General features: G+C 40.5%; 4 protein-coding genes across 9 annotated transcripts in view; 1 reads left to right on the top strand and 3 right to left on the bottom strand.

Annotated features, from left to right (window-relative positions):
- The window catches only part of KLRD1 (killer cell lectin like receptor D1), a 5303-nt gene extending 5151 nt beyond the window's left edge, over nt 1-152 (bottom strand). Inside the window, exon 1 of the mRNA XM_045464365.1 lies at nt 1-152. This exon is cut by the window's left edge and continues 73 nt beyond it. The gene's annotated coding sequence lies outside the window, so the exon portion shown is untranslated.
- A 75059-nt stretch (nt 153-75211) lies between these two features.
- Nucleotides 75212-84251, bottom strand: GABARAPL1 (GABA type A receptor associated protein like 1). The gene is made up of 4 exons (XM_045462525.1): nt 83463-84251; nt 78786-78864; nt 77643-77761; nt 75212-76536 (listed from the first exon to the last, which is right to left on the bottom strand). Exons 1-4 carry the CDS (start codon nt 83550-83552, stop codon nt 76471-76473), a joined length of 354 nt encoding a protein of 117 aa, XP_045318481.1. The 5' UTR covers nt 83553-84251; the 3' UTR covers nt 75212-76470.
- Nucleotides 84252-99794: 15543 nt separating this feature from the next.
- TMEM52B (transmembrane protein 52B) lies at nt 99795-121690 on the bottom strand. Of its 5 annotated transcripts, none has more exons than XM_045464025.1 (6): nt 121596-121690; nt 107971-108116; nt 105566-105609; nt 102938-102976; nt 102231-102397; nt 99795-101441 (listed from the first exon to the last, which is right to left on the bottom strand). In XM_045464025.1, exons 2-6 carry the CDS (start codon nt 108022-108024, stop codon nt 101200-101202), a joined length of 546 nt encoding a protein of 181 aa, XP_045319981.1. In that variant the 5' UTR covers nt 108025-108116; nt 121596-121690; the 3' UTR covers nt 99795-101199. The 5 variants fall into 5 exon arrangements, with proteins under 5 accessions (XP_045319981.1, XP_045319980.1, XP_045319979.1 ...); XM_045464024.1 differs by lacking the exon at nt 121596-121690 and adding an exon at nt 108417-108596; XM_045464023.1 differs by lacking the exon at nt 121596-121690 and adding an exon at nt 108449-108596.
- Nucleotides 116938-127704, top strand: OLR1 (oxidized low density lipoprotein receptor 1). 2 transcript variants are annotated; one of them, XM_045464020.1, is made up of 6 exons: nt 116939-117134; nt 119662-119763; nt 121445-121690; nt 125245-125384; nt 125683-125798; nt 126313-127704. In XM_045464020.1, exons 1-6 carry the CDS (start codon nt 117059-117061, stop codon nt 126455-126457), a joined length of 825 nt encoding a protein of 274 aa, XP_045319976.1. In that variant the 5' UTR covers nt 116939-117058; the 3' UTR covers nt 126458-127704. The 2 variants fall into 2 exon arrangements, with proteins under 2 accessions (XP_045319977.1, XP_045319976.1); XM_045464021.1 differs by lacking the exon at nt 119662-119763 and having other exon boundaries at nt 116938-117134.
- Nucleotides 127705-144179: the final 16475 nt, after the last annotated feature.

The following is a 144179-nucleotide window of genomic DNA, read 5'->3' as shown; positions in this document are numbered from 1 at the left end:
GTTGGTTCACGGAGCCGAGCTGGAAGCTAAAGAATTCAAAAGTCATGTATGAAGAAACTTAACAGAAAAAAAGAAAAGAAAAAATGATATATTCGGGCAGTTCTTGAATCTTCTATTGGTGAATGAGTAGTATGAACAAGAAGCAGTAAAGGCACTTCTAAAATGTTTCCGGAAACACAACACAGGAAATTCTCACCATACGTGTGTAATGCAAACGCTTTGACTATTATAAAAGAAAATGAGAGAGATTTTTTTTAAAACATATGAACATCAAAGACGTCTTTAAAAATCATTTGGAAAATGGGAAATCTGGGGTTTTCATCCTTTGAGCATACTGGTAATCTGGGTTGAGATGAATTGTTATACTGTTTCCTTTGTTTTCTTGTCTCAAATGTCATACCCTGAGGCTTTACCTTTAGTAAAATGCTATGAAATGCAAATTGCCTTGGTGTTACCTCAGGTTCAACTCAAAAAAAGACTTCAGAAGAGCAACAGAACCACCAGACATGTAACAGATTATGGGAGAAAACAGAGCCATCCTCCGGAAAACAGGTGCTAAGTGAATGTCTGACCCAACATGGTAGGGAGTCCATAATGCGCTAGTTAGAAACACAGTCAAACGTGTAAAATAAATCCCAGTCCCTGCAGCCCCAAATACACAAACTGTCACCTATTTATTTCTGCCTATCCAGCTCTGGGCACACCGCATGTTGAGTAAAGTAAATGAATGCCACCAGACTCAGCTATTTAACCTCCTGCTCCCAAATCATTTTCTGTTGTAATAAATGAGTAATCACATGACTCATTTCTCTCCCTCTCCCTCTAACTCTCTCGCTCTCTTTGCCCATTCTCTTATGGATTATGAATCACCGCCAAACTGTACTCATCTTACGAGACATCAGCACACAAAGGTATTAAGCAACGCTTCCTTCCTAAGTCGTTAGATATCCCATCCTGGGACGTCTGAATTCAACAGAACTTTGTGGGTGAAGCACTTGGGCATGTCCTACAGTTTGTATGGTCAGCACGAGTTTCAAATGCAGCCATAAGAAGAACTTCTTTCTTAAAAGGATGGACTATTTTTGCATTCATACCTCTAATATGGTTCCGCATGTTGTTTCAGAGATGTGAAAAAACTACATTATTTTAAACAAATGGTAGAAATGAGTTAAAATTGTTCTGATTCAAACAAAAGTTTAACTGATGGTTGAATAAAACAATGGATGAGGATGAAATTCTCTTCTATTTTAAAGCCACGTAACAAAGTTATGATTGCCTATTTTATCTCCAATCACCTAAAATCCAAAACATGAACCTAATAACTTTATTTAAATGAAACATCACATGGTAAGAACATTGAATCCATATTTTTGTTCATGATTGAAGCCATTTTATTTTCACAGAAACACAGGTGTGTGTATTTTATTATTTAATAAAGATCTATTTTTATTCATTGTAAATTTTCCTGAGAGTTTCATAACCTGTCTCCAGAAACCTGAATTTTAGGCTATTCATGAAATTTGTTAAGACACCTTATGTCAGTTTTATAATGAGTATTTTAGGGTACAATAAATAAGCAGATAATTTATCCAAAAGTCTGTTCAGTGGGGCCCCTGGGTGGCTCAGTTGGTTCAGAATGTGACTCCTGATTTAGGCTCAGTGAGTGATCCCTGAGTTGTGGGATGAGTGCTGCATCTCAGCGGGGAGCCTCCTTAAGATTATCTCTCTCTATGGGATGCCCGGGTGGCTCAGTCGGTTAAGCATCCAACTCTTGACTTTGGCTCACGTCATGATCTCACCATTCTTGAGTTCAAGCCCTGAGTTGGGCTCTGCACTGACAGCACAGAGCCTGCTTGGGATTCTCTCTCCCTCTCTCTCTGCCCCTCCCCTGCTCATTCTCTCTCTCTCTGTCTCAATAAATAAATAAATAAACATTAAAAAAAAGCTTCATAGAGAGTCTCTGTCTCTCCCCCTCTGCCACTCTCCCTCCCTCACACATTCTCTCTCTCTCTCAAATAAAAAAGAAAATAAAAAAGAACTTGAAAGTTCACTAAATGTCTAACAATCAAATTGAAAGTGTTCAGCTTAATTTTGAAGTATTCTTCAATATCTCCCAAAGGAAAATGTGTGATACTTCATTTGAGAAAATACTGATTCGTCTCACTCTCTAACTGAAATACACTAAGATTATGACAATCAGGGGCGCCTGGGTGGCGCAGTCGGTTAAGCGTCCAACTTCAGCCAGGTCACGATCTCCCGGTCCGGGAGTTCGAGCCCCACGTCAGGCTCTGGGCTGATGGCTCAGAGCCTGGAGCCTGTTTCCGATTCTGTGTCTCGCTCTCTCTCTGCCCCTCCCCCGTTCATGCTGTGTCTCTCTCTGTCCCAAAAATAAATAAACGTTGAAAAAAAAATTAAAAAAAAAAAAAAGATTATGACAATCAGAGGAGACCCCAGTTCCTCTCATTTGTGCTTCATTCTGAAGGTGATAGCCCTTTAAATGTATTCCCAGTCCACTCTGGAACAGAACAGAGAAAGGAGACAACTTCAGAAAGAAAACACTCTTATTAAAATTGAAATTTGAGCACGATCTTGTAGGATAAATTGGACTTGGAAATACAGCACTGTGGCTACTGCAAAGTGAGAAATAGATAACAGACATGCCTCCAACCAAAACCCAAATAAGACAGAAAAAGTCCAACACACGTATTTTCTTCCCATCTTTTCAAAATAAAATTTAACATCCCTGTTGGAAAGAAATAAAAGCAAAATTCCTAATTAAATATCAGTGGCCGCACCTGCAACTACAACCCCCATCAAGAAATAAAACATTTCCTCCACCCTCACGATCTTTCCTCACTTAGACTTGTTGCTACTCTCTTTCTCCTTCCAGATTTTACCACCAGCTTGACCTCCAAGACCATTTTGACCTCTAAGGTGAACTAACTGATCATTTGTTTTTTTCTGGTTTTGAAATGTACATAACTGAACACTACAATCTAAACTCTTTTGTGTCTAGCTTATTTTCCTCAAGTTCTCGAGAGAGTCATCCAAGGACTCCTTTCCATCTTCTTGACACTGACTGAGCCAGGTGCAAACTACCCCAGCTAGTGGATAAGACACATCGGTTGATTTAAACCAGTTGGGGTCCAGTTTGAATACCAGAGCGGGGTCAACTTTACTCAAAACAAAATGAATAGTGGTGATTCATTTAAAGGAAATTTGAGAAGGTAAATTTCGAAAGATGAAATTTGGGAAATCGTTGCCCCCTGTCAATATGTTTTGTTGGTTTTTTGTTTCATTTCCTTCTTTTGCCCCTTGGAATAGGTCTTTGTGAATGAGTCCACCACTGATCAACACGTGAAAGTTCACTCTGAAGCCCAGTGAAAAGATGAGCGAACTTCTCGTGTACTAATTGTAACCAAGTCAAGTCCAGATTCATCAAGAATCCGTGTTATACCAGATGAATAATGGCTTCGATGAGCTTTGATCGAAAACAGCACATCCACCATCTCTGAATTTACTGTTCCTGATGTGTAATGAATGTTTTGTTCAAGAATATAACAGAATTTAACTTTAGTGAGAGGACAACGTAGCTGAGACCTAAGAAAGAAAGGGAAATGAAGGTAGCTAGTGCTAATATCAAAACAATAAATATACTATCTTCTCTTAACCTCTTTTTTTTTTCACTTTTTATTTTGCAATGAATGTCGATTGACAAAAACTTGCCAAATTAATACAGTACAGCCAGTTCCCTTGGACGTTTGACTCAGTTTCCCCCATAACAATATCTCACATAATTAGAGTACAGTATCAAAGCCAAGGCATTGACATTCATGCAATCCATAAACTATTCAGTTTTCACCAGTTTTATATGCACTTATTTGCGTCAGTGTGTGTGTATGGGTATAGCTGCATGCAATTTTGTCTTGTGTATAAATTTGTACAACCACCATCATATAATCTCTGTTTTTGTATTTTAGAAAATAATTACCACCATTTATTTTGTTACTGTGAAGTTTGGTTGTTAAAGAAAAGGCAAGATAAATGACTAGAACTTTTCCTTCGTTTACCAATTTTCATTTTTTTTATTAAAGATTTTTTTTAGCATTTATTCTTTTTTTTTTTTTTTTTTGAGAGGCAGAGAGAGACAGTATGAGTGGGGAAAGGACAGAGACAGAGGGAGACACAGAATCCAAAGCAGGCTCCAGGCTCTGAGCTGTCAGCACAGAGCCTGACGTGGGGCTCGAACTCATGAACAGTGAGATCGTGACCTGAGCTGAAGTCGGACGCTCAACTGACTGAGCCACCCAGGCGCCCCAACCAATTTTCATTTTAATGAGTTGATTTAGTAGGGGGAAATTTTAACATTTATTGAGCACATATCACATGCCTATTCTAGTGTTTAATTGAATGTCTTATTAAGTGTATGAGGACACATTTACCAGGACCAGTATATTTAATCCTAGTGAAATATTTTGGCCTTCTACTATTTTATTGATGTAGAAATTTATTAATACATCAGAAATTCTGTTTTATCCAGTCTTTTCTTCAATGTAAAGATCACACAAGTATACCTAGAAATAGGAAATCATTTAAATTTCTCCCACCTTTGAATATTCTTGTCCTAGAGTTAAAGATTCTGACATTTTTAAATTTGACTAGCCAGATTCTTACAGGTCATTCAGTTCTACTAATAGAAATTTCTTGGGGCGCCTGGGTGGCGCAGTCGGTTGAGCGTCCGACTTCAGCCAGGTCACGATCTCGCGGTCCGTGAGTTCGAGCCCCGCGTCAGGCTCTGGGCTGATGGCTCAGAGCCTGGAGCCTGTTTCCGATTCTGTGTCTCCCTCTCTCTCTGCCCCTCCCCCGTTCATGCTCTATCTCTCTCTGTCCCCCCAAAAATAAATAAACGTTGAAAAAAAAAAAAAGAAAGAAATTTCCTAAGAGTTGACCAAGATTATTCTTTATAAGGTCTTGCTCTGGCCTTCTCCAAGTAATAGAGATGATCATCTTGTAGCTCCATTAAGCGAGGAAATATTTGCCATTAGTAGAAATGATTATTTTCCAGTTATTATTTAATACATTGTTTTCATTTGATCTCCGATTTGTTACCCAGTATCTGTGCGATTATATTATGGATTTTAGATACTGTATTTATTGTTTTGACAGGTGAGTTATGATTTTACAGTTGCAATTTAACTGACAGTTACAAATCCAATTACAGATATTGACCAAAGATGTTACACAAGAATGTTTCCCCTTTCTTCCCATGAAGTAAAAGAAATAGGGATGCCTGGGTGGCTCAGTCAGTTAAGTGTCTGACCCTTGATTTCAGCTCAGGTCATGGTCTCTTGGTTCGCGGGATCGAGCCCTGTGTCCAGTTCTGCATGGCTCTGCGCTGACCGTGTGGAGCCTGTTTGGGATTCTCTTTCTCCTCTCCCTCTGCCCCTCCCCGCTCTCAAAAATAAATAAATAAACATTTAAAAAATAGATAAACAAGCAACAAAACCAAAGCAGCAACCAACTCTGCATCTGGTTGAGGATGAGTTTACTCAGATTCAAATGAAAGAAACAGAACGCTGTTTTGGATATAGTGAAAGTTTTGGATATAGTGTTTAGATCTTTCTCTGCATTAGGCACTGCCTAATAGCTGTTTTATAAAGTAAGATGTCTACATGGGAGAAGTAGCATTCAGAATAATGTCCTATCTGGTAACATATATTTTGGATCAAACATCAGCATGCTGTGATTATTAAGGGCAGGGAGGGATTTGTGAAACCAGAATGAAAAAATATATACAATTTGTTGCAAAATTTCTTAATTTCCACCTTTAAAGTACATCTCTCTTATTAATAAGTCCCATCACCAGAGACTTGAGTGTAAGACCTCACGTGAAAGTTGCACGGAGCTTGTCGGCTGCAGCTGTGGCTTGTCAACCCTCATGTGGATGGAAATAGTTTCTCTGTGGTGAGACTGTTGGGTGGGTCTTGAGGTTGTCTGAAGTAACACACCAAAGGTGACAAGTTGGTTACTTCTAAAGTCCAAAACTGAAGTACTTTTACAGGCACGGAGCCTCCTTCTTGACCTTTAGACAAAAATATCTGCGTCGTTAAGCCCTATGGTCGGTATCTGTTGATGAAACTTGGTTATAAAAGAAAAGACGGGGGAAGTAAAAGAATCCCCTAAGAATAGTAAGACGTATGAGTACCAGGCAGGGGATTACTCAGATGGGGACAAATCTGTCAGTCTGCAGACCTCACCTTTTAACTTTTGTAAAAATACCTACGGGTTTTAGATACTACAATGTTGTTTTGATAAGTAAGTTATCATTTTACAGTTGCAATTGAACTGATAGCTACAAATTAAATTATGCATATTGACCAAAGATGTGACACAAGAATGTCCCACAGTTTGTGAGATGAAGACGCCCATCCCCCACTTCACCCAGCATGGGGTCTGCTTAAGATTCTCTCTCTCCTTCTCTGTCTGCCCCTCCCCTGTTCACTTTCTCTCTCTCTCTCTCTCAAAACAAAAACAAAAACAAGTACATAGTTTAGGTGGCATATAAATTCGGCAAGAAAAGAAAAGAAGAAAGGAAGAAAAGAAAGAAGAAAGGAAGAAAGAAAAATTATGGGGTTGGCACAGAAACTGTTACAGAAACTATTAGACTCAGTTTCCAACCTTTCTAACATTCTGGTTTTTCTATTTGTATCATTTTCCTCATTCCTTAATAACACCAATGATTAGGATACCTAACACTTTAGTTTTCCTTCAAATTCGCAAAATTTTCATAATACGTTGCGTATAATTTTTATATTTAATGATTATCTATAAAACAGTTAAATATTTTTTTTCAATTTACTGTATGCCAGACTAGGTATTTTGCATCACCTACCATATTTAACCTTCATAAACCCTGTGTTATTGATTGCATCATTTCTTAAATTACATAGTTGAAAACACAGAGATTATCAAGGGAAATAGGTTCCAGGTTAATTAGCTGAGCTGAGATTCACTAAGCTTTGTGTACCTCAAATAGATCAAAATGTAGAGTCACTGCATAATTGTAAGATGATGTGTATTATTTTGCCTCGACTCTCCTAGTTATTTTGAATCTTCAATTTTTAGGTACCTAAATAACCACAGATGTATATATATTATATGTTATTATATAATAACATATGTTTGTGTATGTGTATAAATAATGTTTAATAATATATTTAATAATATTTATCAAATATAAAGATATGTAAATACATGCACGCACACATACTTGACTATGTACCATTTGTTTTTATGCAGGTAAAACCTAGATTTCAACAGATCATTAAACTAAGTTGTCACCAAAACGTTGTATAACCTCTTATAGCTTTTAGCTATATGTTTTGTTTTCTGGTTTCCCTTCTTTCATGCCTTCTATCTTCTAAGAAACATATATATTTATAATATATACATATATATATATATACACACACTAATGTCCATTTGTGAATTTAATGATACTTTCAGATATAAATAATTCACTTGAAGGGAATATTGGTACCAAGGTGGATGGCTGTTTTTAAATCTTTTGAATTTGTTTGAAGTTAGATTTCAGAGGAAAAAAAAAAAAGATTTTACCCTGCTCCCTCTTTCTACTGTGTGTGTGTGTGTGTGTGTGTGTGTGTGTGGTGGGAGAGGTGACAAATATGATACGACCGAAAAGACATAAGTGCAAAGTAAACAGTATAACTTGTCAGTAACAGATATTCACTATATGTGAATATCAGTTTACAATATCCCAGGCAGACAGAGTGATGTGAATAGATCTTATCTCTAATTTTGAGATCTCTGTCTAATCAGAAGGGTAGAAAATTATAACACAACTTATTTTTTTTTTTTTTAATTTTTTTTTTTTCAACGTTTATTTATTTTTGGGACAGAGAGAGACAGAGCATGAACGGGGGAGGGGCAGAGAGAGAGGGAGACCCAGAATCGGAAACAGGCTCCAGGCTCTGAGCCATCAGCCCAGAGCCTGACGCGGGGCTCGAACTCCCGGACCGCGAGATCGTGACCTGGCTGAAGTCGGACGCTTAACCGACTGCGCCACCCAGGCGCCCCAATAACACAACTTATTAATAACATAAGAAGATGCATCCAGCATGCTAAAAGACAGTAGAGTTTAGGCCTGGTAAGTCTGCTTCATGCCATGAACTAGAAAATATAAATTATGTCTCGGTTGAGAAAAACTTGATCAGTGATAAAGAATTTGATTTTTTCCTGTAACCTTAAGATAATCAAGAATTTTTACATTATATATACTACATTTTACGATTTACTTGCATAATACGAACTTTTCCTGGTTATAGGCACATTCAGAGAGCTGGAAATTTAAAAAGAAACAGAAATGGCCTGTGTTCTGTTTACTTTCTCCCAAGCCATTTAAATGTGGCTCATGCTCTTAGTCTGTGCAGTGGCTGTCAGGAGAAGAGAGGCCGTGTTCAGTGTTGTTATTCCGTTATGCAAACTGTAAGAATGTAGATCAACACGCTGAGGCACCCAAGAACAGTATGACATCTTAGCTGTTTACTTGATTGTATCTTTAAGATGGAGGTAGGGGGAGAGCGGTGTGGAAAGACGCCCCCCCCGCCCCCCCCCCTCCCTGCACTGAATACTCGGGGGCCTCCACAGTTGAGGTGTAACTATTCATTCGGCTCCTCTACTCAAATGGGCCTTGAGCTGTTACTAGGAAATGTGTGATCCAATCCCAGAAGGGCTTCCTTGTATTTAATGCCTATACCAAGAATGCCTAAAATTCAGTCAAGAATCCTGAACTATTATTTTCATTAGAGAAGGCCAAATAGACTTTTAGTTTGTTCCCAAAACAGATGAGTCTACCTTTAATCAGAAAGATCCAACTGCTGTGCTCAATCTTTTTGACAGGTACCCAATGATTTTCTGATGCATTACTTGTAACAAAGTATCAGTTACCAAAAACAAAAAAGGAATGATTTGGGGGGAAAGGTGGGCTATGATTGATATGTTTCTTAAGTTTTACATTAAGTTTTACATTAAGCTAAACAGACAAAATATCCTTCTAAGGAGCAAAAAATTGTAGCCACAAGGATGGCAAGGTTTCACTCAGGAGTATTGCCTATAGGTATAGTAAAGAACTGATTAGGACAACCTATCCATACTTGAAATACAAAGAAAGGAAATGTTACTCACACTTTAACCCCTCCCTGCGTCCCAGACTCAGATAAGTTCACATACTTCTAAAAGAGATCTATCAGGTCCCTCTGGAAAGGCCAGTCTTTGGTCCTTTACCCTAACTAAATGCTCAAGAAGAGCCTAGAAGTCACTATTGTAGCACTAAAAGAAATTTTAGGAAAGATAGGAGAGTGTCTGCATATGAATAAGAACTGAGCCAGCCTCCCATAATTTTAGAGCTGCAATACACTGAAAGCATAGAAAAACACGAGCAAAGAGTGGCTTTTCTGATATGTGTGAATACCAGACGCCATCTTAAAGCAAAAAAATGTTCTCAAATTACTGTCCTTATAATTGTATATGGTGTTCATCCATCTTGCTGAGCTGTTCTTGGGAAGCATGCAGTGAAAAGCAGGCAATGTCTTTAGTCGGTGCCCCTTTTATTTTATTTTAACTTTTTAACGTTTAGTTATTTTTGAGAGAGAGACAGAGCGTGAGAGGGGGAAGAGCAGAGAGAGAGGGAGACACAGAATCTGAAGCAGGCTCCAGGCTCTGAACTGTCAGCATAGAGCCCAATGTGGGGCTCAAACCCACAAACTGTCAGATCATGACCTGAGCCGAACTTGGACGCTTAACCGACGGAGGCACCCAGCTCCACCCAGCACCTACTGGGGCGCCACTTTTCAATTTATCCACATCCTGGCAGTGACAACAATGCACTTAGTTCAGGTTGCAGTGGCCAGCCTAATTGGAGCCATGGTGGCCCCTTCTCATTGAGGACATGAAAGTCTTCAGTCAAGCAAAGAACACAGGAGTATTCAGTCAGGCACCAACTGAAGTCCTGAAATAAACTTTCAGGATCCCCCTTTGTTCTTCTTCCCTTAAGACTTGTATGGTTTGAGAAGGATAAATCTGTCCCCTTGTGGATGTGGTATTTGTTGATTCCTCCAACTATTTCCATAGCTGAGATTTCAAGCAAATTTATTATCTCGAATCTCTACTTTTTTTCAGTAGATCCTCTGCTTCATGATTTGTAGCCCTGAGTTATATTCCCATACTTATCTATCATTGGCCATCCCATTCCCACGAATGCTTACCATTTTTCCCCCAAAGGAAGAGGTACCCCACTTCCAAAGTGGCTGCAAAACACTCGTTCCACTTCTGAAAGGCCGTATATCGGAAACCAGTATTTTCTGTCCCGTGTTGGGCACCAATTGTGCAGTAATGAACAGACACCACAAGTGACACGAGATGCAACTCAAGGAATAGTAGGATGCGCATGGTGGCCCAGACTCTGCTCATCCTATAGAGAGGCGTGCTTGACCCAGCACAACCAAAGCCACTGTAGATAGGGCTACAGGTAAGCAATCGTGATCTTGTTCAGATTCATATGTTTATAAAGAGGTTGAAAATGTCGGGAAGAATTTGACCTAAGCCAGAGTCACAAGATCCTACAGTAGGCTAACACTCAGAGAAATATTAATGCTAAGGGGATAAAAGTCAACAGAAAAAAAAAAAACATCTTTTATCACAGATGTAAAACATATGCATTAAATAACTAAAGAAATGGGACAAAAGGTTCCAAGAAAACATTTTGGGTAAACAAACTGGGATTGATTATAGATTTCTTCTCACAGATCAAATTATGTCATTTTGAATATTTTTCAGCTCCAAATTTAACCTCCGATATGTAACAAGCATTGATTTGGTCCTTAAAAACTTCCTGAAGGACTAAAGCAATAACTAGTTAATGAATTGTTTATAGACTAAAATGTTGGCTCTTGGGATACCCGAGTGCCTCAGTCAGTTGAGCGTCCAACTCTCAATTTCCACTCAGGGCATGATCTCTAGGTTCCATGAGTTCGAGCCCTGCGTAGGGCTCTGCACTGGCAGCGCAAAGCCTGCTTGGGATACTCTCCCTCTCTGTCCCTCCCCCATTCTCACTGTCTCTATCTCTCTCAAGAAATAAATAAACTTAAAAAAAAACTCTATAAAAATATTGATTCTTAGGAGAAGGAAACATTAGAATTTTTCATGTTCAGGATCAAAATAAATTAATTAAACGCATTTAGATTCAGGAAGGAACAGTGAGGAAAATGCTAAAGGGCAAGTTAGAAGACAAGAACTTCACAGTTGCACAACCAACCATGACGTGATTCAACAAGCCGGCTCTCTAGGTATCAAATTGTGACACTTTAGAGCGAGGGTGAAATCGAAATGAGTGCTTTTCATGATAGTACCTTTTAGAGCAGAATGCTATATAAACCAAACCTTAGGTAGAGATGTAAACCAATAAAATGCACCAAACCCAGAAGTATTATTATTGAGGCCGGGGAGGGGGGGGGTCTCCCATCTCACTCTCCCCATCTTAGGTTGCTACTTTTAAAAAATTAGAAGCAAGTTATTTAGATGATCAAGCACCCATTCTAACATTCCAAGTCTATACCTTTCTTATTGAGGTATAGTGAACATCCGGTGTTTCTATTAGTTTCAGGTATACAATATAGTGACTCAACGTTTGTATACGTTTCTCAGTGCTCAACACAGTAAGCTTACTCTTAATCCCCTTCACCTGTTTCACCCATCTTCCCCCAACTTCCCCTCCGACAACCCCTTGTTTGTTCTCTATATTTAAGAGTCTGCTCTTTTAGTTTGTCTCTCTTTTTTTTCTTTATTTGCTTTGTTCCTTCAATTCTACCTGTGAGTGAAATTATTTATTGGTTTTAACACTCACAATGTAGAGCTGTATTTCTATTGCCAGATTTTTCTTGATTTTTTTTTTCCTGAACCAGACCAATCCAGTAAAAGTAAGACCTTTTTTGACCGAGTTAAATTCTGTAAAAAAATCAGAACCCATAAGATTATAAACATCAAGCTTGGAATGGTTTACTATCTTTGCATCTCTGGAATCTAACATCAATGGGCCACAGCAGATGTTCAGTTTTAGTTTTCATATTTTTGACTCATGGCTGAATTGATAATTGATTAATATGTGTGGCAGATTGTTATAATGTGACCTCTAAATTATATCTTCTTGTATCCGTTTCCTTGTGTTGTCCCCTTCCGTTTTGAATACGAACTGACCTTGTTAGTTGCTTTGACCAATCGAATGTGGTAGACAAGATGTTTCTCAAGGTCTCTAACCAAACTCTTAAGAGGTCCGGATTTTTTTCTCTCTTGTGAAGAACTGCGTTGCCATGTAAAGCAATCTGGGCTATCATGTTGGCAAGCCCACATGGTGAGAGTGGTTATGGAAGATGAATGACCGTGAAGGGAAAGAAGTCTTTGAGAATAAAGACCAAGGAGAGATAGGCCTCGGCTTTGCAGTCATCCTACGTGAAGGGCAAGACAGGATTAACGCCATCACAGAGGCTTCCCTCCCTCCTAATAGCAGCTCCGTGAATGAGCCCCGCCAACATCATATAAAACATACAGAACAGAGAGAAGGGCAATCCCAGCTAGGACCTGCCCAGTCAACCCACAGGAACATGAGAAACAAAATATGTGTTGCTCTAAGTCATTAAATTTTGGTGTGGTTTTGCACACAGCAATAGATAACAGAAAGAGTATGAGACAAGCAAGAAGGTTCAAAGGCTCTCACAAAGAAAAAAAGAATTTACCTACTTCAAATCTTTGCATTGTTTCATTCCACTGTTTTCTCTAAGAGTTGTATGTTCTTTCATTCCTTCACATATATCATTTTTTTAAGTTTATTTCTTTATTTTGAGAGACAAGGAGAGACAGAGAGAGAGTGAGTGATTTGGGGAGGGACAGGGAGAGAGGGAGAGAGAATCCCAAGCAGGCTCCACACTGTCAGTGCAGAGCCCGATGCAGGACTTCAACCCATGGAACTTGAGATCATGATCTGAGCCGAAATCAAGAGCCACACGCTTACCCAAGGGAGCCACCCAGGTGCCTCTCCTTCGCATATAGCACTCTTACCTATGTTACCTAAAACATTTCAAAGAGCTCTATCACGTTTTATCTAGTCAGGAAACTTGAGTTTTATTTCTATTTTAATTAAAATGTTAATTTTAGTACATCCTTAGTTTTCAGTCAAATCACACATATAAAAATATATTCAAAAAGTAGCCTTATTAAATTGTACATGAAACCTAGTGAAATGTTAAATTTAAAACAAAGATTATGGAGAAGTTATTATTTGGAATTGCTCACAGATCTGATTCATTAATCACAGATTTTCTTTAACTTATCTTCATATCTAAAATGTCTTCTTGATTATTAATTTTTTATTATAATTATTAATTATAAATTCTCTTTCTTGATTATATAATTATTAATTATTAATTATTAATGTCCCCTTTAGTCCTGACTTTAGTATTTTCTTTGTCCTGTGTGATGTTTCATTTTCATACGATCACTATCATATATATATTTTCTTCTTTTTGTTTACAATTTTATTCTATTCTATCTCCCTTTATTTTATTTTTTACAATCTAATAAATTTTCTCTAAATTTCAATAGTAGATCGACTACTTGTTTAAAACTATATAAAAAATTAATGATTAGAAAAAGCATAGGTTAAAATTGGTTATGTTTAAAATGGCGGCAGTTTTCTAAAAATAACATTTCACATCCATTTTTCTTGGAAACAGAAAAGTAAAAGATGAATTTGGATGATTTTAAATTGTAATTTTTGTTTCTTTCCATCCCTCCTTTCACTGTTTTCAGACTTCATTAAAATTAAAAGATAATTGAATGACACAAGATAAGGTATCACGACAGCTTGCATGGGCAATATGTACATTTTTTAATAGAAGAATAGAAACACTTATGACAACATGCGAGTTCTGACTAGAGAAACTATAGTTTGAGATAAAAGATTATTCTTCCCACATGATCTGTGTGTCAGTTTATAATTAATGAATCCAAGCTGTTTTTTCTTTCTTCTTAAATGAGATACACTAATTACAGGTAAAATTCTGTATTCAAACTACTCGTTGAATTGGATTGGCCTAAGCCAACACAGCCAATAGAACAGCGTGAATAACACAGATTCACAGGCTTAGCCTTGGAATTGGAAAGATCTAGATTCAAAGCTAAGCTCTATCACTTCCTAGCTTGGTGAGTTAAATAAATAGCAACTACTCAGCCAGAATTTCACAATTTCTAAAATTACGATGTTCAACTTACTGGTTTGGGGATGAATAAATAAAATGATGAGTGTAAATTACAACATACAGAATAATTATGCCAAACTACAGAAGATAGATGGTATCTTATGATTACTATGAATAGATGAAAAGGACAAGATAAGTGCAGATATCATACAGAATATAAAATAGAAAGACCACTAATTCCTCTGTTCCATTGCAGAATGTGGAGTTCTGTAGATTGCTGTTATCACAAGATTTCTGCCTATCAGATAAAGAGTAGAGGTTTTCCCCCTGCATGCTGGTCATTTCCCTTTCTGCAACCGTCAACGGTTGTCTGGAAAACAAACCATTCTGGAGTCATTCAAAGGGGATGTCATGTTGGATTTATGCTCACTGCTGTGAATACCATTTGTCATAACATATCTTGAAGTTGCAAGAAATACTGACAATAGAGAGGACACTAAACTATATGTAGGAAAAAAAAATAAGCAAGATTCTGAGCTGGTTCAGAGTCAGACATGGAGGATTCAGAACGGGAGCTAGAGAATGAGAATCAAGGAGAAGGAGGAGGAGGAAAGCACACTTTGCTTTTGTCACTCTAGCTGTTGTCTAGATTTGGAATCAGTCTTTTTTCTGGACACAAGAGGAGTAATAAGGAAACTCAAGGACCAGGATAGGAGCTTAGTATCTCCTACTTTTTTTGATTGAAAAGTGGCCCATTGATGTGGTTTGATTTTTGCTGTTATTGATATTTCCTCTAAATGGATTTAAAATTTGTTAAAATAAATGTTTATTTATAAAATAAAAATGTCCATAACAAAAGTATAAATAATGCTTAGAAGTACTAAAAAACTGGGGTGCCTGGGTGGCCCAATCTGTTGGGCGTCCAACTTTGGCTCGGGTCATGATCTCACAGTCCGTGAGTTCAAACCCCGTGTCGGTCTCTGTGCTGACAGCTCAGACCCTGGAACCTGTTTCGGATTCTGTGTCTCCCTCTCTCTCTGCTACTCCCCTGCTCATGCTCTGTCTCAAAATGAATAAAAACCTTTAAAAAAATTTTTTTAAGCACTAAAAAACTGAAACAAGCTAGAACAAAAGTATTCTGATAATTTCCTGATAATAACCCTCCTGTGGAGACTCATACGATGTTACAGTTTATTACTGATGATAGTTGGAGTTTGACAATATTCTATCAGTTTTCTATAGCTTCCAGAGTTGTGTAATAACTTGAAGACAGTGAAAAGCATATACATATTTTTAAATATTAAAATTATATTTATTTATGCTCTCTTAATTTACCTTTATCTCATCTTCATTATCTTATCCTATCTTATCTTATCCATATACTATAGATTTGTTCTAAACTATAAGGCATATATAGATGTTTTTAAAAATAAATATATTATGCTAACAAATGTGTTTATTTTTGTCACTTTAAAATAAAAAATGGATAAGTATGACCGTATAAAGTTGTGTTATGCGTGTTCATGATCTCAACTGAAACTAATATATTATATATGCTTCAATAATAAAAATTTGAAGAAAAAGAAAATCCAATTTTTCTGAATACAATATAGATTAATAGCTGGTTGATTCTATAAACATCACCTCCAAAAACAAAAGTTTTGCTGGTAGAGGGAAGAAATAACATCCAAGTGGCACAACCAATTACTACAGTAGTATTTTTAGCAGTCTGGAGGTCAGTACATGTTACTGAAAGAAGGAAAGTCAAAAATCCAAGTATTTGACTGCAAAAGAGGGAGGTAGTCTGACTTATAGTCACATCACATTCAATTTATCAGCCATGACACATTTGATGTACTGTGTAGAAAATAAAATTGATGATATAAAATAAAATAAAATAATAAAATAAAAAATAAGATAAAATAAAATAAAATAAAATAAAATAAAAACACCAACAAACACTACGTGCCATGCACCCTTCTAAGTACCTTGTAAATAACTCATTTGATAACTGTATTGATCTCAGACATATTTTTCCATTCCCTCAGTAGCTCTTTGATCTAACTTCAAACTTGTGTCCTATCCTGCATCATCCATCTTAGTCTCTCCCGGTTTTTTAATCATCTATAAAAACCCATGAGGTTTATTATATGAACAGAACTGTACATAAACAGTTATGGCAGGCCTAGAACCTAAAACATATAAAAAGACAAATTATTTTCAATTAAGAAACTGCTATAGCTTCTTCTGTGTGACAGATTGTTAAATTCTGTTCATACAGTTCTAAGTATGCAGAAAAGGGGGTAAGGGAGGGAAGTTCACATGCATATTATTGAACTCTGACTCTAAAATAGTGCCTGCCTTGTCCCAGAAACAATGACATGAGAGCAGGAACTGTATCTGTTTTGGTCAGTTCTGTATCTACAGGTCCCAGAATTATGCCTAAGCCACAGCAGATTTCTTTTAAGTGTATTTTATTTATTTATTTATTAGTTTATTTATTTATTTATTATTTATTTTGAGTGAGAGAGAGAGAACATGCAGAAGGGATACAGAGAGAGAGAGAGAGAGAGAGAGAGAGAGAGAGAGAGAGAATGCCAAGCAGGCTCCCTCAGCATGGAGTCCGACGCAGGACTCAAACTCAGGAACCGTGAGATCATGACCTGAGCCAAAGTCTGCGGCTTAACTGACTGAGCCACCCAGGCACCCATCACAGCAGACTTTTTAAAAGTAACTATCTGCTTAATTAACAAGTGTATGAATACAGAAATAGAATCAGGTGATAAGTAAATGTAGAAAAATTGCATGACATTTAACAATCAACTGAGGTCTGAATCAACAGAATCGTCTCAGCATGGACATTATGGCATCAGTGGAAGAATCTAATGTGAACAAGGGACCCAGAGAATCTGGAAAAATAACGCACAGCTAAATGAGGTGACAATACAAAGGTAGGATATTTAGCATTCAAAACCAATCTCTCATTGATCCCAGTCAGACGATCCTTTTCTTCCCTTCCTCAACCTGCTAAATGTTAAGGTGTCAAAAGTTAGTAGTTTCAAGTGTCTGGTTCTTTTTTGTTGTTGTTGTTACACCTGTAAACTCGAATGGGTTATAGAACCCCTTTAATATTCATTTTCATCATCTGCAAAGGCAAAACGCAATGAAATCATTTATTAAAAATGTATTGTAAGAATGGCTTAGTGTATAAACATAAAAATACTTTTCACATCTAATAAGGGCTAAAAACTAGGATATACTTATATAATATATTATAATATATAATATATGTAATATACAATATGTGTGTATATATAATGTATAATGTGTGTATATATATTTATACATATACATAAACATATACATATACATATACATATAATGGACAGCGGCCATTAATTAGATTAAGTTTGGAGATCAAAGTTTATTGAGAAGGATGTCTGAATTCAGATATGACCCTGGCTCTTTTGGTCAGACTTCATCAGCAGCACAGTGTATTTACGGTGCAGAATATTTCCAACCGCAGACTTGCTGCTGCTTGAAATAACATTTAATGCCTACACTAGCCTCGATACGACCGTACAACCTTGGGGATGGTGAATGGATATTGGGCAGAAGAAATAGCCTGTCTGATAAAAAGAACAAGTAGGTACTACAAAAGATACTGGGAAATGAAACAGTGCAAGCCTGGGTATGGAGATTATCATCACATTAATGTCATTATCTGTGTCATTATCATTTAGTCAATCATGGCCACAGGAAATGGCACTAAATTCAGAATTGTGACAGCATTTACCCCCTAAGAAAGGAGGAAGGAAGAGGAAAGGGCCAAACACAAAGAAAAATAACATGAAGATCAGAAATCATTTATTAGACTGTAAATACTGGGGTTATATTGTACATGAAGTCTTTCTTTTTTTTAAAAAACCTATGGGGCGCCTGGGTGGCGCAGTCGGTTAAGCGTCCGACTTCAGCCAGGTCATGATCTCGCGGTCCGTGAGTTCGAGCCCCGCGTCGGGCTCTGGGCTGACGGCTCAGAGCCTGGAGCCTGTTTCCGATTCTGTGTCTCCCTCTCTCTCTGCCCCTCCCCCGTTCATGCTCTGTCTCTCTCTGTCCCAAAAATAAAAAAAAAAAAATAAAAAAAAAAAAAAAAAAAAACCTAGAATTTTCTTCTGATAGAATGCTACTGGTCGCATATATTGTATATGGAAAAGGTACATAAGTAAGGACACAAAAAACCAACACTTAAGCTGCTATGGAGAAATAATATGTTAAATAACACAGTACAAAATAAATAATAAAATTAAATAACAAAATTAGATAACACAGTACAAAAGTTATTTGGGGGGGGGGGTACCTGGGCGGCTCAGTTGGTTAAGCATCCACCTTCAGCCTAGGTCATGATCTCGCCGTTCCAGAGTTTGAGCCCCATGTTGGGCTCTGTATTGACAACTCAGAACCTGGAGCCTGTTTCAGATCTGTGTCTCCCTCTCTGTCTCTGTTCCTCCCCTGCTCGTACTCTTTCTCTCTTTCTCTCGCTCTCAAAAATCAATAAACATTAAAAAAAATCTAAAATTTGAAAAGAAGTTATTGGGGTGCCTGTTTATATAAAATTTTGTGGAAACAATTGTTTCTCTCTGAGTTCCTCCTGAACCATTATCACGACAAAACAGTGATTGGAACAGAAAGTTTCCAAACCAGATAGCCAATTTACATGAGAGGAAAAGAAAGTCAGTATATGGCAAAAAGAAGTCCAGGAGAAAAGGAAAATCTGTCATGATTTTGCTGAGTGTTTTAAGAAGAAGCAACCCATTCTTAGCAATCAGTAACAAGACATCGCACTTAAATGTCCATTTTAGCAAAGGCATGATCTAAAGGTAAATTCTTATTTCATAAATGGTAGTAAAATCTTTTTGAAAATGAGCAAAGGTCATTCTAATTCAGGTTAACACACGACATCACTATCATGGTATACTGACAACACTAAAATAGCCAAAAAAGAGAGAGACAGAGAGAGACAGAGACACAGAGAGAAATCAAGCAGAATAGATCAGGGGTTGTTCTTTTTTATACAGTAGCTTCTCACCGTTTCTTTAAAGAATTAGAACTGAAAATTAAGTGATGTGTAAAATACAAATGCAGTCCCTAATTCTGTATCCAAATTCCTTGGAAAGAAATGTATTGTAAGAGCCACGGTTTTGTCTTTTACAATATAATTTGTGCATAAGCACATATAAAGTAGCAATACCAGTGGAATTTGGTGGTTCACAGCCAATATGTCCACAGCAAAACATATAAAACAAAAACCATAATCAACTTAGTTCAGGTTTGTGGGGCCAAACTAGTAAAAATATTTTGTTTGATAGATATTTGGTTTGTAGCCTTGTAGATAAGTGAGTGGGAATTTGGATCTCTCATGTCAGCATACGCATTAAAGTCTGCTCAATTTTTTCCTCAAAAACTTTTTTTCTCAAATTCTTTCCCTTCTGGCGCCTGAATGGCTTAGTCAGTTGAGCATCTGACTCTCGATCTCAGCTCAGGTCATGATCTCACAGTGTGTGAGTTTGAGCCCCACATTGGACTCTGCTCTGATGGCCCGCTTAGGATTCTGTCTCTCCTTTTCTCTGCCCCTCCCCTGCTTGTGCACGCATGCTCTCTCTCTCTCTCTCTCTCAAAATAACTAAACATAAAAAATAAAATAAAAAAATAAAATAAAATCCTTTCCCTTCTTACCAGACCCTGCCATATGCAGTTCCATACTGATAATTTATCTGAGAGATCCTACCCACATGTGACAGTAAGGAGACTGACATAGATTGGACAAGATACACTTACTGTCTTTAGAGAACATTGTGCTAACAAGTCCTACTGTTATTTGGACATGAGAAGCCTCTGTCCCCAAGTACTGTGATTCTATGCCTAGGTAGATCTGGTGTCATCCAGATCTGGGTCAATCATTTTCCTCTTTGTCCTCCTTGGCCTTTCCTTGCTGTGCTCATATCTCAGGGTGCTGATTCCTGAAGAATGCATGTCACAGTTCCATGGCTAACTCGGTTGCAGTTAGGTTCAGTCAATGGAAGAAACTGGCTTGATGTTGGGAAGGTAGGAAGGGAGGGGGGGGGTGGGAAGAAGCCTGGTGTTTTCTTTCTTTTCTCTCAGGCTTTATCTCTTGCCATGGCTTCACTACATGTGCTATGTGGTTTTAACTTCCGCCAAACAACAATTGTCTCCTCTCCCCGGCTCCCGCCAGGCACCGTCCACTGATGGAAGATTGGAAACCACCAACCATGATGGCTTCCAGTTGTCCTCATGTGCCTCTGGGGAACCCTCCTCCTCTTTCGGTCCCTCCAGCTCTAGGAACAGTACCAGCTTTTTTGTTTTGATCATCTCTGTGTTGTCTTCTTTCTCCTGTTATCTTTTAGGCTCTCCGACTGCCATGTAAATATTTGCCCTTATTAAATTCCCTCCATTTAACGATCTGGCCTAGGTTTCATTCACCTCCTGGACCGTCACCAGTGCACTGCCCAACTTCAAGTAAGATCCAAATGGGTTGCCGCCGCACCTTCGCTTCCTGGACTGTTCCTCGGCTTTCCTTTCCTGCCTCATTCATTGGCTGCCCCAGTCACAGTGCCTTCCCGCTCTCCCTCAACGCATGCAATCTCACATCTCAGAGCCTCTACATTGTTTGTATGGTTCCTCGCCCAAATATTTCAGAGATGCGCCCCTTGGTTTCCTTCAGGCCTACTCAAATGTCACCCCTGTAGGGTATGACCGTCTCTCTGACCACGCTTTCTAAATTTGTGCCTACATCACTCCATATGATCTACAATATTTTTGCAGCAGCTAAATTAGCCAAAGTTCCTTCATTGGACCAACAACTGAAATTCAAAATCGAACGCCACTCACTGTTTTAAGTGCATTCTTAGAGGTAAATTTTATGTTAAGTGTATTTTTATTAAATGTCTCTACCTCTGTAGACACTTTAGAGACAGGTAGTTCCTTGATTATGTAATACTGACATTTATCAAGAGTATAGACAACGTTAGAGCAAATAGTTTGATTTTAACAAGCAGAATAAACAAAATGGGGACATAAAACATCAGAGGAGTTGATTCTTGAATTGACAAGAATGTGGGAAGATTAGAATCATAAGAGATTATAGATTGTTAATATTTTTAAAAATTGTTTAATGTCTATTTATTCTGGAGAGAGAGAGAGAGACTGACAGAGCATGAGCAGGGGAGGGACAGAGAGAGAGAGAGAGGGAGATACAGAATCTGAAGCAAGCTCCAGGCTCTGAGCTGTCAGCACAGAGCCTGACGCAGGCTCAAACTCACAAACTTAAAGATCATGACCCGAGCCAAAGTCAGACGCTTAACTGAATGAGCCACGCAGGCACCCCTAAATTAGTAATATTTTTATAGCTAAAAAGGCCAATATTTATGTGCTAATCAGTGTCACTCAGGGTTCCCAAATCCTGTTCATACAAGCAAAATAAGTAAAATTATTCAGATGCTGCCTGTGTAAATTTAGGATCAAAGTTGCTCTCAATTTCCTTTAAACTTGATATGTAGTTTTGTTCTTTACCTGCTCCTTTGGCGTCTCCAATAATGTGAGAAATTCTCAGCTAATTGCATCTTGCAGCTATCGTCAGTCACCAGAACATGCTATTTCAGCAATTCAAATTTTTATTTCTGTACAATAACACAATTACGGAGGGGCGCCTGGGTGGGTCAGTCGGTGAAGCGTCTGACTCTTGATCTTAGCTCAGGTCATGATCTCACGGTTCGTGAGTTCGAACCCCACATAGGGCTTTGCCCTGACAGCGCGGAGCCTGCTTGGGATTTGCTCTCTCCCTCTCTCCCTGCTTCTCCTCCTCCACTTGTTATCTCTCTGTCTCTTTCTCTCTCTCTCTCTAAAATAAACAAATTCAAAAAAATTTTAATAACAAAATTATGGGATAGAATGTGAATTTAAAATTCCTCTCCTTACAGCTTCCACTAAACTCCAACTGGAAAATCAGCACAGAATAAATGGTGTATCTGACTTCTCTCTTCGTCTTTAGCGCAGTCTCAGGGAGTTCCCAAAGAAACCCCCATGAAGCCCTGTCCTTGTGGCTCCTATGACATGGGCCATTAGCCTCCACTGCGTTGTGGTCCCATTCTGACTCTTCCCTGCAACTCAAGACACAGCTAGACATCCAAAGGAGTTTTATGGCGTTAATATCAAGGTTGCAGCAGGGCTGAGTGTATCTTGCCTCATGAAGCGTCTCAAGTCTACTGGCATTTATGGCCTACAGCTGCACCCCTCCAATTTCTGCTTCCCTGATTACCTCGCCTTCCTTCCTGTACTCAAAACCCCCTCTGCCTCCCTCTTCTACAAATACTTGCGATTACATTTCACGCCCACCTGGAAAATCCAACATAGTCTCTCCGTCTCAAGATTCTTACCTGCATCACCTCTGCGCGGTCCTTTTGCCGTAGAAGGTGCTATTGATAGTTGGCAGTGATTGTGACCTGGAGATTTGGGGGGCCGTTATTCAGACTACCACCAAACCCAAGATGCCCCCAGGTTGCCTCCTGCCCCTCCCTGGGGTCTTTTAGCCCACAGAAAACACTCAGTTTGTCCCAGTATTGCAGACATGCCCCGTGTCCTCAATGGATCTGAAACATAGGCTACTCTATGTCACATAAGCTACTTCAGTGACATGATGCTAATATCTTTTATTCAAAACCTCACACCCACATCCATTCTCCATGGTTTTTTTTTTTTTTGGGGGGGGGTTGTTTTTGCTTTTGTTTCTGTTTTTTGCTGCATTCTATGTTCCTAGGAGCTGAACCCTAACAACTGCATCACTCGGGCATCCTTGCCCTGGCTTCTGGCCAGTTTCAGTCACTGGAGACATTGGCAGGAGATCCGAAGGTGAGAGGAGACAGTAGACAAATTATTTAATTCTTCAGTTTCCTTCTTGGCTACTCAGGTCCTGGTTAATGGCTGACATCGGTTCTTGTGAACTCCTGGCATCCCTCTGACCCTCAAAAGTAAAGCCCCATGTGATCATTAGCTGATGCCTACGCAATATTGCCTAGGATATGCATAGATAAAGAATCTATGTATTGTATTCATTGAGGAAGCAAAACTGAGTCCCGATAAAGTGTTCTGTGGTAGTTTTCTAGAATATTGGCGGCTAAAAAACATTTTCCATATAATTACTACATACATAATCTGTCTTCTGATATGGCATATGTGGTGTTTCTTTTCTTCAGAAAGCATACGAGATCTTCTTTAGCGTTTAACCCAGCGGGTATTTTTAGTTTATGCACCATGCATCTGGTCAATATGCTGTAAACACTAAAGCCGTTGATGACACATCTACTCACTGTCCACTCCTGCCTACGGAACATTTCCAACCACAGTGCTGCTAGCACTTGAGAGGGTATTTAGCACCTAAACCACGGCTGATGTTTTTGTAATGACTCTTGGGTATTTAGCACCTAAACCACAGTTGGTGTTTTTGTAATGACTCTTGGGGATCTTAAGGGAGATTATGGGGAAGAAGAATAAAATTTCTGTTGACAAATAAGATTCTGGGTAAAACCTGTGTAACTAGCCAAGAAGCAGTAGATTGAGCTTCAAGGAAGAGAAGGAAATCAAGACTGGGAGTTACAAATTTCGATGTGGGGATCACTACCACTGTAACTGTCATGTTAGCATCATTTTTTAAAAGTTTTTTTAATGTTTATTTATTTTTCAGAGAGAGAGAGAGAGAGAGAGTGAGTGGGGGAGGGACAGAGAGAGAGGGAGACACAGAATCTGAAACAGGCTCCAGGCTCATCAGCACAGAGCCCGATGCGAGACTCGAACTCACAAACTGTGAGATCATGACCTGAGCCGAAGCCGGACGCTTAACTGACTGAGCCACCCAGGCGCCCCTCACGTTAGCATCATTATGAGTGAGACGTGTATCATCACATCTAACAACATTAGCCTCAGAATCATGGCATGATTTTTCTCTGAAAGAGACTGGAGGGAGGAATGAAGAGACACCAAAGTGAAATAACATGAGGCTAGAAAAATCTTTGATATAATGAGAATGAGATGTAACACGAAAATGAGAGAAATCTGTGATGCAAATCCTACATACGACTATGTAAATGTCAGGGTCATGGTCCAAATGTGTATTTCTTGGAAATCTCTTCTCACTTGGGGCTATTTAGGTAACATAGTTTGGAAACAGAAATAGCAAGCAAGAAAATGCATGTAAGAACCCGTCATACTCTCAATTTATATAAAGCCCTATCTTTTATCTTGAACTTTCTAAAAGAAAATAAATTGTGACAGATGAGAAAGTTTTCATAAAATGAATTCAGGCTTTCATATTAGAGAAACAGGAAGCTAAGCTAGACGGTGATAAAAATAATTTCTGAAATAATAAGTAAACTAGCCATGGTTTGTTTAATATGTTGAAAGAAGCGATTCATTTTTAGCAATCAGTAACAATGGCAGTTTTAGGAAAAACATAATTTAAAACCAAGGACTTGCTTTGCCAATAGTGCTGAGAGCTTATAAACCCACGGTTGTCCCGAATGAAACACAGCCTGAATGGGATGCACAAGAGAAGCAACAATGTCAGAAAATAAAGAGGAATTAAAGCATCACCATTTCAGGCATTGTTCTTAAATGCCTATCATGTGGACCAAGAGGAGGTGAGAAAGATAGACTCAGGCATTTCCTTTGTGTATGTTTGAGGAGGACGTACCAACGTTTAACAGTACAGGATACCTGTGGAAGGTAGATAGCACGGAGATCCATCAAATACTTCAAATAGTAGTCATTCTGAATGACTTTACGATCAAGTGTGCACCGTGGTCAAATCGCAAATGGTCTGGAAAGCTAAAACCTTGACACAGATTATTTTCAAATTTTAGGCCAAAACGGTATGGCCAGAGTTGGCCAATCAGGCTGCAACAGTAACACTGTTGTCTAGAAAAGTGATGACAGCATCGAGGTACTACTGGTAAGTCCAACTGGAGGTCAGATACCTGAAGTAAGTTAATCTCCCAGGAGTGGGTGGGGCAATGCCCTTTGTGTTGCCGCGTCCTCCAACAGAAAGCAATCGGATCGATTTCGCCCCACGGGTTACCAGTCTGGCATAGCAAGAGTTGTCCCTGCTTCGGAAACAGAGTCCTACACTTCACACCGGTCTGTGATGTCCCTATGTTGTATCCAGTATGAAGATGGATCGAGGCAGCAATGGCAGCAATCAGACAGCACAGATTTAATCAACAGCTTGATTTTGATCATTCTTATCAGAAAATATGTGCATCTGCATGAGAGACCCAGACAATTAAATCAGTGGCTGTAGATTCTTTCTAGTTTATGGCCTGAAAGGAGGAATGACTTAAGGGTCCCCCAGGGGTATGTTTACAAATCCAGACCATACATATAGGCCACTGGCAACAATCCATCCATGAGTCAATAGAAAACAAAATAAAATTTGTCCAGAGGAATAGTAGCTAGTACAAAGAGAATGACTTTGAATTCTGCCAACTGAGTGTAACGACCATGTCATTGAGTGTAATGACCATGTCAGCTTTCAGTTCTGTGTAGACCACACCATGCCAATATAGGCACGTCAGTATCAGATTTCAAATAGCTAAGGCATCAGTGAGCGAGATCTAGTGTTTGGGGAACCTCTTGAGTGTGATTCAAGAGACACACTGAGTTCATCGCTTGTCTTCAGGTGATGAAGTTGGGGATAAATTTTCCACCAAAAGGCTAGGTGTAACTTTTTCAATTAAAGAGAAGACACTGGGGCGCCTAGGTGGCTCAGTCAGTTGAGCATGGGACTTCGGCTCAGGTCATGATCTCCTGGTTCGTGGGTTGAAGCCCCGCGGGGGGCTCTGTGATGACAGCTGGGAGCCTGGCGCCGGCTTTGGATTCTGTGTCTCTGTCTCTCTCTGCCCCTCCCCCGCTCATGCTCTGCCTTTCTATCTCTCGAAATAAACATTAAAAAAGAAAAGAAGAGAAGAGGAGAAGAAAAGAAAAGGAAAGGAAAGGAAAGGAAAGGAAAGAAAAGGAAAAGAAAAGAAAAGAAAAGAAAAGAAAAGAAAAGAAAAGAAAAGAAAAGGAAAGAAGAAAAGGAAAGAAAAGAAAAGAAGAAAAGAAAGAAAAGGAAAGAAAATAAAAAGGAGAAGAGAAGGAAAGAAAAGAAAAGAAAAGAAAAGAAAAAGAGAAGAGAAGAAAAGAAAAGAAAAGGAAAGAAAAGGAAAGGAAAGAAGAAAAGAAGAAAAGGAAAGAAAAGAAAAAGAGAAGAGAAGAGAAGAAAAGAGAAGAAAAGAAAAGCAAAGAAAAGAAAAGAAAAGAAAAAAAGAAACGAATAAAGAGAAGACACTGCTGGAACCAGGCTATCTGTGTTCTTGAATATAACATTTCCATTTGAGAAGGAAGGCTTGTTGTGCTCTTCTCACACTGCTAGTGTTGAGTCACCCCAAAATAGGACTGTCAAGCCAAGGAGTCACAAGACCCCACGAATCAAATGTCCAGTTTCCACGAGAAAAATTTATTTGAAGCAAATTAATAGCTGTTTTTCCAAAGGAATGCAAAGGGTAGCTATGCTAGGGAGACAATCACTCTACATTCACAAAGGACACCTTCAGATGGAGGCTTCCTCCTTTTGCTAAAAGGTTCCATTCAGCAAAACCATCGGTTGTAGAAAGTTGTTCTTCTACATTAAGGTCATGAGGCCACAAAGGCAGCATCCTACACCTGGCTGGATTGCTTCCGGCAAGCACTCAAAGCACGTTGAGATGCAGGGTAACCTATCAAGTAGAATGCCCAATACTTTCTCCAACCCAGTAAGATGTCAAGCCTCGTTATTGGAGGGGAAAGCAGAGATGAAGAGACGGCAGCGTTTCTTTGACTTCTAGAAAAATTAAGTATTGTGAACCAACCCACGTTGCCCCAAGAAACTTTGCTGAGCCAGTTTTTGAATTTTCTGGGGGTTTATCGGTACCCCTTTCACTCCCCCAACGCTGGCAAAGGTATGAGAACACTGTAGCCAGGACTCTTTATGCCCAGTCTTCTGACTTGCCCACCGCGAGAGCATCATCTATGTGGTGGATGCTTTGGATGTTGATGGGTAAAGACATTCCTTATAGATCTTGATTTATACCTCGCCCCCATACTCACTGATGCATACGCTAGGTGCCAGGGAGTCTGTCCCTCTAGGACATCTCTACAGCGGTCTCTTCCGCTCAAAGGAATCCTTCTGGCAGTGATGGGATGGAGAAGTATAAGCATAAAATACATCAATTCCCACTACGCCTTCACAAGGAGAAGCGACAAAAACAGTATATTGAATTGGCCCCAATGTCCCCACCTCCAAGATCTCGTTAACCTTGCTTTCCCACTGGGAATCCTGCCAAACTCCACCAGCTGCCTCTAGGCTCTAGCCTTTCTAAGATCTGGTATAATCGCATCTTTGAATATTTAATTTTTTCATACATACAGGAATCCATAATGATTAGTGTTTGCTGTGGTTATGCATAGATATGTGAGGTTTTGTATTATTTTACTTACATATTTTTTAATTTTTTTTCTTTTTACTTAGCTTACTGATTCTGTGCTTGTGCCTTCAACACTGTCACAATGATTTTTCTGCTCCTCCAAAAGCAAAGCCCACTTGATCCTGTCATGAACACTTTTAGCACAGCACATATGGAATCATCCAAGGCCATGCTGACATGTTTCTTTTTGCTGGGTTGTTTTTTTTTTTTGTTTTGTTTTTTGTTTGTTTTTTTGTCTTGGTTTTGGTTTTTGAGAGAGAGGGAAAGCGTGAGCGGGGAGGGGCAGAGAGAGAGGGGGAGAGATAGAGAATCCCGAGAAGGCTCTATGCTCTCAGGCTGTCAGCACAGAGCCCAACATGGGGCTCAAACCCACAAACCATGAGATCATGGCCTGAGCCAAAACCAAGAGTCAGATGCTTAAGCAACTGAGCCACCCAGGTGTCCCGACATGTTTTTTTTCATTCTAGACCACCCCATAAGAACTTTAGGTCCCACAGCACAAAATCTTCAAAGTCAGCCTTGGCACATGCCACAGGTGGATTTGGTGTTTTCCCAACCTTCTTGGTATAAAGGTAAATGACTCTATTCCCAGGGGTTTGGGACAGCCTAGTTTTGTTAGAGGCTGTATAGTCCGACAACCTCCTACGGTATGTCAAACGCTGGACCATTCTGAATGCCTGTAGGCACTGTCCCCTTTAATTTGTCTTCTTATTTGCTTTTAGTTTTGGTGTTTGTCTTCCTCTGACTGGTTTATTTCGCTTAGTATTATACTCTCTAGACCCATTCACGTTGCTGCAAATGGCAAGATTTTACTCTTTCCTACGGCTGAATAATATTCTATTTTATGTATAAACCACATCCTCTTTATATTGCAAATGGCAATATTTCATTCTTTTCATTCTTTTTTATGGCTAAAGAATAGTCCATTATATATATATATATATATATATATATATATATATATATATAATGGTCATTATATGTCAGATATATATATAATATATATGGTCATTATATGTAAAGGTCACCTGTTCTTTATCTATTCATCTAATGATGGGTACTTGGCCTCTTTCCATAGTTTGGTTATTGTTGATCGTGCTGCTATAAACATAGGGGTGCCTATATCCTCTCATATTAGTGTTTTTGGCTTCCTTGAGTAAATACCCAGTAGTGTAATTACTGGATCCTAGGGCAGTTCTATTTTTAATTTTTTAAGGAATCTCCATACTGTTTTCCAGAGTGGCTGCACCAGTTTGCATTCCCACCAACAGTGCAAGAGGCTTCCTTGTTCTCCACTTCCTCACCAACACCTGTTTCTTCTTGTTTTGGGGGGATTTTTTTTATTTATTTGTTATTTTTTTGTTTATTTACTTATTTTTATTTTAGCCATTCTGGCAGGTATGAGGTGATATCTCATTGTGGTTTTGATCTGCATTTCCCTGATGATGAGTGATGTTTAGGATCTTTTCATGCCTCTGTTGCCCATCTGTCTTCCTTGGAGAAATGTCTGTTCATGTCTCTGCCTGTCTTTTAATCAGATTATTTGTGTTTTGGGTGTTGAGGTTTAGAAGTTCTTTGCATATTTGGGACAAGAACCCTTTATCAGAGATGCCATTTGCATATATCTTCTCCCATTCAGTAGACTGTGTTTTAGGTTTGTTGTTTCTTTTGCTGTGCAGGAACTTTTTACTTCGATGTAGTCCCAATAGTTTATTTCTGCTTTTTTTCCCTTGCCTCGAGAGACATATCTGAAAAGCTGTTGCTACAGCCGATGTCAAAGAAATTACTACCAGTGTCCTCTTTCAGGATTTTTATGGTGTTTTTTGTTTGTTTGTTTGTTTGTTTGTTTGTTTGTTTTTAGAAAGAGATAGAGTGCATGTGAGTAGGGGAGAAAGGCAGAGGGAGAGAGAGAATCTCAAGCAGGCTCCACACTGAGAATGGAGCCCAATGCACGGCTCAATCTCACGACCCTGGGATCATGACCTGAGCAGAAATCAAGAATCAGATGCACAACCGACTCGGCTACCCACGTGCTTCTAGAGTTCTCTGTGTATAGTATGTCATCTGCAAATAGTGAAAGTTTTACTTCTTTCTTACCAGTTTGGAGACCTTTTATTTCTTTTTGTTGTCTGATTGCTGTGGCTATGACTTCCAATACTATGTTGAATAAAAGTGGTGAGAGTAAACATCCTTGTCTCATTGCTGACCTTAGGGGAAAAGCCCCCCTCCCTTTTTTTTTTTTCCTGTTGAGTATGATGTTCCCTGTGCATTTTTCATAAAAGGTCTTTATTATATTGAGGTATATTTCCTCTAGACCCACTTTGTTGAGGGATTTACATCATGAATGGATGCTGTTCTTTGTCAAATGCTTTTTCTGCATCTATTGAAATGATCACATGGTTTTCATACTTTATGTTATTGATGTGATGCCTCACATCGATTGATTTGCAAATATTGAACCACCTTGCACCCCAGGAAGAAATCCCACTTGATCGTGCTAAATGATTTTTTAAATGTATTGTGGGATCCAGTTTTCTAAAATTTTGTTGCAGATTTTTGCATCTATGCTCATCAGAGATATTGGCCTGTAGTCTTCTTTTCTTGTGGGGTCCTCATCTGGTTTTGGTATCGGGGTAATGTTGATTTCATAGAACGAATTTAGAACTTTTCTTTCCTCTTCTATTTTTTGGAAAAGTTTGAGAAGAATAGGTAGTAAGTCTTCTTTAAATGTTTGCTAGGATTTACCTGTAAAGTCATTTGTTTCTGGAATTTTGTTTGTTGGCAGTTTTTTTGTTTTTTTTTCATTACTGACTCAGTTTCGTTGCTGGCAATAAGTCTGTTCAAGTTCTCTATTTTTTCCTGTTTCCGTTTTGGTAGGTTTCTAGGAAGTGATCCGTTCTTTTTACGTTGCTCAGTTTGTTGGCATATGATTTTTCATATGTTCTTACAAGCCTTTGTATTTCTCTGATGTTGATTGTTATTTCTCCTCTTTCAAGTCTCATTTTGTTTATTTCAGTTCTCTCTGTCTTTCTCTCTCCCTGACTCTCTGTGTTTGTTTCTGTGTGCTAGGAAAGTCAGCTACGTCTGTTTGCTCTTAAAAGTAGTGGGCAGGGGCGCCTCGGTGGCTCGGTCGGTTAAGCGTCCAACTTCGGCTCGGGTCATGATCTCACGCGGTCCGTGAGTTCGAGCCCCGCGTCGGGCTCTGTGCTGACAGCTCAGAGCCTGGAGCCTGTTTCAGATTCTGTGTCTCCCTCTCTCTCTGCCCCTCCCCTGTTCATGCACTGTCTCTCTCTGTCTGAAAAATAAATAAACGTTAAAAAAAACAAAATTTTAAAAGTAGTGGGCAGTACGCACTTTTAACAAGTTGGTGCCACTCCTTTGACAGAAGGAATGTGCCTCCACTTTCAATGCCAAGCTGGCGGGGGCACTCAACAAAGCACTTAGCAACGCAGTGCAGATCGAGCCCAGTTTTAACAAGGTGCACACATTCTCTGCAGGAGGGAACCAGCCACCCTCAGTGCCAAGACAAGGCCTCGCAAAGCGTGTGGTGGGAGAGGAGGTGTTGGCAAGATCTGAGATCTTCTGAGGGAGGGGATTCACATAACCAACCACACAGCAAACTTGTTTGGCTGGGGCGGGTTTGGGTGCAAGCAAATTAGGTAAAGGGTTCATCGCCCTGCTGGTTCCCCGCAGGTGGCTGTGGGTATACACTGGGGAGCAGGGGAAGGAAATGGCACTTACCAGCTCCTTTGTTCCCAGAGAAGCCTCCCAGCAAAATCTTTCCCTCTGGGACATGCTCTGTGATTGTACATATCTCTCCCTCCCATATCCCCGGGCTTTTATGCTCTTTCTCTGCTGGCTGTTACGCTCTCTCTAAGGGTGAAGATTCACTTGCCTGTCCCCTTTTGGGCTCTCCCAGAGCAAAATTTGCTGGTTTTTAAAGTTCCAGGCTCTAAGTCCCGTCTGTTGTAAGAACTCGCGGAATTCAGCTCTGGTTTTCAGAGCCAAACACTATAAGAGTGTTTTGCCCACGCAGACTCCCCAGTGTGCGGATCTGTTTTTCTTCCTTCTCTATGCCCATGAGCTCATTTAGCTTCTCGCCTGGTCCCCATCCTTCCCACCCTCTTTGATGTGGCCCCTTCTCTACATGTGAGCTTAGGGTCCTCCTACTCTGCTGTCTTCCCCAGAAGTTCTGTTGGGTTCTGATAAAAGCAAATGAGGCAGACATTAACAGACAATATTCCACTCTAAGTATAACTGTAAAAGATTATTTTAACAATTCCGATATATTTGTTTATCTACATTAGATTCTCAATTTAAATCCAATCTTTTTAAATCTAGTTTATCATTTAAAAAAAATCTTTAAGTCTCTTTCTTTATAAGCTACAAATGATACATACTTCAGAGTGGTTATCAAAATTCATTGTATATTACAAAATATTGTAATTTGTACAATACAGAACAATTGCAAAAATTGTAATTAAGAAATGTACCTCAGCCTCTCGAAAAATGCAAACTAACGTTAGTGCTGGAGAGTTGACTAGGTAACACCTTGCAATCAGAAGACATAGTTTTTGTTAAACAAATTCTGGATCAAGAATTATTCTTAGGAGGCACCTAGGTGGCTCAATCGGTTAAGGGACCGACTTCTCCTCAGGTCATGATCTCATGGTTCATTGGTTCAAGCCTCAGGTCATGATCTCATGGTTCATTTGTTCAAGCCTCAGGTCATGATCTCATGGTTCATTGGTTCAAGCCCCACATTGGGCTCTGTGCTGACAGCTCAGAGCCTGAAACCTGCTTTGGATTCTGTGTCTCCCTCTCTCTGCCCTTGCCCTACTCACACTCTGTCTCTGTCTCTCAAAAAATTAAAAAAAAAAAATTTGTTTAAAGAATTATGCTTAGCTTGTGAAAAATGCTTCATGTCTGTTACTTCTCAGCCTGCTACCTTTAGTGAAAACATATTTTAAAAATAACCAATAGTCACATCAATGATAGCTTTGAGATTTTTGGCAAACTCATGATTTACATTATACTGAAGTTGTCAAAGTAACATTATATCAAAAAATATTTTTTCTTTAAAAAAATGTTTTTTAATGTTTATTTATTTTTGAGACAGACAGAGACAGAATGCAAGTGGGTTAGGGGCAGAGAGAGAGGGAGACACAGAATCCGAAGCAGGCTCCAGGCTCCGAGCTGTCAGCACAGAGCTCTATGTGAGGCTCGAACTCACTGAACTGTGAGATCATAACCTGAGCCAAAGTCAGACGCTCAACCAACTGAGCCACCCAGCCGCCCTTATTTTTTCAATTAAAAGCACAATTCTAGCTCTGCTTTGGATTCCATGTACCTGATCTATTTATTGTCTGCTATTGCCATGGAGGTTAACTAATTCTCTGAACCTTTAGTTGGTTGTCAGGAAAAATGATGTTTTAATATACTGTGGCTTTTGGAAGGGAATTAAATTAGTGAATTTAGTAAGAGATCATATTTAGGAATCTAGTCGATGGGAATTAAGGATCTTCACTGTTTTGAAATGGGCATTTGTTTGCTAAATCTGGCAACTATAACTATGGTCTTAGGATAAGAGTGAACTTAAACTAAATCAGCTTCCCCCAGATCACCAAAAACAAAACATCCTTTAAAAAAAAAAAAAAAAAACGTTTATTTATTTTTGAGAGACAGAGAACGAGCAGAGGAGGGGCAGAGAGAGAGGGAGACACAGAATCTGAAGCAGGCTCCAGGCTCTGAGCCGTCAGCACAGAACCCGACAGGGGCTTGAACCCGCAAAGCACGAGATCATGACCTGAGCCGAAGTTGGACTCCCACATGCCCCAGAAAATTTCCTTCTTGAAATAGTTTCCCTGAAGCCAGGCTTCAGCACTTCTCTGGTCAAAAGGATCAGCAAGCCAAGACTTTCTCTTGTGTGTTTCTTTTTCTTTCTTTCTTTCTTTCTTTCTTTCTTTCTTTCTTTTTTTTTTTTCAGTTTATGAGATATAATTTGTATATAACATCATATAAGTTTAAGATTTACAACATAATAATCATAGTAATTTGTTGTATATATATTATGAAGTGACTACATAAGTTCAGCCAACATCAATCACTTCACACAGTTACAATTCTTTTTTCTTAGAATGAGAACTTTTAAGATCTACTCTCCAGCAACTTACAAATATATAATACAGCACTGTTAACTATAGTCATAATACTATGCATTATATCCCCAGAATTTGTCTTATAACTGGAAGTTTATATATTTTGACCACTTTGCCCATGATCCTACTCACAGCACCTCACTTTTGGCAACAGCAAACCTGATCTCTGTTTTCACGAATCTGCTTTTTGTGGTGTTGGTTGGTTGGTTTGTTAGATTTCACACATAAGTGAGATCACACAGTATTTGCCTTACACTCTTTGACTTATTTCACTCAGCATAACCCCTCCAGTTCCGTTCATGTTATCTCAGTTGGTGAGATTTTCTTCTTTCAAGTAGCTGAACAGTATTAGAATACAGATATATGCCACATTTTACTTATTGATGGATGTCGTTGTTCTATGTCTTAGTTATTGTAAATAAGGCTGCAATGAACGGGGAGATATCTCTTTAGGACAGTGATTTCATTCCCGTTAGAGAGATACCCAGAAGAATTGCTGGATGATATCGTAGTTCTTTTTAATTTTTTGAAAAGCTTCCATACTGTTTTCCATAATGACTCTACCAATTTACATTACCAACAGCAATGCAGAAGAGCTTTGTTTTCTCCACAGTCTCAATTCTCCTCAGCATTTCTTATGGCTTATGGTTTTGATTATAGCCATTCTTATAGGTGTGAGGTGATATCTTGTGGTTTTGATTTGCCTTTCCCTAAAAATGAATAATGGGGATCACTTTTTCACTTGCCTATTGTCCATTTGAATATTTGGGGGGGGGGGAATGTTCATTCAAGTCCTTTGTCTATTATTTAATTGAATTATTTGGGTCTGTTTGCTATTGAGTTCTATGAGTTCCTTATATATTTTGGGTAGTCACCCCTAATGAAGATATGTTTTGTTAATATTTTCTCCCATTCAATAGATTCTTTTTTTATTTGGGGGATTATTTCTTTTGCTGTGCAGAATCTTTATGGTTTGATGTAATCCCACTTATTTCCTTTTGCTTTTATTGATTCTGCTTTGTTGTCCTATCCAATCTTTGCCAAAATCCATGTAAAGTGTATTTTATCAGATATTAAGAGCTATAATTCCTTTAATTCGATTGCATGCATCATACATTTTTTCATCTTTAATTTTCAACCATTTCATCTTTATCTATTAAATGGGGCTTTTATAAATAACACATATTTATTTATTTATTTTTAATTTGTCAGTGTTTATTTATTTTTGAGAGGGAGAGAGTGTGTGAGCAGGGGAGGGGCAGAGAGAGAGGGGGACACAGAATCTGAAGCAGGCTCCAGGCTCTGAGCTGTCAGCACAGACAGCACAGTCAGCATGGGGCTTAAAGTCTCCAGCAGGGAGATCATGACCTGAGCCAAAGTCCGAAGCTCAACCTACTGAGCCACCCAGGCGCCCCTAGTGTTTTGTTTTGTTTTTTTAAAGCCATGTGATAATCTTTATCTTTTTACTGGAGCATCTAGAACATTCACATTTATTGATGATATATCTTATTTTTATCAGTATCATAATTTTGTGCTTTCTACTTGTCCTATTTACACCTGGGCTTCCCCTCTTCCCTTCTAGCTTATTTTGTGTTTACTCATTTTTCTCAATCCATGTTTTATTCCCTAATTTCTGAAGTTATTTTTTCCATCCTGTCAGCATTTACTCTAGAACTTAACGCATGCATACTCAGATTATCAATGTCTGAAACTGATCATTATCTTTATACTCTTCCAAAACAATGTAAGACCCAAGAACAGTCTATGGTCTCCCAAATTATATGCTTTAGCTATGAAGTTCAGATCTATTTATCATAGATGAGGGCAGGGACCCTGTGGTTACTGTGGTATGAATATATCAGAACATACATTAGCTGAAAATAAAATTTCACGTATGCACACTATGTTTTTTTTTTCCAATGACCAAAATAAAATATGTTCAACAGTAACACAAAAATGGAAAACCACATACGTAAACCAAAAATCTACCAAGTTAGTCACTTAAATATTATTACATTACAATCTTAAATTACCAGGTTAAGCACTTATTATTGTATTAGAAACACATGCATAATATTTATTTTCTATAAAATATAATATAAAATTATATTATGAAATATTTTGTGCCTCTTCCCCACTTACTATATTATGGAATATTGTCCTTATCAGTTAGTGCAGAATTCTCTCATTTATATTTAACGACTACAAGCTTTACTGTAAAAATACGTTATAATTTATTTAATTATTTAATTTGTTGATAGTCAAATTATTCCTTTTACTTCTTTAAACAAACCTACGTTGGTCACTTGAAAAATTAGAGAGCTATGAATAATTACGTTAACAGTAGTTATATTGCGGAAACAAGGTTGTGTATTATTTTGTTTTTTTTTAATTTCTTAAACTTTTTTTAATGTTTATTTATTTGTTTTGAGAGAGAGAGAGAGAAAGAGAGAGCCAACATGAGTGGGGGAGGGGCCGAGAGAGTGGAGAGGGAAAACTCCAGGCAGGCTCCACACTGTTCAGTGCAGAGACCCATGCTGGTCTCAAACTCACGAACCATGAGATCATGACCTGAGGTCAAAGTCAGACACTTAACCCACTGAGCCAGTCCAGGCGTCCCTCATTTTCATTTTCTAGAGGATATGTTCTAATATCTTTTTCAATTATTTACAATGAGAATGGATACTTATAACTATAAAAAAGGTATTTCTAAAAATCAGTGTCTGTTACAATTGTATTCAAATACAATATATCACTTACTCACATAAATGTTTTAGTCTTCATTGTTTATCCATTGTTTTTGAAAATTAAGGCAGAGAAGAAATTATTATGGTTGATAGAATTTTAAACGTTACCTTTGGGAATAAAGAAGTGCTTCACAATACAAATAATAATAAAATAATGTAAAAGAATAAAATTACAAGGAAGTGCTTCATTATGCATAGAAGAGTAACAAATTTAATCCATGGGGACTGGATTACACTGCCTTTATTTTCTCAAGTGGAGAAAGTAGTTTACATATTAAGCTTTGAGTAAACATCCTGTTTGATGATGCAATGTTAAGAGATCTGTTTTCTGGATTCTGTCTCATTCTAACCCTCTGCTCATCGTCTGACCCATGCAATCTAATCTAAACTATGGAACCAGAGACATCGGCACAGTCCAGCCCCTGTCTTGGTGAAGATCATCCTTGGCCACTGGACTTTGATGAAATAAATACAGGTAAAATCAGATATGGCTGTTATTGCTAAGTAATCCCTTTATTTAATGAGAAAGTAATACTATAAACAACAAAGTTCCTAGCCAGAGACTTTCAGATGAAGAGTTGAAAATCTTTCTCTATATGAATCAACTTCAGATTTTCTAATTGGAGATGATTTAAATTTCAGACAACCATCATTTAGTAAGTCAATCTTTGCTAGGGGGTGAGAGGTAGAAAAATGTTACTGACTTGGCGGCTGGTGCACTGGAGGAGTACACACAATATACTGCTAAGAGAATTCATCCTCTTAATGAGAATTAGATGAGTTTTTTTTCATGCTCTTTTCATTAAGATTAAACGCAAGTATAGAAAGGGGCAAGATAGACATTTCAATTAAGTTTTATATTTCTACCGTAGCTTCTGCAACCAGTGTTACTCCTGATGCTATTGCCCATTATATTCTTACTATTACGACTTCTACAATAAGACCTATTAAATGATTATTGTTCTAGACACTATGCTATTGACTTTATATACATTAACTTAATCTCTGCAATATACCTGTGAATGAATACTGCTGTTAGCCTTATATTATAAAGGAACTAAGACATAACAAAGGAAAAAGAACTTGTCATAGCTCACAAAGCAGTTACATGATTGAGCCAATTTTAAAACTTTCTCCTAAGCAGAAAACAGGGCAAATTTTGTTAATAATTTTTGGCATATTTTCAGCTATATGTTTACATACAAACAGTCTTTATGCATTTTTCTTGCATATTTTCTAGGGTTTTGTGACCAAAGTGTAACTTACTCAGATGTCAAAGCTTATAGACCTTCCAATGTTGAGAAGAGAAAAACAACTAAGCATTCGAAGACAAATGGTAAAAACAAAACCAAAAAAAAAAAAAAAACATTTATAATTCTAGATTTTCCTTTTTGCTTGAATATTTTAATGAATCAATCATACAACAAATCATCCTGGAAAAACCTCTGAATCAGAATTCATCTCTCACATCAACACCTTTTAAATGGTCCTAGTGACCAGAAGTGTTACATTAAGACCAAACAATAATGAACCGATGATGACTACAAAGGCTTAGAATGATGTACCATAGCCATAGAATATATATCTTCCCGATTTTCTTGCAGTGTCCCTTTTATAGTATTTCTATAAACAAAATAGAGCTTGTGAGATATCTCCGTCCAGGCCAACAGCTAACGTAGGAGTTTTATTCTTAACCTCGTTCTACTACAAAGGGAAAGAAGTCATTTTTTTAAAACTTTGGGTAGGGAGGCACCTGGATTTCTCACTCGGTTAAGTGCCAGACTCTTGATCTCAGCTCATGTCTTGATCTCGGATCATAAGTTCAAGACTTACATTGGGGCAAAAATAAATTTACAATATAAAATATAAATAAATCTAAAAAATAAAATTGGGGTGGGGTGATGAATAAAATCCCTAGTAGGATTTGTGAAGTACTCTTCTGTAGTCTTTAAAAGACTTCTTTAATCGTGCAACTTGTTAGTCCACAACTCGTTCCTACATAAATATAAATACATACATACATGCATACATACATAAATTCCTTGCTGTACCCAAATCTGCAAAATAATTTGGGGAGTTCCCCTCTCAGGCTGGGAAATAGTTTTCCACAATGTGGTGCTCTTATAAACAATTCCAGTCCAAGTCAAGTGAATTGAATATTCCTGACCAAAATTCTTTCTGGTTCCAGAATCTTGTTTCCATTGATCATCATAGTAGCTTACTTCTCTCTCTTTGGACAGAGACTACATGGTGCCTTGTTGCAATGTTATTTGTCTTCATTTATTTAATTTTTCTGGTGTTAGCTGCGGTGATGACAGCTAAGGGTGAGTATGTTTCAGAATCATTTTTATTAATTTGCTTGAAATTACTAGAATATAATTTTTAAAGGCCTTTAAACTGATGGCAAGAATTTCCTGAAGGTATTTTACTATGTCGTATATTTTAATATATGAGTATTTTATCAATTCAGTAATTTATTGAATTATCAATAGCAAAGGCCCAAGTGATCTTATCAAAGATGTCAGTGGATAGCTGGGTATTTTAATAAGAATGGGAAATAATAGGGGCGCCTGGGTGGCTCAGTCGGTTGAGCGTCCGACTTCAGCTCAGGTCACAATCTCACGGTTCGTGAGTTTGAGCCCCGCGTCAGGCTCTGGGCTGATGGCTCAGAGCCTGGAGCCTGCTTCTGATTCTGTGTCTCCCTCTCTCTCTGCCCCTCCTCCATTCATGCTCTGTCTCTCTCTGTCTCAAAAATAAATAAACATTAAAAAAAATCTTAAAAAAAGAATGGGAAATAATAGCATCATTCTGCTAATGTTTAGATTATTATAGTCTTCATATTGTTATTGACATTAGTTCACCAACCGTGAGATGTAATAAAAAGTGAAAATAGCTATAGAATTTATCTGTCAAGGCAATTAAAAATGAACTGTAAGGGCATCAGGTCAAGTAATTTGAAAGAGAATTTAACATAGGAAAGAAACGATGGTGTGTAGGTATTCATCAAAAAATAAAGCAAAATGATCAGGATATTGGGCTGAGCTTACACATTTTTTGAAGTCAATGTCATTACATTATAATATATATATATATATATATAGCTTTTAAATATATATATATTATATATGTATCTTTTAAAAGAGTAAATCTATACAACAGTACTGCTAGCAGACCAGAAATGTGAAAATTTTAATCAAATTAGGAAATAAAATAAATTAGATTTAAGTTAGAGAAAACAACTCAAAATGCCTATCAAATACATTTATTCAAAAACCATAATTACATCGAAAGCAATTATAATCTCAAAGTGAATTGTTTCAGAATAGAGCAGAATGTATACTTTTTAATAATAAACATTTAAAAACTTGTCTAAATGTACAATTTGCTGCAAAAACACATGGTGATAAAAAGACTCAAGACAATGTAGAGGAACTGAATAAAATAACTATATTCTAGAACTATATTCTATGTTCTATGGGTAAATAAATTAATCAAAGATGTACCTCCAAATAGATACCTGACTGATAATTTTCTAAGGATGAACTTGAAAATAATCTTAGTAACTAATCTAACTTCTAAACAAAGTGCTTGTAAACTAGCAAAAAAGAAAATTTTCACCCAAATCAGGAAGAGAAGCACAGCACATTCAGGAAGATACTTTAGGATATTTTACCCTTTACAAACATAGAAGGAAAATCCTACATACAACAGCTAACATAGTACATTATTATACTAAAAGGATGCTACGCAGTGACCAAATTCTGGTTAAAATCAGGGATGGGTTTGTACATTTATCGAAAGATTTGTCATATTGAGGAGAAAGAGAAATAACTACAAGTAGAAGGAATTATATTTAACTTGGTTTATAAGGATCTTTAGCAAATAACATTTTTCCGAACAAGAAATTAGACTCATTTGCAATAGAATCAGGAAGACAAGCATGACTGATAGAACTACTATTGCTCAACATTTCTCTGGATGTCCTGGCAAAAGACCAATCATGCAGAAACACCTATTTAGGTATAATGTAAATGTTACCAATTAAATACCAAAATTATCTGCAGATGATGTGTTTTCTTGCCCCGATACTACAAGAAAATCTATTGACAAAAATCACAATAAAAGAACACTTCAATGAGGAAACTTGATACAACGTTAACGTAGTGTTACTGTGTATACCAGCAAGAGTTAACATCCACTGTCTCGGTCCTTATTTAAATCTCTTTCTATCATTTCTTCTGAGGTATCTTTTTTAAAATACCCTACCACGGGGCGCCTGGGTGGCTCAGTCCGTTAAGCGTCTGACTTTGGCTCAGGTCATGATCTCACAGTTCGTGAGTTTGAGCCCTGCGTCGGGCTCTGCGCTGACAGCTCAGAGCCTGGAGCCTGCTTCACATTCTGTGTCTCCCTCTCTCTCTGCCCCTTCCCTGCTCATGCTGTGTCTCTCTCTGTCTCAAAAATAAACATTAAAAAAATTTTTTTAATAAAATAAATAAATAAATAAAATAGCCTACCACACTATATTTCCAAACAGGCTCTAATATTGTTGGCCTTTCTCAGCACTCGATGTTTAGTGACACTGCCACTTAATTATCTCAACTTAGTGAACTACACACTTGTCTACAATGGCATCACTACCTATCTCACCCAAGACTACCTCTGTCTCCCTCACTCCCTCTCCCTCCTCTCTTTCTACATTACTAGCCCCCAAGCGATCTAATCACGTTCACTCATGACTTCTTCTAATTTCCAGAGTAACCTCCTCAAAATGTAAGTTTTATAAACTCATCTATTTTTACTGTTAGCTTCTTAAAACCTTAAGTGCAATATAATTGAAAAACCCTTAACCTGGTTTATAAAGTCCTTTCTTACTCTATCCGTGGATCTCTACCCCAGCGAGTACCACATACTTTCTCACTCTCTAGGCTCCACAGTTCACTAAATGACTCCTGATTAAAGTTATCATCATACAGATAAGGATAATTTTAAGAACGGGAGCAGATGCTGTTAATAATTATTGGGACAACAAACATGAATCAGGACTTCTCTGGGAAAAATGATATGAATTGTAGCTTTATCCAAGATCCCTCCGATTACAGAGGATATGCATAAACTATTCCATTTTATCCTAAACCCCCTTACTGCTACAGGTTGGTTTTTTTTGGGGGGGCGGAGGGGGGAGGGAGGAGGGGGGAGGGGGTAACTAAATCCAAGAGTAACCAATTATCTCAGAATAATAAATTTTCTTTTATAATTAGGCCAACTTTATTACAGTATCTTACATACCACTCATTTGTAGCATCTTTCATAGTCTTACCTGTATATCTGTGTGGTTATTTATTCAACGTTTGTCTTTCCCACTAGATTGTTAGCTTCAGTAGAACAGAGCTCATGTCTGTATTTTCTCTACATTTTATCCTTTGCTTTTGAGTACTATGTTAACACATTATAGGTACTTAGTGAATATTTCTGATTAAATAAATCCATACACCTAAAAATGTATATGGCTTATATGAAAGAGATTATACCACTTCATTAAAAAGCATAAAGAAAAGCATTAGTAAATGTACCTTTGTAGGAAGACTAATACTGTGAAGATGATAATACTCTCCTAAATTCATCTAAGATTTATGTGATTCCAATGCAAGTATATTTTCATGATACATAAATTAATTATAAATTATACGTAGACGCAAAAATGTATGAGATTAACACAATACATACTGAAATATATTGACAAGAGAAGCATGTATCTAGCCTTGTCAGGTGTCAAACTAGTCTATAAAGCTATAAAGTCTAAGTAACATTATAGTACTAGTAAAAAAAATAAATAGATCAAAATAAGAAAAAACAACCTAATAATAAAATCATATGCATGATAGTATCTGTGGTATATATCCATGGAATATAGTAGGCTCTTCAAATGACAGATGTTAAATAACAATAGGTTTGGGTTAATATATGGACAGCGAACACTATCATACCCATTTGATGTATCAAATTATCAAGTTTCTTTAAAAAACTAAGGATGAATTATATGTATATACATACAAATACATACACATATACACATTCACATAAGAAGCCAGAAATATAATCATCTGTTAATATGGAAACAATTGTTACTATAAAAGTGAGCAATAACCTGTTAATATGGAAGATGGTAACATAAAGAGTATTTAGACATGAAAATAATTTGAAAACAACCAGAAGGATATATATGTAAAGCTATTTACAGCAATTCTCTTTGCTGAAGTAAGTGGCATTGGAGGGACTATGAAAGGGAATCTGCTCTACTTTTTACAGTGTATACACCATTTTTTTTGTAAAATAAATAAATTCACGTATTATTTGTGTAAAAGAGAAAATAATTTTAAAAAAGCATTATATTCTAGAAATAAAGAAGCTGTATTTGTATATGATAGACCTAGTAGTAAATATCAAAATAAAGTATAACCTACGATTCTGATGGGTACTCCTGTATGAGACTATACTGTTACAGCCTATTTTAAAATTATCACTAAGTACAGAAGCCTAGTTTATTGCAAGGACCAAGCTTGTGCTTTGTAGCAATTACACATAGAATTTTGATTACCATACCCTGGAAAAGTCATGAAAACACCAATATAATTTACGTATAGAATACTTACTTGTGAATGAAATAAATAAAAGAAATTGGTGAAATCTCCTAGAAATCACAAGCTTTTTCTTCTGTTTTACTATTAGCAAACTTTCTCTTAATAAGAAAGAGAGAAGAGAGAAGCAGTTGAACCAGTAAAAGCATTTTCTTATGTCAAATAGCTAATCTTATCCGTGAATTACCCATCAGAAGGAAGATCTTCCTGGGTATTAAGGCTTTAGTATAAATGAACAAGGCAGGAATAAACATACGACAGAAATGGAGGGGAATCTTTGCAAACAAACAAGAAGGTGCTTGGCAGAAAATTTAGTTAAGCATGGTTTGCTTATTCAGTGATATGTTAAAATTTAGCTTAATCATGTGACTTCTCATTTTAAACAAGATAGAAAAGTCGTAGGTCTCTATTCACCTAACGTCAAGTCAGTGATTAGCAGCATCCTTCACAGGAGAATATGTTTAAAATATGGAATAATCCAGTTCAGGAAACAAATATGGAAGACGGAAGTTTGAGGGAATGGAAAGCTGATGCTAATGCTTTCTTCTTTACCATTAGTACAACAAAAATACTCAACTTCAATACTCCACGTGGTATGGTGACAGAATGACCCAATAATATTTATTACATTGATTCCCATGAGTCCAGCAATACTTTTGGGACTCAGGCTGGAGTGATACGGTCCAGAGAACTTAAAGTCATGGTGATATGAGTCTGCGCTGCACCAAGTCGAAATCCTATGTCCAACACGCTTCATGATTTTGTAACTGAACTGGGATAAAGCAGGCACACAGAAAGATTTTCTCTACAATATGTGTGAAGTTTTCAAAACCTCTTAGAAGTAACCATAAGCCATTCAGACTAAAATGAATTTAAGCTAGGAACATTCCATTCACTCATTATTTTTTTTTTAAGTTTATTTATTTATTTTGAGGGAGAGAGAGAGAGAGAGAAAGGCGGGGAGGGGCAGAGGGAGAGGAGAGAAAATCCCAAGCAGGTTCCACGCTGTCAGGGTGGACAGGGGACTCAATTTCAGAACCATGAAATCATGACCTGAGCCAAGATCAAGAGTCAGATACTTGAGGCAGAGATAGAGACAGTGTGGAATATTATAATAGCTCAATATAAAAATAATGAAAATCTGAATAGGAAAAAAGATTATTGTACGGTAAAGAGGAGAACAGCTATATAGAGCAATGGAGAGAGAGAATAGACAGTACTTTGTGATTGACAGGATATGTACCATGTCAAAGGTGTTTGCTTTGAACACGGCTTAGTCATTGCATCCTGACTGTCCAGGTTTGCTAACTGCTTAGAATGGCATCAATCCGATGTCCAAATTTACAATTATCAAAGCACCAGTCATTAACTCAGAAATATCTGTTAAAAGTAAAAGTTCATAGTTAAAAACAAAAAGTTTACTTACCTGCTTGAGAGCGAGAGAGCAAGCCTGAGCAGGGGAGGGGCAGAAACAGAGAATTCCAAGCAGGCTCCACGCTATAAGCGAACAGCCAGACGCAAGGCTCGATCTCATGAACTGCAAGACCGTGACGTGAGCCGACTTCAAGTCAGTTGCTTACCTAACTGAGCCACCCAGGCACCTCTAAAAGTCCATACTTTAGTATCAGTTACTTGCCGGTGATAATTTACAATTCATTCCTCAGCTGGCCATAAAAAATGAATGGAGAAGTTGTATTGAAGACATTTTAGGTTTCCCGTGTATTCGCGACCCTGTTTGAAAATGATAATAGTCTTAAAATATATTTTCCTTTGCCAATTTTATGAATTTCAGCTCGTTGTCTGGAAGAGGTTCTGATATCATATGAAAACGAAACTGCACATTGCAAAGTCATATAGCAAAGCAGAGGTATGTATGTATCGGATTGCAATGGGAATCTTGGCATCACATAGAGCTGTTTAAATCTAGATGTACGTGCACAATTAATAAATATCAGATCAAAGTTAGATCGCTATGGCGTACTTATCAGAAAAAAAAAATCTCTGCTAACTCTTGAAATTAAGGAAGATAATTGAAAACAATAATGCAAAAATTACAATCCATTCAGCGAGCATGGGTGATAATGTTATCTTCGTGCGTGTATTTTTTGCTTGTCAAGGTAACTGGTCTTTCTCTGAAGACAACTGGTATTTTACTTCTGCTGAAAATACCATCTTGGCAGCAGGGAAATTGTTCTGGAACGTTGAGCGCCAATCTTATCGAGACAAATAGCAAGGAAGAGGCGGAAATGTATGGCATGATATTCATTCCCATGTTTTCTTAAGCAGAAGATAACTATAAATAGACTTTTTAATATCTTTTGTTCTTTCAAGCGTGCCAGACTCAACATATTATAATCGGAGATCTCAATCAACTGAAAACATTAAAAAATGGACTGAAGATGATTCTGTGATTTTAAAACTTTAAATATATTTGCATATCAAACTATGTACTGATGTACAAAAATTATTTAGTAAATAAAGGGGTGGAGGGGATCACATAAGACTTACAAACTAAAGGGAGTCTGCTCACAATTGGCATCTAAAAAATAGTTCATATTTATTGATTGATCCTAATATTCCTGGTAATAGTTGAGTGATTACATATATTAAAGCATGTACTGCCCCAATAATCCTATGAGACAGTGCTATCATTGATGTTGTCATATTAATGAGGCCCGGAGAGGATGAGAAAAATTTCCAAGATTATGTAGCAAGTAAGAATTAGAAACAAGATGTAAGCCATGATAGTTTTACTCTGGAGATCATGAGCATTATCATTAGGCGATGCTAACCCTGGAACGGTAAATCATATTGAAGCAAGTTGGAAAACTATCACTTTTGTTGGCAACAGGCAGAGTCGCTCAAGCAAGCAGATTTACATTTTTCTCCCCTGTATGTTCTCTTTCAGAAAGGAACAAATAAGAAAAAGAACTTTCAAGAATAAAATATCATAACAGCTGCTCATGAGGAGTGACATTTTCAGGCTAATCATTCTTTGGAATTTTGAAGACAAAAGGCCTCGTAGAAGGGATTCTCCCTCTAGTAGACTCTAGCGAACCTATAGAATACAGGTCTCCTTCATTTTTTATTCTCCTCTAATATGCTGTCGTTGCCTTTACATCGTGTCTCCTTTTGCCCTGCCTTCAAGTTGTTACTGCCTTTAATAAAGACTTCAATCGATATCTGTGGTGGTAAATTTGTGGCCTACACGCGGACAGTTTCTTTTTTAATTTTTTTTTCTAATGTTTATTTATTTTTGAGACAGAGAGAGACAGAGCATGAACGGGGGAGGGTCAGAGAGAAAGGGAGACACAGACTCTGAAACAGGCTCCAGGCTCTGAGCTGTCAGCACAGAGCCCAACGCGGGGCTTGAACTCACGGACCGTGAGATCATGACCTGAGCCGAAGTCGGAAGCTTAACTGACTGAGCCACCCAGGCGCCCCCACGCTGACACAGTTTCTATACGGCGCTCTTGGAAGGCACTCTCGGAACTGCAACACTCTTCCCTCCTGAGGCTGAACTCGACTTTGAGTGATTTTGGACAAGGCACACCTGGAAGTCTTCCCCAAGGGCATGGCTCTCCCCTCCTCCACACACCATGCTTTACACCAAACGTGTATGCGCAGATCGTCAGCGCATCTTTTAGGAAAAGCATGTAAAACCAAACGTCTGTAGATTAATGAGTTTGCTAAGGTAATGTCTCCTAATGGTCTATTGCCTCACAGTTTGCTTTTCGTAAATCACAGTTTACCCGTAACTTAGCGTGGAAGAGATCACGTCTGGGAATGTTCCAGAACTGACAGAGGCCATCAAGTGACATACGGACAAAGCCTAATGAACCTCAGGAGGGTGAACAAAGTGAAAACCGAGTTATGTGTATCATGTGAATTGCTGAAAACCAAAACCAGGGAAAAGAAGTTGAAAGGCAGCCAGAGAAGAACAGAATTTACCTTCAAACGAGCAATTGATCGCTAACCTATAAAAAGACAAAGAAAACATGAAAGCCATATATTTACTAAAAGACAATTGTCATACTAAAATTATATTCCCAGAGAAAATATGTTAAATATTTAAGAATCATACGAGTGTTGGTGTGCCTGGGTGTCTCAGTTGGGTAAGCGTCCGACTTCAGCTCAGGTCATGATCTCACAGTCCGTGAGTTCAAGCCCCGTGTCAGGCTCTGTGCTGACAGCTTAGAGCCTGAAGCCTGCTTCAGATTCTGTGACTCCTTCTCTCTCTACCCCTCCCCTGCCGTGCTCTCTCTCTCTCTCAAAAATAAATAAACATTAAAAAAAAAAGAATCATATGAGCGCATAATCATATTTCATAGGTGAAAAGAAGATAATTAAAGATACATAGAGAAAAAAAGAATTTATTACCCTAGGTCTGCACTAAGGATATAAACTATAATGTTCATTAGGTGTAAGAAAATTATTCCAAATGGAACCTCAAAGATTCAAGATAAAGACCAATGAAATAGGTTCATGTGGGTATAGGTCAAAACAGTGATTATATAAAACCATAATATTAAAGTCTATGGTTTAAAACTGTGTAAAATTACAGTACACTGTATGTGTAGCAGTTAAACCAAAAGGGGGATAAAAAGAGTTGAAAGGCCCTAAGTTTATTACAATGTCCAGGAAGAGGTAAAGCAACTATTTATATTGGACATTAATAAGCCAAGGACGCATGTTGGGATTTTCAGGATAACCACTAAAACAACAAAATATTATGTAACTATGAATATAGTGAAGGAATATATCTCAATTAATGGAACGATAATTTAATGGAATAACTTCATTAGAATTCTATTCAGTGAAGTCAATAAAGGAAGAGATTTTTCATATGATTAATATCAGATTCATATCAGCTTAATGTTTCTGATACATTTTTAGACAAAGATGCAGGAGTTCAAACAAGAACTTCAGCCTTATTTCTTGGGTCCTTTCAGGGTATCCAGGGGCCCATAGAGTACTAAGGGTGGATATTGGAGAATGAGAATGAATGATGCCAAATGTTAAACTGAAAGCATCTTCAAGGGCCTCTGAGTCACAATTTTCTTGTGTTTCCCTTTTGTTGTCAACTAGTCTGGCTCACAGACTGTTTATTTACCTCTGTCCATGGGCCTTTTCCTGAAAACTATTTAGGTTTCCTTGACTTCTTTATAGTTCTTACTGAATCATTTATCCCAGGGCACTCTGAGATACATATATATATATATATATATATATATATATATATATATATGGTTTGGTAACCCATGGCATTCTTTTCAATCTCTTTTTCTAGAAAAATAGTCATGTGGTTTTGTGAGGAAACCATATTAAGAAGCTTCATCTTTATGCTATTCAGTCTCAACTGAAGGCCTAAAATAAATTTCAAAGGTCTCTTTTGCCCTGTTGCCTCCCCTTGAGACATATCTGTTTCTGCAAAGTCTAGTTTGTCTCCACGTGGAAGGTAGTACAGTAAAACCCTGGATTGCGAGTAACCTGTGCTGTGAATGTTCTGCAAGACGAGCAAACATTTCTAATCAATTTTACTTGATCAACAAGCAATGTCTTGCAATGCAAGTAGCATGTAATGCCAAATGTCACATGATCACAACTGAGCCAATGGTTCTTGAAATTGGCTTTGCTATACAAGGCTTTGAATCACAAGCATGTTTCTGGAACGAATTAGGCTCGCAAACCAAGGTCTTACTGTAATTGATTCTTCCAACTGTTTCTTTTTTTTTTTTTTTTTTTTTTTTAATTTTTTTTTTTCAACGTTTATTTATTTTTGGGACAGAGAAAGACAGAGCATGAACGGGGGAGGGGCAGAGAGAGAGGGAGACACAGAATCGGAAACAGGCTCCAGGCTCTGAGCCATCAGCCCAGAGCCTGACGCGGGGCTCGAACTCACAGACCGCGAGATCGTGACCTGGCTGAAGTCGGACGCTTAACCGACTGCGCCACCCAGGCGCCCCTCTTCCAACTGTTTCAATAGCTGATATTTCAAGCGTATTTATTACCTCATTTTCTATTTTCAATAAATCCACTGCACCAGGATTCTGTAGTCCCCAGAGATAATCCCCATTATCACTTTATCATCAACTGTCTTATTTAGGCTGAATCTTCCTGCCATTGTTCCCTCAAAAGAAGATGCTTCTCACCCCAAAGTGGCTGGATACAATTTGCTCCACTTTCAAAAGGTTATTATCTTGGGAAAGAGTAGTTTATGTCCAGTAATGGGGACAAACTGTCTAGTGATAGGATAAATATCACAAATGACACATGAAAACAGGCACAAGAAAACCAAGGGTAACACATGGTACCACAGACTTTGGCCAGACCAAAGAAAGATGAGCTTGGGCTGAGCATAACTGAACACACTATTGACTGCATAGCAGGGAAGGACTCCTGATTTCCTCAGGATTCATATGTTTATGGAGGCAATGAGCATGTCAGGGACCATCTACCTGAGCTAAATTCACGAAGTCATCCAGCAAGTTAATAAGTTTGTCTCTCTACAACCATAAAAATACTTGTAATGTAAGGTAGAGAAAGTGAAGATTTAAAAAGTATTTTGGTGACAGATACAAAACATATACCTCATAAAAAATGAGAAAGAGTTGGAGTGATGTCAACAAAATAGCAAGCTAGAAAGTTCCAGGCTCTTGTTTTCCGCATAAAAATAAATGAAAAGAACGGTTATTGACTGGCTAAAATAACTTTGTAGATGCTCTGGGAAACAGTCAAAGATCCACAGCCGCCAACAGAATGCCCAATCAAGAAAAAGCCACACTCAAACCAGTAGGAAATTTTGTCCCCCAGTCTCCCTGACATGGCCTCGGTGTGGTGGAGATGGCAACCGAGATATCGAGCTCAAAATTTGAACCTTTGGACTGCACAGTGGTTCAGTTGGTTGAGCATCTGACACTTGATTTCAGCTTAGGTCATAATCCCAGGATCATAGGATCGAGCCCCTCATCGGGCTCCATTCTGTGTGTGGAGCCTGCTTGGGATTCTCTCTCGCTCCCTCTCTGCCTCTTCCCCACTCATGTTCTCTTTCTCTCTCTCTCTCTCTCTCTCTCTCTCTCTCTTTCTTTCTTTCTCAAAATAAATAAATAAATAAATATTGAAAAGAAAAAAAGAAAGAAAGAAAGAAAGAAAGTGGGAGGAAGGAAGGAAGAAAGAGAGAGGAAGGAAGGAAGAAAGGAAGGAAGGAAGGGAGAGGAAGGAAGGAAGGAAGAAAGGAAGGAAGGAAGGGAGGGAGGGAGGGAGGGAGGGAGGGAGGGAGGGAGATGGACAAGAGATAGCAAGCATTGGCAAAGATATGGAGGACTTTGTTGATGCACTGTTGGTGGGAATATAAATTGGTGCAGCCATTGTGGAAAACACTATGGAGTTTACTTTAAAAATTAAACATAAAACTATCAGGTGATCTATCAATTCCACTTCTGAGTATATATGTGAAGGAAATGAAATCACTACCTCAAAGAGATATATACATACAATGTGTGTGTGTGTGTGTGTGTATATATACACACACACACACACACACACATACGCATACATGGTATATACCATACAATGAAATATTGTTCAGCCTTTAAATTTTTTTTAATGTTTACTTATTTGGGGGGGGGGGATGGTCAGATAGAGAGGGAGACACAGAATCCGAAGCAGGCTCCAGACTCTGAGCTGTCAGCACAGAGCCTGACTTGGAGCTCAAACTCATGAACCGTGAAATCATGATCTGAGCTGAAGTCAGATGCTTAACCGACTGAGCCACCCAGGCACCCTCACTGTTCAGCCTTTAAAAAGGAGGAAATCTTGCCATACACAAAAGCATGGATGAACCTGGAAGACATTGTGCTAAGGGAAGTAAGCCAGACACAAAAGGACAAATACCGCATGATTCCACTGATATAAGGCACATAAGAGTCAAGCTCATAGAAACAGAGAGTAGAATGGTAGTCACCAAGGGCTTCATGGAGGGACAGATGGCGAGTTGCTATTCAACAGGTATGAGGTTTTAGTCATGCAATAAGAATAAGACACAGAGATCGGCTGCACGATATTGTGCTATAGCTTAAACCTTGTCCAGAGGGTAGATATCACGCTAAGTGTTCTTACCACAATAAAAAATATGAAGTAAAATAAAAATTTCCAGGGCAATTAAAAAAAGGATTGTGGAGGGGCGCCTGGGTGGCTCACTCAGTTAAGTGTCTGACTTCCATTCAGGTCATGATCTCGCACTCCGTGAGTTCGAGCCCCGCGTCGGGCTCTGTGCTGACAGCTCAGAGCCTGGAGCCTGCTTCGGATTCTGTGTCTCCCTCTCTCTGCTCCTTCGCCTCTCATGCTCTGTCTTTCTCTCTCTCAAAAATAAATAAACATTAAAAAAAATAATTTAAAAAAAAAGGATTGTGGCATTGTGGGTAAGGAATGAGCGGACTTGTAGCTCTCATTCAGCATACGGAATAAAGTATTCTTAATTCTTTCTTTATAATACATGAAAAGTAAAAGTGGCTACACTATATATATATATATATATTATATATATAACATATATAATATATAATATATATATGGTAACACAACAATAATGGCATTCTAGTAGAGCTTGTGTTTCAAATAAAAGAAATTTGCCATCTTCAATAAGAAAATATATTTAAATATCATAATTCATTTCATACAATAAAATATACATACACAAAATAAAATCTTAAAATAGTTTGTTGCATCAGTAAAGTAAATGTCATCAGAATTGTTCTCAACACAATAGTGTCCTCTGTGCTGCTAAGAACAAAAGTCTTGCAGCATTTCTTATAAGGATGCCATCTACTGTCTCTAAAGATTTTCTTCCTAGCTTCTGATGCTCATTATGCAGGCTTTATGCCAATAATTCCTTGATCTGTGAAAATTCTGTCAAAACTGTCTGTAAAAATTATACAGAAAGAAAGAAGTCTTACATTCCATTCTTGAATGATGCTTAAGCAGTCTGTTGACTAAAATATGCAGGGCACACAATGTACTTAAGTCCTCTGAAGGAAGGGCACAATCACCAGCAATGATGAAGGTCAGGTGTATGCACATAAACAAAGACAGGGCACCTGTCTTCTGACCCACAGTGATTATTAGACTCCGTATATTTTAAGAAGCATCCCGAAATGAGAGATGTTATCTTAGACTTACTGATACAGATTAATGAGAGGAAAATATGAACATGAAGCAAAAGACATTATAAAAATAAATAAGCACAATAAATTTTAAAGAAGCAAAATACTATGTCAAGTCTAACACGTAAATCTATTAAGTTATCTAATAAAATTACACACAAATTGTGTTTTTGATGGCAAGTATGAGAAAGAGTAAATTTCCGTTTTTGAATTTATTGAACCATGAAATAGGGCAAAAGGAAGTGGGCACATCCACTTGGATAAGAAGTTTTTTAAAAAAATTGTGAACATTAGCTAGCTAACTGGCATTTCAATAAGTTGTTCTGACTCCTTAAATGACATTAGAAATATAAAATTCTCAGGAAGATAAGAGCTAAACAAATTTCAAATGCAGTTGCTATCAAGTGCAACAGAAATATGTAGAAAGTTATTATGGAAGATATTATTGACATAAAGAGATGATAATTCTCAACTTAATGAGCTATTGAAGATACATTGCAATCCAAGTCCCTGTTCCAATTCAGAGTCATACATATGTGAAATACAGTTAGATGCAGAAAGAAGAAACAAAGAAAAACTTTCATCAAGATTTTCTCTTTTTTTTTGTTTAATGTGTATTTATTTTTGAGAGGCAGAGTGCGTGTGGGTGAGGGGCAGAGAGAGAGGGAGACAGAATTTGAAGCAGATTCCAGGATCTGAGCCCAAGAGCAGAGCCCAACACGGGGCTCGAACTCACAAGCTGTGAGATCATGACCTGAGCCGAAGTTGGACGCTTAACTGACTGAGCCACCCAGGCACCCCATATCAACATTATCTTTAAAAAAATTTTTGAACATTCTATGAATGATTTGATAAATGACATGCTCTTTCTGTATTCCATTTGGTGAGTAGTTTTATTACACACACTTGCAGAATAAAAGGAAATATAACTTTTTGATTTGTCTACTGAATAATATTGCACGCCAATATATATTCCTATGCCTATTGATAAATATTTTCGTATGACTCCCTTCATACTTGCAAGAAAGCATACACAACAAAGGCCCAATAAATTCCCAAAAGACAGAGAAAGCCTTAGTATTGTAGCCACTGTATGAAATCTAAACATGAAAGAAATAATAGCAGGGGTAACTGGTCTACTGGTCAAGCTGGATGACTGTTTGCATAATAGAGTTGGTTCCATAAGTGAATCCGCTGTATTTAAAGGGCCAAGGACAGGGGCACCTGGGTGGCGCAGTCGGTTAGGCATCCGACTTCAGCCAGGTCACGATCTCGCAGTCCGTGAGTTCGAGCCCCGCGTCGGGCTCTGGGCTGATGGCTCAGAGCCTGGAGCCTGTTTCCAATTCTGTGTCTCCCTCTCTCTCTGCCCCTCCCCCGTTCATGCTCTGTCTGTCTCTGTCCCAAAAATAAATAAACGTTGAAAAAACAAATTAAAAAAAAATAAAGGGCCAAGGACAGCGTATATAGTATACAGATAGATGATTTCCAATTTTTCTTTCCTCTGTCCTTTTCTTTCTTTCTGTGTTTTTCTGTACTTTTACACATTCTGTCATGAGGCTATGTTCATATTAACCTCACAAACTGTAATCTTCATTAAATACCACCAAATGTACTTTTTGGACATCTAAAGCCTTTAGTGCAAATTCAACTTAGTACATGGCATGAAAGGCTCTTCTCAACAGGCCACAGATTGTTTCTACATTGTTTTTGAAGCAGTCAGGGACAAGTTCAAGATGGTGGCATAGGAAGATCCTGAACTCACCTCTTCCCACAGACCCACCAAATCTACAGCTACATATGGAACATTTCCCCCTGAAAAAGAACTGAAACTTAGCTGAGGGTCTGGCTTCCAATCAGCCAGAAACTAGGTACTAACTGAGATCCCTCCCCTGGGAACACTGACAGATCTTAGCACCATCCTCAACAACAGGAACCTATCAAGAATAAATCAGGGTGGGGAAGCCTGGGTGACTCAGTCAGTTAAGCGTCGGACTTCAGCTCAGATCATGATGTCACAGTTTGTGAGTTCAAGCCCCACATCGGGCCCTGTGCTGACAGCTCAGAGCCTGGAGCCTCCTTCAGATTCTGTGTCTCCTTCTCTCTCTGCCCCTCCCCAACTTGTGTTCTGTCTCTCTATGTCTCTTAAAAAATAAATAAACGTAAAAAAAAATTTTTTTTTTTTAAAGAATAAATCAGGTTCTCAGAGAATCATGAAGTTTCGAGAGACAATCAAGAGCTAGGGTAAGGTTGAACAATAAGGTTCACTTCCTACTCAAGACCATTCCTTCCAGACTGGGAGAGTCTTGACTGGAGAGTGAAGACTGGGAAAGTTTCACCTAATATATGGAAACAAACACAGGGAATCAAACAAAATGAGGAAATGGGAATATGCCCCAAACAAAAGAACAAGACAAAACTTCAGAAAAGACCTTAGTGGAACAGAGACAAGTAATCTACATGATAAATAATTCAAGGTTAAGGTCATAAAGATGCTCACTGAACTTGGAAAAGAATGGATGAACACAGTGATAACTTCTACAAAGGGATAGAAAATATAAGAAAACACCAAACAGAAGTCACGGAGCTAAAGAATATAGTAACTGGGGCGCCTTGGTGGCTCAGTCGATTGGACGTCTGACTTCAGCTCAGGTCATGACCTCGCGGTCTGTGAGTTCGAGCCCCACGTCGGACTCTGTGCTGACAGCTCGGAGCCTGGAGCCTGCTTCGTATTCCGTGTCCCCCTCGCTCGCTGCCCCTCCCTGCTCACACTCTCTCTCTCTCTCTCAAAAATAAACTAACATAAATTTAAAAAATTAAAAAAAATTTTTAAAGATTATAATAACTGAATTGAAAAAAACTGCACTACAGGGTTTCAACAGTAGACTAGATGAAGCAGGTCAGTATGAGGACACAAGAGGGATGGTTTGAACACTCTAATAACTGGATGTTGTACACACCCCATCTATATCGTTTCACTGCAGTGCATTCTGATTGATGTGTGTTCATTAGTCTTTCCACTGCACCGAGCTCTTCAAAGAGAGAGACAATACGGTTTTATAATTTTACCCCCAGCTAAATTTTAGGTTTACCGGAACAACATAAGCATAAAGCTCATCTATATTGAGTGGGAAAATCCCTTACAGTTTCTTCATTCAGACTAAAGCGACAACTTTGCAGCTTTCCTGTCACAGCTTCCTCCTCACGCGCTCGTACACGCACAGAAGGAGAACTAAAAAAGGAGGGGGCCACGTACACTGCGGGCAAAAGAAACAAAAAAGTTAACTTCAAGTCAATTCTAAGGACACCGCAAAGTTGGCCCACTCAAGGGCAATACGATAATCAGGTGGAATGTGTTATGTCAAAAAGGATCACAAAATTCTACTATAGACAAAGGGAGAGTTGGTGATATTTTTAAATAGATATATGCTCCTCAAACACATGGAACACATGGAAAGAAAGACACTGGGAAATGAGGCACACGATGAAAGCATGTCAACACTCCTGAAACCACTTTGTTTATAGCAGAAGTTTCATCATATGCCAAAATTTATATTTTTGGCCCAATGAGAAGGTGGACAGGTATCTGTATAGCAACTGATGATTAAATCATCAATCTCCACATAATACGTGCGTGTTTGTTTGCACAGCTAAATTCAATCAGAGCACTACCAAATCCCTGGGATAACTGGGGTGAAAAATTGGATTTTCATGTAATTATGCATCTTGTCTTTCTGTGTGCTGATCAATCTGGAGTGACACAAACCTTTCTTAGATGATGAACGCTTGCCATTTACTAGCCTGGTGAACTCGAGCACACTAATTTTTTAAGTTTATTTATTTTGAAAGAGAGAGAGAGTGAGCATGAGCAGGTGAGCAGACCAGGGGCAGAGAGAGAGGAAGAGAGAAAGAGAATCCCAGGCAGGCTCCACGCTGTCGGTGCAGAGCCAGACATGGGACTCAAGCTCACAAACTGTGAGATCGTGACCTGAGCCGAAATCCAGAACCGATACTTAACCGACTGAGCCACCCAGGTGCCCCAAACCCACTGATTTTTAATCCTCAGTGTCTTCATCTGTAAAATAGAGCAATGGGATCTAGCTCATTGTGTTACGACAAAGATCCCATGAACTAATGCATGCAAATGCTTACTATGAAGCCAGGCATGCAGTGAACATCAATTAAACATTATCGCTGGAGGTTATATTTAAATTAAATCAATAGTAGATTAACACGTTGGAAGAGCATGGGTTCCTTCAAGGCAATTGAGTTTCTTGGTAATCAGTCCTTTTTCGTCGTCTTTATTACTGGCTTTGTTTATTTCTGGTTTCTGGGGCTGGAAACCTCACCAGCTAATAGTGAGTAAATAGGTGTATTGGTTACAAATGCTGGTTTGTCAGTCCTTGAGCCTGATGGGTATTTAGTAACTGAATAATTAATTTCTGGTTTTCAGTCCTGAAGCCCTTCCTTGGCCTTTATTTTTCAGGCATTTGCATGTCTTTTTTGTCTTGTTTTTAGGCTTAGGTTTTAACAGTGACATTGTAGATTACGAAGCTTTATGACACATAAATTTGCCCCTCAGTCCCCTGGTTAGGGGAGTTCAGAGCCATTTCACTGATCCTTTAGAAAATTGCCTGAGCTTTTGGCCACCAAGAAGCGACTTATTTGCCACTGTTGTTTGTCTATTTCAGGGTGAGAAACCTGAAACCCACTGACAGTTCACACAGAACAATGGTTTTCTACCGCACTGATGCAGGGAGCGAAGGTGGCAGTCAAGCTCTTTGAAGCTCTTGCAGGAGCTATTAACACCTTATTTTAGTCCCACATGCTTGTTGTAATTTATTAGTTAATCATAGGTTTATCGAAATAAACATGGAAACGTTGTATTTTGAAATCACGTTCTTCTCAACTCTGGTTTATAAAACCTCTTGCAATGAGAGTTCCTGACAAGATCAATGTTCCGGGCCATAGCGTCTATATCGGCACATCTCTTTCCCTAGGGAGATGTCTCACTCCGTAACATTGTCATAGACAGTGTCAAGCACGGATCAGGAAAATAACAGCACCCAGATCTTACACAGTGGTCCAATATCCTTCATTTTCAGGTGAATAAACCATTCATTTTCACTAGATAGTGGAGCGGATAATGTCTCGGTCGTTTTGTGAGAGGAGGGAATTGAAAGTGTTTTCTTGTTCATGTCCAAACTCGAGGTTGGGGCACGTGAAGACGGCTCTGTGTAATGTGTTTTAGTTAACGTTTATGGATGATTTTATTAATGTCACCATAAAACATAAAAGCATATACTGATTCTACACTAGTAAAAGGCGGTCAGCACAGTGCTGACAATCGAAGCGCCACTGCAAAGATCATGGTCAACACTTTCGAGAGCATAACAAACTGGAGACTTGAGGAAGGAATTAACATCATCACTTGTCTCCCATTTCCTCATTACTTCCCTTTGACTAGACATTGCGAGATGGTCACCCTGCCAGACTACAGGCTTCTGACCTCCCCATTTTCTTACAGCATTTATTTTAGAAAATGGGCAATTGTAGGGTCTTTCTCTGCTCCTTTGAGATATAATTCTTCTCCTAGTCTCTTGCTACGTCCTAATTGACTTAGGAGGCATCCCTTTGAAATGTAATCGTCAAAAAGATTGCAGTCTACTGCCCTACGTCCAGTCTCTGAGAGGGTAGGAGCCTAATTCAGTAAAGCCAACGAAAAACCCAGATGACCTAATCACAGTGACCAACCCCCCCCCCCCATCCCCAATGTCCTCCAGTACTTTTGCTGTAGCTCACCTCAGCACTTAAAAACTCTTCCACTTTAGGGGCGCCTGGGTGGCGCAGTCGGTTAAGCGTCCGACTTCAGCCAGGTCACGATCTTGCGGTCCGTGAGTTCGAGCCCCGCGTCGGGCTCTGGGCTGACGGCTCAGAGCCTGGAGCCTGTTTCCGATTCTGTGTCTCCCTCTCTCTCTGCCCCTCCCCCGTTCATGCTCTGTCTCTCTCTGTCCCAAAAATAAATAAACATTGAAAAAAAAATTAAAAAAAAAAAAACTCTTCCACTTTCTATTTCTCTGGGACTGAATTTAATCACTCTCTCCTATTGCAATAGCTTTGAGTAAAGTCTTCCTGGCCCGTTTGAGTCTGTGCCCAGTTAACGTTTGAGGAATCCGTGTTAAGGCTCCCCCACTAATTCTTTGCATCATTCTTGCAACTTTTTCTATAAGTCCAAATTTTCTTTTTTAATTATATAAAAGTAAAAAAACCCTCCACCCTTGAGCTTACTCATTAGCTAAAAAGACTGGTAAAGAAATGATCAAGTATTTCTCCAGCAATCTGTTTCCTATATCAACCATGACATAAATTAACCTCATAACTGATGAGCCAAAATTACTATTTACAGAAATATTTAAGCCAATAAATGGAGAACGATCAAATTAAGATATCATTTTGTGATGTGTGACGAGTTCATGGACGGAGGTAACGCTCATCAGTTGTTGCTAACATTATAAAAATGAAACACTGGATATTAAATACCTCTGAGTGCAAGTGCACAACTTTTATAATAAAGTGGTAGGGCTTTTTTCTCCCAAAATAAGTCCAACCTGAGTCTAATCAAGTATTCATCTATCGACATACGAGAAATAGAGAAAACAGAAGAGAACACGTCCTACAACTATACGGAAGTGCCATCAGCCAAGCTAGGATTGGAGAAAACCCAATCCAGTCTCCCCAGCAACAGTAAGGAGTGTTAAATTAAGAATAATAAAGTTATAATTATAATAAAGAATAATAAACAAAATTTAGAGACATATCAACCAGTCTCACAAATGAATCCCAATTTAATTTGCTTAAAAATATAAAACACAGGAGAATGTGAACACTAATATAAAAGCTGACATTAAGAACTTATTGTTGAATAGAGATTATGATATAATAAATGCATTTGCTTTTAGAGATTCATACTGAAATTTTACAGATGGAATCATATGATATCTGGGACTTTAAACTCATCTGGACTAAAGAATTAATATCTGTTGAACCTGAGTGATGAGAGAACAAGGCAATTTACCAAACTATTGTCTCTGCACAACTTAACATTTAAATTGTTTTCCACAACAGAAAGTTAAAGAAAACAAAAGCACGTTCCTCTCCATTGGTCACTGGGTACAGAGAACATGTCTGAAGGACTGATCTACTGAGCAAATCATAGTAAATAATAGGATCATGACGTGAATCTGACCAATACACGTGGTGGGTGGGAAAGACATTCAGAAAGCAGAGGTGAGTGTCCTAGAACATCTTGAAGGGTCACCCTTGATCATTTTCTTCTAAAGCAAATTACAGTGGTGAACCTACGCAAAGAAATTTAGCATTAGGCAGAACAGTTTACGAAAGAGAAGACATAGCAAAAGGGTCCAATTAAAAGTGGGCTCCACTAAAATATATTTAGTGGGGCGCCTGGGTGGCTCAGTTAGTTAGGCGACCGATTTCGGCTCAGGTCATGATCTCACAGTTTGTGAGTTCAAGCCCCGCGTCGGGCTCTGTGCTGACAGCTCAGAGCCTGGAGCCTGCTTCGGATTCTGTTCTCCCCTCTCTCTACCCCTCCCCTGCTCACTCTCTATATCTCTCTGTCTCTCAATAATAATAAATAAACGTTAAAAAAAATTTTTTTTAAATATATTTATTGTGTATTTTCCAAGTGCCACTTTTCATGGTGTAAAACATTTAACACCCACAACTGCTTTATGAAGTAGATGCTGTGGTTATCCCCATTTGTCAAATGGCACCCTAAATGCAGGGAGCATGTTTATTTTGCCCAAAGTTTTACAGCCAGCAGGTGTAGGAGCTGGGATTTGAACACAAGCAGCCTGCCTTTGGAACCTATCTACGTAACCTCAACTCCACCAGTCAGTGGCCATCACAGCAGAGGGTGGGTGCAGCTGACAGATCTTTCAATACTTAAACACTCCTCTCCGGCTACGTGATTACTAGTCCAGAGCCTTGGATCAGAGTGGCTAATTGCACGTACATACTTTTCTTTCTCAAAAATTTTTTTTAATGTTTATTTATTTTTGAGAGAGGAGAGAGAGAGGGAAAGAGCACGAGCAAGGGAGGGGCAGAGAAGGAGACACAGAATCCGAAGCAGGCTCCAGACTCCGAGCTGTCAGCACAGAGCCCGACGCCGGGGCTCGAACCCACGAACTCGGAGATCATGACCTGAGGCGAAGTCTGACGCTCAACTGACTGAGCCACTCAGGTGCCCCGCGTGTACATACTTGATGTTAAATCACAGAGCCTCCATGGTCACTTTCTGGGATGGATAAATGATGCACAAGAAACACCTCCAGCATATTGCATACATGACTGTGGTTTCATAATTTTAGAGGAAGCAAATTAATTCACTTAAAACTGACAAAATTAAAATAAAAGTTTTACAGAGAAGGAGGGAGGCAAACCACAAGAGACTCTTAAATATAGAGAACAAACTGAGGCTAGATGGAGGGGGGGTGGGGGAGAGGGGAAAATGGGTGATGGGCATTGAGGAGGGCAGTTGTTGGAATGAGCACTGGGTGTTGTATGGAAGCCAATTCGACAATAAATTATATTCATTAAAAAAATAAAATGGGGGCGCCTGGGTGGCTCAGTCGGTTAGGCGTCCGACTTCGGCTCAGGTCATGATCTCACTGTTTGTGAGTTCGAGCCCCGCGTCGGGCTCTGTGCTGACAGCTCAGAGCCTGGAGCCTGCTTCCGATTCTGTGTCTCTCCATCTCGTGGCCCCTCCCCTGCTCCTGCTCTGTGTCTCTCTGTCTCTCAATAATGAATAAAAAAAAGTTAAAAAAATCTATTAAAAATTAAATAAAATAGTCATTAGAAATAAAAATAAATAAATAAAAAGTAAATAAAATAGAAGTTTTATTACAGAAGCTGCATTACAATAATGCTAGAAGGATGGAGAGACAGCGGGTCAGCTGTGAAGGTCGGAACCCATGATCACACTACCAAATAGACCAGAAATGGTGGAGCTTACCTGGTATCACCCCCAGAGAGCGGGTTATACCTTTAGAATCTTTTGCCTCGACAGAGAAAGCCACTTTCCCGTTATGTTCATAGTCCCTGGGGTTCTTAGAACTCATACGCCTAGAGATTAGTTATATAGGTGCCTCTGTTTAGTCCCAAGCTTGCCTGCTATATAATAGATGCTCTTTGAATAGTTAGCTGTCCTGTATTCCCCTGCCTATCCTTGGCCATTGGCCCGGTAGGAGTCTACTTTAGGTGCATGATACTGACTACACATCTTTGGATCTCGTTAAATTATGCTAAAACAGTCAAGTGACTAGCTATGGCAGAAACAACAGGAGTAAGGTAACAGGAAAGGCTCTGGCAGAGGCTAGTCTCCCTAGTTAGGCATTCCAGAAGTCCTGAGCTTCTTAGACAACTCAGCAATACTTAGGTGAGGACCCAAGACTCGCTTTCAAAGTGTTGAAGGCCTACGCAGGTGAATGAATCGGAAAAATCTTAGGCCCAGAGACCACAAATGTGATTTTCAAACTGCTCATTGTTATCCTTTTGTCAGATCAGATTCTCGCCACTGTAATGACAGGAAAGGTCACTATAATCACATGTTCAGATTGGAAAATCCCCCTAAGTTAGATCCCAAATGGACTGACTCTGTCTCATCTCACCAAATTTCAATTCATCACTGTATTTGTTAAACTAACATTGTATGCTAGATTATTTCGGTTCTAGGCTAGGATGTTTCCAGTTCTGTGGTATTTGCTCCACAAACATAAATCATTAGGTCAATTAATTGTTCTCTTTTTTTTTCATATATACTGCTTATTTAATAGGCATATCTATCAAATTTTAGATTTTTCTTTTTTTAATAGAATCTTTTTAAGTTTATTCTTGAGAGAGCATGCACAGTGGGGGAGGAGCAGAGAAAGAGAGGGAGACACAGAATCTGAAGCAGGCCCCAGGCTCTGAGCTGTCAGCACAGAGCCCGATGTGGGGCTTGAACCTGTGAACTGTGGAGATCTTGACCTGAGTGGAAGTCGGATGCTTAACTGACTGAGCCACCAGGCACCCCTCAAATTTCTTTCTCATTGAGCTTCAAGTGAAATTATCTGCTTAGGTTAAATTCAAGAGTGTCAACTCTTTTTTTTTTTTAATTTTTTTTTTAATGTTTATTTATTTTTGAGACAGAGAGAGACAGAGCATGAACGGGGGAGGGTCAGAGAAAGAAGGAGACACAGAATCTGAAACAGGCTCCAGGCTCTGAGCTGTCAGAACAGAGCCCGATGCAGGGCTCAAACCCATGAACCGTGAGATAATGACCTGAGCCAAAGTCGGACGCTTAACCGACTGAGCCACCCAGACACCCCAAGAGTGTCAACTCTTACTATTTACTTCTCAATTCATAGAAAATTTTACAAGAGGGAATTCCTTCTAAAGAGATGCTGTTACTTTTTAATAAATATTTACTGCTTGGTTAATGGCATAATAAGCAACACTTCATATATAAAAATTAAATAGTCAAGTGGCAAAATGTATGAATGAAAGACACGTGATCTCTGTCTTCATGGAGACTATATTCTTCCAAACAAATTACAAAATTTAAGTAAAAAGGCAAATTAAAAAAAATACAACTTCCAAATAGTGTCATAAATGAAATTAAAAAAGGGCTTGGGATTCAGAGCAGCAGTGGAGGGAACAATCACTAATTGGGTGATCAGAGATTGCAGCATTTAAGCTAAGACAAAGTGTAAGAATGAGCAGGACATACAGAGAGCTGAGGGGCAATTTAGCAAACCATACCAGCATGTGAAGAGCCCTAAGGCAGGAAATTGCTTAGCACAGTTCCAGAAACAGATGCAAGACCAGTGTGGTTCAAGATGAATTAGTGAGAGGCAACTGACATATGATGCATGTGGTTAGAGAGATAAGCAGAGGGCTACTCTTGTATATATGCAATCTCTTTAGATCTGGACATTATAAACGTTACTCAGGTATTTATTTTATGGCTTCAGAGGATTTTTTTTTATTTAAAAAATTTGTTTTACATTTATTTATTTTTTGAGAGACATAGAGAGACAGAGCACAAGTTGGGGAGGGGCAGAGACAGAAGGAGACACAGAATCAGCAGCAGGCTCCAGGCTCTGAGCCGGCAGCCTAGAGCCCGATGCGGAGCTCGAACTCACAAACTGTGAGATTGTGACCTGAGCCGAAGTCGGACGCCCAACCGACTGAGGCACCCAGGCGCCTCTTTATGTTTTAATTTTTATTTTGCTGCCCTTTTTTTCTTTCTTTTTTTTTTTTTGGGGGGGGGGACAAAAACGCTGGATATATTTTAATTACTGAGAGCTCTTTTACAGGTTTCTTTTTTTAAAAAATATAATTTATTGTCAAATTGGCTAACATACAGTGTGTAAAGTGTGCTCTTGGTTTCGGGGGTAGATCCCCATGGTTCGTCACTTACATACAACACCCAGTGCTCCCATTTCCCCCTCCCCCCCATAGGCCCTCAGTTTGTTATCGGTATTTAAGAATCTCTTAGGGTTTGCCTCCCTCTCTCTCTGTTTGTAACTATTTTTTACCCTTCCCTTCCCCCCATGGTCTTCTGGTAAGTTTCTTAAGATCCACATAGGAGTGAAAACATATGTTATCTGTCTTTCTCTTGACTACGGAAAGAACCTTTTATTTATTTATTTTTTTTCTATTTTAAGGCAATACCAAGATGTGGTTTTGGTCCTCGTATCCTTATACAAAAGCTTAATCTCTAAACAAAGGAGTAGAGCACATTTGGGAAAAAGATGCTGAAAATGTTTATTTCTTTTTCTTTTCCCTTCTTTCTCTGTCTCACCCTCTGCTAGCCACCTTAGCCTAAGGGTGTTCTTCATTATTAACCTCTAAGCCTGCATAGGTGGAAGAAATGAGAGCAAAATCAGTTTGGGAAACATTTCCGAGAATTTATCACTGGTACCTGCTTTTTGAATTGCCACAATAGGCCACGAATAAAACTTCGCCTCTTACAGAGGGAAATATTTTCAGAGGTGCAAAAGTCAGAGAGGAAACAAAGCATTTTAATTTTTATAAATCTTTGGTCTTCCGCTTTTTTTCCCTACCTTTTAAGAGCTTAAACAAAACAAATGAGGGAACAGATTTATGTTACATTGTTTCCTCTTATCTGGACTTCTATTTCCTTCAGCAACTGAGTTCTTAGATATACATCACTGTTAATTTTTTCCAGAAGAAACGTTTCCATGCGTTTGAGATAAGAATGTTAGCATTTATCTAGATTCTGAAAGAGACACCAGAATTGGAATAGCAATTAAAAAGGTGTAATGCATCTCCCCTTTAGGAAAAGATTTTTTTTTTTAAAAAGAAAGTTGACAGTAAATAAACAAGATGATCTCTCATATTTCTTATGATGCTCATATAAGATTATGTGGTCTTTGGTTACAGACAGGCAACACACTCTTTTATTAGTGACAAATGGGAAAATGATAGCTACAACCTTTGGCGACTGACCGACGGCCTTGAGTTACTAAGTGGATCTGGCCCGCCACCTTGTGGCCACAAGTGTAATAAACAATTATTTCAGAAACGTGGCCCCCGTAGCTGTGACAGAGCTGGGCACCGGGATGCCTTGCAGCTTAGTCCCTCAGTCTTCCAGTCAGATGAAAATAGCATCAAAGGCACTGCTGACAGAAGAGGGGTGGCTTATTTCCTTAAAGATTTGCAAGAAGCATCAGGCTATTTACTCCCTACTTGTCTGTAGCAGAAATCGAATTCACAGACTAGGGTTGTCTTAGGGTCTGCAGCGCAGTAAGACTTGATGGAGAAGGAAATGTGGCTCTGGCAAGAATTATCCCATGTCTGCCACACAGAAGGAAAAATTAAGCAAATTCAAGAGAGACGATCCTCGTTCCAGAACTGATACGGATGTGTTGTTCAACAACAGCAGCCAAATGAATTGTTCACAACCCTGGTTACACACAGATCCCTTGAAGGGTTGGTAAAAAGTACAGATGCTTAGGCCCTTCCCCTGTCCTTCCCAGGAGTGACACTGAAGTGGGACCTGGGTATTAGTGGTTTTTAAAAACTCCTCATTTATGTGCAGCCAGGAATGAACATACCGTATCCCTTCACCCCATTCGGTAGGATGGATGGTGATTTTACTTCAACGTGGTAACAAAGCCCCAGGTTATTTTGCTCAGTGATGTACAAACAAATCCCCCTACGTGACGGCAGATTACAACACTCCAATCATATCTAAGTTTTAAAAGATGATTAGGAGGGGTGCCTGGGTGGCTAGGTCGGTTGAGCACCTGACTCTTGATTTTGGCTCAGGTCATGATCTCATGGTTTGGGAGATCGAGCTCCGTGTTGCGATTCTCTCTCTCTGCTCCTCCCCCCTCTCAACATAAAGATATAAAAAATAATATTAAAAGACTAGGAGAAACCTAAAATAGAAGTTTTAAAAATTCCCTTGGACAGGCTCCAATAAATCTGATCTAAAAGAATAAAAAATAAAAAAAAAAAACAACAAAAAACAACAAAAAAAAACACATCCCAAATGAGTCTCCTGGTCTTCATTTTCCTTCTAGTGTCTAGATACATTACTACACTAATTGTGAATTCCTCTCATACTCTGGCAAGGATGACACTTTACCTAGAGTTTCTTGAGATTCCAGCTGCATACATAAAACCTGGCTTAAAATGCAGTTTTTGGTATTTGCCTCTCAGAAAGTTTGGAGTAATGAGTAGTAATCTCCCAATTCAACACGTAACCCAGACAAATCTGATGTAGGTAGGTTCACACATCTCAGAAGCATTGTTTAGCCATATTGCAACTTGCTAATTCACGGAGGGTTGGGCATGTGCTTTATGTAAAGGATGGTCTCATATTTGATTTCTGCTACTGTAGTTTCCAAAGTGCGGCCCTTGGACCGGTTGCATCAGCATCCTCTGGGAACTTCTTACAGAAATGCAAATTCTAGCTCCTCTCTAGACTTACGGAATCAGAAACTCGTGATGGGGCCCCCAAGAGTATTTTAACGGGCCTTCTAGGTGATTCTGATGCACTCTTAAACTTGAGAACCACTAGTCAAACCATTCCATCCTCCTTGATGACTTTTTGGTGTAGCTTCTCCTTAGAATTTTTTTTCTCATCCTCCTGACACATCTTTAGGAAGGAAGCATGCCCTATGCCTATATATCAATAAAAGGGAAAATGCACGGTATTTGAAAATACAAGCTCTGGATTGGAATCCCTCCTCTTGTCAATTACTAGGACTAAAACCATGCATAAATCGTTTTACGCTCTTGAGATGTCCCCATTAGACATTAGAAACTAAGTGGATCCGTCCTGCCACCTTGTGGTCGGAAGTGAATTAACATCGCTTGAAGCTGTACCTCTGGATCACCCACAGCTGCAGCCGACGCGACTCCTAATTGGTAGATGACAAAACAGAGACACAGAAGGTTCAGAAAGGTGAGCATGCTTGCCTGTCCCAGACCCATGGGACACAAACCTTTTGACAGTGTTTCCTTATCTGCAAAGTGTGGAATGCGGACTCCGTGAGTTTGTTGCAAGGGTTAAATAAGGCCCCGGGATTGTGAAAGATTTGTCAAAGGTGAACATTATGTGTGTGTTTATTATCAGTGGAGAAACATCAATAGCTAAATAAAGAGAGGGCGAAGCCAGAGACTCCATCCAGGTGAGTCGGTGATTTGATGGCTCAGGACTCGGGCGTCTTAGGGGGCCCGGAGTGGAACAGGTGCAGCTCTGCCAGTCAAAGGGGGAGGGTAGAGACCCTGCCCCGACAGGAGCACAGAGACGTTCCTGTCTTTTGCCGGGAAGGGCCTAGAGCAACCGATAGTTACAAAGAACGGCCTTCGATCTTCAGATGAGCCTTGCTCATGAGAATCTTGCAGCTATTTTCAGGAGCTTTGCAAAAAAAAAAAAAAAAAAAAAAATCTCTGCCTGCTGCTCTCTCTGCTGAATGTCATGCTCTACCAAAGCAGAGGAGTGCTAAGATAGTAGACAGGCCGGCCCTGCCTGCGGGACGTGTGACATCTGTGTCCCCTGGGGCTGCGGTTGAGTAGATTGGATCCCGGCGAGACATGCTTGCAGATGTGGCTCAGCAGAAAACGCCAAGCGTCTCCTCTAAGAGGAAATGCAGATCAGCACAAACTTCTGCCATCACTATTGCAGACGCTACTTTTGTTTTTCCTTTTTCCTCCTGTTGGGTGTTCCCCGATATACGTCTCTTGCCAAATAACTGCATTTTTAATGTTAGGCTTCAAGCAGAAGATGATGCATAAAAACTGAAGATAGAACCCGGGTTACTATTTCGACTGTTCACGTTTGTTCCAGGGACAGGGTATGAAGAACAAGAGGCATCAGGGTAGCTACTTCTGTATCCTGTAAGGAAACATTGTCTCTCTCTCGATAATCCAACTAGGTCTGCTTCTCTGGGGAACCTTGGCTGCTATACAGGGACACATACTCTAGATAAATCTTCAGAAGGTCTTGACGTCGTGGGACCCTTGGTGAGTTTGAGGAACTAAAGCCACGGAAGCTACAGCATAGGCTGCGAGGGGCAGAGTGACATGAGCTGGAGCTGGAGTGAGAAGCAAGGAGGAAGTAAGGAGGAAGTAACTTACCGAGGTACCCTTGGTTCTGGTTGGCTTTGAAGATGTCATTTTGCTTCCAAGGAAGCCTCCCACCCGCTAGCTGGAGAATTCTGCGATGTGTATTTAATATTGAGGATATGAAAAAAGCCCAAGCTGCTTCAGCCTGTATTGCTGAAGTCTGCCACCATTCCAGATACAACAAAAAGGCACTCCGAGCCAGGTACTGAGATCCAAAGATGAATTCAACCTAATCCGGGTCTTAAGGAGGGAGAGGAACCATTAAAGAAAAAGTGACGGGATTCGGGGAACGTTAGTTATAGAATTGTGTGATTCTGCGAGGCAGGCATCATTAGTTCTGATTTTCCAATGAGGAAATTGAAATTCACAGAGGTTAAAGTCACTAGCATATTTCTGCAGATTTGCAGGTAGGGCAGGAAAATCTAATCTTTATTTTGCATGGCCGTGTTCCTAAGACACCTGTCACTAGGGAAGAAGAGGAAATGGATTCTGGGGGACCACAGCTGTCTCGGCCACATCTCTCAAAACTCAACTCTTGGGGCACCCGGGTGGCTCAGTGGGTTAAGCGTCCGATTCCTGATTTCGGTTCAGGTCATGATCTCGAACCCCTGCGTAGAGCTCAGCGCCAACAATGTAGGGCTACTTTGGATCCTGCCTCCCTCTCCCTCGGCCTTTCTCTCTCTCTCTCTCTCAAAATAAACACTATTTAAAAAAAAAAACTCAACTCTTAAGATTATATATACTTTTAAAATTCTTTCAAACTTAAGATTCTTTCTAACATTTTACTCTTTAGTTACTTGTGCTAGTCCCTGTGGTAGGTTTAAATATATAGTTGCATTTAAAAAAATTACACAGGGGCGCCTGGGTGGCTCGGTCGGTTGAGCGTCCGACTTCGGCTCAGGTCATGATCTCGGGGTCCGTGAGTTCCATCCAGCCCCGCGTGGGGCTCTGTGCTGGCAGCTCAGAGCCTGGAGCCTGTTTCAGATTCTGTGTCTTCCTCTCTCTCTGACCCTCCCCCATTCATGCTCTGTCTCTCTCTGTCTCAAAAATAAATAAACATTAAAAAGGAATTTTTTAAATAAAAAAAATTATACAAATATGCACACAAAGTATAAATGACTTTCCAAAACAGGTTGGAAATTATTAACACAGGGAACACTGAAATCACTTAACTTCTGTCTCAAATTCCTTATAAACAAAAGAAAGGATCAAGACAAAGATTCAAAGTACTAATCTCGGGGCGCCTGGGTGGCTCAGTCGGTTAAGCGGCCGACTTCGGCTCAGGTCATGATCTCACAGTCCATGAGTTCGAGCCCCGCGTCGGGCTCTGTGCTGACAGCTCAGAGCCTGGAGCCTGTTTCAGATTCTGTGTCTCCCTCTCTCTCTGACCCTCCCCTGTTCATGCTCTGTCTCTCTCTGTCTCAAAAATAAATAAATGTTAAAAAAAAAATTAAAAAAAAAACAAAGTACTAATCTCAATACCTACCCACCACTAAGTCCATGACTTTTTTAGTCAAGGTGGAGAAAAAGAAAGTGGGGTATTAACTTTATGTTCATGAAAATAACTCAATCTTTATTATGCTACTAATAAAATGGACTCTGGGAATGTAAGAATGTTAATGCTTTTTTATTACTATGTAGTTATTAAACACATTCATTAATTCTTAATTACATCACAATGATACATTTTAAATTTGTCTTATAGTATGTCTCCCATATAATTTTACTGAAAATCATGTCATTAATGAGATAAAAGGATTCCTAGTTGCTTGGTTAAGCAATTAATGCCAGAAGTGTCTACATTAAATGGAATAGCTCAGATGGGTATGCTTTAAGAGTTAATAGGTAAATCTTCATTTTCTTGGTATAAGCATCCATATGCTTATGTATTCATTCCTTCATTTAACAATCATTAACTCCTAGTTGGTTGTTGGTTACCAGGTACAAAAGCCAAGTACAAAGATATGATTCCAGCCCTTGAGGGACCAAAAATACAACCGGGGAAGCAAGATATGTTTAAAACAAAATACATGCAAAACTAATACAATAAAATGTATGGATGTTTTAACAAGAGTACAGCAATAGAGGATAAGTAACTGCACCAAGAATCACAGTGGAGGACACCCGGGTGGCTTAGCCGGTTGAGGGTCTGACTTCGGCTCAGGTCACGATCTCAGGGTTCTTTGAGTTCGAGTCCCGCATCAGGCTCGCTACTGTCTGCCCAGAGCCTGCTTTGGATCGTTTGTGCCCCACGCTCTCTGCCCCTCCCCCACTTGTGGGTGCTTTCTCTCAAAAATAAACAAACCTTAAAAAAAAATAATTATGTTGCCAAATTTTCCAAGAGAATGTTGAAGGTATTACTACTAGGAGCTGGTTCAGAGAGGAGTATACATTGTGTTTTCTTCAATAGTAATGAAATTTTGAGCCAGGCAGATGGTCACCTAGGATAAAGACTGACTTTTCCAATTCCATTTGCAAGTAGGTGTGACCGGGCTGCTAAGCTACTGGGCTCTAGCCAGTAGAATTTAGTGGATCTTCCTTAATATCTTCAGGGAACCTTCCTTGATAAGCTGACCTGTATGTTACGGCCTCTTCTGGATATTAACTTCCACCCGAGTGCAGAGATGTTGCCTCTGACTTTAGTGATGAGTAGCACACCCAACTGATAAGGAACAGAGGGTTTAGGAAAGCCTGGGCCTCAGGAGACAGCACCAGTATCCCAAACCTGGACTTTTTTCACACGAGAATGGAAGGAATATCTTGTTTACGCCACTGTTAGTTTAGTTTTAGGATTACTTGTCCTTGTACCTAATCTAATCTTCACATAGGTACTACTCCTGGACAGAGCTCAGGAGGCAGATAGGACAGGAGGAAGGTAAGGAGAGAGCCTGAGGTATAAAATTACCTGGTGTGTTTGTAAAAATGCAAGCAGAAACAATTCAGTTATAGGACAGGGGACCATCACAGACAGAAACTGAAATGCTTTATAGCTTCAGTCTTTGATCAAACTTCACATGAAATTACTAATAGGCTCTAATCTGCTTTGACCATGGTGAGAACCCGTACATGAGATTTGCAATTAGACCTGAGTTTGAATCTAGCTATATAGCTCCACATTAGCTATTGGATCTTGGAAAAATTAACCTTTCTTCCTCCTGTCGGGCAGTCCAGTTGAATTAAAATATTCACCCTAGAGTTTTCTTTCCAAGATTCAGCGGGAAAACGTGAAGTATGTGGCACTGTGATTCATGCATAATTACTGGCTGCTAAAGGTTTGCTCTCTTTCCCTCCTCCTCTCCTTCAACTCTCCTTCTTGGTCACTTACATTTAAGAAGTGTGGGTGCTGCAGGGACGTTCCATTTGGGGATTATAAAGTTAACTAAAAGAAAACCAAGACAAAAGACACGTCACGTGCCATCCCCCCGGAACTAGTTGTGTGGGGCAGTGGGTCGCACTCGGAAGGGAGGAAGCGCTTCTGGTGCACCCCACAGCACTTCCGGCTGCCAGACCCGGGAGCCGAGGGCCTCCTTGGAAGACCGACGTTTAAAATTCTGCGTTGGGTGGCCCAAAAACTAATGAATGGGAGTTTGTTAACTTGTGTAGACCATGATGGATTTTTGCCTGGACATTTCATAATTGTGTAGCAAAAAAATAAATATTCATACACACACACACACACACACACATAATGATATTGGTTCCAGCCTGACAAAGCTGAAAAATGGTCTAGCTATTCTGTCCCACGTCTCGATTTTAGTGGCTACCGAGGAGGAGGAGACCGACATTACTGAGGATAAATGGTCAGTATTACCAACAAATAAAACAATGAAAACCTACACTGTTCTCCCAGCTAGCCTGCTATTGTCACTTTCAATGAAACTTACTCCTCATAGGCAATAATGCCACTGAATGGTTTGCCAAGGATTGAACAGTCACCACAACCTAAGATGCAATTGTTACTCTGAGAGGAAAGGGAATCAGAATTTCATTTGAACAGGAGACAAAGTGGCCTGTGTCACAGAGCTAGTGAAGTGACAGCAGGGAGACTGGAACCCTATTTCCTGCCTCGAGATCCAGTAAGCGCCGAGGGGTTCCCAGAGTTCCCCGAGGGGCCCTTTTCTAATCTGCACTTTTAGGGATAATTCAGTTCTTAACAGAATTACCTAGTCCTTGAACCGAAACCCTCTGTCCTACCAGAGTCTTTAGCTACTTTTGAGCACAAACTATGTCAGGCACGGTTCTGACCGGTCTGTGTAAATCAGCGAACGACACGAAGTTTCTGCCTTTGTGGAACTTACTCTCTGGTGAGAAGACTCGAGAAGGCGTGAGAAGGTGATCCGTGGTAAGCGGAAAAGACAAGTGTGGTAGGAACGAGTGGGAAAGCAGTGAGCGGGTGCAGGTTGTTGAAACACGGAAGAGGGTGTGCAGGGTGGTTCTGAGATGCAGCAAAGCAACGACTTGGGAGGGCCGTAGCCAAGCCGGCACCAAAAAGAGCGCTTCTTGTTACTCTTGGTCTTTAAATACCAAGCAAGAGGCAATCAGCGCGCTTTCTCTGAACGATGTGAGGGAACTTTGAACCTACTCGGATGTGCAAAAATAAGCAAATGCATTTCATCCCTCCACCCAAGAGCTCAACACCGAGGCTCACCGGACATGCTAGGATTTGAGATCTTCCAAAATACAGGGCAAAAGCAAAGGACTCCCTCATCTCTGATGCTAACGCCATCCTGGTCTCCAAGGGAAGAATGGGCTTTTTGACACACAATTCAACCTTGGTCTCCAGAAAAAAAGCATCAGGGTAAGTCAATCTTACCTGGGACAGGAGGCCAAGGGTAATGAGAAGACATTTCCTGAACTGTTTTCAGTTCAAGACCGACAGGACAGCTTTAAAGCTTTGCTGGCAGGGAAACACTGGAGGCACGCTTGAGAGATACTCTTCGGGAAACAGCATCACACCCAATCACGGCACTGCAATGCCTCTGAACCTAGCTACGATTCAACTTTACAGAACTATAAAATCAGAGGGTTGGTCTAAAATGGTATGTAATGGGGGCGCCTGGGTGGCTCAGTCAGTTAAGCGTCCGATTTCAGCTCAGGTCACGATCTCGCGGTTCGGGAGTTCAAGCCCCGCGTCGGGCTCTGTGCTGACAGCTCAGAGCCTGGAGCCTGTTTTGGATTTTGTGTCTCCCTCTCTCTCTGACCCTCGCCTGCTTGCACTCTGTGTCTCTCAAAAATAAACATTAAAAAAAAAAATTTTTTTAATGGTATGTAATGTCCCAAATTTCTTCCACCAGGCATATCCAGGTAAACAGACTGAACTAAAAGGCCACCTCCGGAAGAACCTCCAAACTTAACTACTACTTTGGTTTAGCAATGGCCCGAGTCTCCTGCAGTACAGGAACTATTCCCAATGCGTATGGAGAACTGGGGTCTGACACGTATTTCCTTGCTTTTAAGCATTCACCTTAGGGGCGCCTGGGTGGCTCAGTGGGTTAAGTGTCTGACTTTGGCTCAGGTCATGATCTCACGGTTTGTTCCAGCACCTCGTCAGGCTCTGTGCTGACAGCACAAGTTCTGCTTCTCTCTCTCTCCGACCCTCCCTCGCTCATGCTCTATTTCTCTATCTCAAAAATAAACGTTAAAAAAATTTCTTTAAACACTCACCTAATCCCATTCCTAGATAGTGGGTTCAGTCTATTCATTTCAAAATACAGGTGTGTTAAATCAAGTATTAGCCGCCATTTGACTTGATCACAAACACCACCCTGATATTTTTCTGTCAGTAGTGACAGGTGTCCATCTTTAAGGCTTCCATGCCAAAATCAAAATTCCTTAGAGCTTTCCTTAATTCCCTACGTAACTGTGCTTGCTGGGTCGGCCATCTTCGTTTCCTGTCAATCCAGACTTAGCTTTCTCAATCAGTACCCCAGGTATGGCTTGGGGGTGGGTGGAATCCTGCCATGGATCTTTTGTAACCACCTCCTTCCATTTCCTTTCTGGTGGCTGCAATACAGCCCATAAAAGTCTACAGGTGTAAGGGCACCTGGGTGGCTCAGTCGGTTACGCATCCGACTTCGGCTCAGGTCACGATCTCACGGTTTGTGAGTTCAAGCCCCGCGTTGGGCTGTGTGCTGACAGCTCAGAGCCTGGAGCCTGCTTGATTCTGGGTTTCGTTCTCTCTCTCTCTCTGCCCCTCTCCCACTCAGTCGCTGTCTCAAAAATAAATAAACATTAAAAAAAAAATTTTTTTTTAAGTCAACAGAGGTAGACACGACTTGGAGACAGAGAGAGAACGGGTTTGGTTGGGACTTAGAACAAAACGAGGTACAGAGAGCAAGCCTCTCCATCGGTGTGCTGCAGAATCACGAGGGGCTGATTAACAACACAGACGCCTACGCGGAGCTTCTGAGTCAGCGAAATCTGGGACAAGGCCTAGACATCTGCATTTTTAATAAGCACACCCCGACCGCCTCTATTCTCACGCAGGCGGCGTGCCAGCATCAGCTTTGGGAAACACGTAAAGCACTAACACCGCAGTTATCTGCAGGGGAGAAAATCATGCACACGGTCACCGATGCAGCCTGCATCGCTGCCCCACCACAACTGCTGTGGAACAGTAACTCACGGTCCCTGGAAAGCTGAGCAAACCTGTCTATGCGTGGCCCTGTGTGAGCACTCATTTTTTTTTTTTTAATGTTTTTAACGTTTATTCATTTTGAGAGAGACAGAAAGAGAGAAAGCGAGTGGAGGAGGGGCAGAGAGAGAGTGAAACCCAGAATCTGCAGCAGGCTCCAGGCTCTGAGCTGTCAGCGCAGAGCGTGACGTGGGGCTCGAACCCACGAACCGGGAGATCGTGAGCTGAGCGGAAGTCAGGAGCTCAACCGACAGACCCACGCAGGCGCCCCTGGGAGCATTCATTTCCAGCAGCCGCCCTCACTCAGACTTTCCTGCTCACAGACCACACGCCATCTATTCTAATACACACTCAATAAAAGCAACATTTCTGAACTCGTGGTTGGTTTTCAAGGTATGCAATTATTTTATTTCCTTGGCCTGACAGCATAAACTTCATTACACAAGAATCTGCAGCTGACAGAACTGATACAGATTTCACCCACAGGAAGGACCCTTTGCATTAGCAGAGATGAACTGAAATGTCATGACTGGGTGCCACTCCTGCTCCCCACCCCCACCCATATAATCCCCAAAGTGAAAATACTCAGAATCAATAGAATCCCCATGAATTACTAAATCATCCCCTCAAACTTTCCTAACTAGCAGCTGCAGTCAACGAAAACCGAAGTAAGGAAGCAGCTGGCCATCACTTAGCGTTTCAGTGTGCATGGGACTAAAGGGACAGCAACAAGGGAGCAAGAATCCTGGCTGAGTGGGAGGTGTGGCCAAATCGGTCTCACCTCATACCTGCCCCTTCCATCCTAAAGACAACTCTGTCCCCTATGCGTGGAGCCAAGTTTGGGAGACGCTGAAGGAGTGGTTCTAGCCCGTAACTGGAAATGGTTGTGGCTCATTAATGTCCAAGGTAGGTATGGGATAAGGGGCACCAGAGAGAGAGCAGGTTAGACAGAGATGCCCAACTTCGTCAATTCCAGTTTAATGCTATCGAAACCATATTCATAACCATAACGTCCCTCATGGCTGGCCCCGTTTTCCAGTGGTGAGAACGTGCCATCTAAATGTCTGCCCCATGTCTATCAGCACCCTGTGGGATAACGACTGGGATGGGGGAGGTGTGGAGACGGGAGATCAGGGTCACAATGTTTTAACTACAATGGGTCTCTTTTGGTCCCTAGGAATGACCTACTACCAGAAGTCCTAAAACATCCGCAGCCCCTTTCTCTACCTATCTTGTGCAAGTGTCAAAAACAGAACCTCTGCCCAAAGAGGAGGGAGAGCAGGAAGTCACTGGTGGTCCCCAATCATCTCTGGCCCCAACTTGCCCGCCTCCTGCCTCTTCTGCGAGGTGACACGAAAGTTTATTCCGAAATGTGAAAATTAAATCATCTCCGTTCTTCTATCCAAGCCAAGCCAACAGCTCTGTCCTGACATGCTTTCCCCCTGGGCCGAGGAAGCAGCGAAAAAATATCAATTGGGCATGTGAAAATACGATGACGGTGTGCGTGGTGTAGTGTTTCCAGAGGTCTTCCCCTTCTGTCTCCTCCACCGTGGGGGCCCTCCCTCTCCTTCCCCAAGTCCCACACACGCCCCTCCCCCTACCCCCGAGTCCGCGTGCTCCCATCTGCCGGCTTCCGCCACTCACTTCCCATAGACACTCTCGTCACTGTAGGCCACGTACAGAAAATAGTCTTCCTCGTGGTTGTCCTGAGGGAAGAGACAAGAGGACTGTTGGAAAACATCACGTTCGTGACTTAGGATTCTGAGCCTCACACACCCTGGTAAGGGAGGTACGGGAGGCGTCGTCAGGCTCCACGAAAAGAAGAATAAAAAACAAACCAAAGTGACTGGAATTCGGCTTCTGAGTTCACAAAAAGCCTTCAGGGAGAGCATCGACACGTAGAAGTATCGGGATAAGAACACGACCCTTAAGAAAGCTTACTCTAGGGGCGCCTGGGTGGCGCAGTCGGTTAAGCGTCCGACTTCAGCCAGGTCACGATCTCGCGGTCCGGGAGTTCGAGCCCCACGTCAGGCTCTGGGCTGATGGCTCAGAGCCTGGAGCCTGTTTCGATTCTGTGTCTCCCTCTCTCTCTGCCCCTCCCCCGTTCATGCTCTGTCTCTCTCTGTCCCAAAAATAAATAAACGTTGAAAAAAAAAAAAAAAGAAAGCTTACTCTAGCCAGGGAAACACAGATACAAAAATATACATACACCAGAATATACGCTAACAGGGAATATATGCTCCGGGATAAAAATGAGATTAAGAGATTGTTGGAGAAGTTTACACAACTCGCTACCTGGGCACAGAAAGGAGGCAGTACCATATGAAATCATTTAAGGAATACAGGTACATAACTGGGTGATACAGCAGGACAAAGTGTTTTTCTACAGGTTTTTCATTAGATTCTGACACTTTACCAATTCAAGCAAACGGAATCACGTAAGTTGTTCCCTCCAACCGAGTTTATCTGTTAAGACGAATGAATCGATTTAAAGGCTTTGCCTTAGAATTTTGAATTTCACTTGGGACTTTGCAATCAGAAACCATTGCTTGCGGTTTCAACAGAGACGATCCAAGACGACCACACCAGAATAAGGCAAAACTGAGAATTCAACGACAATGAATCTAGTAGGCTGCTCAATCCCTAAAGGACAAGTGACATCCAATCTCCCAGTGCCTTACACCGCTGTGTGTAAGGCGATACAGGTAAGTAACACCTCTTGCCCCACTTCCTGGGTGTGTTATCAGCGGACACTGGAACAAAGGCTAGAAAACAGCAGACTGCACAGTATTGTTGTGACCGGGACGCTTACCTCATACAGCTGGCCCATGGTGGCGCTGGTGGGAGGGATAGTGTTGTTGACAAAGAAGAATAAGGCGTCCTCAGGCCTCAGGTGGATCCTCTTCCGGATTAAGAAGTAGAACTGGCCAACTAGATAAAGGAAGAAGGAAAGAAGGCCATTAGGGAAAATAAGGGATTACGAGAAGGGTAATTCCCAGGGAAAAAAAAAAAAAAAATTCTGCATCGGTTCCCTTTAAGTACCAGCTTTAGATCAAATCTCAGCAGAACCAAATACTGTCCTACAGCTTTAGAAATAGAAAGCGCAACTCGAAGGAGCCTCCGTATTCCCTGACAGGTCACAGAGAAGCTTATTCAACCCTTCCCCTCTTTACTCAATTCCAGATGCTTTACTTGATTTCAGAAGTAACGTTAGCATCTTCACTCAAAGCTGGAGGACGACTTTCAGGGAATGCTATGTGCATCTAGACTGAAATGGTCTATCATTGTCTAAACGGAATCTGGAACACACTTCCATCCCAGTTGCACCCTGTGACAAACCAGTGCTGGGGGAGAGGTCTACTGGACTCCAGTAATCTCAGTATGATCACTCATCCCAAAGTTGGGGTAACAAGTGGGGTTCAATGCTGTACCTTCTATTAAACATACCGAAAAAGTTCTAGAAGGCTGGCAAACGCACCTACAAAATCTTCCCAGTGTTTCCCGGATTCACTGGTTCTTCCATTAAGGATCATTAGGGTGAAGCATTAATACATTCTTTGTAATCCCAGTGTCTACAAAACGTATTACCAAAAACCGTAGCTGGAAGAGACCAAGTCTTCAGCTGTGACTCTCTAAAATGTGATCTTCCCTCTGATTTTCCTTTTGGAATAAATGGAATAGCACAAGAACAAAGCTGACTGTAAGTGGTTTAAGTGAGAGGCATCTGGTCTTTGCTTTCGATGTCGTGCCTTCTGCTGTGTCTAAATCACACAAGACACGTGACGGGACATGCGTAAGGGAACCAGCAATGACTCCTGTTTGAGTTCCCCAACTATCTGGAGAATCCCACCCGACTTCTTCAACTCTACCTTCTCTCAACCCCACAATCTCAGGCATGCAGGCGGGACCAAAAAGGCCATAGGACAGGAGCAGGTGGAGAGGGAAAAGGCATTACCGGTGAGGTCAGAGGGCACTAGGTACTTCCTCTTGTCCAGATCGGGCACCCTGGCCTTAGGAGCCTTCTCCACAATCACCTGGTGGGGAGGAGAGCAGAAAGAACAGAATCTAGTCTTTTTTCTTCCACATCCTACAGTTCTCCTATTTGAAGTGAGTTTGTCTAGACCCATTAAAACGTTCCCATTTCTTATTCCCCCTTACCTCTTACAAAAACCTATGGGGGCGTGGGCTTCCTCAGTGAGGTTATAGTTCATTTTACTACAGTAAGAAGAGAATAGAGGCACGTGATGGAAAGTAAAGAGAACCTTGATTTTAAGTGATTACACGTTACCTGTCAGGCACAGGATCCATACTTCCTGGTATTTAATAAGAGCAGTGAGAGGACTGCTCATCCCTCAGATGGCCCTGAGTAACTATTAGTTTTATTCTTTCCTATGAATGCCATTTATTCAAGATATAGGTAATGTGCTTTAAGTGTTATACTTTGTCAAAATTTTCAAGAAGGACTGCCAAAAAACACGTTCGAGGCATGGTTTTATTCTACCAAAGAAGTACTAAATAGTTCTTATAGTAAGACATCCTGTAATAGGAAGTCACTACAATAACCCATTTATCAATATTGATTGTTTATTTTACGGGATTTTTCAACGTCCACATCAAATATATCTAGAGTACTTCAAATTTTATAAAGATCACATGGTCCTGTAATGAAGAGAAAAAAATGAAGGTATATAAAAATTAAAGACTCTATGCATAAAATTTTAAATAGCAATTTAAATAATATATTTAAGTTTATGTAATTACAAGAATATATTTACAATTTTTTTTTTTAATTTTTTTTTTCAACGTTTATTTATTTTTGGGACAGAGAGAGACAGAGCATGAACGGGGGAGGGGCAGAGAGAGAGGGAGACACAGAATCGGAAACGGGCTCCAGGCTCTGAGCCATCAGCCCAGAGCCCCACGTGGGGCTCGAACTCACGGACCGCGAGATCGTGACCTGGCTGAAATCGGACGCTTAACCGACTGCGCCACCCAGGGGCCCCTCCAGTGACTTTTAAAGGAAGAGAACTTTCCAACACCTCTTTTACAGTCGTGGTACTGATACAATGAACTTGAGTAATCCATCAAATATGTGAAGATTTGTTTCTAAATACAAGGATGGACTTAAAGGGAGGGACTTGGTGCCTGAAGCTATTAAATGAAAGGGAACACATTAAAGTAGTGAAAAACACCTGGGTGGCTCAGTCAGTTGAGTCTCTGACTCTTGGTTTTGGCTTGGGTCATGATCTCAAGGCTCATGGGTTTGAGCCCCACATGGGCCTCTGCACTGATGGGGCGGAGCCTACTTGGGATTTCTTTTCTTTCTCTCTCTCTCTCTCTCTATCCTTCCACTGCTGGTACTCTCTCAAAATTAATAAATAAACTTTTAAAAAAATAGTGAAAAACAGGGGCGCCTGGGTGGCTCGGTCGGTTAAGCGTCTAACTTCCGCTCGGGTCATGATCTCACTGCTCGTGAGTTCAAGCCCTGTGTCCGGTTCTGGGCTGACAGCTTAGAGCTTGGAGGCTGCTTCGGATTCTGTGACTCCCTCTCTCTCTCTGCCCCTCCCCTGCTCATGCTTTCTCTCTGTCTCTCAAAAACTGAATAAACGTTAAAAAAATAGTGAAAACCATCATTCTGTGTTTCTGGAGAAAAAGAATCTGGTAGTACCAGAAGACCAGAAGGATACAGTTCCACTAAAAAATTTAAAAATAAAAACCGGAGGCAAGAAAAATACATGAATCAGAAATTTTAAAGAAAAAGTAGCAAGAGGTTCAGGGAGAGACCGGTGAAGGCCCAACAATGAGGACAGACAGGAGGCAAGACAAGGCTAAGGAAATCAAAGGGAAAGAGAGGGAGCCTAGCACTGTCTCTCCAAGGAACCCTGAGACCTGTCAGCTCCAATCAGTAAGAAGTGATGGAAAGCACGAGAGCAGAAAAAGAGGACAATAAAATAGACTGCAAATAAGACATCCGGACAGGAGGCTGGGATCTGGAGAGGAAAAAGAGAGGTAATCGCTAAGGCCAGGGCTTACCAGAAAAGATTCTAGGTTTCCAAGAATCTCAACCCTACTCATGGGCCCTGGGCTAGATGCTTTTCCTCTCTGGTTGTCAGTTTCTTTTTTTTCTTCTTCTGTGCAACCTGCCTGATATTCCACAGGGCCCTTCACAAATTTTTAAAAAACAGACCATCTGTTCCCAAAGATTTCCTACAATGTTGCAGGTTTTCGATACACTGTAGCTATGAAGATAATTTAAGATCTCCAGAAACCCTGCCCTCTCAAGGCATGAGCACATCTATTCCTTTGGATGGTAGCTAAGAAATAAGGCCGGGCCTTATTTGAGTTACCTGAGCAGTCAGGGTACGTGATTGCTTTGGTAACACCAACGGTTCCGCGAGAAGGGGCTTTAGAAATCACTTACCCTAACCCTCTTTTCTGTAAACAGCAAGATTAAGGCTTCTGCCCAGAACCAGAATCGAATCTCACAACTCAGAAAGCAGAGCTTGTCTTCCTGCATCACAACTGCAAAGACAGTCACAGCCTGGGCACCTAAGGAGCAGCTGGGAGGCCTATAAACTGGTGAAAATCCAACTGGAGGAGCCATGAGATCTGAGTAATGGTTCTAAGAGCTTACAAATTATCACAGAGGTGAAACATTTCACACCAAACAATGAGCTGGAGAAGAACAGGGAGGATTAGTCGAAATATTCTGGGTGAATACACGTAAATGATTGAAATGGGAAGTGCTCAGTTTGGAAGAAATACATGGGAATTTTAACTAGAGGTAGGAACAGGGCCATTTCGGAGTCTGTCCCTGTCCCTCTTAGGCAGAGCTACTGGAACAGAGCTTCGTAAGAGAATTCTGAATAAAACGGTAGTCATTTTGCTCTGCGGGTTACCTTTCTGGCATCATTAGGACTCTGACTGTGAGGGCCACAATGTTTTTTTTTTCTTGATTTCCAACACCTAACAGTGCGAGGCACACAGGGCATGCTTGCTTAATTCTGTTGAATAGAATTGTACGAGAAGTTGAGAAACCAGAGATAGAATCTCAGCTTTGCCACACACCAGCCACAGGAAACCTTCGGGAATACTTAATCTCTGGGTGCTTCAGATCTTTCCTCTGTAGAATGCGATCGCAACCGTGTGAGGATTAAGAGAATAAAGTCAGAGCATGTAACACATTGCCAGGTACAGAGTACATGACCAGTCAATGAGAGTCAGTTGTCATTTGAAAATATTATAAGAGAGTAGGATCGCGATGACCACAAAATTGGGGGAAACTTTTAAAGCAGTCATCCAAGGTCCAGGGAGCATAACAAATAATTTGTGAAGGATCCTTTACTGGGTGGGTGATAGGGCTAGCTTCCCCTTTGAGCCAAAAACTCTTGTGTGCAATTCCTGGGGGAATGGAATAGCCCTAATGTCTTGCTTCCTCCTAAGAAAAGGACCGTAAGGGGTTTTTACTGCTGACATAAGGCCCAAGTTGCTTCCAGAAGCTGTAACGCGACGAAAGTTAGGGAAGGTTTGGAGAAGAGTCCCAAAGAGCACCTGCAGGTCAAGAAGGCATATCAGATTATCACAATCACTTTACCTGTACATAGCATGTAATATTTATCCCGATGTCCCTGCCTGAAATTAAAAAGTACAATGCGCCTCCATCTCCCAAACCCAACGGGGGTTGCTCTATCACACTTCAAAGTCTTCTGCCTTGCAATCAGGCTGCGCAGCCCACACTGGAGAAAAACCAGGCTAGTGGCGGGGGAGGGGATGATAGAAAAAACGCCCGGATGCAGAAAGCTACCTCAATGTTTCTTCTTTTCCTCCTCACTGCCTGCGCTAATTTTAGCCACATAAATCAGCTTCCAAAACCGAAAAAAAAAAAAGCCAAACAAACAAAAAAACCGGCCTCAGTCCTTCCGCATTGTGTCCAGGTACAATCTGATCGAATAAGCACCGGGGGGGGGGGGGGGGGGGGGGGGGGAGGCTGGCTGCCCCCACACATGCCCCTGGAGCCAAGAACTATGAGGCAATCGGGCCGTGGCGCAGAGAACGTGACCTTGTTTTCTGGGCCAGGCCTGTCTTGTGGTGCGCACCCCACCCCCCGCCGCTTTCTAATTCTTACGGAATAAAAGGAAGAATCCACTGGCTTCCGAACCTTTCCCTCCCAAGCCCAATGTTATGAGGGCCAAAGCCAACTTAAGGGAGAAGCATCTAAGGCCAGAAATCGAGGGGCGCAGACCTCACTGCATCAAATGATTTCCAGAACGACTTCCCTGCGATCTCAAAGGGAGATGTGTGGTCCCAACCCGATCCTTCTCTCACAAAAGGGCCGCATTTTGAACACATCCCAATCTGAAAATCTCTGAATCCTGCTGAGTCACTCAAACGTAGGCTCCGCTCTAAAGATGCGGTCAGCTCTAAAGAAGACGGGCCCCGGGGAGATGGGTTTCAAAAGCTCCGCAACCAGGTCCATTCCACCGGCTCTCCTTGCAGTGAAGGGCGTCCAGGGCTCAGTAACCGTAGGGGCCACCCTTCTTCTGTGCCTCTGAGGGCTGCCATCACACTCCCTCGTCCCCACGATCCCCGCTAATCGCCTTCCCCTCCCCCTCCCCGTTCCCATTACACTCACAGGGACCCTGTCCGGATATTTCTTCCGGATCTTTTCTCCTTCCTTTTTCCGATACTCAAAGGGATGGTCCTCCTTATATTGGAACTTCATGATGGACCGCAGTGTTTCCAAGATCCCCGGACGGGGCCTGCCGCCGTCGCTGATGGTTGCGTCCCTCCGGTCGCGCTTCCCTCTGCCCAACTCCGATAGGTATCAGAACTGCCTCAGAAATGTCAGCTCCTGTCGCTGCGCAGCTTGGCAGAGCTTTCGGAAGGGATGTCGGGTCCCCTCGGACGCAGGTAGGGGCCGGCCAGGTAGAGAAATCCCAGCGGCTTTTCCCGAGAGCTGCGAACACAAAAACAACTCGGCAGCGCTTTGGTATTGTGACGTCATGACGTCCCGCCTCCCCGCCCCGCCCCCCGGCGTTCGGACCGCGCGGGGAAGGGGGGGGTGGAGGGAGAAACGCGGCAGATTGCCGGGTGTTCTTTTCAAGCCAGACTCTCCTGAGCAGTTCTTTGCAACCATGAAAGTCCTTTACTTCGAATTTTATTGGGATTGTGACATTAAGAATGGCTTGAAGGGGGAAAAAATGTTCTAGAGATCCCGTTCTTCCCTCTTTGTCGCTGTTTCTTGGTTTGGTCCAAAAACAAACACAGAGGGCAAAAATCCAGCTTTTTCCACCTGATCGGGGATCTGGAGTCTAGGGAAAGGAAGAACGGGGCTCCTGGGTTCCTTTGGCCACTGCAGAAGTGCGCGATCTTGCATGTTGCCCTTTGCGCCTTCAGCTGCTCCGCGGGCTCCGCGATGGCTAGGCTGGCTCCCTCCGACCGTGACCCCTCCTTCACCGCGCTGGCGTCATTCATTTTGTTTGGGTCCTTGCCGCAATTTGCTCCTAGAGCAGCTGCCTAAACAGAGCATGACTCAGGAATTTGAGGAGATGTATAAGGTGAAGGGCATGAGATGTAATCAAGGTCCAGAGAAGTGATGTCAGTCATGACTGCTAAGGGGCTTCACTCATGTTCCAATATAGAAATGATTCGCTTTCTCCTATTAACTCAGAAGTTGGGCCTGACTTCTGGAAAAGAAAATACGGAGCAAGTCAGGTGATTAACTCAGTATTTCTCAAACACTTCTTTTTTTACTCGGCAAAAATTCACCAGAGGATAGTGCCGCTTGTTAAGCGTCCCTAAGGTGAAAAGAAAGTGCCACCCGAATAGGCAGGTGGAAGACTGGTGGACCAGGCGCCATTGTCGCGCCCCTGTGCCCCTGCCCTTTCCCCACTAAGAATCAAAGGACGGGGGCGGCGGGGGGGGGGGGGGGGGGGGGGGGAGCCTTTCCAACCGCCTCTAAGGGCAGTGATTCCAGGGACCTGTATGGGGAGGGCAGCGAAAATGGTGAAAGGTGCAGAAGAGACAGGAAGGGCTGCTTTGCTTGACCAAGCCCAGGGAGCTCTGAAATATACAAGGGCAGCCCCTGTCGCCTATCTTTTATTAAGGTCTCAGTGTCTTTGGTTTAAAAAACCCCACAAAATAAAAGAAATTAAGTTTCATTGTTGAAAAAAGGAAAATGAAGAGCATAGTCTTACTTCTTGGTATTAATTATTTTTCTCCATGGCATCCTTCAGTCCTTTGTATAAAGATCCATGAATTATATTATCACATTACATGTTTATAATTTTCAGTCTTTACTTTGAAAATGAAATTTTTAGCTCATTTTAGCTTTGACCCAATACAGCTAAGATCTCTGAAAGGAAGTACTTTACAACCAGTTGAGAAAAGTAGTCATGATGGAGATTAATATTTTAAGAGGGTTGTTGCCTGATCACATCATAGCTACTTAAAATGCTGATTTTAACTTTTATTTTAAAAATACCTAACTAAGCATAGTGGCAATTTATATATGAAAAATAATCTGAAGATAAAATCTCAGGTTAATATTTCTACCTCAAGCCTTTTATAAAATCCACAATCTGTCGTGTTCCAAAATTTACTCTCTACCTTTATTCTCAGCATAACATTTAAAATATTATGCAGAGGGTAATTTTGTAAATTAACACATTTAATCAGATAAAATATCCAAAAAAAATTTTTTCAATGTTTCCTTATTTGTGTGTGTGTGTGTGTGTGTGTGTGTGTGAGAGAGAGAGAGAGAGAGAGAGAGAGAGAGGAAATGCAGGTGGGAGAAGGGCAGAGACAGGGAGACAGAGAATCCCAAGCAGACTCCACAATGTCAGTACAGAGCCCAACATGGGGTTGGAACCCATGTACCACGAGATCATGACCTGAGCTGAAAGCAAGAGTTGGACCCTTAACCAACTGAGCCACCCAGGTGCCCCCAAAATTCATTTTGTTGCCAAAGACAAAATACTATATTAAAAAGCTCACATTTCAGGAATTCTCATGCATTACTGAGGGGAATGGAAATTGGTCTAGCCACGTTGGAAGACAGATTGGTGGTTTCTTAGAAAACTAAACATATTCTTACAATATGATCCAACAATCATCCTCCTTAGTATTTACCCAAAGAATCTTTGAAAGTCTGTCCACATAAAAACCTGCACATGGATGTTTATAGCAGCTTTATTCGTAATTGCCAAAACTTGGAAGCAATCAAGATGTCTTTTGGTAGGCCAATGGATAAACTGTGGTTCATCCAGACAATAGAATATGGTCAGTGCTAAAAGGAAATGAGCTGTCAAGCCATGAAAATACCTTAAATGCATATTAGTAAGTGAAAGAAGCCAATCTAAAAGGCTAAACACCGTATGATCCCAATTGTATAGGATATGACAAAAAAAAAAAAAAAAAGGCAAAACTATGGAGACAGTAAAAATTCGGTGGTTGCCAGGGTTTGGGGGTGGGGGGGGAATAACTAGGTGGAGAATAGTGAAAATTCTCTGTATGATAGTATAATGATGGATACATACAGTAAACATTTGTCCAAACCAGTAAATTGTATCACACCAAAACTGAACCCTAATGTAAACTATGGATTCCTGATGATTATGATGTGTCAGTATAAGGTTCCCCAGTTGTCACAAATGTACCACTCTGGTGGGGAATACTGATAATGGTGGAGGCTATGCATATGTGGAGGGCAGTAGGTATATGGGAAATCTCTGTACCTAAAACTGCCCCCAAAATAATGTCTTAAGAAAAAAAAAAGAAAAAGCCTTACGTTTTCTAAAATATACATTTCAAAATTTTCTTGTAATCTTCTAATTTTTTTTTACGTTCTCAAGGGTTAGAATGTTTTCAATCTGTTGTGAACATTTTCAAATATGTAAAAAATTTCAAAAAATAGTATAATGAGCATGTATACACCCACCACCTGGATTTCTTTCATTTGGAAGTAAATACAGGGGTGTCTGGGTGGCTAGATCTCTCTGCCCCTCCCCAGTTCACACTCTCCCCCTCGAAATAAATAAATAAACATTAAAAAAGGAAAGTAAATACAAACATCATGACACTTCACCCCCAAATACTCCATATACCCCTGCTGAGAATAACAACATGCTCCTACATAATCATGATACTGCTATTTCACCTAAAAAATTACCCATATTTTCAACATTATCTAATATAGAGTTAATACACATATTTTCTCAATTGCTTTTAAAGTACCTTTTATGAGTTTCCCCCCTCGTCAATCATTAAAATAGGAAAACAGCTGTAATTGACCATATAGACAGGTGTGGCTTCTTTTTTATTCAGGATATTTTTATATTATCACATTTGAATTAATATGTAACAACAAACACATGAAAAGATTCTCAACATCACCCATCATCAGGGAAATGCAACTCAAAACCACAGTGACATGGCATCTTACACCTGTCAGAAGGGCTAGCAACCAAAAGACAAGAAATAACAAGTGCTGGTGAGGATGTGGAGAAAAGGGACCCTTGTGCATCACTGGTGGGAATGTCAATTGGTGCAGCCACTGTGGAAAACAGTATTGAGTTTTCTCCAAAAATGAAATATAGCAATACCATATGATCCGATAATTCAACTACTGACTATCTACCCCAAGAAAATGAAAACAATAATTCAAAAAGATATATACACCCCACTATTTTTTGCAGCATTATTTACAATAGACAAGTAGTGGAAACAACTTAAGCGTTGCTTAAGTATACATACATATACACGTATACATACAATGGAATGTTACTCGGTCGTAAGAAAGAATGAGATTTTGCCATTTAAGATGACGTGGGTAGACCTAGAAAGTATTATGCTAAATGGATGAAGTCAGGCAGAGAAAGACAAATATCGTGTGATTTCACTTATGTATGGAAGCTAAAAAATAAAACAAACAAACAAATAAGAACAGAAACAGAATTATAAATACAGAGAACAAACTAGCAGTTGCCAGAGGGGAAGGATCAGGGGCATGGACAAAACATGTGAAAGGGATTAAGAGGTACAAACTTCCAGTTATAAAATAACTAAGTCACAGGGATGAGAAGTATAGCATAGGGAATATGGGCAAAAATACCATAATAATGCTGTGTGGTGACAGGTGGTGACTCTACCTACGGTGACGAGTATAGCGTAATGGAAAGAATTGTCAAACCACTATGTTGGACACCTGAAACTAATAGAACATTGTATGTCAACTATAATTTAATAAAAAATAATGTGTAAAACCAGAACGTCAATGTATTGATCTCCAGTGAGAAATGTATCAATGAGGTTCAGCTACTTACAGCCATTTGCTAAACTCACTTGATAAGCTTGAGATTTAAACAAAGGAGTTAGTTGATTCAGATATGCCAGCTATCAGGAGGATGAGACTGACAGACTCTAGGACCAGGAATCTTCCTTGCCCCGGGACCTTGCATTGGTAGATCTTCCTTCGTAATAGTTCCAATGTGCCCACTCTGCTCTGTCCCAACTGTCACTATCTTAGTTTAGTTTTATTAAAAAACAAAACTCAACCGAGTACATTTAAAGATCTTATTGGCTTTATTCAATGCTCTATGAATTGGGCACCTAACAGACGTAAAGGCACTCTGAAAGGCTGGACAAAATGGAAGACGGAAGGCGGAAGGGGAAGGGGCAAAAAAGTTACTAGCCACCAGTGGATTGTTTGTGGCTAAGTCACTTTCCTTTAGGGGACGTGTATGAACCAGACTAAAGCTATCTTGGACAAATCTGCCATGATGATGTTCTGCGATCTGCAGCCTTCTTGAACTTGCCCCCTCCTTCTTCCTTTTTGTTTAACCACACTCTTAAGGACATCCCCGGGGGCATAACATCTGCTTTATCTGCTTTGAGGGTTCGCAAGACTTTTCCTCCAGGATGGCCTCCCCGCACATACTCCCCAGCCTTTGGGTTATAAAACAGGTTCCCTGTCACGGCATCCACTCTCTTGGGCCTGTCTAGTTTGATCTGGCTTCTTGTGGCGTGCTGCCAGGACAGGCCTCTCACTTTCCTGAAAGCTGGCCATGGCTTCCACTATGCTGGCCTCTAGGTACGCGGTTAGAACCAAACTGCTTACTCTAACATTACTTATGGTTATGTCCTGAGTGCTTGGATACAAAGTAATGACCAAAAAATGCACAGTATGTCATAGTCAAAAGAACAGAGGGATTTTTAAACTTAAGTTGGTAGATTAAAAAAAGATGTATTTGTTTTCCACTAAAACGACTGTGTCATAGATTGAATTGTATCCTCCCAAAAGGTATTGAATTTCTAACCCACAGTATCCGTGAATGTAACTTTGGAAATAGGGTCTTTGTGGATGACCAAATTAAGATGAGGCCATTAGGATGGGCCTTACTCCAATATGACTGGTGTCCTAAAAAGAGAGAAATTTGAATATAGGGACAGACATGCATCAAGGAAAAAGTATGTGAAGTCACAGAAATAATGCCACCTGCAAGCCAAAATGCAGGAAACTACCAGAAGGTAGGAGAGAGGCATGCAACATTTTCTCGTACAGCCCTCGAAAGGAACCAACTGTGTCAATACCTTGATTTCAGATGTCTGGCCCCCAGAACTGAGGGACAATACCTTTCTGTTGCTTAAGCCATCCAGTCTATGGTACTTAGTTATGGCAGTCTGTGATATTGTGATTTATCAAGATAAATATATGTTTGGTCTTTTAACCAGTTCCTGGCAGAGCTCCCAAAAGCCTTGGAACTTCCTAAGTGATGAAAACAATAAAGGTATATTTTTTTGTGTTAATAAGTGACTTTTGGAACGCCCCAAGGTAACCTAAGGATGGGGGCTGGTCACCAGAGGAGACAACCAAGTTGTTAGGGAATTGGAACTTTTTGTTCCACCCTACCCTCGACTTCCAAGGAGGGGCAAGGGGCTGGAAACTGAGTTCAGTCACCAATGGCTAATGACTTCATCAGTCATGCTTATGTAATGAAGATTCCATAAAAACCTAAAACGACAGGGTTCTCAGAGCCTCTGGACTGATAGAGCTTCCGGAGGTTCTGGATGAGTGGTATGTTTGGAAAGGGCACAGGAGCTCTGCATCCCTTCCCATATATATTTTGCCCTATGCATCAATTCTACAAGTAAAATGTTTCTCTGAGCTGTAGGAGCCAGTGGAGCAAATTAACCACCCAAGGAGGTCTTCAGAACGTCTGAACTATAGAAGCTCAAATGACAGTCTGGGTTGTTTTTTTTTTAAGTTAGTTTGTTTGCTTGTTTGTAGACAGGGAGAGAGAGGGAATCCCAAGCAGGATCTGCACTATCAGCACAGAGCCCGATGTGGGGCTAGATCTCAGGAACCGTGAGGTCATGACCTGAGCCGAGATCAAGAGTTGGAGGCTTAATCAACAGAGCCACCCAGGGGCACTGGGGACAATCTGGATTTGCAATTGTCATCTGAAGTAGGGGGTGGGAGAGCAATCCTGTAGAACTGAGCTCTTAACCTGTGGGATCCGACATCATCTCCGGGTAGAGAAAAGAAACTTGTATGAAACTTGGGACACGAGAGACTCCATTTTGAGAAAAGCTCCATTCCCCTCTCTAAAACAAATCGCTAATGAACTCTTGAACTGGGCAAAAAGACTCTTGAACTGGGCCAGAAGCAACAATTCTTTTACAAGCAATCTTTCTCAGAAGTCAACAGGACAAGAGGTATCTTGATCATAAGACTTGATTCTAGACTTTCTGAAGAGAAGCTACTTAGCTAATGCATACCAGGAATAATTTCATTTGTTAACACCAGTAGAATAGTCAATCATTGTGTAACCAAAAGCAGCTCAGCCTATTAGTACAATTTGACTTTTTTTTTCTTTTTTTACCCAGGTCATATAATTGTTCCCTTCCATCTTTCTCGTAAACCCCCCTTGCTTTTGTAACCAGACTAACGTGAGTTTCCTTCTTGGTGAGCCACAGATCCGCCAGATGAGTTGTTGCATAGAGTAAGCTTTATTTGCAGCAAATAAGGAGATCCCAAGGAATAACTTCCAAAGTCATGACTCCCTAAGGAAAGGTGAATGGGTTCCTTTTATTGAAGGTTAGGATGAATATTTAGACGGGGAAGCCTTGTCATCTTTTGTAGAAGGCATAAGTTTGTGCAGGGGCCGTAAGGAAAAAATACTTACACATACATTGTATGCTATGTACATGAGGCTGAGGCTCCTCTTTGGGTGGAGATTTTATTTTATTTTTTTCATTTTTTATCTTATGTTGTTACTATTATTATTATTAGTGGCAGTGGTAGTAATAGTATAATCAGGTCAAGGTAATTGTCAGTCATTCCAAGGATTACTCCATCATTCATCTGCACAGGGGGGGAGTCAGATTTAGCTCGAAAGGTCCGGTGGTCTGGGCTGAGAGAAGTCTTGTTGGGGTAGTTGACATCACCTGAGGGGTGGTTTCCAGTTTCATTCACCTGAGTTAGGCGATAAGCCAGAAAGAGGAGCTCAAGGAAAAATGGAAGACAAAGGTCATTGAAAGTCAGATCTTGGGCTGGAGCTGGTGACACTTTCACCCCATGAGTGGGACACTATTTGGGTTTCTATCTGAATCTGTGCTCTCCAAATTGCAATTTTGAGACTCCAAATGAAGGCTTTTGTTCTTGGGGCGCCTGGGGATCTCAGTTGGTTGAGCGTCCAACTTCAGCTCAGGTCATGCATGATCTCGCGGTTAGTGAGTTCAAGCCCCGTGTCAGGCTCTGTGCTAACAGCTCAGAGCCTGGAGCCTGCTTCAGATTCTGTGTCTCCCTCACTCTCTGCACTCTCCCCCGTCCCCATCCCCACCCCCCCCCCCCCCCCGCCTCTCATTCTGTCTCTCTCTCTCTCTCTCAAAAATAAACATTAAGAAAGAAAAAAAGCGCCTTTGTTCTTTTCCCGTCTTGCCTCTCTTCTCAGATGACAATAATATCAGAATTGAGTTGAACTGCAGGATGCCCAGTTGGTGTCAGAGAATTGCTTGGTGTGGGGAAAAAAAAAAAATCCACGTGTGAGAACGGGTGTCTGAAGCCTACAGCCCAAGGGAACAAACACAGACTGTAAAAGAAAAAAAGGAAGTCAAGAAACTCACGAAGTCAAAAAGAAGGAAGAAGAAGAAGAAGAAGAAGAAGGAGAGAAAACAGAAAACTGAAAAGAAGTCTGAAAAGAAGAGATGACAAATGACAAATAACCGACAGGGGAGACTTGAGAAAGAGAATCCTGAACTGACAGAAGGGAAAATCTAAAGTGGCCCATGATTCATTATAGAACTTAGAGAGAAAGTTTCAGGCATTTTTGCCCCCAGTGTACCTCCTTTGCCCCAAAAAGCCATGCGATTGTCTCTCCCCATTCCTGTACAGAGAGGAGATTTATCCCTTGTATGGGATAGACAAGGTCTATGAACTGCGTCAGATAGAGGACGCACGTTCAGTCAAAGATGACCCGTTGAGAACAGGGAGATTGAGAATTTACACACAGTCTCTTGAATCCCCAACCTTTTTCCTCCTAAATCTGTGCCCAGAATTCTGGTCGCCCAGCTGGGTTTGCAGGCATACAGAATGCAAATGAGCCTTTTAGCGCTCTGTTCTTAAACAGGAGCAGACAGTAAGGAGTCAGGATTTGAAAGAAAGATCTGATATGAAACAAACAATGAACAACTACTTCAAGAAAAAAAAAAAAAAGACTACTTAGGGAGATTAGAACCTCAAAAAAGTATCATTAATATCCTCAGAAACAAGAGAAAATATTGCGTCCATGAAACAAAAATAGTTACAACCAAAGAGTATTCAGGCCCAAATACGTATATTTAGACAGAGAGAGAGAGAGAGCAAGAGAGAGAGAGAGAGAGAATGAGAAAGGTAAAATTTAGAAGACAGTTGAGATTTTTTTAGAAAGTAAAGTAACAGGACAAAAAGATGAGGAAGGGGGCCAGGATAGGTAAATTAGAGGTCCAACATTCACAACTAGGAGACTCAGAGAATACAGAAAATGTGGGAGGGAGGTCAGATTTTATTTAAAGCTAGTTATGCCTTTAAAATCCTAAGGGAGGGGTGCCTGGGTGGCTCAATCAGTTGAGTGCCATACTCTTGGTTTCAGCTCAGGTCATGATCCCAGGGTCATGGAATGGAGGTCCGTGCCATTCTTAAGATTCTCCCTCTTCCCCTCTGCCCCTCTCCCACAGTCACACACACACACACACACACACACACACACTCTTTCTCTCTCTCTCATAAATAAATGAATACATAAATAAATAAGTAAGTATTCCTAAGAGAAATTATTTTCTTCCTAGAATTTTATGTCAAACTACTATTTAAGTATGAGGATAGCACAAGACATCACTTAGACACGGAAGCTCTCCAAAAATTTACTTCTTATGTATCTGTTTTCGGAAAGCACTCCCCAAAGGAGGAAGTAAACCAAGAAGGGAAAAGACGTGGGATGTAGGAAACTGTATTTAACGTGAGAGAGATAATGTACAAGATAGTAAAAGTGCTTAATGTATAACATATGTGTTTTATATATAGGATGTATGTGAGTATTAACCCTCACAATCCTCACATAATAATATAATGTATATGTACTCATTTTATCATCATTTTACAGGTGAGGAAATTGAAGCATAGAATGATGAAGTGACTACAACCAGATTGGTCAGGGAGTAAAGAACAGAACTGGAATTTTAACCTATGAAAGCCTGATTTCAGGCACTTAGTCATTACTAGTCTTTTTCCTGCTTCCCGATAAACGCATTTAATCAAAATTATGATATAACTATATCTGGAAGATGGGGGAGGGCAGCGAGAAATGTTCCAATGTGTTTTGTTAGCCAAGGTGGGGCTGGTGGTGATGAAAAACAGCTACACTTTCCTCTTCCTTAACGGCAAGTCAGTGTGTGATACACCAAACTGAAAATAAAAATCAAGAATAGCAGCATATGCATAAGTATTTGGAGAAATGTAGGTTTCAAAAGATGAGCTACCAAGTAGGGAGTAGAAAAAGTGTGCATGGTGAGGAGGTACTGTTTCTCTTCATGAGCCTTGCAGAGCCGTTTGACTTTTTAATCTGCATGAAAGTCTACATTTGATTAAAAGGAATAAAGCTTAAATGTTAAAAATAAGAGCAAAAGGGTTTTCAGGTTGGAGTCTGAGGCCCAAAGAAGTTGAGTCCAAGGTCCAGCTCAGTCACTCACTCCCTGCAGAGTATTTCACTTCTCTGCAGTTCAGCCTCCAAAGCTGATCATTAATGGAGAATTAAATGACTATGATTGCTTATCACTTTTTCGACTCCTGAGGGACTTCTGTCCCCGTTGAATTGAATTTCCATGAGCCACTTTGGTATTTATTGAGTTGTATTTATGACCCTTTTGGAAGAGGGAGAGGGCAATATTCAACTTGGCCCCCTATGGTGATTAGTATTAACATTGTGGAGTGGGGGAAAGCAGGTTCTAACTTTAGTGCAAGAAGAAAGTACAGGGGAGATCCTATATAAGGCAACTCTGACATATAAACTGGGATTCAAGAAAGGTCTAGACACTTGGAACACTGCTAACATTTGTCAAACAAGGACAGCAATAACCAAAGGGCAACAGAAACAATTAAAAAATAAGTATCGAGAAGCTGAAATATAGAAAAGAGACATTATACTTAAATTGGCTTTCTTTCATAACTTTGTTGACAAGTAAGCTTTTATGAGAGACACGGCAGAAATATTGTCTTCGGAGTAGCTCAGTACAATAATGGTCTCCTTGTATTCCAGATCTCACCTCTTACTCATGCTCTGGTAACGGCCAAGGCATCTTCCAAGTGACATGACCTCTTTTCTCTCTTCAGAACTTCACAATGGCTTTCATAGAATGCAGGATAAAGATCAATCTGCAAAGATCGCATGCAAAGATGCTAACCTGTCTTTCCAGATTCATTCCTATTATATCACTCTTGGAACGTTTAGCGTTCTCCATGATTCACATTCTCAGCTTTTCTCAACTCATAGACAAGAAAAAAGAATGCTCTTATGCTGTGTATTTGACGTTTAAAATTCTATCATCCTTTAGAGTTCAACTCAAGTGTTACCATGTTCATGATACTCTTTCCAAACTCTTCAAATTATGAGGAATTCGGAGATGGGAAATAGTGCAATTGTAGGTTAACTAAGGTAAAGGTGCCAAGAGGGACACTGGCCAACATTATTCAGGGACAGCATGTAAAATATTTCCCATAATTGAAGTCTCAGTGTATCTTGGGCAATCCATATATCACTGTAATTGTCTTCCCAGCCAGTCTGCCAGCTCAAGGGCAAACTTCCCATCCTGGCCTCCTTATTGACTTCCAGACAATCTGCTTACCCAAGGAAAAGAAAATAAGACTTGCCATTTTCAGACTTCGCAGTTTTTCTCCTCAGCCTCCTAAATTTGTTACGTAAATCCCATTTTTGCTTTATTTCCGTACCCTCGTATACCAGTTTACCCTTAATGTATAAGCTAATCAGACCCTCTAATAAGGGTCTTATAGACCACACCTATAAGGCCAACTCAATGAGATTCAACACTGTACTTCATGGTCTAGATGTGGACTGGAAGCAGGTGAAAGGTGGTAGAATTGCCACCTCAAAATATGTCTCTTTGGCATAAGGATTGTCCTAAGCTGGTTGCTTTTAAGAGACAGCAGACACGGGATAACTCTGAAAACTGAGTAAAAGCTTTGTAAGAGACATTTACATTTATAAGGTAAACGTACAGGTGTACCGGTGTTTTTCCCTTTCCGTATCAGGAAGAGGCAGATGACTAAATCTTGAGAGATTCTCATCAGTGGAGAAGACAGTGACATAAATCTGCTTAACAACCGTACTTTTGTTTAACTGGGCTTTTCCTGGTGACTTCTCATACCCCTCCCCCCACCCCACCCAGTCTTCTTTTGTCTTTAGCTGGAGATGATATTTAAGGTGGTGGTTGGGCCATTTCAGGGAGTTACTCAATCTTCCTGGGTCTCTTTCATGTATACAGGAGGTATACATGTTATTAGGTTTCTACCTTTGCCTTCGTTAATTTCTCTTTTTAATACTGAGGTGTCTCAGCCAAGAACCTAGAAAGGTGAAGGGACAATTGTTTGTCCTCTCCTACACAGTCATCCTGTACTGTTTTATTTGCCTCCAAACCACAGATAAAACTAGTCCTCGTTGCCCAGTCAATCTTTCTCCGACCCATCTTCCCCCAGGAAGGAGAGCCTGTATGGTCCTTGTGTCCTTGTGTAAATCAATATACGTCCGCCTTTCAGGTCTCCCTCTTGGATTAAGAGCTTTGCGCTGTCGGAGACAACTCCTCCTCCCACTATGTAGGGACAGACACCTCCTTTCAGATACTGATATCCCACTAGACACTGTCCCTTGTATAAGTTTCAGCTGGGGCAAGTGAAAAGCGATGGAAAAAGTTGGGGAGGGGAGGGGTTGTGGAGTGTAATCACTCCAGGAAACCTAAAGTAAGCCGTAGAGGACGGACGGTTGCAGCTTTATTGCAGGGTGCAGAAGGTTTATAAATCTTGTGTCATTTGGGCTAAAAAGGGGGTGGGAGAGAATCTCTACTGCTTGAAGTCAGAAGGACGATCTAGAGAAAGACCGAAAGAACCTGGAATTCTGCTGACAAGAAGATAAAACTATAGTCCCTTTCATCACCACCCCCAGTGTTCCTTTTCAGACTCTGACCGCCTTTCACTGGGAGTTTTACAATACGTTCCTGGCTGAAATGAAGACCTGACTTGCTTACGTTTCAGCTAAGACCTCAAACTTTCACTGAGATATCTTTCTAAATGTTGATCACATTATGGAACTCTCCTGCTAATAAAACATGAAGTAACCCTCATTGTCTTCAAGTTCAGTATCTGAATTACTTAGTGTAAGCCTTAACCCTGTGACATTTTTCTTCAAACCTAGGCCCTCCTCATTTTAAAATGTATGGTTCATATTCAAGTATTACAATGAAGGAAAGAAACCAGTAAAAAGTAAGACCAAGAAAGAGGAAGAAGAAGGATGACGGTAAGAAGGGGGAGTTAATTATCTCATTTATACCCATATACAGTAGACCCTTGAACAGCGTGGGGGGTGGGGGAGGGGTTAGCGGTGCTGACCCCCACGCAGTCAAAAATCCATACATAACTTTTCATTTGCCCGAAATGTAATTACTGATAGCCTACTATTGACTGGAAGCCTTATCAGTAACATAAACAGTTGATTAACACATATTTCCCATGCTACATATATATATTATATATATGCTATATATATTATATATATACTTTATTTCTACAATAAAGCACGCTAGAGAAAAAATGTTATTGAGAAAATCATAAGGAAGCAAAATACATTCATTGTATTGTATTGTATTGTATTGTATTGTATTGTATTGTATGGTATTGTATTGAAACAAATCCGTGTATAAGCGGATCCACACAACTCCAATTGGGGTTTAGGGGTCAACCATATATTATTAACTTTAAACATAGCAAAGAGAATTTTATTTAAGTAAAAAACTGAGTTTATTTGGGTACAGAGGAGGAATTGCAATTCAGAACAGGAAGCTATGGTGAATCACAGGTAAGTCCAAAGAGACAAAAGGAAGGTCAGCTTTTATTAGATTTTAGGAGGAGACTGGGAATGGTTGTTGGAATAAAAGTTTATTGGGAGGAGAAGAGTTTGAGGTTGTAGCAGTTTCTCATCTGCAAACGATGGTTAGTGGGTTTTTGTTTGTTTGTTTCTTGCAGGGGTAGGCAGGGGTCTCCCTTCTTTTTCTAAAAATCAGGAGCTCTAATGTCCTATTTGCTAAAATAATCCTTATCTTCCTTTTTCCTGCTGGTTATGTAGGCTACAATGAGGGGTACACGCAGGAGAGCTCCCCTTCCAAGACTTCCCGATTCCATTTGGAATTATTTCCACAATATAAATAGACATTTTAACTGGATGGGTTCTGAACTTTTACCTTCCTATTCAGACCCCTCTGTCCCAGATAGGCATATCCAAAAATCTCTGCCGTTTACAGTGGATTATCTTACAAATACTGCAAATTATAAAGGCCTCATATGGAATTTCTTTTTCTCTTCTTGTTTTACAAATTAAGACTTTCCTCATTCAATCTCAAGGAAAACTTTTGATTTTTCTCATTGGCACATCTGTGCTTTTTTGCTGCTTTAGTGAAGTAGGCATTGCCTTAGATTAACTTGGGATATATTTTGTCAATAAAATGCCTCTTCCCCATTTTAGAAATCAGTAACTTGAGTTTTCCCCTAAACCTGGTTTTGCCCAATCTTTCCCATCCTAATAAACAGCTACACCTTCCATGTATTGGCTCAGGTCAATGATCTAGGAATTATTTTTCACACTTTTCCCTTACTACATTTCCCTACTCAATCCATCAGCGAGTATTGATGATCTTATCTCCAACATATCTTTCAAATCCCTACGTTTATCTCTATTTCCACCTCCAACATCACCATGTGAGTCCACAGTCATGGGCTATCCACAATCACCATCCCTAGCCACAGTCACATCTTGTCTACTCTTCTTCAATACCTCCCATCTAGTCTTCACACTTTCATACTTGTCCTCCTCCAGTCCATTCTCCTATAGCATCAAGAGTCATTGTCTTAAAATTCAAATTGCATCAAGTGACTCACTGTTTAAAATTTTCAATGGTTTCTCAATGCATGTAAAATACAGTCTGGACTCCTTGCCCCCAAGACTCCTTTTCCCTTTCAGACTCTGTTTTCTGCTTACTATAATCAGTTACTCTTTTTTCAGTTCCTCACAAGTATCAAACTTTTCACCATCTTTGAAAATGTTCTTCCCTCGTTCTGCCTTTTCATGCAGGTTCTCTGCACTATTCGTGCTTGCTACCATTGTATTTTTGACTTTTTCTTAAGCTCTGTGAGCTTAAGTCAAGTCAGAGTCAAGGTCAGATTCAAGCTTCAGTCAAGGGAGGGGAAGGTGGGTGATGGGCATTAAGGAGGTCACCTGTTGGGATGAGCACTGGGTGTTGTATGGAAACCAATTTGACAACAAATTTCATATTAAAAAAATAAAAATAAAGAAATAAAATAAAGAAACTCTAGAAGAAATGGTAGATGACTCAAGTGGTGTTGGAGACCATGACCTTATCATGACCTCTCTCACTAGTGTTGAGTTTTCTGCAGCACTGCTCGGCAGTGTGGGCTTTGGGAAGAAATACGCTTGCTTCCTTGAACCAATGTTTAAAGTTTGGAGGCTAGGTGCGAGAAAAGTAAGAAGGGGTTTAAACAAAACTGAGAACAGTGGTGAAAGTGATTACACTGATCGACAGGTAGATTGAGTAGAGAAGGCAGTAGAGCCAAGCGGGTGTTAATATTCTGACAAAATGGGAGGGTTACAGGAATGGAAGATTCCGAGCCTGTCTGAGGAGAGGGAAGAGGGGAGAGGAAGAGGGGAGAGGGAGAGGGGAGAGGTAGGGCTGAGAGATCTCTTTAGAATAAGATACTTATAGGCAGGATTTCTGCCAAGATTTTTTTCTACCGGATGATATTTTAATTTCTTCAAGACTGTGGTATCTTGAAGGACGAACGAGCCTAGAATATTTTATGGAACGTGTGATAATGAAGTGATGCCTTTGGCAGTAGCAAAACAAGGCCACCTCGGGGTCTATTAACAATTCATGCATTTTAACAATTTCCAGAGGCAATGTGATAAATGACTCAGGATAAATTCAGATCTCCAGCAGGTTATACTCAATTAGAACAGTTTTCCCCTTGGGCTGAGTGAACATTCCAAGGGTGTATTTAATGAGGTGCTATCCTAATCAGCTCTTCCCTGGTTATGACTTCCCCCCAGTGATGAAGCTAATTGCCAAATAAATGAGTTTTCTCAAACACCCCTTCCCTCTACACAGACTATTTTAAAAGGAATCACATATCATCGGTCGTTAACCTCAATCGACAGATATTTATTGACGAATAAAAGTGACTTCCAGCGTGACTTAGCGGTAACCTAACAAGCTGGGTGGCCAAAGAACAAACGAGAGCACAATTCTCAGAATCATAGTAGCCAGGTGAAAATTAGATGTCAATATTAAGAGCGACAAATCCACGTGCATAATACTTTACAAATCTTGTCATTTGTATCTAGCTTATTTGAGCCTCGCAACAATCCTTGGAGGTGTTATTATCCCCGATTTTACAGATGAGGAAACTCCTTTAAAGATTTTCAATGATTTATCTAAGGTCACTGGCAAGTAATTTTTCCCCAATACACTTTACTTTCTCAGTTGTCCAGTAACAATACATCATATCCCCAATTGTCCAGTAGTATTTCAGGCGGACAGCTTAGCACGACACGGCAGGATGCCATCCGGGCTGAGTTCAGTTAGTTACTCCAAGAACTGGAGAGGGGTGCAGATAGGCTCAAATAGGAGACGACATTTTCTACCATGGCCACGAGGTGGCAGTGAAGGCCACTCCTAGAGACTAGTGTGGGTCACTATAGATAACCTGGCTTTAAGGGGTCAGCCAGAAAGAGAAAAGCGAAACAATGCCATTCTTTTAGAGAAAAGACTGCGTGTGTCTGTGCAGGCGTGCACGCGCGCGCGTGTGCGTGCAGGTGTTTGCAAGGCAGAAACACTGAGCAATAATAGAAAGTGTTACTGCACTCCATGAAGTTTCTCATACTGCTAGAGAGTAGGACCAGGGTGAAGGAAAGACCTTGATATTCGGTACTTGGATACCGTATGTACTCTGTTCCCTTAGCCCGTGTCTGCAATCCTACCCCTGGATCCTGAACATCCACTTAGGTATTACGATTACCTGGGTCCACTTAGGTATTAGGTATTATGATGCCAAGAGTGTCACTGGCATTCAGTAGAAAAGTGAATGCTCTCTCAAGAGGAAGAATTCACGGCTTCGGTGCATTCATGTCTGTGGCGGTGCCTACACTCTTGTCTTTCTCCTCAAATGTACCACGATCGACTCTTGCGTTACAGCTGGCAGAAAGAAAAACCACCTGCAGTATCCCATAGGCAAAGGAACTCAATAGCTATAGGCATTCAAGGTACTTTTCATGCTTTCTTGGTTCAGGAGTAGTCAGCATTGCTAGAGGTTAGTTGCAAATTCTGGCCACTGGATAAAGAATTAGAGTTCCCAGTTAGAGCATTCTGTGTTAGAAAATACACGTGGCTGGAAACGAAGAGTGGGAAGCCATCCTTCCCACTGAATAATGTATAGTCGTCATCCTAAATCTTCCAAAAGTTAGGGGGAAAAAATGTCCCATTTGTCTGTCTGTGGCTACGCTGGGGATCCCCCCACCCCATTTATAAAATCAGAATTCCCATCAGTTGGAAGAGGGTCCTGCTCGAGGAGACTCGTCCACTGGAGACAGCTGCTTTTCTTCTGGCACTGGGGGAAGGTCAGGTGTTTTTGGCCAACACCTTGCAACGGTGAAGCGACTCATGTGAAGAGCTTCTTCATACCCTGGGAGGGTGTCCAAAGAGGGAGGCAGTTGGCCCAGGGGGCTGTGGGAGTGAGCCACAGCCAGGATTCTTCGAGCTGCAGGGCCAAATACCGACTGCAAGGCTGGTGAGAAAAGAAGGAATAGAGCTAAAGAAAATGCGGCATCCTCAGAAATCAGGGACTTACAACACACTTAATTTCCCTTCGTTTTTAGCAAGTGTCCAAACTCATTGTCACTCTCGGCCACAGATGTTATGAAAATCCCGCGAGGGCTGTTTAGAAACCAACTTCACTCTGCTAGGAGAGCCTGTCTTCTCCGGGGTCCTCGGCTCATCTAAATTGTGTTCCCATATCTCACAGCCCCGTCCTTTCCCTTTTATAGACTTTACACCAATGCACTGATAATTACTTCTTCACTCTATCATGAGTCCGACTACTACTGGAGAAGACAGCATCAGCATGAGCCCAGGTCACCACACCATCAGGCTCCCTGAAATTAGAATGGTCCTGAATTCTAGAATCTTCAGTACTCTTCAGGGGTGCCTGAGTGGCTCAGCCGGCTAAGCATCTGACTTTGGCTCAGGTCAGGGTCTCATGGCTCAAGTTATGATCTCGCAGTTTGTGAGTTGGAGCCCTACGTCAGGCTCTGTGCTGACAGTGCGGAGCCTGTTTCGTACGCTCTCTCTCTTTTTCTCTCTCTCTCTCTGTCCCTCCCTGGCTCATGCTCTCTCTGTCTCTCTCTCTCGAAAAAAAAAAAAAATATATATATATATATATATATATATATTTTTTTTTTTTTTTAATTTCAAACAGTTTCTAAAAAATACGATTCAGTCCTTGTTTCTATATCCGTTGCTCTGTCCTGATGGTTCTTTTAATCCCCGTCCAGTGTTATAATGTCACAGTACTCACAAGTGATAGTGCTCTGGAGAGTGCTGTCATGATCGAAAGCGAGGACTGTCACTTCATAGGGAGGCCGGCCCTCCTCTTCCCCGTTTTGCTGGCGACTCAGACAGCAGCGGAAGCACACAGAAGTCAGGCCACACAGAAGCAGCAGCCCGCCAACGACCACCAGCAACCTGCAAGATGACCACGGGGCGGTGACCGCCCTGGGGTCTGGTGTGTTTCCCAGCCCTGGGAAATAATCGGCCTTCAGTGTCTGCACTCTGACTTTGTTTGAATATTTTATGGAATGACCATAATACTTCTTTATACACATATACGTATTCGTCAGCAAGACTGAATCAGTTCGTTAAAACAAGAAGAGATTTAATGCGGTGTGGAGGGTCTGTTTCTACCGTAGAGAGTATCCTCCTTCCTGTAGAAATTTCTGGAGCTAACGCTGAGAAAATACACAATAACCTTTCGATGTTGGCAGAGGAGAAGGTATTGAAATAGGAAATCCTGGCGTATTGTCACATAGTTAACAATGAGGTAAAGAAACTTGACTCCGTGGGATGCAAGGTTAAGTACACTGGGTGTCTCATACTTTTTTTTTTTTTTTCCTGCCATCAGTATATTTAAAAACTAAAAAATAAATAGATAACAAAAAACAAATGCCCTTGAGAAAAAGAAAGTTCCTTTGAGATGTCTTTCTGGGTATTAGAGTTGAAACTTACCATATATACCAGAGATGTACCCAATCTGTGGTCAGGCAACTATGGAGAAAGAATAAAGGTGTTTGGAGTTTTTTTTTTTTTTTTTCTGTAATAAAAATATAGTCAATGCCTATTGTAGTTCCAGAATCAGAAATATCAGTTACAATGTGATAATGCTACCTTGTTATAATAAAAGCATCACGACATATATATGTGTGTGTGTGTGTATGTGTGTGTGTGTGCGTGTGTGTGTGTATACTTTTTTTGTTAAGTTTGTGTTTTAATTCCAGTTAGTTAACATACAAGTTATAGTGACTTCAGTATAACCAGGGGAACATATTACAAAATGGGACGCCTTAAGAAGCATTTTATACTACAGATGGCATGGTGTAAATACTTTTGTAAAGCACTATAAGACCGACTAGAGTAGTGATTATGAAAACAGCATTTATAGAAAGGGTAGTCGTGACCACTGTAAACTGTTACGAGGACGATTATCAGGGAAGAGCCTGGAATGTGAGTTTACAAAGTTTGAAAATGGATATGAAAGTTGACGTTTGGATACATTAGCGATCAGTAAAATTTAAACAGAAAGAAAATTTTAGTTATAAGACGAAAGCAATGCAGTAAAGTTTGTAATTTACGCGCTGTCAATTGTCGCAAGGGCCACCAGAAAAACTCTCGCCATAAAAGAAAAAAACCTGAACTTTCACATCCACGATCAAAACTGATATGCACACCCACTGAAGCCAAACGTGAAGGGACGAAACTGTCAAGCCCAACTTCGCTGTGTCGGAAGTTAATTAAATTAACTGAAGTAATAATGGCAATTATAAATTTTCTCTCTAGGGATGAAAAATATATGGATTGCGGGGGAGAAGGAATTGTGGGGTAAGCTCAGGAGTACAAAGGGGAAAGAGAGGAACTATTTATCTTTGAAGAGGAACAAATTTTTTTTTGAAGATAAACAAATTTAATTATACTTTCTGATACACTGAGCTATTGACACCCGTTGAAATTCACTTCTACCTCCTCTTTTCAGTTGTCCATTTGTAACATATAGTTTGCTTTTTCAATAAATAATGTCTCCTGTGGGTTTTCTCACATTCCCCATTTATTTAAAGCCTCTTCTTAATCTACAATGTTACAATTCTCACTCTGTTAAAAATGATTCTTCCATGTGGTGTGTATATATATATATATATATATATATATATACATACATACATACATTGGAGTATTACTCGGCAATCAAAAAGAATGAAATCTGGCCATTCACAACTATGTGGATGGAATTAGAGGGTACAATGCTAAGCGAAAGTAGTCAGTCAGATAAAGACAAATATCATATGACTTCACTCTTATGAGGACTTCAAGAGACAAAACAGATGAACATAAGGGAAAGGAAGCAAAAATCATATAAAAACAGGGAGAGGGGCAAAACATAAGAGACTCTTAAATATGGAGAACAAACAGAGGGTTACTGGAAGGGTGGTGGGAGGGGGAATGGGCTCAATGGGTAAAGGGCATTAAGGAATCTACTCCTGAAATCGTTGTTGCACTCTGTGCTAACTAACTAGGATGCAAATTTAAAAAATAAATTAAATAAAAATGGAAAAAATAATAATAAAGAACATAACAGCTAAAAACAAAAACGGACTCTTCCTATACTGGTAGGTGTCTAAAACCTCAGACAGTGTGACAAGCAGTCAAGGCCCCCACCATTTCCCCTGGGTTTAACAGACTTAGCTATTGAGAAACCCTTCCCATGGCTAAATATGTGTTTTCCTTCACGCTGAGCAACTGTTTTGTTCCAACTGGCCCTGCTTTTTTTTTTTTTTTTAAAGTAATTTACCTCCAAGTGAAATGAATCTCTTTCCCTTGTGTGTCCTCTGTGTCTATGTAAGACCTAATCGTGATAGGTTTAGATTAAGGGATAATGACCTCAAAGTCATAGCTAAATGACATGTGCATTAAATAGTGACATGCCCGGGGCGCCTGGGTGGCTCAGTCGGTTGAGCGTCTGACTTCGGCTCAGGTCATGATCTCACGGTTCATGAGTTCGGGGCCCACATCAGGCTCTGTGCTGACAGCTCAGAGCCTGGAGCCTGCTTCGGATTCCGTGTCTCCCTCTCTCTCTGCCCCCCTGCCCCACACACTCTCTGCCTCTCAAAAATAAAGAAAACTAATGAAAAAAAATTTTAGAAAAAAAAATAGTGATATGCCCTAAAACACGGAAAATGCTTTTCATACCTCAGGTGGTGATGCTACTTTGGAATTACCCAAACTTATCTGCCCGGGATGAGATTTTTGAACCCAGTCTGTCTTGATGAGTCACGAAGAAGCATGGGCGAGAAAACCTTTTGCAAATCTCTGTGACTATATAAACGGAGGTTAATTCCGATGTTTTAAGGGGAAGATTGGCCGTAGGGGGAAAAATGCTGTCAGTGATTTTATTTTAAGTACTTAGGACGACACCCTGGTGTGTGTCTTTATTTTTGGATAACCCTGTCTGTGATTAGTGGGCTGATGGTCGTGTAAGTAAAGATAAAGGGAAGTCACAGATATCTGATGACCCTTTGACCCTGTTTTGGGTACTAATGTTTTTGTCTGTTTCTCCTGCTTCCCAGTCGGGTCTCAGATACTTACTGTTCAGGACTCACACAGTTCTCCTCACATCTTGCCCGAGGAAGCTGTAGGAAGGGAAATAGTCTCAGACAGGGAAATGTCTCATTGCTCTGCTCAGCAGCCTATCGACTGTTCCTCATGACTCTGCATTGTTAGATTGCATGGCGACAGCCGGGAAAATATGAGGACGAGGTCAGAGGGTCAGGCAGGTTGAGGATTGTTGGTTTTCATTGCTCCTGTGCCCGCTGATTATTAGATTTGAAATGGGAGAACCTGGAGGAACAAATGTCTTGGCTTTGGGGGGGAGGTTATGGTTTGGTTTTGTTTTTTGGAGGTGGGTGAGCATTACACCTTAGGCAGCATTTAAATCAATTTGTTTGTCCTAGAAATGTCCTGATCTGTCCCTCAGGATATTGTTATTGTCTTCCTAATTCTCTCCCAGTTACAAATTGCATTCTAGACCACTCCTTTTTTTTATTCCCTTAGTGCATCAATAACACACTATACGAAAAAAGAGAAGGGGACAAAGGAAGGGAATAATTTTATTTATTCAGTGGCTACGATACGCCAGTCAGCTAAGAATTTTCACTATGTCTTCACATTTCATTGCAATAATCATGTAGGTGGGTATACTTAACCTTATTTTGAAAGATTAAGTGACGGAGGCAAAGGAATTTAAGTTAACATGGCCAACTGTGTGCCCCCACTGAGGTAGCCAGAATTCAGATCAGCCTTTATCCTATACATGCGTTGAATGAATTAATAGAACAAGGGATAAATCTGCTCTAACGACTCCTCGGTATTGCTAGCAAGTCCCTTCTGCTAATAATAATGAAAGCTTCTACTCCTTTTTTACCTTGTATTTCAGTTGACTTTCTCCCCAAATAGAGAAACTTGCATTCAGAGACTGTGTCTCTCTTCCAGTAACTTGAATGACTTAATATTTCCAGGAAATCAACAACAAAAACCACAAAGGCCCTCAACAAGGAACAGAGAGTTGTGCTCGTTGCGAGTTTATGGAAGCGAGAGGGGACACACACTATCACGATATATCAGGCAAAAGGGGTTTGTAAAAGGATTAACCAGGTGTCTTCTGCAGACAACATTTGAGAATCTCTTTCTCTCTCTCTTTTTTTATTTTAAAATGGTTGGTCACTAAGGGTGACAAAGTGTATTTTCTCAGCCCAGCCCTGGTTCTGTTTCTTTTTCCTGACTAAAGGTAAGAAAAGTTTAACGTGCCAAACAGATAAAATACTTCGTTTGGGTATTATTGCAAGAAGGAGAAGGAGGAGAAGGAGAAGGAAGAGGAGGAGGAAGAGGAGGCGGAGGGAAAAGGAGGAGGAGAAGAAGGAGAAGGAGAAGAAGAAGGAGGAGGAGGAGGAGGAGAAGGAGAAGAGGAAGAAGAAGGAGGAGGAGAAGGAGAAGAAGAAAGAAAGGGAAAGAAGAAGAGGAAAGAAAAAGAAGAGAAAAAAAGAAGAGGCAAGAAGGAAAGGGAAAAGCAAGGAAATGAAGAAGAAGCAAAAGGAAAATACAAGAAGAAAGAAATGGAGTTGCAGACATTATTTTAACGAGAACATAGAAATCAAAACACACAGTCCTTCCCTTGCTAGCTATGCAAACTTCCCCTTGACAGTTGTCCAGGATCATCAGTCTAATGACCCTTTTCTCAGCTAATGAGTTACTTAGGGCCTTCTGATTTTTAGTGGCGAGAAATAAAAAGTCCAAAGTATTTCGAAAGAGTTTTTCCTCTGTTAACTGATTTCTGATCCGGAGGCACCTAAGCTGTTAGAACTGTACCAGTGCTGATGTGGAAACTCCATTCAGGGAAACTGTGTCATTCTTTTTGATAATACATTTGGGATTTTGAGGGACGGGTGATACGATGCTAAAAGAAATATCGAGGGGCGCCTGGGTGGCGCAGTCGGTTAAACGTCCGACTTCAGCCAGGTCACGATCTCGCGGTCAGGGAGTTCGAGCCCCGCGTCGGGCTCTGGGCTAATGGCTCAGAGCCTGGAGCCTGTTTCCGATTCTGTGTCTCCCTCTCTCTCTGCCCCTCCCCCGTTCATGCTCTGTCTCTCTCTGTCCCAAAAATAAATAAACGTTGAAAAAAAAAAAAAAAAAAAAAAGAAATATCGATAAGTGGCCCTTCCGAATTACCATAGCCACTCTGCATGTATCTCCGGTTACCCTAATTTCTGCCACTACTCCCCCCCCCCCCCCATTTCACTGATGTCATTAGCCACTCATGGACCGCACAAAACTATAACACTAAGGAAACATTCCAGTCATTCTTTCCCCATGACCCCTTTGGTCCAATATGTGTCTTTCCTCTCATCCATTTCCCCCAAGGGTCTTCTGAGAGTCGATTTATCTGAGAAACAAACAAACAAACAAACAAAGGTTTGCTTTTGTGTTTTCACACTCACCTGGATGAAATACACCAGGGCAGAGGCTGTCACGGCCTGGGCTTGCATCACCATGGGGGCTGAACCGCTTCTCCAGGATCACGGACTGGATGTCTGTTGCCTCCTTTCCATGCTCTGTGCTAGGTCAGACTTCCGGACCTAGAGGACTTAAGGAGACAAACTTTTCTCAGCAGTAAATCAGTTTTCTTCTTCTCGCGCGCGCGCGCTTTCTCACTCTCTTTTGTTCTGTCCTCTTATTCCTTTGGGCTTTTATTTTCTGTGGTCTTTCTCTCCCCTTTCATCCTGGCTTCTTTCTCTATTTCTATTCTGTTTTTATGTTATCCACATTCGCTTCCCCCTGCCTTCCTTCCTTCCCTATTAGTAATCCTTTCTGCAGGTCTTTAACTTTCTCCCACTGTCCCCAAAAGGAAGACATTCAGGGAGGACACATCAGTCCTCAGAATTACGTATTTCTCTAGGCAGTGGTGAGAAACTTAACTTTAGGAGGCTCAAAGGCAGATTGCTGGTGATCAAACAAGTTCTCGTCTCCATCAGAAAAAGAGTAATATTCTTGGTCCTTCACCAGCACATTTCAGGGCGACTGTTGAATAATTGCCAACCTCCATTCACTCCCCTTCTCCGTGTGATTAACCCTCCTCTCCTGCTCTCTGAAACCCTCCCCTTTACTATGTTGATAATCAACTCTCCTGGTTCTGGGTCATTTATTCTTAACCATTGCAGTAGGACTGAGAGGTTGACAAATGGACTGGAAAACTCTCCCATCTTTGAGGAAAGCAGGTTTGGAGATTAGAATGTTTGGGTGGTGACCACGAAATTCCCCTCTACCCTGACTTCAGTTCTCATTGAAACAGATAAGTCAGACAGACACATACAAAAAATGTTTTAGCTGGGTTCCAAGATCTATAGGTCTTTAGGTTTCTGTCTCTCTCTCTCTCTCTCTTAAATAAAATCTAAAGTCAGAATAAAAAGAAGCACACATCAGGGCGTCTGGGTGGCTCAGTCGGTTAAGCATCTGACTTCAGCTCAGGTCGTGATCTCACAGTTTGTGAGTTCAAGCCCTGCGTCGGGCTCTGTGCTGTCAGCTCGGGGCCTGGAGCCTGTTTCAGATTCTGTGTCTCCTTCTCTCTCTCTGCCCCTCCACTGCTCACGCTCTATGTCTTTCTCTCTCTCAAAAATAAATAAACATAAAAAATTTAAAAATGAGCAAACATGGCAAGGGAATAGTTGTAAAGAAACATATCTATAGGAACAAATGAATGCTGCTGTATCAGTGATTTATACTTAAGTCAGAAATCATTTACTTCATAAAATATTTCAAAAAAACTTCAATATGCAAAGTATTTCATAAGAAAATTAGACATTAGTTTACACACATATATCTGTCTCGTAAGAATTGAATAAAACCACCTTTTAGAGCGTATCTAATTTTACTGAGTGATTGTTGAGGGCAACTGTGGGGTGGGATTGATTCAAAGAGTCCCCACACAGCATTAAATGAACAGGGAGAATATAACTTTTTTGTCCTCTTTCTCTCTTAGCTAAGGAAATCAAATAGTGACAGAAAAGCCTGGTGATTAGATAACATTAAGTTCCAAAACTAAATGATCATTGCGTTATTTTTTAAAAAGTAAGGAAGAAGGAGCTAGGATGAAGGGTATTTTTCAAATCTCAGCAGGAAACTTGGCAAGGTGGAAGGTATTTCGTAGGACCAGGAGACCAGAAAATCCCTGGCTCTCTACTAAATTATTATGTCGTTTCTCCAAGGCTTAATTTTCCCTTTTACAAAACAGGAGAGGAATGCTCACTTGACTTGCCCTGGATGTTGTTTCATAGAGAAAATACCACCAAAGACATGAAGGATTTTTATTGGAATATTTCTATTTCTATTTAGAGTGCCCTGCACGTGATAACGTCACTAATCTTTCCCTTCTCTCTCTCTTGTCAGAGATACAATAGAGTATCATGGCTAAGAACCTAGCTAGGTTATCTGGGATTAAATACCTGCTTTCTCACCTAATAGCTGTGTGATCTTGGGCAAGTTATTATATCCCTGTTGGGTCAGCTTCATTCTATCTAAAGTGGGGTAATAATAATAATGTTACTTCATAGACTTATAGAGATTCAATAAGGTAATGTGTGTGAACTGCACATAATTGTCCTGATGTAACCAGTATTTTAGAAATGTGAACTAGGATTCTCTTGATTTCCATTCAGTTTTACCAGTGACCTTCACCTTCAATATGCTGAATAACTGATGTCCTGTCAGTGTTTTATTACCATGGCCATGTTTTAGCTCTCCTGGTATTCTAATTTTGAATATTTCCCCTTGCAGTTCTGGCCATCTCTTCCCCAATCATGCCAGCCAAACCTGAGTGAACAGGTTTGCCCATTACCATGATCTTTGCCCCCACTGCACTTTCCTGCATGTGATTGCCATCACCTTTTTGCCCTCCAGCTTTCTAACAGGTTTGAACAAAACACGATTCTTTTAATGACCTCCTTGTTAATATTCTTTCTTAGAATAACTACTGCCATTTTTTTTTTTTTTTCCTCACTGGATTATTCTTCAGAGAAGTAGAACTTCTTGTGTATCCTAATGAGAGTGATTATGCCTTGTGGCAATTTTAACGCCCAGTTCTGTCCCTGTCAAAACCTCTCCATCACGAATGTTGAGAGACGAGAGAGGATCCGTGTAGGAAGACTAAACAGGGTACAGACTGGAAGGGAAGGTGGCCGAGATGGAGGGAACGGTCTCATTTCAATCCCACACAATCTTGTAGTTCTATTAAGTTTGTGAATCATTAGCTTTTGACTAGGTTGTTAAAGACTTGGAGTGGAACCAATGGAGGGTACATGTACATAGAGGTCTTTCACTTATGCCTCAGGAAATTGTTATACAAAACCTGTAACAAGTGGAGCTAAAAAAATTACTTGTTTCTGGCCCCTTTGATTATTTTCCTTTTGACCTTGCCTATGTCAGATGACCAACCATGAGTTCCCTTCCTTTCTGTGCCTCAGTGAAATAGAGTCCAGGACTGTCTTTACTGTGAGTCACCAAGCATGAGTTATAAAGTGTTGAGCAGTGAGTTGGGCCACACCCGTAGCTTCAAAAATAGAGAATAAAGCAGAAGACATCAGTTTCATCTTGCAACGACTCCACTAGGAAGTGCTCTATCTTATGAATCAAGATTGCAATGTCAGCATTGAGTGACAACCTCAGAGGCATTGACACTCAGGATTCGATTTAAGGGAATTTAACAAAATAGAAGGGATTAAGTTTATCAAAGTATTATTAGTTTTATATACCATATAACACATTACCACCAACTTTATGAGCACACATTTTATATATATATATATATATATATCTCACAGTGTCTGTGGATCAGAACTATGAACACAGATTGGTTGGGTCTTCTACTTAGGGTCTCACAGGCTGAGGTCAAGATGTCTTCTGGGTTGTATTCCCATCAGAAGACTCAACTGGGGAAGGATATGCTTCCAAGCTACCTCAGGCGGGAATTCATTTCTTTGTTTTTTAATGTTTCATGTATTGGTTTTGAAAAGGGGAGAGAGAAAGAATGGGAGGGGCAGAGAGAGAAGGAGAGAGAGAGAATCCCAGGCAGGCTCCTCGCTGCCAGTACAGAGGGCGCTGAGCTCGATGTGGGGCTCAAACTCACAAACTGAAATCCTGACCTGAGCCAAAATCAAGGGTCAGATGCTTAACTGACTGAGCCACCCAGGCACCCCAGGAATTCATTTCTTCGTGGTTATAGGATTTCTGTAAGCTTGCTTCTTTAAATCTGGCCAAGAAGAGGGAGAGAAACTTTAGCAAAATAAACACTATAACTTATGTAATCACAAATACATAATCATATACATTCTATCACTTTGGCACATCCAAACCATAGATACCACCCACACTGAAGGGGAGAAGATTACACCAGGGCATGAACAACATCAGGGGGCAGGAAATGAGAACTAGTTAAAGTCTGTGAATTTCGTCCAGCTATCTGCCACGAAAGGATTGTAGAAATTATCCCACAGGTTTTGAAACCCAAACGTCCATCGATGGATGAACGGATGAACAAAATGTGGTGTATACATACAATGGGATATTATTCAGCCTTAAAGAAAATTCATGGGGCGCTTGGGTTGCTCGGTCGGTAAAGCGTCCAACTTCGGCTCAGGTCATGAACTCACAGCTCGTGGGTTCCAGCCCCACGTCGGGCTCTGTGCTGACAGCTCAGAGCCTGGAGCCTGCTTTGGATTCTGTGTCTCCCTCTCTCTCTGGCCCTCCTCTGCTGGTGCTCTGTGTCTCTGTCTCTCAAAAATAAATAAACAGTAGAAAAAATAAAAAGAAACTTCTGAGACGTACTACAGCACGGACAGATCGTGAAGCCCTAATCTAAGTGAAATAAGCCAGACACAAAAGGACAGATATTGCATGTTTCCACTTATATCAGGTACCTGGAGTAGTCAAGTTCATAGAAAGAGAAAATAGAATGGTGGTTTCCAGGAATGGGGAGAAGGAAGAAATGAGGAGTTATGTTAGTCACGGTCCTCTAGAGAAACAAGACCAATAAGAGGGTGCATATTTATAGAGAAAGATGTATGGTAAGAAACTGACTCATGCAATTATGGAGACCGGCAAGCCCAAATCTGTAATGTGGAGCAGCAGGCTTGAGACCCAAGAGAGCCAAGGTGAAGTTCCAACCCAAAGGCTGGCTGCTGGAGAATATTTTCTTATTTGGAGGAAGATTAGTGTCTTTGTTCTATGCAGGCCTTCAACAGATTGAACGAGGCCATGCACATTATGGAGGGAAATCTTTACCCCACTGACTAAAATGGGAATCTCGTCCAAAAACATTCTCAGGGAAGCTCAGAAAAATGTTTGACCAGATATCTTGGCACCCTGTGGCCCAGACAAGTTGACACATATTACTCACCATCACTGGAGTCACTGTTCGAAGATTACAGAGTTTGGGGCACCTGGGTGGCTCAGTTGGTCAAGGGTTAAGCGTCTGACATCGGCTCTATGATCTCAGGCTCTGTGCTAACAGCTCGGAGCCTGGAGCCTGGATTCTGTGTCTTCCTCTCTCTCTCTGTCTGCCCTCCCCCACTCACACTCTTCTCTCTTTCAAAAATAAATAAACATTAAAAAATGAAAGAAAAAAGTAAAATTACAGAGTTTCGGGGCACCTGGGTGACTCAGTCGGTTAAGTGTCTGACTTCGGCTCAGGTCATGATCTCATATAGTTTGTGAGTTCGAGCCTCGCATCTGTCAGCACACAGCCTGCTTGGGATTCTCTCTCCTTCTCTCTCTGTTCCTCCCCTGCTCTCACTCTCTCTCTCTCTCTCTCAAAATAAATAAATAAACTTAATCAAAATTTTTTAAAATTAAAAAAGAATGAAAATTACAGAGCATTAAGTTGGAGAAGAAGAATAGTGAGCTGAGTTCTTGTCTGGCTTCAGGTAGAAAAGAGACGTTTAGTAAATCTCTTACATTTTCTGGGCATTAGCTCCACTTTCTCAAAATAAAGAACGAAGACATTTTCCTTAAATGCCTTTGTATTTTTATTTTTTATTTTATTTATTTTATTTATTTTTTTAACGTTTATTTATTTTGGGGACAGAGAGAGACAGAGCATGAACTGGGGAGGGGCAGAGAGAGAGGGAGTCACAGAATCGGAAACAGGCTCCAGGCTCTGAGCCATCAGCCCAGAGCCTGACGCGGGGCTCGAACTCACAGACGGTGAGATCGTGACCTGAGCTGAAGTCGGACGCTTAACCGACTGAGCCACCCAGGCGCCCCGCCTTTGTATGTTTAAAATCCAGCTTATGCTGGTGATGTTTTAGTAGCTAAGAATCTCAAGTATTAACTGCCTACTGTTTGCAGAATATTATAACCTATATGGTATTCCAGGGCAATAGGAAAGAATAAGCTTTTCTTAATAGAAGGGGATCCAACTTTACTCGTAAAGAGCTTGTAATTTGTTGGAGAGAGGGAATAACTTTAATGGAATGGAAAATCAATAAAGTGCTCTATTAGAGTATATAAAATGAGGGTGGGGGGACTGATGATGTAGCAGGATTCTTGCACAGAGAATCGTGACACAGAGGCTTTTCTTTCCAGGAAGCAATTTTATTCCTGTGGGCACCCCTCAGTTGGGTTTGCACCCGAAGAACTGAGCCCCGAACACCACGTGGTATAGTTTTTAAAATATATTTTCTACTTCCTTGTCTCCCATAAACGGTAACACACAAATATGTAGTCTGATTAAGTGGTCTTATGTTACAAGATCGTGAAGGATGTTGTCATATATAGCCCGGTTGCCTTGAGGTTTTTGTTTTTGTTTTCTTTCCTTAGGAAGGGGACTCTACCACAGTGATGGCAATCCTACCTATAGATATTAAGTGCAGAGGATTTTTTAAGAAAAAAAAAAAAATGTATTTGAAGGGAGTACAGGATTTGTAGAGCTCATCACCAGGTCCCAGACTGCTTAGGGAGCATCTTATGAGTATTGACCCCAAGCACAATGGATGATTATTTGGTCCTTGGTTTCGTGGGTGGGATGTGAAGGTGAATATCTGAAGTCTGAGAAATCTAGCTCAATCTTAGGCCTCCTTCAAAGAATGTTGTTCTTTCTAGTCCTGGGTGTATCTTTGGGTGTTTTAGCTACACGGACACATATGTCTTTCCAAGACACTTCTTCCTAGGACAATCCATAAAAGGGAACTAGCTCACAAGAAAAATGTGCTATGTCCAGACGCCTGGGTGGCTTAGTTCGTTAAGCGTCCGACTTCCGTTTAGGTCATGATCTCACAATCTGTGGGTTCGAAGCCCGCATCGGGCTCTGGGCTGACAGCTCAGAGTCTGGAGCCTGCCTCAGATTCTGTGTCTCCCTCTCTCTCTGCCCCTCCCCCCGCCTCAAAAATAAATAAACATTAAAAAAGGAAAAATGTGCCATGTCAACAAGTATACATCCGTATCTCATCTTAATCCACTAGAATATTGATGGCATACAAAATAATTGAGTCACTGTGGGGAATGATAAAGTGTCCTCTTCCTTGAGATGTAATTTCAGCACTTATTAATTCATTATCAAAAACACTTTCCTGAGATTCTATTTATGCGAAAGTCGCCATGGTGAATTCAGGCAGCAATCTTGCTTTCTGGCACTTACAGTCAAGGGACGTCGGATAGCGCTTGCGTGATAAAGGTAAGTAGCATTGATTTGTTACAAGCTGATTTGACCAAGATATATTTGCTACATGCTGAGCTTTTCTGGTGAACTGTATCACAGAGCAAAACTTTAAGTGACAGATGAACTATGTTCAGTTTGGTCTCAGATACCTGGCACAGAAAAAGGGAAAATAAAAAATCCAGGGAAGAAGGAGGGAAACGGAATCCTAATTAGGCTGTCAATATCAGTGATTTTTCTTCATAGTTTCCTAGATATTTTATTTATGTATGCATATTTTTTCAATGTTCTTTTATGTATCCCCTCCTTTTATTTTTTTCCCTGGCATAGTTTAAAGCAAATTCCAGATATCCCATCATTCTGCCCATAAATACTTCAGAAAATATCTCTAGTAAATAAGAACTTTTAAAAAAGCATGTAGAGGCGTCTGGGTGGCTCAGTCAGTTGAGCGTCCGACTTCAGTTCAGGTCATGATCTCATGAGTTCAAGCCCCGTGTCAGGCTCGCGACTGTCATCTCAGAGCCCACTTCGATCCTCTGTCCCCCCTCTCTTTGCCCCTCCCTCATTCATGCTCTCTCTCTCTCAAAAATGAAAAATGTTTTTAAAAGTATGCATAACTGCAGTAAGACATTTCTTCTCTGGCTAGGAGGTTGTAAAGGAAAAATAGGTGAGATTCTATCAATGAATTCATATAGTCATCCTTACGGCGAGATCAATGAAGAGTCTTGTGACTCCAATTATGTGTAAAATGTATTCTTTTCTGGGTAATTCAACTATGCTAAATATTACTACTACTAATATTATAACTATAATTTATTGAGTTCTTATGTTTGAAGTACAGTACTTAGCATTTTCAGCCAATATTTCACATGAATCCTTATAGCAACATTATCAACATTATCCAGTGGACATTCCAATGTCCCAATTTATAGACAAAGACATAGATCCAGGGGCTCCTGGTTGGCTGAGTCACTTAAGTGTCTGACTTCGGCTCAGGTCAAGATCTCATGGTTCAAGAGTTCAAGCCCCGCCTCAGGCTCTGTGCTGACAGCACAGAGCCTGGAGCCAGATTCAGATTCTGTGTCTCCCTCTCTCTCTGCCCTTCCCTGGCTCACCCTCTGCCTGTCTCTCTCTCCTTTGGAAAAAAATAAATAAATAAACATTAAAAAGAAGAACAAGAAAAAAGACAATTCTCTAAAAAACAAAACCAAACAAAAAAACAAACAAACAAACAAACAAAAAAAAAACACATAGGTTCAGAATGTTAAGTAATTCTCCAGGATTATAGATCAAGGGCTTAGCAAAGGAAAGATTTGAAACTAGCTCCCTCTGGCTCCAGTGTTCTCACTGGTGCGATGTTATTCTGCCACTGTATGAAATAGTGCTTCGAATTAAGTTCTAAAATTATCATGGTCATCATGGCTAGAGATGAATCCTGTGATTACCTCAAAAATTTCTGATCTTTTGCTGATTGAAACAGTCAGAATTAAAAGAGACTTATGAAAGTTACAATATAGAGGAAGTCTGCTACAGTGAAATAAACAAATAGGGACACGGGAATTATGGACAGAGGAAACTGGCTCTCCTCTAATGCTCACGGAAAATACAGTTTTCCCTTTCATAAATGACCTAGTGAAACATCCTGAAATACTTAGCAGAATCGCCACTTTCCCCACTTGCAATAGACATAACCCAAGAATTTGCGTCAGCCGACTTCCCAGTGTGAAGCAAAGCCTCTTCTTCCTCCTACCAATGATTGAGTCATTCTTCAATTAGATAGATAGCAGTAGCTATTTAAACACTCCAGCAGGAGCTCACCAATTTTTACTTTATGCAGAAGTCCTTGACTGCTTCACTCTCTCATTCTTGGAGTGAATTTGGAAATGATTTTTGATGACCTTAAGAGTACGACTATGAAAGACCAACCCGACCAGAAGCCAAATGGAGAGAAAGCTAAAGGTACTAGGGGTGGGTGAATGTACATAGGGACAGAATTCCAGGATTAGCTCAACATGTAAAGGAACTGAATAGAGGATCAGACAGCTTAAACACCAGAGTGTGGAAAAACAGTGTGGAATTAGTAACACTTACTTAAAAGAAAGAAAAATTAGATGTGAATGAACTAACTTGCTTTGAATGATGATGTAGCAGATACTAATAATTTTTATGGAACATTTATCATAGGCTGTGTTCTCTGATATCCTCTCTACGTGCATTACTTCTCTGAATCTTTACATCTTGAAATTAGGACTATTATAATCCCCCCTTTTACAGAGGACTAATTGGGGATCAGGGGAATTAACAAAACCACTCATCTTCAGGCAGCTAGAATTGTATCACAACCTCCTCTTTATCAAGAATCCAATCCATCAGAAGGTTAAGGCGATGTTGAATTCACCCAGTGTATACAATGATACTTTTTATAATAAGTCTTCTTGAGGCATTGCAAAAACAGGATATCTTTTTATGAATTATCCACAGCAGATGAAATGGTATTCAGTCTAGTTGAGCGCAAATCACGTCTTATTGTGTACCACTGCCTTGAAAATTGTAATTTTTTGATATATACGGTAAGTTAAACTCCTTAAATGTAAATTAATTCGTAATCCCAATTCCACAGACAGTCTGAGTAAATTGCTTTTTACCTTATACCCATTCCCAGAGAAAGGAATAAAATACAAATAGGGGAAGTTGTATTTGTACAATACAAGTGTTGTCAGGAATAAAGACATTCCAGGTCATGTTCCCATAAACAAGATAGAAATTTCCCTCAACAGGGAAAATAAGTTTGAACATGGAATGATTGAACATTTGAGTTGCTGAACTTAACTTGGTATGAAAACAGTGCTGTCATTTACAGGTAAACCTACAAGTCAACAATAGTCATTTGTTCATTCATTCATTCATTCATTCACTCATTCTTCATGTAGTAAATAGGCCTGAATTTTATTACCATTTTGAAGCTAAATCTTCTCTCAGAACCTGATTAGATCAATCACCTACTACAAAGAATCCAATTGCTTTCTGATCAGAAAATCACTACTGGGAGCCGAGATTGGGTTAATGGTCTCTACCTACCCAGGAAATGGGACAAAGGGTGACCTGTAGAAAATGGGAGTATGTGCCTTCCCCACACAGGTGTGGATCCTGTGATTTCTTCTAAAAATTCAGGAGTTTCATCGCTCAAGAGTGGTAGACATATTTGGTCTTCTATAGTATAGAATGAATACGGACCAAAGGGAAATATTGGTTGAAAAATTTACACAGATATCTACCCCCAAGCTAGGATTAGGCGATTATTTGCAAGAGACACAACTATCTCCTACTTCTCTGCCGATTTGCCATATACACTCTAGGAGCTTAATAACTTTTGAACCAGTGAATGAACTGTATTTCTTCCTGTTACAATTTCTATTGTGTCTGTCTCATCTCTAAAGTCTAACAGAAGTGCTTTTGACATAATGAGAACTCTGTGAATATATTCGACCATTAATTGATTTGGATCATTGCACATTCACACTGGAAATTTGTGATGCAGTGTTCTAAGCTGCATAGCGGCTAACAGATTAAAGGCCTATGTTTGGGTCTTAACATCTGTGTGATCTTGTACAATTCACTGAAACTTTGGGTTTCCTTGTCTACATATAAAGGCTAACACGACCAGTGCCTTATTTGTGTATTGTACAGGGTGAGAAGTCCAGATGCGTTATATGAGATATTTTCCTGCTGAACCAAAATATCTGGGCTTTTTTTTAGTGGTGGAACACGTAATTAGGCATTCATATACCTGGGAGCTGCATGATTTATTTTTATCTATAATAATGATGAACTTTCCTCTTGCAACTACAGGGCCACAGCTGGTGTGAGTATAGGACATGACATTAATATGAGTCAGAGTAGTATTGAAGTTTCATTCCTATTTTTGTTTGGTCAATAACCTCAGTTCCAAGATGTAATTTCAGTAGAATAAAAATTGAAAGCACAAAAACAATTCTTTGAGGCAATCTGTTGATTAACTGACTAAAGCTTATTTGCTTGGTATCTGACCTTCTTTTATGGTATGCTACTTATAAAACACGCTGTATGTGACGTGTGTGTGTGTGTGTGTGTGTGTGTGTATGTACATGCGCACACACGATCTATACTAAAAATATAAAGTTGATCAAACAAAGTTGGACTGAGGGTTTCTTGGAAAGTCACTGTAGGGAGAATAGATGAGTATAAGCTTTAGAATCGGATACCTAACATCACATACCTGGTATTGAATCCTGGCTCTTAATCAGCGTCAAATGTGTGACCATGGGTAAATTACTTATATTATCTGTATTTTTCATCTATAAATATGGGTAATGAACTATTGGCAGAGCCCTTGGGAGGACTAGAGGTAAGGAGTGCAAAGTACCAGGTACAGACAGTTTCCAAAGAATTGCTTGACGTCTTGCTTCCATCGTTTATGTCCTTCTGATTCAATCCTCTATCATTCTAGGTCTTTATTTTCTTTCTTCTCGGTGGTGGTGCCCTGCCGCTGTGCTTCTAGGGGTCCTTTGCTTGGGATTACTGGTGACTCTTATCATACTGATAATGCAAGGTAAGTACTAGCACAGGGAAATGATGGAGGACAAAGTGAGAAGTTGCAAACGTGGTTAATTCATTGGTTTCATAACAACTACAAACATCCTTGATTTGGATGCGTTTTAGGCAAACTGTTTTTAGAATGAGCTGGAAGATGAATAAATGTATTGTGCTTATCCCTCCAGTTGACTGGGACATGGAATGAAGATTATGAATGGTGGGTTTTTATTTTGTTTTGTTTTTATAACTTCGTGGGTAAAGCCTGTTTAAATCCTGGAATGATGAGAAAGAAAATAATTGGAAGCAATTAAGCCACGAGATCCCCTAAGAGACCCAGAAGGAAAAGAAATGTCATACAGTTCACACTGAGTTTTAATAGAGGTGATTAAATACCAATTTAAAGTTAAGAATCAGAGGGGCATCTGGGTGGCTCAGTCAGTTACGCATCTGTCTCTTGATTTCGGCTCAGGTCATGATCTCATGATTGGTTTGTGAGTTTCAACTCTGCGTCGGGCTTCGTGAGGGTGGCATGGAGGCTGCGTGGGATTCCTTCTCTCTCTCTCTCTCAAAAATAAATAAATAAAGTTAAAAAAATAAATTTAAGAATCAGAAACACCCTCTGAATACATGACACACTTAAAATAAATGTAATTCGAATTTATAAGATGGCCATTCAGAAAAGAGGATGTTGACAGGAAAAGAAGTGATAAGAAGCATGAGAATGCCCAAGAAGGAATGAAAATGCTACAGGTCACCCGCCTCATCTGCCTGTGTATTTAAGTTGTAGATCTGGGTTCTTTCATCTATCTGGAATCTAGATGATTACAGCCTTTGAAGTGCTATTTGTCTCTCAGTTGTTGGTTAAGATCGCAAACTATTTTTTCGATCTGTTAACGCTTAAGGCTTTTCCTAATGACTAGAAAAAGTGCCCTTGACTCAGTGGTGGTGACTGGATGAGTCTTCCTGTGAGAAGAATCACTTTACAACAGAGTCAGATCTGGCCTTCAAGCCAAGGGGTCTGTTTTGTACAGAACCATCAAGCTTCCAGAACTGAGACATTTGACCCTTAATATCAGTTGCCTGTTAGATTTCACAAACTTTATGCTCTCCTCACCCTTCCTAAAATGTGCTGAAGAAAAGGCAAAAACAAAACAAAACAAAAAAAAACACTAAGAAACAAAGAACGTTTGAAACTGTTCTGACATAGCAACTTAAAATCTGTGTCTCCAATAAAAGGGTGTCACACTTTTTAAATAAAATTAGGAAGTTCAAAACGGTAGTGAGTTAGCAGAAGAATAAAGAAACAAACAGAGTAGATCATTAATGACAATTGCTCTTGATAATGAGTCTGGTTAGCATCTATTTCAGACTGTCTGTATTTTATTTATGTCACTGATATACCACTTATCTTACGATTGCTTTTAAACTTGTCTGTATCCATCAATAATAAGTAAAATCCTATTTTGTTTTGCTTGATCAAAAGTGCTTGTGACAGTTCCTGGTATTTAGACAAAATACTGCAGAAATACCCAATCGCTTTTTAATCCATAATTTCTGAGTAAATTTGGGTCATTTTCCAGCAGTTTCTTTGCTGTCAACATAGATTATTTGATTGGATTCTTTGGTTTCCTCAAAATCCAGTGGAGGGATTTTTACTGGGGATTGGTAATGGAGTTCTTATTTCAGCTCTGATTTAGTATCACAGGTGTCTGGTCTCCTAAAGCAACATCAAGCAAACCTTACCCACCAGGAAATTATACTGGAGGGACAGATTTTAGCACAGCAGCAAGCAGAAAAAGCTTCCCAGGAGTCAGAAAAGGAACTCAAGGAGATGATAAAAAACCTTACCCAGAAGCTGGATGAAAAATCAAAGAAACAGATGGAACTTCATCACCAGAACCTGAATCTCCAAGAAGCTCTGAGGAAAGCAGAAAACTTTTCAGGTATGGAGGGTGGAGAGGGATCTCTTCTTTACTTAAAAAAAAAAAAATTTTTTTAAGTATTTATTTTTGGAAAGCGCAAGCAGGGGAGGGGCAGAGAGAGGGTTAGAGGATCTGAAGCCTACTCTGTGCTGACAGGTTGCAAGAGTGAGCCCATTGTGCGGCGCCCGCTCAGGAGCCCGGGAGATCATGACCTGAGCCCAAGTCAGGTGCTCAACCGATTGAGCCACCCAGGCGCCCCGAACTCTTCTCAATTTTTAAGACTCTAGTTTTGAGACTTTTCTGGAAGAATGCTCCCACCCCTACCCTTTGCCACAGATTCTTACTTCTTTCCATTCTAATGTATCTGAATCATTGATTTCTTTTCCTACGGGGTTTCCTTTGTCCCTGGGTAGCTCTACATTAACTTTATGCTATAACACTATTTCTTAAAATACGCTACATCTGTTTAAATTAAATCAGCGGAGGCAGGCTGACCTGAAGTGTTGGGTAGGTACTTTAGATAAGAATAAAAAAAAAATACGAAGGGCCCAGAAAGGCAGTTTATCTAAGAAGAATTGATTTAATCTCAGAATCTAGGAGGCAGGTGGAAACAGCATCTATAAGAAGGGGATGATGATGTGAATTCTGCTGTTATTACAGAGTTATCTGCGTCATTTAGTCTTTCTACAACACGCAATTTAATCAGGCATATGCTTTTCATCATAGGGAGATTTAAGGGATGTGAGACGGAGATCCTTTCAGAGATGCATTGCTTCCTTGAGGGTGTATGAAGGAGTGCCCTATTCTCAGCATTAGTAACTAACTACCACTAGTAAACAAAGATTTCTCCAGTTTCTTGCTTGTACATGTCAGTGGATCTCAACGATGTAATTTATTTGAAAAAGGATTATGTGATAACAGTTCGCAAATACCCACAGATCGCTTTGGTTTAAGGATGAGAAAAATTGATAGCCAGATAAGTTAAATGATAATAATAACGATACATAGTTTTTTTTTTTATAAAGTTTTGAAGTTAATAAAGCCCTTCAATATTTAGAGGGTTATTTAACTTTCCAAAAGAAGAGAGATTTTTAGATAAATTGATCTTTAGCAAGTGTCAAACATGTTATCTCATCTTTTTTATTTTTTTAAGTAATTTTTTTAAGTTTATTTTCATTTGAGAGAGAGCTAGAGAGCAAGCACAGGAGGAACAGAGAGAGAGGGAGACAGAATCCCAAGCCCAATGCGGGGCTCGAACCCACAAACCGTGAGATCATGACCTGAGCTGAAGTCGAGTCAGATGTTTAACCAACTGAACCACCCAGGCGCCCCTCAACTCTTTATTGAAGAGGGAGCTATCAAGGAAACGAAAAGACTACATCATCTCTAAAAAGGTGTAAGGAAGGAGTCTAATATATCAGGGACAGGAATGTTTACATAAGCAGACATAGCCACATACCAACCAAATGATTTATTCCCCAGGTGGGGCTGTGAAACCATTTTTTTAATCAGTTGTGTGAGATTAAATCTACATCACGGCCATCCGGAACCATCTCCCAGAGATTCCAGGCATGGACAACCAATCAAAAATAATAAGCAATGTGTTTTTCACTGGTAGATAGCCCAGGTAAAACATTCCATTCCTTGACCACGTCAGATAAAGGCCAATTAGTAGAGATGGCAGATAAAGTACCGCTTTTCACCAAGCAGAAAATTCTCAAAAACATTAATAGTAAAATACTACATGCAAACAACTAACCAGCTTTCTCAAGTTTGAGACAAGTTTTGAGTACGAAATTAGCGGTGGCTGTCAACCTTTGGCGTGCAACATTGTCACTCCAGTAGCTTTTAAGAAATGGCCATGTCCACGTTTACCCCAAGATTCTGTATCAAAATGTCTCCAAGGGCACCAAGAAATATTTCTTCAATTGATTCAAACTCAGGAGTTTGAGAGGTAGTGCCATGTAGCGATTCAACACGCGGTTCCTCCAGGGACCTGCCAAGGTTCCCATTCCCATACATTCCCATTTCCTCCGTGTGCCCAACGAAGAACAGGAATGAAACCTATTTGGCCACGTTGTCATGAGGATGAAACGAGTTAACATGTGGAAAGAACTGCCAACATTTTGGGGCCCATAGCGATGTTGCCTTTGTTAAATAAAACAAAAAGTTTTTTCTAATTAAACGAGGGGTGCTTGTCTGGCTCAGGTGGTGGAGTGTGTGACTCTTGACCTTGGAGTTATGAGCTGAAGTCCCACCTTGGAGGTAGGATTTACTTTAAAAAAATTAAAAGAAATACAGGTGGTTCGAATGCCACATATGGCTATGTATTGAACAGCACATGTCTAGAAACAGGAAGCTCAGTAATTTTTTTCACGTTTATTTATTTTGAGGGAGAGAACGTGCAGGCACGCCCTGTGCGAAGAGTTGGGGGAGGGGAAGAGAGCGAGGGAAAGAAAGAATCCCGAGCAGGCTCCATGCTGAACATGGAGGGGCTCAATCGCACAAAGGTGAGGTCATGACTGTGAGATCATGACCTAAGCCGAAATCAGTCGGATGCTTAACTGACTGATGCCACCCAGATGCCCCCAGTAAGCACAGTATTGAAGCCTAAATTCATTATTTGAAAAACGGAAGTTTTTAAATACATAAGCATACTTTTTTTTATAAAGATTTTATTTCTAAATTATCTCTACGATCAGCGTGGGGTTCAAACCCACAACCCTGAGATCAGGAGTTACGCCTTCCACCCGACTGAGCCAGTGTGGTGCCCCCGGTGTATCTTTTTAATAGCAGAATTGCTACTATGTATCCATTCCCCAAACTTTTACTTCCATTACTCCAAACAGAACTTTAAAAAATAGGTCAGAGGGGCGCCTGGGTGGCTCAGTCGGTTGGGCGACCGACTTCCGCTCAGGTCATGATCTCGCGGTCCGTGGGTTCGAGCCCCACGTTGGGTTCTGTGCTGACAGCTCAGGGCCTAGAGCCTGCTTCAGGTTCTGTGTCTCCCTCTCTCTCTGCCCCTCCCCTGTTCATGCTCTGTCTCTCTCTGTCTCAGAAATAAATAAACGTAAAAAAAAAAAAAAAATTAAAAAAAATAGATCAGATTCTCAAGTTATATGTCAGCTCAATTTTGCTTTTCGACAGCCTTGCTTTTAATTTAGTGTACTAAAATCAGAATACTTTAAGAGAAATAAAGACTCTGAGTCTCTTGAGGGATTTGCAGAGTCTGGGTATAATTCTAATTAAGAAGAGATGATAGGTGGTGTGCCTGGATGGCTCAGTTGGTTAAGCATCCGACTCTTGACTTCGGCTCAGATCATGATCTTGTGGTTTTTGAGTTCGAGCCCTGTGTCAGGCTCTGTGCTGACAGTGCGAAACCTGCGTGAGATTCTCTCTCTCTGTCTCTCTCTGCCTCCCCTCTCCCTCTTTCTCTCAAAATAAATAAGTAAACTTAAGAGAAGAGGAAGAAGAGGAGGAAATGATATACATGTGACTGTCCTGAGGGAAGACTTGAATTGTAGACATATTTTTACTCAGGCATCACTCACTGATTAGATATGCTATCTTCCTAGCTCCTTGTCCCCAAGACTGGCTCTGGCATGAAGCAAACTGTTACCTATACTCCTCTGGCCCATTTAATTGGGAAAAAAGCCAGAACCATTGCTTGTCTTTGGATGCCCACATGCTGAAAATTAACAGCACAGTTGATCTGGTGAGTTTTTGTGGTTGTATGTTGGGCTGGAGTATTGCCTTATGGGAAACAAACCTGGTTTACACCCTTGGGGGAAGAGCACTTGTTTGAGTATCAGAATACTTATTTTCTGGCCTCATCTGGCCACTAAGTACACACATGACCCGGGATAGAGAGGTTACATAGTATCTTCAGCTTGGTAAACATTCCTTACAGAAAGGATGTCAAAGATCTCTTTTGGTTCTGCAGTTTTGTGACTCTAATCTAAAACGACCACACTGACTTTATCATCAATTTCGATCACTATCACTCCCCACAGGAATTCATCCAGCGAGCAAGCGCCCATTCCAGTTTCCCGTTCTGGATGGGGTTGTCTCTGAGGAAGCCGAGCAGCTCATGGCTCTGGGAGGACGGCTCTCCTTTGATGCCCCACTTGTAAGTTTCCTGTTCTTTGCTGACCCTGTGAGTGAAGCGGCTTCCACATTCCATACACTGTCTTCTTCTTGCCAGGGAGAAGCTCGGGGAATTTCTGAACCCCTCCTTGCCCACCTCTGTCAGACAGAGACTTGCCCATTTAATCATTCCGACCTTCTCTTGAGTTTTCCTTCCCGCATTTACTACTGATTGGAAGCTTTAAGGCAAGGTTAGGGGCACCTGGGTGGCTGAGCTGGTTACGCATCCGACTCTTGATCTCATTTCAGGTCGTGAGTTCAAGCCCCGCATTGGGTTCCGTGCTGAGAGTGTAAAGCCTGTTTGGCGTTCTCTCTCTCTCTCTCTCTCTCTCTCTCCACCCATTCCCCGCTCGTGCTCGCTCTCACTCTCTTTCAAAATAAATAAATTAAAAACAAAACAAAACAAACAAACAAACAAAAAAAAACACCAAGGTTAAATTTCTGACCACAAGGTGGCAGTAAATCTACTTTTTTTGTTCTTTCTTCCCCATCTGCAGGTTTCGATTCCAGGGATCTCTTTCCCAGAGGTATCCTTCAGGCACTTGTGCCTATATACAAAGGGGAGCTGTTTTTGCTGACAACTGCATTTTAACTGCGTTTACTATATGTCAGAAGAAGGCGAATCTCGTCAGAGCACAGTGAATTTGAAGGCTCTGGAAGCAAAGGAGAAGACTTTTCTTCTGGAATTGAAGCTGTACTTTATCATTTAGGTGCAAAACGAGAGAGCCCTGCGAACTGCCTGTTATTAGCTGACTGCAGAATTCCTTAGCAGAGACTAGGTCTGCGGATGCCTGGCTGGAGATATCCAAAATGTTGATTCTATGTCTCTTTCTCTCTATTTTTCGCCTGGTTTCCCCAATCCCCCTGCCAGCCTTCAAACCTTCTCCCTTTTTTACGTTTTAAAGTTTTACTCCTCTTCAAGTCTTGGCAGCCCTCTGTACTCAGTCCTCTACCTCAGTGCCATCTGCCCGCTCACCCTCCTAAACCGCATAGAAAATGGAAAATGGAGAACTTGACCCCCCTGCAAGCAGAAGGCGAAAAAGGGGAAATCTGCATGGGAACAGAGCCGGTGAAGAAACAGAAAAGAGGAAAAGCCCATAATGGAATCAAGGAACTTGAGTTCTCGACCTTAAAAGCTGCCACTTGTTCATCTTTTAAGTTGCGATCTGTCTCCATACTCCACCACTGACGCACGTGCACACCCAAAACACACACACACACACCCAACACACACACACACACACCCAGAACATCACATTTTGGGGTGATTGAGATGTTCCGGGAGGTAATTATAAATAGAATCATCTTTTCAGTGACCCAAATACAATTCCTTATTGGTCTCTGAATCTGTTCTGACTTCTTCATCCTTTCTCTATCAAAGGACAGCTCAATATAGCTTTACTCCTTCAGGGGAGTATTTGTTAGAATCATGGTGCTGGGGGCAAAAATAGTTTTTGTGTTTTTTTTTTTTTTCTCCCTAAAGTACACACCATTTGTAGATGACCTCTTCTCAACTCTGTTATGCTGTGCTAATGTGGAAACATACCGGGCCAACCAGTGAAGACACTCAAGGAGCAAACTGAGCCAGCCGCGGAAACATTGCTGAACAGAAACAGACAGAATTTGAAGTATTCCTTCTATTTTTAGTGTTTCTAGTCCCCGGCTACCTCCCCTCCCAGGTTTTCCTACTTTAAAGGAAGCCTTTCCATTTTGTTGCACATAATGTAGCACCAACTGTATCCAAAAAAGAAAAGCTGGACCATTCCTAGGAAGACAGATATTCATCTGCCTTGTTGTTTGCATCAATTTCTCCCTTTTAAAATATTCAATGTGATTCCCTTGTATGAGTATACCCCAATTTGTGGATAAATTACCTGTTGATGATCTTTTGAGTTGTTTTCGGTATTTGTCTATCACAAAATAAGGTGCTATAAACATTTGTGTACAAGCCTTTGTATGCACATAGCATTTCTCTTCTCTTGAGTAAATGCGTAGGAGTTTAATGTCAGAACCATTCAGTAGGTGTATGTTCAGCTAGCTGAGAAATTGCCAAACGTTTCGCCCCAAACTTGTACCATTTGGTATTCCCACCAGCAGTGTATGAATGTTCCAATTCCACCTCATCCTTGCTGACGCTTGGCATGGTCAGTCTTGTCACTTTACCCATTCTGATAGGCGCATGGTGGTCTATTACTCTGGTTTAATTTGCATTTCCTAAATGAAAAATAATCTTGAGATCTTTTTATTTACTTATTGTGCTTATTTACTCTCTACATATTTTCTTTGATAAAGCGCTGTACCGATCTTCTGAGAAGTTTTGAGTTCTTTGTTTTTATACTGTTACATTTCGAGAGCCCTTTGTACATGCTGGGTAAAAGTCCTTTATCAGATGTCGTTTTGGTGATTTTTTTTTTTTTTCAGTTTATGACTTCTCAGTCTCTGGAAAAGCAGAAAATTTTAATTTTTGATGAAGTCCATTTTCACGTTTCTACTGCTGTCTCTAAGAACTTGTTGCCAAACTCAAGGTCACAAAACTTTCTGCTGTTTTCTTCTAGACATTTTATAGTTTCAGGCTTTACACAGAAACCTGTAATTTATTTTGAGTTAATTTGTGAACCAGGTACTAAAGCACTTTGTCTTTCTGTCTTATTTTTCTTTTTTCATAAGGATGTTCGCTTGTCTTAGTAACATTCATTGAAAAGACTGTTCTTTTTTCGCTACATTGCCTTTGCACTTTTGTCCACAGTTACCCATATGTGCATGGGTCTATTTCTGGCTCTCTGTTATGTTCCCTTGGTCTGCTTATATATTTTTACAACACCACCATGAATATTGCAGTTTCTTGAAATCTTGTAGTGGTTGTTCAATGTCGTTCTTTTCCAACGTTGTTTTGGCTAATCTATGTCTTTGTATTTCCATGTTAACTTTTGAATTGGCTTGTCAATTTCTAAAAAAACAAGCAAACCCTATTGAAATTTTGAATGTGATTGCATTGAATCTATTAGCTACATTTAGGGGCAATTGAAATTTTAAAAATACTTATGTGTTTGAATCATAAACAAGGTATATCTCTCCATTTCTTTATGTGTTCCTTAATTTCTCTAAGCAATGTTTTGTAACTTTCTCTGTATAGATGTCCTACATATTTTCTTAGATTGTCATCATATATTTCACATTTTTGATGCTACTAGAAATGGTACTGGTGTCATTTGTAATTTTAATTTCCAAATGTCTTTTGCTAGTGTATAGAATTATAATAAACTTTTGTATATTAACTTTATATCCTGACCTGAAACATTTATTTTTTCTAGTAGTTTTGTTTGTGGATTCCATCGGAGTTTTACATAGATAATCACGTCGTCTGCGAATGAAAACACTTTTATTTCTACCTTTCTAGATGGTTTTTATTTCTTTCCCTTGCTAGATTTCGTAGACTAGGCCTCTAGTACAGCACTGAATGAAAGTGGTGAGAATGAGCGTCCTTATTTTGTTCCTGATTTGGAAGAAATCATACAGTGTTAGTACCATTACGTATGGTGTTAACTGTATATTTTGCACAGATGTTCTTTATTCGTTTGAACACGTTCCCTTTTATTTATTTATTTATTTATTTTTACCTTTATTTATTTTTGATAGAGGGAGACAGAGCACAAGTGGGGGAGGGGCAGAGAGAGAAGGAGACACAGCATCCGAAGCAGGCTCCAGGCTCCCAGCGGTCAGCACAGAGCCCGACGCGGGGCTCGAACTGGTTTCTTTTTATTTGTAGAATGCTGAGAGATTTTATCAGGAATGGGTATTGATTCACCTACATCTACTTTCTCTACATCTATAAAGATGATCATGTATTTCAATTTTTTTTCTTTTTAGTTTTTTAATATGATGACTTACATTGAATAGGTATAAAAGGTTAAACCAACCTTGGTTTGTTGGGATTTATTATCATTTTAATACGTGGCAGATTAATCCTGCTAAAATTTGGCTTAGGAATTTTGCAACTATGTGTATGAAAGATATTGTTATGTAATTTGCTTTTTGTGTGAAGGCTTTGTCTGGTTTAGTTTTGGAGAATTCCTCCCCTGTGTTAATTTTCTGGAAGGTTTTGTGTGGAATTGGAACTATTTGTTCATTACGTGTTTGGTACAGTTTATCATCACTGAGGTCATCTGGGCATGGGCTTTCTTTCTTTTTTTTTTTTTTTAGTTTTTTAACTATAGAGTCAGTTTCTTTAATGGATGTAATGCCATCCAAATGATTCTTTCTTGCGGGTGGTTTGTTGGTTAGTGTCTTTCAAGGAATTTGGCCATTGTATCTAAATGTTTAATTTTTTGGTCTAACATTTTTCTTTATATTTTCTTCTTATCATTTTATTTTATTTTTTAATGTTTATTTACTTTGAGAGAGGGAGAGAGCCCGCGCACATGTGTGCCCAAGTGGGAAGGGGCAGAAAGAGAGGGGGGAAAGAGAGACTCTCAAGCAGGCTTTGTGCTGTCAGCACGAGTCCAATAGGGGCTTGATCTCACGAACTTTGAGGTCATGACCTGAGCTGAAATAAAAAGTCAAGAATCGGATGCTTAACCAACTGAGCCACCCACGCTATCATTTTTTAATATCTCTAGAATGTATATTAATGCAATCTCACTCCTGAAATTCTTTATTTTTTGTCCATTTTTTAGGATAAGTTTGGTTTAGAAGAAAAAGTTCATTTTTCTTCTTGCTAAAAATATGTTTTTTTTTCATTGAATTTGGTTGTTTTTTTTTTTTGTAAAAAGTCTATTACTTTTTTGTTTTATATTTTATTAACTTCTACTTCAACTGATTTTTTTTTCCTTTCTTCTGCTTAATTACATTTCAATTTGTCCTTCTTTTTCTAGTTGAAGATGAAATCTCAGTTCATTGATTTCGGATCTTTTTTTCTTTTTAAATATAGGCGTGTGGTGCTACGCATTTCCCCTTAAGCACTGCTCTATTGGTATGCAACAAATTCTGATTCCCCCCCACACCCTCCACCCCCCCCCATTCTCTCAGTTCAAAATGCTTCCTAATTTCCCTTTAATTTCTGTTGTCTCGTACCCTTCTTGGGAGCCTCCTGGATGAAATCTGAAGTTGCCCCCACACCCGTCAGAGGGCAAGAGGAGACCAAAGAAAGAGGCAGGCCATTCTAGGTCGGTAGGTGGCAGGTTCGATAAGCAAAGGAAACTTACATACAAGGCTTGTCTCGGGTGGCAGCAAGACTGGTTAATTCCCCACCACCCTCCCAACGTTAAAAATTTATGCAGGGGACTTAACTAGGCTCAACCATGTACGTAGTGTAGGTGTTTTCATCACCACATCACTATCTCAAGGCTATGTCCTTGGGGCAGCTCTCGGGAGCAGGGAAGCCAAGCAGAACCCACATTTGAAGGACTGGGAAAGGAATGAGGAAACTCTGATTGCCAATCCAGCTCACGGGGCCAATTGGAGGTCGTGTCTTTTTGATGACCTTCCCCAAAACTCCACCCTTCATGACTGGCTCTTACAATCTCATGTGCTCCCCTCTTCCACAATGTGCCCTGAGCAGTCAACAAAGAGTTTCACCAGTATAGAGGCAGCTCCTTTGGTGGCCAGCTGGCTGCATTGGAGGCAGATGCTATAGCAATAATCCAGGTACATGTAAGAGAAAACATAGATTAAGACAATGATTCCAGAGTGCTTGGGTGGCTCAGTCGGTTAGGCACCCGATTCTTGATTTCAGCTCAGGCCATGATCCCATGGTTTGTGAGATCGAGCCCCTCATCAGGGTCTGCATCGACAGTGTGGAGCCTGCTTGGGATTCTCTCTTTCCCTCTCTCCCCCTGCCCCACTCACGCTTGCTCTCTATCTCAAAATAAATAAAAACATTTAAAAAATCTTAAAAACAAAACAACGCTTTCAAAAATCAGTGACACATTTTTCTACCAAGAGACTCATGATCCAAACCATTGATTTATTAAGTCCCCTGAGCTGGGGGGGAGAGATCACTCAGGTTATTTACTTGTGTTGTTTTGTGACTTAATAAAGATGATACATTAGCAGATTTATTAGGTACGGACACATAGCATTCTGTTTGGATAATGGCGTAGGTGCCTCCGTGAGAGGCAGTAATAATGTCTAAGGCCATTCTATTTTGGAAGATAGCTCTTCTCATTACAGTCTTGTTGGGTGAGTTTAGCAAGGGCTTCTATATGTGCTATAACATCCTCTAAAACAATGCGGGAACAAAGACAGCAGCCAAACGTTGAACCAATGGAAAACAGAATGTGCCCACCTGGCCTTGAGGAGAGGGAGGTTGGCGGTTTTAGGAACTTGACCTGGTTGTACATATCATGTATGTTCACTGGGGAAGGCAGTGCTGTCAGACCTGAGGAGAAGGACTGGGGACAGAACCCGTATCTTCTCTCTTCCGATGGTGCACATTCCATTCCATGTATAGTGCATTTCAACAGGTCCATCTTGCAGCAAGACAACAGAATTTCAGTGGAGATTGAATAGTTTCCCCTCACCCAGACAGTGCAAACTAACCCACCCATCTTGGGGGAATGTCCCATTGCAAATTCCAGTAGATCATTTTTTTTCCCCCCGGTAACGATCAGGAGCTTTGTGCTCTCAGCAGCATGGAACATTGATCCTCAGTGAGAGTCAGGTCACGGCTGCTTCCCAAGATCTCCAGCGGGGAGGATGTGTGCCTCAGCAAGTGTCCTCAGTCTGGCATGTGAGCAACGGGCCCTTGAGGTTGATCATTCAAATGTATCAAAGCCTGGGATAGTACTTTAGTCGGCCCAGTCAAGGTGGTTTTACCTCTTAATAATTTAATTTGCTGCTTATCCGTTTATAGAGGCGATGGGACACCCAATGTCAGTTCTTTTGCCCAGTCTTATACATCATGACCTTTGACTTGTGACCCCTCACCACTGTCTATGGTACTCAGCTTCTCTCAAACCTTAATGGTGGCAGCCTGGTTTGCACAGTGACACGGGAAAGTTTGGATTAGGTCAGACGCAGGGTCCACACAAACCATGGCATATTTAGAACCCTCACTCAGAGAAAAGGGGCCAATATAATCAATTTGCCAATCCATTTCTGGCTGGGAACTTCAGTGGATGGTCCCAGATTCTTTTGGCAGTTGTCTTGGGCATTGCTTAGAACACACAAGACATACTATTACAGCATTTAACCAAGTCACTGTACTTCAAGGGCAGTCCAGCGTCCTTGGCGATATGCTATCCCCCCAGGCACTATGGTGGTCCCTGTTTCTACGCACCCAATCAGCTGTCATCTATTGAAAGGTCAGTAGATAGGGCTTGTAACTAGGCTAGAGCTTCAGCTTTCTGACTGCCAGGGAGGGTTAGGCATTATGAGCTGGGACGTAGGAGACAGTGTGTAGAAGGCAGCGAGGACTGCTTCAGGCTCTTGCAGAAAGACCCAGATGTCTCTCTGCATATCCTCTCTTTGCAAGGGCTTATTTATGACCAGCTGCCCCTTGGCTTCCCGTTGTCCAAGCCATTGGGGTTAATCCCTCTAGAACAGCCCAACTGTCAGAGCAAAGGGTTAATGCCCAGGACTCATGAGTGATCACTGAGACAGACTGCTTTGAACTTAGCCCACTGGCTGCTATACCGGCTGCTGTGTGAGAGGCTCCACTTGGAGGAACACTGTGTACCCTGCCAGGAGCTGTTGCTCTGTGGGAGTATATTGGGGTTCCACCCCCTTCCAGATCTGGGACCAAGATCCTAGGGGCCTCTTCCCTTCTGTTGTGTCTCTTCCACAGTGCTCAACCCGTCCCTTCTGGAGCCATGCACACATGAAACTCGAACGGTAGCCCTGCTTGAGAGCTGCCCAAAGCTTTCATTTGTTCAACTAGAACTTTTGCCTTTCATGCTGCTCTGATCCCCAGTCCCATACGCACCCTTTCTGTACCAGGCAGTATAAGGAATGGCGGCACGGTGTCGGGTGGAGAACAAAAGTCCCCCAGAATCCCAGAATCCGTAGAAAGGCTTGTACCCTAAAAAGCACAGCTTTTGGGATAACATGGGTTTCACCCAACCAGGCAACACCCAAAACCTTACAGTAGGGCCTGGGCCTTGGATTTTCTGTAGATCCATTACCCATCTTCTTCTCCATTACAGATGTTCCAGCAAAGCCAGCAGGGCGCCCTGGGGCAGAGACAAGTCTCCCCATGTTAACATTGCATCATCCACGTAATGGGCCCGTGATACTGATGTGGGGAAGGACAACAGGGACAGGTCGCAGCTACCATCCCATGACATATGGTGGGGCTATGTCGGTGGCCTTGGGGAAGTACTTGAAAGGGTCATCACTGTCCCTCTTACACGTAGGCAAATTTACCTTAATTATCAGATACCTGTGCTCATCAAAGACATTTCCGTAAATCTCCTTGAAGATAAAGCACTTTTAAGGGATTTTTTTTTTTTTTTTTTTGGCCAAAGCATCAGAGTAAAACAATAAGCAATAACTAATAACTATCTGCAAATGACAAAAGACTTAAAAATGGCCGTGGCTCAAGATTTGATGGGAGTATAGCATCGTGAAATTGACAAGGCAATTTGGTTATTTCTATGACATACATTTTACAATTGTGATTGGTAACATTATGCCTGGACATTATCAGATATCAGGAATGTTATGTAAATATATCCTAAAGAAAGTTTAGCATCACTTCTTATTTGATGGTGTTTCTCATGAAATTTAACATAGACAAAAAGTCATATAGTTGTAAAAAAAACAAAAAACAAAAAAAAACTTGTCTCTTTTAATAGAGAAGACTCAGTTTCTTAAGTAATAAAAAACCTAGTAAAGACAAAACACAGAATCTTTATTTTCTAGGCAAATTACAATAAACATAAAGGAAAACCTTTGTTTACAATTTATTATTAAGATCAAGCTAATAATCTGAGGAAACTTTGTCCTCATAATGGAGAGAAAACTAAATTTTCATTTTATTACAGTGTACTTTTGATATCGATACTCTCCTTTAAAAAAAAAAAAAACCCTCACATAAATCCTTTCCAATCTTAGCTTGACTATAAGTAAAATTCTTTTCTCAACATTCCTCTTCCACAAACCTTTGGAACTTTCTATAACCATTCAGGTTTCATTCCAAAACTCCAGCCGTGAATCAGGTACCCACTGCCATGGCTAAAGTTTTCACTGATATTGGGGATCTTTTGGAGACCGTAGACTAGATTTGGGGCAAGGTCATGTCTACAGCACGGTGTATTATTTTCTAAATTTTTTAATTTTTTAAATTAATTACTTAATTTATTAATTTATTTAATGTTTATTTCTTTTTTGAGAGAGAGACAAGGTGTGAGCAGGGGATGGGCACAGAGAGAGAGATGCAGAATCAGAAGCAGGCCTCAGGCTCTGAGCCATCAGGTCAGAATCCAACGGCTGGGCTTGAATTCACAAACTGTGAGATCATGACCTGAGCCGAAGATAGACGCTTAACCAACTGAGCCACTCAGGTGCCCCATTGTGTATTTTTTTTTTTTTAAGTTTATTTATTTATTTTGAGAGAGACAGAGACAGAGAGAGCGCGTGCAAGTCGGGGAGGGGCAGAGAGAGAGAGAGGGAGGGAGAGAGAGAATCCCAAGCAGGCTGCTTGGGCCTGACCCCCATGAGGGGCTCCATGTCAGGACCATGAGATGATGACCTGAGCCGAAATCAAGAGTCAGAGGCTTAAAGGACTGAGCCACCAAGGTGCCCTCCAGGGATTCCACCTCTTAATCAGGCATTGCCACAAATGCCCGGATCTTCATCAGTGGCAGCTTGCACCCTCCTAGCTTTGCACCCAGCACCCTAGGGTCTCCAACGGACTACCCTGCTCTCCCGCCCTGTCTGCCAGCCCTGAAACTAGCAGACTGGCAGACACCCCCACATCCCCCTCTAACCTCAGCTCTTCTCACCTTCTAAGCCGAGCTTCGGCCTCTGGTTGGGCCTGGGGGCCAGTGACTTGCCCACAGTAGAGGCCAGCCCACCGCGGCAACGACATGCTTCCCTCCCTCACAGTGTGCCCTGTGCAGCTTCACCAAGTGCGGGCCACTCCTCCCCACAGAGAGGTTAATAACCAACTCAGGATTTCCCTCAAGGATCTGCTTTTCTTAACTTAAGATGCTTGTGTGGACTGCCCCTCCCCACATAGAAGTCAATGGCCAAGGTGGGATTTTTCCTGAGGATCCCTCTTTCCCGTGGCTAGTTTCTTCAGTCTCTTGGCTGGCTTGCCAGAGGTTGGTTCACAAACCTCCTGGCAGTTTCCTGGGTGTAACCAGCCCCACACTCACAGGGGAGGGCAGATATGGATGAAGGAAAGAGGCAGGCCTTTCCAGATCGGTAGGTGGCAGGTTTAAGAAGCAAAGGGAACTTAGATGCGAAATGTGACTTGGGTGGCCCAAAGACAGTGAATTCCCCCACCCACCTATTTCGAAATGTACCTAGACGCCTTCACCGGGTTCAGTCACCTACGCTATGCAGGTGTTCTCAACACCACATCACTATCTCAAGCCTTTGTCCTTGGAGCAACCGTTGGGAGTGGGAAAGGCAAGAGGAACCCACATTCTGAAAACAGAGGAAGGGGTGAGGAGCCTCCCAGGGGTTAGCTCACAGGCCAATTGGCAGTTCCTTTTTTTTCAGTAACCTTGCCCAACAACTTCTTCCTTGATCTATTTGGTGATGTAGAAGCGTGTTATTCAGTTTGCAAATGAAACTGAATATTTGGGGATTTTGCAGAGATCATTGGGCTATAGGTTTTCAATTTAATTCCACTGTGAGCAGAGAACAGACTTTTTGTGACTTGCTCTTTTGATTTTATTGAGACTTAAATTTTTTACAAATACTTAAGGAGAATGCATATTTTTTTAAATTTTATTTAAGTAATCTCTACACCCAAAGTGGGGCTTGAACTCATGACCCCAAGAGCATGAGTCACATGCTCCTCTAACTGAGCCAGCCAGGCACCCCCATGGAGAATCGGTATTCTGCTGTTGTTAAATGGAAGGTTCCAAAAATGTACATCAGATGAAAGTGATCGATAAGTTGGTTCAAGCCTACTATATCCTTGATGATTTTGGGGGAGTCTATTAGGCTATCAATTATTGAAAGAGAAATATCTAAAATTCTGATGGTGATTATAGTTTTGTCTGCTTCTCTTATAGTTCTATCAGTTTCTGCTTCATATAATAGAGGCATAAAAATTGTGGATTGTTGGGGCGCCTGGGTGGCTCGGTCGGTTAAGCATCCGACTTGGGCTCAGGTCATGATCTCACGGTCTGTGATTTCGAGCCCCGCGTCGGGCTCTGTGCTGACAGTTCAGAGCCTGGAGCCCGTTTCAGATTCTGTGTCCCTCTCTCTCTCTGCCCCTCCCCTGTTCATGCTCTGTCTCTCTCTGTCTCAGAAATAAATAAACGTTTAAAAAAAATTAAAACAAAAATTGTGGATTGTTATTCCCTCTTGAAAAATCAACCCTAAATTAGTATGAAATGCACTTTTTTATCTCTGTTAATAATGTTTGCTATGTATCCATTTGTCTGAAATTAATATAACCATATAGTCACTCCTGGTTGTCTCTGAGCAATGTTAACATATATCCTTTTGAATCCTTTCACATTTAGCATATATATTTTTATACTTAGAATGTGTTTCTTTTATGTAACATTTAGTTGAGTCTTGCTATTTTATATGATTTGACAATTTCGGTCTTTTGGGCATTTAAACCGTTTACATTTAATGTGATTTTGATATAATTAGATATAAATATTTTTGATGTTTGTTTTCGATTTGTCTCAAATTACCTTTGTTCCTTTTTTTCTTTTCCTGCTCCTTTTGTGTTAATTAACTATCTCATCTTATCTTCCCTGTTGGCTTATCAGCTATTTCTCTTGATGTGTCTCAAATTACCTTTGTTCCTTTTTTTCTTTTCCTGCCTCCTTTTGTGTTAATTAACTATCTCATTTTATCTTCCCTGTTGGCTTATCAGCTATTTCTCTTTTATAGTTCTTGCAGGATTTATAATACACATCATAACTTATTGTAGTCTACCTTGAAGTGATATTATACAACTTCATGTAAAGGAAAAGAAAGTTACTGCTATATACTTTCATTTCTCTTCTCCCAGACATCATGCTAATGTTACCATACATTTTATTTACACATATATATTGTAAACACCAAAATACATAGTTATTTTTTTAAGTTTATTTATTTATTTTGAGAGAGAGAGAGAGTCTTAGTGAGGGGAGGGGCAGAGAGACAGGAAGGAGAGAATCCCAAGCAGGCTCCACACTACCAGCACGAGTCCGATGTGGGGCTCGATCTCACGAACACTGTGAGATCATGACCTGAGCCCAAATCAAGAGTCAGATGCTTAACCGACGGAGCCACCCAGGCGCCCCACATAGTTATTCTTTTTGCTTAAAGAGTAAATTATCTTTTCAAGTCATTTAAATACTTAAAAATCTGCATACTTACCCATATACTTACTATTTCTGATGCTCTTTCTTTTTTTCTAGATTCACATTATCATCATGTGATATTTTAATTTGCGCTGAAGGATTTCCTTTATCATTTCCTATGGAGAAGGTCTGCCTGCCTGTCAGGAATTCTTTCTGCTTTTTGACCAAGCTTGGCAAAATTTAAGCTACCTAGCTATTATTTCTTCAAATGTTTTTTTCTGCTTCACCTTTCCGAAATAAATAAATTTTAAAAAATAAAGTTATTTCCTCTTCATGTTTCATGTTTGATAGTTTCTATTGTCGTATCTTCAAGTCCACTAATCTCTTCTGCTGAGTTTCTGTCATTAGAATCTTTCAGCGTGGTTTTCATCGCACACTTCATAGTTTTCATTTCTAGAAGTGTGCTGTGTTGTTGTCGTTTTAAAGAGTTTATTTTTTTTTTATTATATGAAATTTATTGTCAAACTGGTTTCCATACAACACCCAGTGCTCATCCCAAAAGATGCCCTCTTCAATGCCCATCACCCACCCTCCCCTCCCTCCCACCCCCCATCAACCCTCAGTTTCTTCTCAGTTTTTAAGAGTCTTTAAAGAGTTTATTTTTAAGGAACCTCTACACCCAACCCGGGACTTGAACTCACAACCCCAAGATCAAGAACCACAGGCTCTCCTACCTGAGCCAGCCAGGCACCCCTGGTATTGTTTTTAAAAAAATGTCTTCCATGTCTTTACGCAGCTTTTAAAATATATGAATGTATTAAGAACATATTAACTATTTTGTGTCTGCATCTTTTCATTCTAACCTCTGAGTTGGTTTTGCTTATTTTTCTCCTCGTGACCTCATCTCCCATGAGGGTCATGTATTTCTGACTCCCGGCATGACTGTTCATCTTTGATTGAAAGCCAGACATCGTTCATGTTACCTAAGCCGATGCTACCTATTTTTGTGTGCCTGTGAACATTCCTGCGTTTTATCGTGAGATGCATTTGAGTTCGATAGAAACAGTGTGATGTTCCTGGTTGTTTTATGATTGTCAGGCCGTACCAAGGAAGTTCTCAGGCTGGCGTTAACTATTCTCCAAAAGGAAGGGAAGAGTTTCTGAGTATTCTTCCCAACAGTCTCTGAACCGTGCTCTTTTCCAGCCTTGCTCTTGAAAAGGGGCATTATTGCCTGCCCTGAGTGAACCTTGGGTGTTGTTTCCCTGTCCTTCTTGGATGGCTCTTACCCCGCTTCTCCTGTAGTTCCCTCACAGCCTCTGATCTGTCCCCTGCTGACTGCCCACGGAGGACCCTCTGTGAACAGACAGCTGGGGTTTTCTTCCTGTGCGGTTCTCATCTCTTTTGCACACTTCTCTGAACTCCTGCTGCCTTTGTCTTTCTCAATTCAAGTGTTTTCCGGTCCCCTCCTCAGTTCCCTTTCCCTGTGTGTGGCCTGCAAATTGTAAACAGGACAGGCCGGGGCAATCACAGAGCTCACCTTGTTTGTTTTTTTCCATCCCCCAAGGATCAGGGTGGTTGGTTGTTGGATAAACAATGTTTTGAAAACTGCTGCTTTATGCATTTGCCAGCTTCTTGTTTGTTTCCGGTTCAAAGGTAAATCCATCTCGGTCTTCAGCAAAAGTCCAAGAGAAGGATTTTATAATTATGTACTTAAGTTTTTCTTTCTGTCGGACCTACTGATAGCCCTGAACAAAGATGGGCTGAGCTAAAAGAATCCCTAGGAAAAAAATTCTAGTCCAAGCCTGGAAGATGAGCTTTCTGCTTCTGGGTTGGTATAGTTTCTATTTCAAAGCTGATGACAGCACTGTCTTTGTTAGCCAAGATGACGGTGCCTCTGAGTCACTGTCCAGTCACACTTGTCTATTTCTGTCCCCAGTTCTTACAGACATTGGTGACTTGTCTTCCTAAACCTTAGACTCAGAGGCAATTGACCTAATCTGATCTATCTTGGGGATCTCCCTCTCTCTCTCTCTCTTAGTTTAGGTATTGTTTCTTGTTCTTATCCTTGTTATTTCCTTAAATTACTTTCAGCGATAAAGTTATTGTTAAACCGCTAAAGCTTTTGGTCTACAGCCTATTTACATATACCCTGAAAGCAAAGGCTGGATTTTACATTCTTAAAGGGTTATTTAACAAAGTATGCGGCAGAGACTGTAAATGATCCACAAAGTCTCAAATATTTACTCTCACTCTTTTTTTTTTTTTTTTTAATGTTTATTCATTCTTGAGAGAGAGAGAGATCAAGAGAGAGAGAGAGAGAGGACACAAGTCGGGGAGGGGCAGAGAGAGGGAGACACAGAATTCCCAAGCAGGCTCCAGGCTCCGAGCTGTCAGCACAGAGCCCGCTTGGGGGGCTCAAACTCACAAGCTGTGAGACCATGACCTGAGCCAAAGTCAGACACTTAAGAGCCACCCAGACACCCCTACTCTCATTCTTTGCAAGAAAAAGTTTGCTGATCCCTGATGTAAATAACTTATGGTTTATGCTATGTTTGTTTCTCATTAAAGATGGGCACAAGGACTCTGAATTTGGACTACCTGAGTTCAAATCCCAGTCTATTATTATATCTGTTGTTTAAGATACGTTACTTAAGGGGCGCCTGGGTGGCTCAGTCGGTTATGCATCTGACTTCGGCTCAGGTCATATCACGGTTCGTGAGTTTGAGCCCCATGATGGGCTCTGTGCTGACAGCTCAGAGCCTGGAGCCTGTTTCGGATTCTGTGTCTCCCTCTCTCTGTGACCCTCCCCCGTTCATGCTCTGTCTCTCTCTGTCTCAAAAATAAACGTTAAAAAAATTTTTTTTAAATAAAAAAAATTTAAAAAAAGATACGTTACTTAATATCTTATTATTTTGATTTCCTTAATTGAAATTCTTCACTGGGTATCTTATTACCTCAATTTTCTTAATTGAAAGATATGAATAATACTAGTAGCTCATAGATCTTCGTTTCACATCTAATAGGTCACAGAGAATTTAATGGAATAATGTTTATATAATACTTTGTATAGTGCCCAAGATTTGGCAAGAGTTCAAGAAATGTTAGTTATTGATACTATTTATGTTATCATTTTCTTCCTGTCTTTACAAAGCCCCACAAGAGTTTCTGTGTTTCAGGGGCACTTGGATGGCTCAGTCAGTTAAGCGTCCCACTTCGGCTCAAGTCATGATCTCACAGTTTGTGAGTTCGAGCCCTGCGTTGGGCTCTGTGCTCACAACTCGGAGCCTGAAGCCTGCTTTGGATTCTGTGTCTCCCTCCCTCTCTGTCTCTCCCCCACTTGTGCTCTGTCTCCCTCTCTCTCTCAAAATAAATAAAATGTAAAAAAAAAATTTTAAAAAAGAGTTTCTGTGTTTCATAGTAGATTCTCAACCCGTTGCAACAAATTGACCAAGTAACTTAAAGACCTTCTTCACCTAGGTTGAATTGTGTTTGCAAACACTGCTTGGAATTTGTTGCTGCTATCGAAATACTGTGCTGTGGAATGCACCCTGACTTGGCACTTGTTTCCTTAACCACAGCAAAATTATCGTTCAGCATTTCTTCATTTCTACTTTGTAGAGATTCTCTGAGTTAATTAGGGCTCTCTGCAAGGCAGTTGGGTCAGTATGGGAATAGATGGTATATAAGCGGATATTATTTCAAATATTGGATTACCTTAGAGTATTTCACAGAATTAGGCTGTGCTGGTTTGAAAACATGAGCAGAATATGCACGCTGCCTTGAATTTATCACTCGAGTTTCAAGATTTTCAACCTTAGCAAGTAAAATGAGGAAATTTTAAGTATCCAATCTTCATACCTTAGTGTCTCCAAGGGCACCTTTTTCGCACCTCCGTTTACTCCCAACCTCTGCCTCTCCGTGATCATTCATGATCACCCCACAGTGTGCATCCCGCAGTAGTAACCTGTCAAGGATGCCATGGACCAGAAAATGGATGGGCCACAGGTTTTCTGAGAGCAAATTTTAAAAATGAGACAGAAGTAAGTGGTTCTAAGCATTTGCGCAGTTGGAAACTCAGAATTCTAGGTAGGACTGTTAGCCATTTGGCTGGTACCTGGACCATAGGAAAATCCAAGTGGCTTTGAAAATTATTCAATTAGCCCTTGGTTGGAACACGTTTAAACTTAATGGTCCATGTTATATATCAGTAAACAGTTACATGTCTCAGTTCTAACTTTTTACTCCAGTCAGAGCACAGCTGACAGATAATTTATCATTCTACCATTAGAGAAGAAACAATCCAATAATCGTATTAAGTATTTAAGTTCGATAAAGCACACTATAAGACTGACGGCAAAAATATACCTCAATATTGTTCATAAATGTCAAACGACCAGCCTTTGCTAAGGTCTTTTCTGAGATGCTTGGATAGCACCAAGTCTTCTACTCGTTTACAATAAATTCCAAACGTTAAAAAAAAAAAAAATTAAATGAGCACTTTTTTCTGAATATTATGACCATCATAGTAAGCATGTGTATTACATTTTGGAAATGTATATAGGAAATAATGTAGGGTGCCTAATGTGTGATTTTAAAATAGGTGATTACATACTTCAGTAACTAAGGTACCAAAATAATACTATCAGGATATTCTGCTTTCTCCACACTATTTTAATTTACTTTTACAGAGAGACGGGGATTAAATATTTTTCTCACTTACTTTTGTGTGTGTGTGTGATCATTCATTCGTTGAACAACTCTCTCTCGAGTGCCTTCTTTCTTTAATACTAAAGGGGTAAACAGTAGTGCATATACACAGAGCCTGTTCCCATGGTGTTTATAGTCTGGTGTGGAGGAAGAAAGTCAAAAATTAAATTTAAAATAGCTACGTGGATACAATTTTATTTACTTATTTAATGTGAGCAAGTAACACTCTAGGCATTGGGAATAAGTAGTTAAGACAAGATTCCTGTCTTCTGGGAACTTACGGGGGCAGAAATTAAAAATTAAAGAAACAGGGGCGCCTGGGTGGCGCAGTCGGTTAAGCGTCCGACTTCAGCCAGGTCACGATCTCGCGGTCCGTGAGTTCGAGCCCCGCGTTGGGCTCTGGGCTGATGGCTCAGAGCCTGGAGCCTGTTTCCGATTCTGTGTCTCCCTCTCTCTCTGCCCCTCCCCTGTTCATGCTCTGTCTCTCTCTGTCCCAAAAATAAATAAAAAAAAAAACGTTGAAAAAAAAAATAAAAAAAAAAAATTAAAGAAACATGTGATAATACTATAGATGCCTTTAAGGATTTTTATTATGAACCTTCAGTTTTACAGTCGGAAGTGGATTAAAATGGATTAACTTCAACTTGTCTTGAAATTCCTAATAAAAGCAGCAGATGGCACCATCGCCTCGTTCACTCCTGCCTGATTTTGCCAATGTTTTTGATTAATTTTACACTGAATTCCCTCAGGTCACACAACCCAGCGAATCTGTTTTCTTGTTTTCATTATCCTGGACTTCTCTTATTCACCATCCAAGGATCCCAAGAGAGAGTAAAACCCATCCTCATCTTACTAGTGAGGAAACAAACACAGGAAAAAAAAAAAATAAACAATGTATGTAAATAATCACAACAAACAAACACAGAAAAAAAAATAAACAATATATGTAAATAATTATTCAGTCAATCAGTAACAGAATCAGGAGCAGCCAGGCAACACGATGCATCCGTCACATAGAACATGGACTTTGAATCTAGAAGTCCTGCCGATAACTTAGAGATTGTTTTCGCCCTATGCAATTCAATTGCCCTATCTTGGGCTGTTTCCTCTCGTTAACAAAATGAATGGGATATACCAGGCGATCAGCTTCCCGCTATTTTGTTGGTTCAATTGCTTTTCTTCCAAGTGAAATTATGTATGAAATAACTACATATAAAACAAGCAGAATTAGAGAT

Source organism: Leopardus geoffroyi, chromosome B4 (assembly GCF_018350155.1).
Source record: "Leopardus geoffroyi isolate Oge1 chromosome B4, O.geoffroyi_Oge1_pat1.0, whole genome shotgun sequence".
NCBI classification, from domain to species: Eukaryota; Metazoa; Chordata; class Mammalia; order Carnivora; family Felidae; genus Leopardus; species Leopardus geoffroyi.
Note: the sequence above shows the minus strand (reverse complement) of the source record. Positions and strands in the feature narration are given on the sequence as shown.

What these genes read in the sequence shown, in the direction of transcription:
- OLR1 (XM_045464020.1), top strand. Translation starts at nt 117,059, where the DNA reads ATGATTTTTGATGACCTTAAGAGTACGACTATGAAAGACCAACCCGAC. An exon ending in AAATGGAGAGAAAGCTAAAG is followed by an intron (nt 117,135 to 119,661) that starts GTACTAGGGGTG and finishes CTATCATTCTAG; the next exon opens with GTCTTTATTTTCTTTCTTCT. An exon ending in GAAAGCAGAAAACTTTTCAG is followed by an intron (nt 121,691 to 125,244) that starts GTATGGAGGGTG and finishes CTATCTTCCTAG; the next exon opens with CTCCTTGTCCCCAAGACTGG.
- GABARAPL1 (XM_045462525.1), bottom strand. Translation starts at nt 83,552, where the DNA reads ATGAAGTTCCAATATAAGGAGGACCATCCCTTTGAGTATCGGAAAAAG. An exon ending in AATATCCGGACAGGGTCCCT is followed by an intron (nt 78,865 to 83,462) that starts GTGAGTGTAATG and finishes CCTCCCCACCAG; the next exon opens with GTGATTGTGGAGAAGGCTCC. An exon ending in CCATGGGCCAGCTGTATGAG is followed by an intron (nt 76,537 to 77,642) that starts GTAAGCGTCCCG and finishes CTCTTCCCTCAG; the next exon opens with GACAACCACGAGGAAGACTA.
- TMEM52B (XM_045464025.1), bottom strand. Translation starts at nt 108,024, where the DNA reads ATGGTGATGCAAGCCCAGGCCGTGACAGCCTCTGCCCTGGTGTATTTC. An exon ending in AACTGTGTGAGTCCTGAACA is followed by an intron (nt 102,977 to 105,565) that starts GTAAGTATCTGA and finishes CTTTCTCCATAG; the next exon opens with TTGCCTGACCACAGATTGGG. An exon ending in TCTCCAGAGCACTATCACTT is followed by an intron (nt 101,442 to 102,230) that starts GTGAGTACTGTG and finishes TTTTCTCACCAG; the next exon opens with CCTTGCAGTCGGTATTTGGC.